The following is a 136,504-nucleotide window of genomic DNA, read 5'->3' on the forward strand; positions in this document are numbered from 1 at the left end:
TGCCTTTCAAACAATTGTAGTAAATCATTAACTCAGCGAGGGGTAAAGTGACAATACTGTGGCAACAGATCATTGATCTCAGCATTTTGCGAAGAGGCTTAGAAGATCGACTCAGCCTTTTTGAGTCTAACGCCTGTATTCAAAAAGCTCACTCACACTCATACTCATCGAGTGTGACATATAAATTTCGTTAATGCTGATCAATGAGAAAGTTTTTTTCTGAATAGATGGAAAGATATAAGGTAAATCACTGAAAATCAAGCCCCTGTTCGGCTGGAAATACCGCCATTGAAACGTTATGAGAAGATTAAGATCTCCCACTCAATGAGTTTGAGTGTGAGTGAGCTTTTAGAATACAGTCGTAAGTGTTTAATCATTGAGTCGCTAATGAGAATCGTGTTCACACATTTGCTCTCTTCGTCGAATGGACTGGTCGTTCGTTCTGTCTTTGTTCGCTGTTGTTATCAACCTCTTTATTTGATTTTTTTATGTCTCTTTGCTCTGTTATTGTTGATGACGTTGCTGACTTTACGTTTTCTATGAGGTCATCATCTGTATGTAGTACTTTCGGAATCACTTAAGACGGTACAACTATTATGAGACTGATTCCGCATCACCTCATTATTCTTCGTCAGTTTATCTGTAGAATGTTTGCTTTGGTATTTAAGTTTCCTTTTATCTCCCTTATTTTTATTAACATAGTTCCACTGTTCTTCCTCTTGCAAGGTTTTAATTACTATTGTCAAGCTTTTTTTCTCATTTTCCAATTCTTTTATTTGACGGTTACATTTGCTAATTTTATCTTTATACTGATTATTCTCTGCTATTATAATTAAACTTCCGTTTTCTTTCTCGGATTTATTAATTTGATTGAGTTCCTTGTGCATTATCTGAAGGGCGGTTAATAAGCTTGCTTTTTCATTTTCAAGATTCTTGTTTGTTGAACTTAAATGAGCTATATATAGTGTATTTCATGATTAAGTTTTCCTTCCGTACCTCGTCATTAGGGAGGTTAAGATTTACTTCCACTACCAGTACCGATACGAAAATACATGACGTATTACAGTTTGGCAGCGCGGAAATTTTAAAGCGTTAAGATTGTGACTTCCGTAAGAAGTAAATAAACATGGCGGAGTATAGCGGCTGTATTCACATCAAAAACTCTAATCAAAATCCTTAAGTCTCACCAAACAAAGCAGAAACATTATACAACTAAAACCTAAATAATATTATTAGAAAACTACTGCAGAAAATGACAATAATACAGTAAATATAATTCGGTACTTCGCCTATACCTATCCACTTCCATTTTCAGCCCCAAAACGGTACTCGCGACTTCTAGTGTTGTCACATTTTGGACTATTGTTACATCTGCGCATGCGCGTGACTGATTATTGGTATCGGTACTCGTAACGGAAGCCGATCTTAACCTCCCTATTGGCTCTACTCAACTCCAACTTCTCTCTCTTTAGTTCATCAGGTCTACTTTCTAGGATTACAATCGAGTACGGTTTGTTTTCTTTAATATCGCTTATTTCAGTTGCAAGGTCATCCAATTTACTCGATACTTGCTCAGCGAAGCTCTCGAGTTTAGATTTCAGGGCTCCAATTTTGAACTCAGAATTGTAACTCGTCGGACAAATGACAACCACACGGGATAAAAGACTGTGACGCTGTATGCAAATTTATTTCTTTAATATGCAAATCTCAGCTTGTTGACAAGTTTGTGCTCGTTTCGTCTCTTGGACTTTGAACTTCAAGATTTAAAACTTTATTTTGGACGCCCTCCTTAGTTTGTACTCCTCGGCCTTTTCCCTTTAGTCTGCATGTCATAACCCTCACACTCTACAGCATCAGATGATATATCTTTACTATTTATCTCTCTGTCTCTGTAGAAGTTTGGCTGAACATAGCTAGATCAGTCTCTATAGAATTGCTACTTCATTGCCGTACGGTCATTCTCAGCAAGCTTTTGATTTGTATAAGAGTATATTCTTTGGATGAGTTCGTCTCCATTCTCACCTTTGAAATGTTTATTTAATAAACATTTTGGCTTTTGCTATGCCATGTAACTGACAACATCTCGCAACTGCCAAGTTCCCACACTCGGTGAATGCCAAGATGTCCTTTCTTCGCTCATTTCGGTTAGCACCATTGATTTATGGTCTTCCAATGATCCTGACCACTTCAATTTACCTTTTTAAGTTAAACGTAGGTGTATATAATGTATTGAAGGCTATAGAACACATATTTCAACGCGATATTTGTATCGATTTTTTGGGGTTAAAATGCGGACACGGATGCGGAACGGATCGACGGAACAGGACGTATAGGGTCAAAATGCGGAACGGATAATAGGTTAAAATGCGGAACGGATATGGGGTTCGTTCTGGTTACGCCCCTGTGCATGTAAAATCAATCAATCCAGTGAGCAATTATCCATTAAAGAAAAAAAAAATGGATTGATTGATCATTATTAAAGCTACAAGTTTGTAATGAGCAATGCTATCACATATCCGAGTACTGCATGTATGTGAAGTTAATTCGAGAGCCCTAAACAAAAACAAAAACAAAAACACTACACCTAGGCAAACAGAAAGAGCTTTTTGGATAGTATTTCATATACTTTATTTGGATTGAATACTGTATTTGGATAGGGAACAAAGGAGCTGCTGCACGCATGTATTCCTTGTTTAATTTGTCAGACTATTATATACGCTTTGTTTGAAAATTAAGGAAAGTATAGTAACCATGACGTATTTTTCTTACCCAATTAGTATAAAACTTTGGATAGAATTCATAATAATGCCGTTTAGGGCCACCGGTTCTCAGAAAAGTGGAATAGTTTGTTTGATACGACAGAGCGAAGGTACAAGAATGAAATACACATATCAAATAAATGTATTATAGAATATCGACATAAATACTTGGAGAACATAACCAATAACATTCTTTCATAACATGTTTTCGTTTAGAACAGTTGATACTGACATCAGCTATTTTGCAAGTCAAGTGATCAAGTTCATAATGTTTGCGAAACAAAGTTATGTTTTATTGCAGTGCAAACTTTAACTATTTGCTTACACAGGCATATAAGTTTAAGTATCCTACCACCTGCTAGTCAACAAACATGGAACATGCTCTATAGTATATACAGGAATGTACAAAATCGTGCGCGTAAATATATGTATCCTTATTTACAACCGATCAGGTGATGAATTAAAAGTGATAAAAGAAAATCTTTGTACGCATTATGTCTCTATATAGAACTGTTGCGAAAAAATTGAAGTTTAAAAATTGTGCAGTTTTCATGTGTTTCGACTTGTCGCATGCATGATTTTGGTGTTTAATTTGAATGCCTTAAATGTTTGCAACTAAGAATTCTGTGCGCTTTAACAATAACATTAAGATATTATATTTTCCTAATTTAGTATAATATACTCGTGCCAAATCCAAAAATTCAGAAAATGTACAGGAAATGTAGGAAGACGGCCCCTAAGATCCATACCAGGTATTTGTCGTGGATGATGAAGACGAGGTGCATCTATATTCGGTATTCCAACACTCATATCCACCAAGATTTTCCTCACACTCGGGGTACCCATTGGGATATTGCCAGTCGCAGCTGTACCTTGCATTCCTATTTGGACTTGTAAAGATATTCCATGTGGACGTTTGCACCATAGCAAGCGTGCAGTCTGCGCATGATCCTCCACGTATGTTTAAGTACTCCACCAATATGCATTTTTGATCAGTATTATCAATATTATAGGTCAGAAAGTCAACCACGCTGGTTTTGAGGCGGACGTAATCAACCATGTCTTCAATAGACTGACTATCGTAATTACACGTCACACGGAAGTGGGTTGAGTTCTCCTGAATACTACTAAATCTTGCTTTAGACAAACGATAATCCTGCCAATTCTCAGGATTTTTTATATTTCTTGGATTATCCACAAATAACTGTTTTTTCTGATAATGCGGCAAAATATTTCCCAAGGAAAAGGACTGAACAAGGGTCCACACTTTGCCATCATGCAAATTAAAATCACAGTAAGCAGGGAAGCTTTGGTTAAAGTTATCAAACAATGTGTACACTCCAGATTGACTACCAGGATTCGCATCATATATCGTTCGGCAGCTCTTCGGGCCAATTTCGCAATGTTCTCCTTTAATTGCGAGATGTTGAGGACAAATACAGCGATATCGTTTTGTTGAGGACGTGGGACATTGTTCAATGCAAGTTCCTCCATTTAAACATGGGCTACCTGTACTACAACAGCTTTGTCTTTGTGTGCAGCTCCCACTTGTGGCGCCCTAAAAATACGCGAATTATAAATTACATGCCTGCTTTTAAATGTTCTAACTTAAGATGGGAAATACCGAACAATTACAAGTCTACGCCGGCCAAATTGTGCAAGTTCGGATGGGATGTCTCGAAATATAATGATTTGCTTTTATTCAGACGGTAAAATACGGTAATTAGTGATTTTTTATCCTTTCGCGATATACATGGATTTTGAGACGAATAGAAGGACTGCATTTAATTCAATCTGATGAAAATAACATTTTTGTCTATGGAAGGACTGAGGCTAGAGAAAACAGACTCAGAGTAGTTTTATCTTTTCTTTGTTTTTGAACTTTTGTGTACAGCGTAGGAAAAGTCTCTGCAATATAGTCGCCTATGCAGATGCACTCCTCAGTTGGATTCAATTAAGTCTCTGATTGGCTAACAGCCATGTGTGAAATCGTTATGTCCAGCGAGTGACGTCATAACGTAAGCCACGACTTTTTCTGCCGGCTATTACGTCATAACGTGTGATAAATAGTTGTATTTCATTGTTATGACGACACACCGATGGCAAAGACATGAACGTCCCAAAAGAGCGGGAGTGTAAAACAACTGATATGTGAGACGAACAAAGTTGCAATGTTCATTTTTTTGAATAAATAATAAAGCAATCATTGAAGTGGGTTGTTAGACTAACGAGAAAACTTCGGCTTGATAGTTCTTCATATCACGTTTATAAACCGCAAAAATAGTTCTCGTCACTACAGTTACCTTTAGTTAGAACAAAAAGTAATTAAATCACCCCTTTCTGAAAATGAAACAGGCCTAAGTGTGTCATAAAACAGGCCTAGATGTGTTTTTTTTCTTATTTTTAGACAATCAGTTTGCTAACCGAATTCTGTGTCTTCCATGACAATTCATAATAGGAACAGTCTGCGTTGTCACTTAATGCTTTATTCTCTTGATTACCGGAGTTTAACTGGCAGGTCTTCCCGCAGACATTAATCGATTTGCACTGACAATTCTCCACACATTTTCCAAAACACCCTATTGCTGTCTCCGACGTTGTGTTGACCACTACAAGGCCTTCTATTTGGCTTTTTTCTCGCTTTCCATCAGGAAAATTAACTTGTGGTGTCAGTTTGCATGTGGAGTTTACAACAGAAATGTAGAAACTTTCCAAAATGTAAATCAGGAAACAATGTTGAATATGCAGTTTCATTCTTCTTCGCTAAATCTCTATAAATGTAGATACATAAATAAACGACGAAAAACAACGAAAAAATTAAAATTATAAATACATATCAATATATTATACACTCCATTGAATATACTCGTGAACATGTTATTCGAACAAGACCTTGAAAGAAAAGAAAAGAAAAGAAAGGAACAAATCTCAACAAAAGTAATAAAATACGACGAATCAAAGGACTGCATGCACGTATTTGATTATTTCTGGATAACGTCTTCTTTTATTTTCATTTTTTTAGTGCTAGATGAGAGTTGTTTTCTGATTAAAAATAATGAATATCTGTTTAAAACTGTACCTGATGCGGTTTTCAAATATGGAGAACTCTGGTGACTGGTTTTAGTCTGAAGTTGATGTTGAATGTATACTGATGCTACGGTGACTGTTGCTCAGGCAGTATGTAATATGATGTTTCATCTCTATAACTGAATGAATCTATATACTGGTGGAGAATTTGTGAATATTCATTTTTCTTTAACCTGATGGATATTTACATGTCTACCTGCTATTGCGGTTAGATCGAAACGTCCACCAGTCTTCTCGACGTCTTTAGTTTTTGTTACTAACAACTAAATGGCGTGAGAAAATCCGAATGCGAAGAACGAAAGTAAACGTTTTGGCCTTGCTTGTATACACGTCACTCTAAGGTCTTTACTGTACAGTGTTTAAAAACAACAACGAACAACATGAATTACGCATTCGAACGAGCAAATTGGAGGGGGGGGGGGGGGTGCATACATTGACATTGACTTTGGTTAGGTATGACTCAGTTGTTGATGTCTGGAAGCAAACTAACAGGTTTTTTATGTATGAATAATTAGTTTATAAAGAAATTTAATTGAAAATAAAATAATTATAATCAAGTATACCCATGCAAGCGTATACTTTAATAATGCGTTAATAATAATTTTATCCCAAAGGCCATTCACATTGTAAAAAGTAGCTACTATAGCGTCTTATTGTTCCCTTTTTTTGCTGTCTTTTAACTTTAGAGAGATTATAGTAGAAATTTATACATTCTACACATAAATATTAATCTATACATCTTCACATATACCTTTCAGAATACGATGCATTGAGAATATCCACATCGCTATCACTATCGACAATGTTTATCGTAGATTTCTCGGTGCTTGCTGTCGAACTATACGGCCACAACCTACGCCCAAAAATACCGTTTCTAATTCATGTTATTCGGGATCAAATTCCTGCAGAATGTAATTCGAAACAAATCGTAAAATAAAAGATGTCATGTTGGATGTGGTTGACTGGCAGATCTTGGCACACTTTGAACTTAAACAAGACGCCTGTTCTGGCGTTAACTCCGGCGTGCCGCGCACGTGCCAGTCTTCAATATAAAGCTTCTGAACATAAACAATACAGTTCATACTCATTTAGATGCCTTGCGAACCTAAATGTTGTTCGATCGCGACATTCAGAAGCACATCGTACAAAGTATAGAAAGTATAGAAGTATAGAAGTTCGTACAACGTACAGAAGCACATCGCACAAAGTATAGAAGTTCACAAATGTAAATAAACCGCATGATACGTTCATTTTGTCTTACACTTTGGAATTCGCGCTTATAAAATCTTCAATCCTGTGCAAACTGTGATGTGTCAAGGCGCCCATACACGACCACATCTTCTTAAACGGCGAAATAGCAGCGCGATATTATTAAAGTAGGACCTGAATCTATATGTATTAAATATATTCTTACCCCAATTAATCGAACAGCATCAAAAGAACGGTTTATTTTTTCTCTTGGATGAATTTCCGTATCATTCGAGCGAAATCAAATCGTGCATCGGAAATTTAGATTTCGAGCTGTGCACCACAACTCTTGGGAGACAAAAAAAAACAACAAAAACAAAAACAAAATTTTCGTCTAAATAATAATTACGTACATCGATTAATTCCTTTCTTTGTTTGCCGTATTTCCATAATATTTTTAGCCAGCAAGTCCAAAATTAACCCAGCTTGCGTGAGAAATTACCTCGAACTAAGGATGGACGAAATTTCAACGAGATTTCTTTGGATTACCAATTTTCGACATGTTCATATGGCCCTTCGTCTCTCGCTTTAGTTTCTAAATTTCTATCCGCAAAATATCCCCGCCCGCCATATTTGCCCGAAAAGTGGCTGGGGATAAACGCCTTTCGAACAATCGGCTCCTGGGCGCTTACATAATGTAAAACAACCTGATAATAATAGACGGAGTAGAATCGCGGCACGCGCGCGCCACGAGAACGATCGAAAACGTTTCTGGGCAGCCGCCTATATGATTAAACCAGAGTAACGATTATTGCGATGGATTATAATATACCTGATTGCCGTAAACGTATGTTAACTCAATTCATTGAGCATAACTTAACTAGGTGTAGCTCAAGGGACGTATGCCTCTCACTCACACTTTACTCTGGAACGTCTGTATTCTAAGAGCTCACTCACACTCAAACTCATTGAGTGGGAGATCTCAATCTTCTCATAACTTTTCCATGGCGGTATTTTCAGTCCAATAATAGCTTGATTTTTAATGTTTACCTTCAATTATTCCATGCATTAACGAAGAAATAACTTTCTCATTCATCAGTAATGACAGACGTTACACTCAATGAGTGTGAACGAGCTTTCTCAATAGACGAAAACCTGAGCTACACCTGCGTGTGTGAGCGGTGTTTTTGAACAATTGGAGTGTGAGTGTAGCATTATACCACGGCCTAAGATCGATTTAGTTATAATAATCGAATTTCCGCATAATTTACTCTTTCCAAACCTAAGTTTTGATTTGTACTTGTATTTCTGTAAGTTTTATACGGTTTTATTTGTTAGTTTTCGTGTTATTATATAATGTACCCCTTGTTCTGGGTTTGGTAATGAATTTATGGAAAGGTCTTGCGTAATGAATAGAAAGAGGTCTGCATGGGTATATACAATAAGAATAATAACATTATAAAATACCATAATTTCAAATATTTTCAGTGAGTAGATTAAAGTTTTTGGACATTTTTTTTGAAATTCATAATCAATATTATTCATCGTCATGCAGGTATTCTCAGTTTAAAATTGCTGCAGTAATTTTTCACTAACGGCAGGATCTTTCTTTCTTATGAATACTAATCGTCAACCTCCTAAATTGGCAAAAATGTTTCATTCCATTGATATGCAAACGACTAAATTTCACCAATTCACCCCATGCCAACAATTTTCCATGGTTACCAGTAACGTAAAGAATAAAAATTCCTTATCGGCAGGGTATAACTTTATCACTATATGAAAATTTAATAACACTGATTTAAATTGAGTAGGCCGATCTTTCGCTTCTCGATACTCCCGACAGACTCCTATGAAACGATTTAGAAAAGGTAAGTGTTTTTTCTATTTCACTTTTAGTCTACTTAGTTTACTTAGAAAATCATAGCAAACCAGTTTAACTGAAAAATTTCACTTTCCTGGTTGTAATATGTGTCCATCGCGCCTACTATAGCTTCCGTCTGTTTGATGTTAGTATTGAATCAAATTGACACATGTAATATCCTAAGCTGCTTTTTATTTCTCCTACGTGTTTTGCCTCAGTTATCTGCAATCAACTGAAGACAGCGAAGTGCAATACATCAACATTTGACTACCGGGAAAATTTACGATGCTCAAAATGCGTTATATTGTAATTATAATTGGATTTTCTGCTACTAACATTCGAGTTGTCATTGAACTTAAGTAAATGGAAGAATGGCGGGAAAATTATTATCAGGAGACCAGACAAACTTCAAAGTATCTGTTTACCTGAGCTAGCACGGCTTTACCGAGCACAAATTTTCTGCATAATTATCCGCACAATTTACAGCATAATATTTAAATAGTATGGTTTAAAAATTCAAAATTTTGATGCCATTAAGCCGGTGAAATTGACTTATTATGAACTTTGACTTATTTTCATTTTATCTTGCATAATGCCGTGATGTCTTTATTTGCGTCAATGTAAGGCAACTTGCACTAGCACGTAAAACCGAGAAAAGCGGCTCCCTGTTATCTCAACTTAAGGCCAGTTTTTTACTTCCTGTGTCATTTACATTCCAAAAACATATTCACTTTCAAAAATACTACGTGCTCTTTTACGGTGGCGTTTCAGTGCCCTTTGTTAATTTTTAAGTATTTTTAGAAACTATGTCAAGTTAATTCTATACATTACCCAAATATGGATTCTATGTGGCCTTAGCTCTCACATTTTTGAACTTATACTTAATTTGCTACTGTAGAATATAGGCGTTTCTGCGATCTGCATGGGGGGCATTTTAACATAATTTTTCAATAATAATGAGCAACATAAATCTTCATTAGTTGATGCTTGCCATCGTTCACATGTGCATGCCGCTGATCTAATAATACACTGGATAAAGCAACTGTCCACAAGGAAGCCAGAATTAATGAATCTCCAGAGCTCTCATTGGAATAGTTAATTTATTACGTGATCGACCAGAAAGAGTGTTTCTGTGTATACCTCTGTATGTTCATGGTACGGTTCTAGTTTGCATCAGGGGCCGGTTGTACCAAGCCCGTTTAGCTTAAACGGTGGATAAGTTCAAAATAGAAAGCGAGTCTATCTTTTTATTCAACAAGCTAACTAAATGTTTTTAACCTTAATACAAACTTGAAGATACTGTTTACAACTACATATTTAATGCATAATATTCAAGCCCCGTTTACACTACAGTCAATTTATCGGCACGGCACGGCTAAAATTGGTACCCGTACCCAATTTTATTAGTGTTCAGGCTACCAAAACAAAGGCCGAGCATAGATAAAACGGGCACGGGTACCTATTTTAGCCGTGCCGTGCCATTAAATCGAGTGTAGTGTAAACGGGGCTTCAAGTTCACTCATTCAAGGGAGATGTAAGAGTGTTATTTAATTTTGACTTATCCACCGTTTAAGCTAAACGGGCTTGATACAACCGGCCCCAGGTTTACTGCATGGATTAATAATAGTGTCAACGGTGTTGATCATGAGCTCAATCTTCGTAGGTTAGTAAGATCAAGTGATGTATACTCAGAGAAGTTAACTTTTAAAAATTTACGACAATTTACGGAAAATAGCTGACAGTTTTGGCAATTTCCTTTGATTTTTACGATTTGAACGGCATTTGTTCTGTTATCTTAATGCTAACCGTCGAAACTCTCTTAACGTCATATGGGAAAAGTATATTTAATATTTTGAAAGTAATTTGGCCATCGAAAGAGACAAACAACAGTCATTTCTGCACCCAACAGGGAGAAAGCAAGAAATGCAATTTAATATTCTATGATCTTTCGACGATTAATTCATGTGAGGTATGAATCACACTACCAGTGCCTGGCGCTAACTAAATGAGCTTCAGTATTTATACCATTTATATTATTTATAGAAATAAGAGCGATGATTCTCAAGACAAATAAGTTGTTTCTATGCTGTTTAATAATATTGACCGTAGGTAAGTGAAACCAATTGATTTCAACGTATTTGGCAGTTATAATTAAGTCTACTTTTCATATTCGATCTGATGATTTTGTTAAGTTGGGAGTCTCTACACGTGATAATATTAAATCGATTTACATGTATAAAATAATTAGTGATCTTACTGCTCTAAATTTAAAACATTTATTTCGACGATGCTATGAGGGCGATTCCCCCTATATGATCTTCGAAATCGTAAAACGGATTTAATATTACCAAAACCTACGAAATAATTTCCGAAAAGAACTTTCAAATACAATGGAGCTTTCCATTGAAAAAATCAACCTTTTGAGGCAAAAACTGCCGATTCTATTCAATCATTAAGGTGGATAATAAAATCTATTTTGAAGTGAAGCTGACCTGTCCTCATTGTCATATCGTTCTTTGCCTATTGCCTGTTCGTTGTATAATCTGTTTGTTATCATTGTACAGTATGTTCTACGTAATCATTTGCTTGTATATATATAAGCCCCTCGTGAAAAACAGCAAGGCTGATCAGGCTAGCGTCTTTAAATAAAGTATTATGTATGTATGTATGTATGAATCCGCTTAGAAGAGATTAAACAGGCTGCGATATGACTTTGAGGTATTGAAAATTGAAATGAGTGCATAACAAGATCCTGGCAGTCTTGTAGTCCTCCCAACGATACGATTTGCTTGTTTAGCTTTAGAAAGACATAATTATTTCAATATCTCAAAATGACTTCATGCTTCGTCGTTATGATTGCTTTCCAAATAAATCAATCAGACATCAGACGAATATATGAATATACACCCCCTCAAATTAAGTTCTATAGTTCCTGCTCTGTTAGCCACTAATTTTAGTTCCTGTATATAAGTAGGGGTTAAGTAATCAATTTATATGAAACAAGACGCCTGTTCTGGCGTTAACTCCGGCGCACGTGCCAGTCTTCAATATAGAGCTTCTGAACATAAACAATACAGTTCATATTCGCATTTAGATGCCTTGCGAACCTAAATGTTCGATCGCGAAATTCAGAAGCACATCGTACTTTAAAAAGTATAGAAGTTAAATCGTTCAAGAATGTAAATAAACGGTATGATACATTCGCTTTGTCTTACACTTTGCCTTTGGAATTCGCGCTTATATAGTTATATTAAATCTTCAATCCTGTGCAAACTACGACGAGTCAAAGCGCCCATACACGACCACATCATCTTGTTAAACGGCGAAATAGCAGCGATATTACTAAAATAGGACCAGAATCTACACGTATTAAATATATTCTTACCCCAATTCAGTCTAAACTTAATCGAAAAGCATGAAAAGAACGGTTTATTTGTTCCTCTTGGAGGAATTGCCGTATCATGCGAGCGAAATCGAATCGCGCATCGGAAAATTAGCCAAAGCTGTGCACCACAACTCTTGGGAGACAAGACTGGGACATAGATAAATACAATCACATACACATTTTAAATACTAGAATGTTTCGCGCCATTACAGACTTGCGACGACGAAAAATAATAAAAAAAAAACAAACAAGACGCCTGTTCTGGCGTTAACTCCGGCGCACGTGCCAGTCTTCAATATAGAGCTTCTGAACATAAACAATGCAGTTCATATTCGCATTTAGACGCCTTGCGAACCTAAATGTTCCATCGCGAAATTCAGAAGCACATCGTACTTTAAAAAGTATAGAAGTTCAACTGTTCAAAAATGTAAATAAACCGCATGATACATTCGCTTTGTCTTACACTTTGCTTTTGGCATTCGCGCTTATATATATTATATCTTCAATCCTGTGCAAACTACGACGAGTCAAAGCGCCCATACACGACCACATCATCTTGTTAAACGGCGAAATAGCAGCGATATTACTAAAATAGGACCAGAATCTACATGTATTAAATATATTCTTACCCCAATTCAGTCTAAACTTAATCGAAAAGCATGAAAAGAACGGTTTATTTGTTCCTCTTGGAGGAATTGCCGTATCATGCGAGCGAAATCGAATCGCGCATCGGAAAATTAGCCAAAGCTGTGCACCACAACTCTTGGGAGACAAGACTGGGACATAGATAAATCCAATCACATACACATTTTAAATACTAGAATGTTTCGCGCCATTACAGACTTGCGACGACGAAAAATAATAAAAAAAAAAATTAAAAAAAACAAAACAAAAACAAAACAAAACTGAGGCGAATTTTCAACTCCATCGCTGACGCCGGAGTAATAAAAAAAAAAAAAAAAAAAAAAAACAAAACCGAGGCGAATTTTCAACTCCGTCGCTGACGCCGGAGTAACTAATGCAAGTATATATAGCATGACTATATCACACAGCCTTGGACTAGAGGTACAGATCTAAATACTGTATAATCAAATTTCTGGTTTTGCTAGATAAATTATATTTGAAAGATCGAGATGTTTTTATGTTCTCTGATACAAAGCTTTTTATCCACAAAATAATACAATAAAAGCTAGAGTCATGCTGTGACCACAAAAATGTCTCAATTGAAAAGGGAAAACCCTCTAATCTGATAACTGTTGTAAGAACGATGGAACTAAGCTAAAAGTTACAGGAAATACGTGTTAAGCAAACGCGAAAAGCGGGGTATAACTCGGCGGATCGTTTCATGCACGGTAAACCTCGTTTCCATGTCATGCGTAGGCGCGGGTTACGCAATCGTTATATAGAATTTTACTTCTCATCTTGGCCTTGCATGGGTTCATAAACGGAATTAATTATCATTGTTGTAAGAAAGTCCTTCCATTCACAGCTGCTTATTCGACACCGAATGAGCAATTCTTAATCACGTAGCCTTAGAAGTTTGGTGAGCAAGAAGAGTTATACATGCTCAACAAAATATGACTTGCACAGAAGATTTTTGAAGCTTGCACACGGTAAAAACGAATCGTCTGAATTAATAACCTTGTGTATATTCAAAATGGCCATTTCACAGCGGTCAGATGTATATGATGAGCTTTCAAAACTCAAACGATGGCAGAAAGCGTATTTAGAAGAAAAATTGAAGAGTTTTCAAAAGTTTACTCTTTGATATAGCGATTTGAAGCTTCAAAGAACACAGAGAACATTTAGTGTTGGATCAGTACTGATCCGGCATTCTTGCTGCAATATAGTAACCATGCACCCCTGTGACTAGAGATTCGGGTTGAAGCTTCACAATTTCTGCGGTGTTTGCTTATTCAGTTATTGAAGTTTGATTTATACAAGCGATATTTGAGGACGTTAGGAAGTGTTATATTATTTATTCCGTAAACTGTACAATTTAAGTCAAAACAAAGTTTGCAGCTAAAGTGACACTTGAAGGCGTAGCCATGAAGCACTATAATTGGGGGGGGGCTTTCTTTTGTGGTATTCATGACTCTTTATGTTTTTATTTGGCAGACCCAATCCATTTTCGACGTAAGGAATGCAGGGTTGCAAAATTAGTCAAAAATTCTCCATAATCGTTGTTTTCTTTGTTTTAAACAAAGAAACAAAGGGCCGACTACAACAACGTTTGGATTCTTCTTTCAGTAATCTGGTGACCCGGAAGGAATGTAGTCCGTTGTTCAAAGAGCGATAATGCATTGCATTTTGTTGATAGGCTGCCCATATACAACATGAATCCCTCAGACGAATTTCATAATTCATACAACCTTTCAAGCTCATTATACCCGTCCTTTTTGATGGAATCTAATTTTGGATCGTCTTTTTTCAAGTGGAAAATGCGAATAACCAACTTCTTGTATAGGAGATGTATTTTACCAAACCACTGCAATGGATTCGGATGAAAACGTCGAGGTGGAACAATCATGGGAGCAACAGAAAATCATAAGTAAGGTCAACAATATCACATTGCAAGTTCTCTTGTTTTCTACGCAAATTAGCTTCTTCATGCAGTCTAGGCCTAAAAACGAGATAGTGGGAAAATTATACAGTATACTGTAAAGAAATAACTTAACCATGCGGTTGCGGTCGACCGATAGAAACCACAGACGACTGCATTGGTGCCCCTCACTTTCCCTCGCGCCTAAGTTGAATATGACGTTTGAAAATTAAATAGGCACGAATCCCAAGTACGGGCGGATGTAGTGCATGTTCATGCAACAGGGCACTGTGTTGAGTGTGTTCAGCATGTTTATGAAATAGTTTTGACTTTGGGCACCGGCTCGGGCATTCTTTATGGAACATTCGATGATTCAGCGAAATATTTTCCCAATCTATAAATAATGTAATTAAATGTAATTTCATAATTATATCAGAAGAAAAAGGAGGATTTATACAATGTATGTAAAGTTCTTTTAAGGACGCTAGCCCCGTTCAGAACCATTTTTACATCGTATTAGCTATTAGGTAATCAGTCTTCTTTAACTTTCTAAACATTGCTTGGCTCGTATCAATAGATCTGAAAAGGTTTCTTGAACAAGAAGACAAATCAAGCGACAAGTTAGTCGCACTTCTTGAACAACCAGTAAAGCAAATTCGGGTGAAAAGGAAAGATCCGGAAAACTCAGGAAGGGGATGTGGATACATTCCTTCAGGTAAATAAAAAGCGAAAAGTTCAATAATTTTACACAATAGTTAAATTCAACGAAAAACTTGGCCAATTGCCCACAACACATATTTATTCTTTTTCCTGGTCAAATTAACGTATTTATACTCAGGCGAGTGTTTGAATTATCCCATAGGGATAATTGAGTATTATTTCTATGAATTAATAATTCTGTGAATTGTATATTATTTCTATGTATTATCCTAACCAGGATTTTTCTGTTAGGTAGGCAATTGACCTTGTTCTGGTTAATTCAAATCTGACTAGAGTTCTTCTAAAGAAATTAATTAACTTCGTGAAACGAGTTTTATTCTGAGAATATCTTACTTTCCTTCTAAAAAATGGCTGTTTGGTAATTTTACACTCAAAAAGAGCCTCCCATAACTTAATGCTATATAGCCTCGATCGCTGGAATGTTAGAGTTTTGGCATGCATAGTTCAGTAGGACCTGCTCTTGTAGGAATGGCAAACTGCAAATAAAGTATCTGAACTTTTAATTTCACAATTGACTATTGAAATTGACTATCATAAAAGCATTAGAAAAAGTCATTCGCCTATAATTCTCGCTTCTAATTCACCTAATCTGCGGAGATTTTTTCTACCCAATGAACGTTTATCTTGTCAAAATCCACTCTCAAAGTTTTTTTTTCCTTCATTTGCAGATAACTGCGCAAGCTCCCCATGTAGCGCTAATGCAAACTGTACAAACACCGATGATTCATATCTTTGCAAATGTCAACCTGGTTATGAAGGAAATGGGAGACACTGCACAGGCATGTCAGTTTTAACTACTAGAAATACATGCTTGCAAAGTCCCCTCACCTGAAGCAATAAACATATATTTCCATCACTGAAATTCTATAATACTCGTTTCTGCTGAATGATCGAAGTCGTAAAAGTAAAATCCTATGTCAAGTACAATTATAAAGTCGACTCTCGAGGTGTCACTGAATTCGGCTATAATCATAGTTGTGCTACGAATAGTTTTAAATACTACAATTTTTAGCAAAATTTCAATTATTTTTTAAACAGATTCACTTTCGATTATTATTTTTTAGTCAATTATTTTTTATTCAGATTCATTTTCGATTCGAAGGCATCTTTTACATTATATTTTAATCAATTTTACGGGTCAATTTTTCGTATATTTTTAAGACCATACAAATAAAAAATACTAATTAAAAGAAGTTTTATAATTCAAAATATCAGTTATGCTGACGTGAACCTAAATTTAATTTGGCCAATCGCACGTTTGTAAATGTTTGCTACAATCCTAGACAAAAAACACGCGGACGCTATTTATAATGGCTGAACTTTCGGTCTGTCAATAATTTTTTCGCATGTGTAGTCGTATTCCCCGCTCCCTAGGCCTTTTGCAATGTTGTTGGGAATAGTATCGCAATAATCGCCATAACAATTCAAGTGTTCATCAACATTGTTTCGGGGGGAGGGGGTCAGTTTTATGAGGGATATGTAAATATTTTTCACTGATAATTTCTTCATTCCATGTTTGTCCCAGCAAATTTGTCTATGATTGTAGTTACCAGTTTTAACCCGTCGTAAACTCACGCATGCGCATAACTTAGAAAAACGCCCAACGCTCATGACATAATGGCGGACAACTTTCATTTAGCATTTGCAATCCCGGGCGTAATTAAAATCTCCGGGCGGAATTAGTACCCTCGCCCGAAGTACCGGCTTGGGAATTATATTTGTAGTTTACTAAGTGCTCTAGTCATGGTTCTCGGATCTTTATCGATGTTTCCTACTTCTTCAGATGTCAATGAATGTAAAAGCTTCCCATGTGGTTTTAACGCAAACTGTGCAAACACTAATGGTTCATATCTTTGCCAATGTAAACCTGGATATGAAGGAAATGGAACCAACTGCACAGGTATGCCAGTCTTAGCTATTTATATTTTAAGTTTATACCAAGTTATACCAAGGCCTGTTTCAGACGTCGAACTTTTCATGTGCGGAAACTAATGTTAATGAGCAAAAGGCTTTGTTTAAGTTCATTTGCACTCGATTCGGCATGATTAAAGTTCGAAGTCAGAAACGGGTCTAATGTAGGTCAGTGGCCCTATAAAGGCCTTGGTTAAACGTCGCATTTTTTGCGCGTCGAATGCAATTCAAACAGTAGATAATTAGATGATAATGAAGCTTAATGAGGTTTATCATTTCATTATCTTGAATTGCATTTGACGCGACCAAAATGCGAGATACAACGTAGGCCTAAGTACTAGTTTTCTAATCATGGTTCGCCGATCTTTATAATATTTTCTTACTTCCACACTTCAACAGACGTGAATGAATGTAAAAGCTCTCCATGTGGTTCTAATGCAAACTGTACAAACACTAATGGTTCATATCTTTGCAAATGTCAACCTGGATATGAAGGAAGTGGAATCAACTGCACAGGCATGCTAGTCTTAGCTATTTATAAGGCCTTTTTCGGACGCGAACTTTCATGTGCCAAACCTAATGTTAATGAGCTAAAGTCTTTGTTTAAGTTCATTTGCATTCGATTCGGCACATGAAAAAGTTCGATGTCTGAAAGACTGAAAGGGACTGAAAGGCGGCCGGTGTTCCACTAGGCGAATTCGTTTTATCGAACGAAATTTTTCGATCGATTTTCTTTTCACTTGGGACCGGTGAAAGCAATCCGCTACGGTCGAATTCTCACAATTCAAAAAAAGAATATAATGAAGACGAAAAACTTAATTTGGTCGAAAAATTCTGCATAGTGGAAAATCGCCTTAAGGCCGAGGTTATACGTCACATTTTGGGTGCGTCGAATGAAATTGGAACAATTTAATAATGAGATAATAATGAATCTTAATGAGGTTTATCATCTCATTATCTGATTATCTATGTTTTGTTAATTGCATTATGATTGCATTCGACGCGAACGAAATGCGACGCATAGCCTGGGCCTATGTTCCAGTCATGGTACGCTAATCTTTATCAATGTTTTCTACTTTTTCAGCTGTCAATTACTGCGAAAACGTCACATGTGATTCGAATGCAAACTGTACAAACACTAATGGTTCATATCTTTGTGAATGTCAACCTGGATATAAAGGAAATGGGATAATATGCACAGGCATGCTAGTCTTAGCTTTTTATCAACAATTTAGATTTATCTAAAGGCCATGTTACACGGTGCAATTTTTCTTGCAACTTGCAATGTAATCTACTTTAAGTGACGTAAATTTGTGCAGAGTATGGAAAATGTAAGTGTTAGGAACGTACATGGAGTGTGATAAACATAAAAGTTTCGTATATAGTTGAAATTCACAACTCTTAAAAGTAAACTTTGCATTGCAAGTTGCACCGTGTAACGGAGCCGTAAGTGCATTATAGTCATGCATCTCTGAACTTTATCGCTGTTTCCTCATGAGACCGCAAAGATGAAAGTCGATCTGTTTATATACTATGCCGAAAAACGTATTTTACCAGGCAGTCCTAAATTGTTGTGTTTGCGGATTTACAGCAAGTTAAAATAAATCCAACCAATACATTTCTACCATTTCAGAAGTCATTAATTGTACGAATTCCCCATGTGGTGCAAAAGAAACATGTGTAAGAATCAATGATTCATACGCATGTCATTGTAAAACTGGTTATTTGAGAAACGGAACAAATTGCAGAGGTAAGTAGTCTTGGCTAACCGTACCGTACCGTACTATACCATAGAATACCAGACAACACAATACCAGCTGATGTTATTTTGGCCTAAATCTTATGTACTAAAAACCATATTTCTTCAACAATGTGGGGCAAACCATTTGGTTTTCCAGAAACGCATTAACTCTAACTCGATTCCAGAACTCTATATTTTGGGGACCTCATACACTAATTCTTTTAAATCGTTTTTGAAATGACCTTCCAAAACGACGTTGACAATATTATGCACTATATATTTTGGTGAGAATTAAGCAACATCAGTCTATTCTTTAAATAATACTTTCTTTTTGCCTTGTTTTATACAATTCTAGTTCCAATGTATTTATGTTAGCGAAACTTTTAAGTAAGCTAAGAAACTCTCTGCGGTCTCATTTAGTTACTTTTACTCTTGCAGCTATTTTGCATGCGATTGAATGGATTAAGTTGACACCCGCTTACTCCGCTTACTGTATAACGCACGAGGAAAATAACAATGGTCCAAGATTTTCGGAAACGCTTCGTAAACTTAATTAACTTCCTATTATATATACCTGTAAATAAGTTGTATCGGCGGGGTATACAATAAAAATCGACAATTTTAGCGATTGCCATAATTAATCTCGACTACACAAACTGGAGAGTTTATTTGCCTGTTTTTTCTGCGGTAAAATTTATGTTGCTCGCCAGAGACTGGGTGTTCACGTTGAGAGTTCGTAAAAGATTAACCAATTTTTCAATTTTTATTTGAATAGTAATGTTCACTCGTATACACTTACAGGCTACACCATATAAAATGAGATACTAGCACGTCCATTCTTCGACGAGCCCTTGAGATTGACGTGCGTTTAATACAGTAAACAAATATACTTTATAAGCAGACTTTATAATTTTACACTGACTTATTTCATTTTATTTTATACTGATCTATCTCTACTGACAACAAATTAAAAAAACACCTTAAAATTTTTTTCAAAATTTTTTCAAGTTATGGATATAGCATGGATGCTGGTCGGGAATAATATGAAAATATACAATATCAATACTACGTATACTTACTATTTTCATACTAGGGACATAATATGGAAAAAGTATACAATATTCATACTAAACGGTATTTCTACAGTATGCATTAAGAATATTGCAGTGAACTTTATTGCTGTATTTCGCAGATATCAACGAATGTGGCGCAAAAAATCTATGCGACTCTAATGCAAATTGTACAAACACCGATGGTTCATATCTTTGTAAATGTAAACTTGGATATGAGGGAAACGGAACTAACTGTAAAGGTATTGTAACTCTATTTCTTGCACCACTATCCAAAAGCATAAATTTGAAGGCACATGCTGTATACGTAGCTAATGCAAGAGCGCTAAACAGGGGCGTAGAGTGTGACTACCGTAACTGGGGGGGGGTTCCCACTCATGCAGGCTCATATTGTCTGCGGAAAACATACGTAAAATTGAGAGCAAGTGTGTAAGACAAAAAAAATGAGCCCTCTTTACTTTGAGAAAATTTGCCGAATATGACCAACGCGAACTGAATTACACTTCATTTATTTCATATAACGTCTGAATAATACAGAAATACAGAAACACATTCGTTTCTCAGTTAATTGTAAGTTTGAATTTAATTTTTACGGGTACAAAAATTACTCCAGGAGCCTGTTGTATAAAAGACTAGTCAGCTTTTACCTGTGGTAAAGGCGGAAGTGGCCAATCACAGTCGAGTATTTCTGAGTTAACTAGGAAACTATGCAACGTGTAGTTAAATAGTTTTATACAACCGGCCCAGATGCATGAAAACTCAGTTTCAGCATAGGCGTACGGGCGCAACTTCGTTTGGGGGGGCAAAAAAAAATCGCCCGAATTTTTGAATTACACAATGTGCCCGAATTATAACTTTTACCAGATTTGTAACAATAGATTTGGCAAAGCGGCGGATGGACTTTTAAGAAAGTATAACAAAAATAGCGAAATAGAATACAAATATGTTATATATATTACAAAATTTGGTTTTAAAAATTTTAGCTATGTAATTTAGCTTTCAGTTTGCCCGAAGTTTCGGCTGAACTTTGCCCGAATTTCTTGATTCTCGAAATTTTTGGGGGGGCAACTGCCCCCCCTGCCCCCCTGTCTCGTACGCCTATGAGTTTCAGTCAAGCTGCCTGATGACGTCATAATATTAAGAATAACTGAATATATACGTAACTAACAATTTTTATTTTATTTTTCTGTACTTGACAAGAATCATCCAAACAAGGACGATCAACTGCAGAGAGTAGTGACAATGCCGGCGTCATTGTTGGCGTCATTATTGGCGTTGTTGTCTTGGTTGCAGGCGTGCTCGTTGTTGTTTACTACCTTTATCGAAGAAAACAAAAGGTGAAAAACACGGAGGACACACGTACCATAAAAAATCGTGCTTATGAGCCACACTTGAAAGATGTAACGGAACCAGATGCAGAGTCCCCACGTATTCCTGAATCCGCGATTCGCTACGAAATATCCAAAGAACCAACATACGCATCACTAGACAATTCTAAACGAGATGATGAAAATCTGTATCAAAGTTTGACTAATGAAACTCGCGACGCTCCCGGCAAAGAATCAGAATATGCTTCGCTGAAGAGTACAGAAAGAGATCCCGATGATGACAAGCAGTATCAGAGCTTGGTTAATGTTGGTTATCAAAAACAGTCAGAGGAGGACGAAGATAAGGACGACTATGAAGAGGTCGGGGGACAGAAGTCGGGGGAAGCTATCACCAAACCCGACACTCGCCTTGAAAAACCCGACTATGCCGAGCTGGATATTTCCAAGCGAGATCCCAAAGATGAAAACCAGTATCAAAGTTTAACACCAGGAGATTATGAACAGCCCCAGGATTGTCGTTTTGGTAACCTCAATGCAAATGCTTCATCGAACAAAGATGGTAATCCTGAAAATGCATACGAAGATTTACCCTGACATATGATCGCAAAGACCATGCATCTATATTATGATCGTGAACCATGTCATTTAGAAAAAAGATCCCAAATTTCTATATCTAATGGTCGAAATTGGGCTGTGAAACAGCTTTTGCATGAACAAAATTAGATTCACAATTCTAGATCGTTACAGCTAGATTGTTACAGCTTAAAATAGGAATTTAGTTTTCTCCTACTGCTATCCCCCAATTACTATTTCTTTGTTAAGAGATATTGGAAAGGATTTATTAAATCAACAATACTTGCCATACACGAATTGGCATCAATCGAACGTTAATCAAGGGGAACCATATTCATATATTCTGCTATGAGTGGTTAATTTATTTTGAATACAATTTCAATTAACGTTCTAACGGATCCTAAGGCTCACATCAGTACGATAGCACACCAGCTCTTACACTATATTTTTGCCCGCTGCCGATCGGTAGGGATGGAGACGGTATCCGAGCGAAACGGTCGGGCTAGGGGTGAAACGGTGTTTCTTTTGAGTTTGCTGTTTTCGGCGCAGATAATAACTCAACGAACCATGCTATTTTAACGGTACCTCCTCCATCCCGTGATCAACTGTCACACGTGAGTCACTGAAGTGAAACCGTGGAATAAACGATACGAACATCAAAGTACACACACACACACAAAACAAAAAAAAATACCTGTAAATGTGGCGATCATTAATGAATTTACCTTTACCCCAAACACCCATTCCACGACCAAAACGGGTGTGAAAAGAACTGTGCTTAATCCTGCAAAACAAACTAACAAAAAAAACAAACCCCAGCGAGATTAATAAGACGCTTCTCCCGTAGAGTTCACAACATCGCGTGAAGTCGTTAGGGAAAGGGGCGGGATGGGTCACGCAAGCAACTAACAACTCGATCAGGCAAACTGGGCTCATATTTGTACTCACCGGAGGGGGCAAGTAGCCGACCGGACAAGCGTCCTAGGACCCGCGACACTACGATACGAAGACCCGTATAACATTAACTTCCTTTATTATTTAATAATAAATACATTTAACGTTCTAACGGATCCTAAGGCTCACATCAGTACGATAGCACACCAGCTCTTACACTATATTTTTGCCCGCTGCCGATCGGTAGGGATGGAGACGGTATCCGAGCGAAACGGTCGGGCTAGGGGTGAAACGGTGTTTCTTTTGAGTTTGCTGTTTTCGGCGCAGATAATAACTCAACGAACCATGCTATTTTAACGGTACCTCCTCCAAGTATGTCTCCAAGCCAGATGAGGGGTTGGAGTTAGGTTACCGTTAACCTTCTCCACCAGTCTCCAACCCTACAGCAGCGGGGCAACGTTGAAAAATGACTGCAGCGATGTGCGAACGTAGCGAAGGTAAGCTTGGCTAGTCCAACGTCCAAGAGCTTGAATTAGATGATCCGGAATCCCAGCCGCAGCGGCGGAAGTAGCAGCCCCAATGCGAAAGCTGTGAGATGAGTAGTTCCCCAATTACGCCGGCTCGCCTCAAGATTTTGCGAAGGAAAAAATTGACTTGTTGAGCAGTTAAGGGGAAGCCATCCGACCACAGGAATAAAGGACCAGGGCCGCTGCCACGCATATCGAGGTACGCCTGAAGCGCGAAGACAGGGCAGAGATGATTGCTTGAAGACCCGATGTACAGGACCTGTCCGACGCCAAGAGGATCAGTCTTAGAAAGCCAGAAAGCACGCAGACCAAAACATAACTGCATCGTAGACGCCAAGATCACCAACCGTCGACGAATGAATAACATCCAATAGATCGCGGGTTATGGGGCAGCGTAACGAGGAAACGCCAGACCGATAACGACGGATGCCCTGAAGCAGACGACGAAACCGTGGTTTCTCTTTCGTGGGATCCGGGAAGCCAAGGTCAATATGATAGGAACGGACAGCAGCTAGGTAAACATTAAAGGAAAAAACTCCGTATTGAGCCGAATAGGGTGGGTAGGTGAACGAAAAGCGCAGAGCAAATTAATCATACGCCGGAGGAACGTGCGACCGGGCGGAACAACTTTCGTAACGTGGTGAAGCGAGCCGATAAAGGATTCTAACTCTCGACGAGTGCACCAAGACTTACGATTCCATTTTTTAAGAAGCTCTACGATGGCCACAAATTTTAGCGGATGGCAACCGAGCAGACTGGGTGAGAGAATTTAGTTCCACACCTAAAAAGACTAACGTAGTAGTAGGACCCTCGCACTTTGACGGATGGAGAGGCAAACCCAAACGGAGGAATAAGGACCTGGCGATGGCTACATTACTAGCGCACTCGGTGGAGTTGCCGGGGCCAAGGGTCAGGAAATCGTCGAGGTAGTGAAGGAGAAAACGAACGCGATAATTAGCTTTAAGAATCCATTCCACCATTTCGGCGACGGAGTTGAAGATAAATGAGGCGGAACGCAGACCAAACGGAAGAGCCAAATCGACGAAATATGACTCAGGCCACCACATGCCAAATAAGAAACGTTCGTCAGGTCTGAGAGCGATGTTACGGTACGCACATTCTACGTCAAATTTGGCCATAAGAGCACCCGGACCAAGCTGTACAAACGAGCAATGGCATGATCGACGGAGATGTAAGTCAACGAGAAAGGATCCTTGGGGATGCCGTCATTAACGCTATGGCCTTCGGGTGACGACAAATCCTGAATGAGACGCCGTTTACCAGGCTGGCCTTTCTTTGGAATGACCCAAAACGGGCTGCACTGTAGATTAGGAAACGGTGGCGAGGCAAAAGGACCCACGACACGACCATGCGAAATTTCATTTGCCAAATATTTGTCGATAACATCGGGATGTTGCAAGGCCGATTTCATGTTTCGGTGCGATGGTCGTAAAGAGACTAGTGAAGGATCAAAACCCGACGGAAAGCCGTGAGCTATACCATCCAACACGTAGCGAACCATAGCTTGATTGGGATGGTTGATTAATTCCCGATGAAACTCGACGTATTGAAGCGGCGAAACGCGGGAGACCAACGGAAACAGGATGCGGGACTCCGGCAACGGTGGATCTACAGCACGAACGAAAGCACCTACAACGGAGCAGAAAAATAGCAAGAACAGCGAGCGGAAACGAACGGAGCGACCGGTGCGAACGGTACGAACGGTGCGACCAGTGCGATCGGTACGAACGGTGCGACCAGTGCGATCGGTGCGAACGGTACGAACGGAGCGACCAGTGCGAACGGTACGAACGGTGCGACCAATGCGATCGGTACGAACGGTGCGACCAGTGCGATCGGTGCGAACGGTACGAACGGAGCGACCAGTGCGAACGGTACGAACGGTGCACCAGTGCGATCGGTGCGACCGGTACGAACGGTGCGAACGGTGCGATCGGTGCGACCAGTGCGATCGGTACGAACGGTGCGACCAGTGCGATCGGTGCGAACGGTACGAACGGAGCGACCAGTGCGAACGGTACGAACGGTGCGACCAGTGCGATCGGTGCGAACGGTAACGAACAGTGCGCAACTAAATCACAAGTGAAGCTAGATAACTATTTTAATCAGCAAATTCATAACCGAACACGAATTACAAAAAAAAAAACTAAAATAGCGCACAGAACAATGTTAACGTCCGGAACAACGGGAACAAACGAACCGACCACTACGTATTAACTAACGACGCGAGGTGTCTGATGATAGACGCTACTTCGCGGGTTGCGAGCGAGATGGTGAACGAGGACAACGTGTAGACTGGTGGGCCACGCTACGACGATGGATTGCAGGACAACCCGGAAAATCACAGGCATGACGGAACCGACACCGGAGGAATTGCGATGAGCACCGACCAGCGTTCCAAGAGTGACAAATAATGGACGACGACGGGGTACCGGACGCTTCAAGGGAGCTGGAGGACGAGGAAAACGAAGTAGATACCCGCGAAGCAGGAGTAGAAGAAAACTCCCGGCGCCGAATATATGAAAATTATACAGCTCCGGGTGGAGTTGTAACCAATCGGTGAGGCGGAGAGCAGCTGCATGGCGACGAAAAGCGCGATCGTACGCGATCCACGCCGAGCCAAGATGCTTCTGAGCGGAACGCAAAATAAGTAGCTGGTAGCGAAGCAAATCCGGGGAGCGAGACGGCCAAAAATTCGTCATCACGAGGATATAAACAGAAAAGGCTGGGAGCCAAGTCATAATATCTGTAATTTCCTTAGGGCGCTTTGACGGTCGCAAAACTAGTTCGTTATCCCCGATGGTAAACGAAGGAGCGTCATGAACTGAAGTTTCTTCGATAAGAGAGGCCAACTCGACCAACTTGCCGTTGAAAATTGATGCCATAAGCTTTGGGGATACCGGAGGAAACCAGGCCCGACCACGAAGGGAGAAAAAGCCGATACGGTAAGCGTAGAGAAGCGAGGGGCGAGGCAATACCACCAGAGGCTAAAAAACACCCGGCGAAACAAACCCCATCCCGGGGCCCGGGGACGTAGACGAAGAAAACAAATATGGCGTACCTGAAGGGACAGGATTTTGAATCCGATACAACGGCTGCTGCAGCGTCTGTTGAGGCGGTTGCCAATGTCCAGCTACGGCACGATCTTGTTGTTGGGTAACCGTAGGCGTCGCTGATTGAAGTAACACGGGTTGTGGTGGCTGCTGAGCGAAAAATGGTGTCAAACTTGGATGACTCGATGGCCAAGTAGAAGCAACACTGACGATTTGTTGATTTGCAATAGCCGGCGATGGAACACGAGTTGGGAATAACGGTGAAGCAATATGCTGGTGTAAACTTGGCTGAAATTGCCGAGATGGCGACGAGCGAACGGCAAGGGGAGCCGTAGCGATCAACTGCGATGCCACTGTTGAAGTTGTAACAGCAGACACGACTGGTGAGCTAGTTGGCGTTAAACTAAAAGCAACTCCTTGAAGAGACATATTTTCCTGAGCCATTATAGCGAAATGATTTTGTTGGACAAGGTTGTGACGGCATCGATTCACGCAAGCAACTAACAACTCGATCAGGCAAACTGGGCTCATATTTGTACTCACCGGAGGGGGCAAGTAGCCGACCGGACAAGCGTCCTAGGACCCGCGACACTACGATACGAAGACCCGTATAACATTAACTTCCTTTATTATTTAATAATAAATACATTTTCACTAAAATTAAGCTTGGCATAACAGAATAATTATATGAATATGGTCCACCTCAATTAACGTTCGATTGACGCCCATGCCGTCACGAAACTACGAAAAGAGCGTATTGCAGGTGAAGTGATCAGGTTATTTACCAGGGGCCAGTTGTATAAAAGGCTAGTTAACTTTGAACTGTTGTTAAGGACAGTATTGGCCAAGGACAGGATTCACCAACGGGTGTCTTTCTCTTGGTAACTATGGTAATTACAGATTTTCACAACACTTTCGCATTCAGAAAAGCATACAAAACGGCATGAGTAGGTTTTCATAATATACTATATACTTGAAATTATAAAGATGACTTTGTTGCTAAATAGTTAAATATTTTAAAGGTCATAAATAAAGGATGCGGTTAACCCACTTATGACATAGGCAGAGCCCAGATGGATACTACCATTTCGAAAATATGCTCATGAGTCAAACCTAACACGCAGAGCTGTCGTTAGAAGCGTAATTAAATAATTTTGACTTTAAAGATGAGGTAAAGTCCGTTCTGCGCATATATTCCGCGCATCAACACATTCCATCAGTGGGGGAGCAACTTTTGGAATGTTAATGATATGCGATATTAGCGCGTTGTATTACAAACGGCAGTTCGGGAGCACAATTATTTTATTTTATGTCGCAAGGCCAAGAGGCTCGAATTGCGAGTCACGACGATAACTTATCTTATCATAAGGCTGCTAGAAAAAAGCAATATTATGCTGAAAGGAATGCTCCAAGAATTTATTTGTTGAATGAGGTCCGAAATGGCGAGGGTATTTGTTGTCGCTACAGACGCTACCTTCTCGCTTGTCCTACAAAATTTTACAAATATATAACGTTTTAAATAACGGCCGGTTTATTTACAAGCTTCGCTTTGTATCTTCTTCAAAATATAACAACATTTTCTTCAAAATATAATATAAAATAAGCATATTCATCACAGATCACAGCCGGTCGAGCGAGAAGAAAATAAAAAAATTATAACGACGCATACGTCATGTAAAGATTATATAACCAACGTAAACAAACATTGTTATGCGCAGAATATATGCTCAGAACGGACGTTACATCATCTTTAAATTAATTCGATTTTTTAGTGCGCGTGAGCAAAAAGCTAAGTGTCTGAAACTGAAATGTTCAATGATAACAATGATAACAATGGGCTACCATAGTAAACTTCAACATTTTCGATAATAATTTTCTTTACAATATCGTCATTTATGTAGCGTCTTAATTTTTACGCACTCCGAAAATAAATTGCAGATTTGACAATTGTTTATACTTTCAATCTGAGGCAGTTGCCGAGCATGCGCACTAAAAATTGGGTACAATAGTTCCAACTCTGCATTTTTGACTTTTAGTTACTCTGTGCCTGTTTCACCTGTGACGGAAGAACTTGTGACGATACTAAAACCGTTTCTATCGACGACGATACAGTCTACATATACACTTTGAATCTAAATTTGGTTTATTGTTCTTTAGAGTTTTCTGCTGCGCCATACTAGCTTTATTTAGTTTCATTATTGTGTGAACCGCTATTTTTAGTTGCCACATGGATTGTCAAAGTGCTAAAAATAGCAGAAGTGGTTTATATATTGACCTTGCTACCCCTCCTTAGATATGAACTAAGCGCTAATGAAAAATCTCCCATATTTTGGGAGATTTTGCGCTGTCACATAAGTGACATAACCAGCCTTAAGCTCTCGGAAGCTTTCGTCCAATTGGACAATGCTTTTCTATGCTTTCTAAAGAACGAAGCTATGCTATTGGTTGAAACAGAAATGTATTGTAATGTTCAGCCAATGAAAATCATTCTTACGAGGAGCTGCGACACTACCGGGGGGGTCTCCGATTGTCCGTTGGCTTCACTGGTCAATGGTCATGCTGAATCGAAGATTATGCTGGATGAAGTAACTATTAAGAGCGACTAGTGTGTTCTTTGGCGAACTAAATATACAATATTTTACGACACTTGAATTGCTATTTTATTTACTTGCTATTTATGCATAGCAAAAGCGAATTGAAAAGCTATCACCGAAACTACAAACACAACGTTTGGGCCTTCACGGCCTACATTGAAAGTCACGTGGGGAATATATATCGCCATATTTTCATATATTACCTTGTTTTCTGACCCGTTTAAACGGTAAGTTCTTTCAGTATATTTTGAGTAATATTTTTGATAATATGTACGTTTTGGTTTGGCAAAGGTACAGTTTAATTGACTCAATTGAGTAAGGTTGCTAAATCAGGTATATATAAATATATATTTGTATGGAGTATGTTGATACATAACCAACAATTTTCACCAAAATTAAATCCTCTACACCAGCTTTTCTCTGACACTTTCTGGAAGGAGGGAAGGTACATTTTTGGGATCCCATCTGGAACCATTGGCTGCAATGATGTTACCGAGGCAGGCTCCCGAGAAATATGACCATGAAAATTGTGAGGCCCAGGAGTTTCATATGTGAACTAGAAACATCCTGTATAACATGTTAGCCTGAACTCATCAAAATTTACCACGAAACTTTGTATTAAACCAGTGCCACTGCTATTTTTTCATATGGCTTATACATTTTTTGTGTGTGTAAAATCATGGTATAGTCACCAGACTATAGATATTTATGACCTTGCTTCTTTTTAAATGTGAAAATTGATAAATATTAACCCCATAGTGTATCAATATTACAGTGTGAGAATGCCTTATCATGTTCTCATTGCAGTAGTGAGTGATTTGTCTAAATTGTACCCCTAATTGTAGACTAATTATATGGTATGTGTTTGACTGGACAATGGTCTCTAGGCTTGCCTTTATTTCAAGCTGTTGAACACCACTTCAATTATCAAAATGTTTTGTCAATTATGATTTGTAATCTCGCCTTTAGGTTTGCTAAAACAGACCCATTTGAAAAATCTTGGAGCTTGATCCATCAGACTTCAATATTTAAGGTATCACAGACCTCTTTTACTAGATCTTTTGGTTTATGCAATTATGTTGTTAGTGCAAGAGCCTTATAAATACAGTCCACCAAAATTAATTTATTAATTTGTTAATTCTGTATTATCATTTGTTTCCATGCTATATATCTTGCGTGGCATCTGTGTATGTCAATTGTGTCTTTGATGTTTTGCAGAATGGCTTTTTTGTTTGATCCTGTAGAACTTCATATTGAAAAGGTATGTTATTGCAAAGGTGCCTTTGCTTGTTACTATTTGGTATTCTATAGCAGCTTAATTTTATTTTTTTCCTCTTGTATTGTGCATGCATTATAAAAAGTATATGATATCGATTTATTATGTATTTATAGTAATGTTTGAATAAATTTCTCTATTAATTTCTATAGCAGCTTTGTTACATAATTGTCTTTGATTCATGTTTGAGCTTATATGATGTAGCCTTCTCTGTCAAATGTTTTCTGGGTTTTTTAACCTAATGTGCAGTCATAATATGAAGTCATAGATGGACAGGTTAAAAAGTTGGGCGCTCAGGCAAATTATTGTACCAAAAATTACCTCACCCATGAGCACAAATTGCCTGGCTTTATGCTGATTTCAGCAAAAATTGCCTGAATTTCCTGTGAAAAGCATACAATTTGCCCTAGATTTAAATGTTTCCAGGGCCAGCAGGGGAAACATTTTACCATATAATAATGGTTTAGGCATCAAGGTACACACATGTATGGCACTTTGGCTCTACCACAAACACTAATTGTAGTATCTAATTGATAAATATGAAGCATATATGTGGAGTAAGCTTAAAAGGCATCAATAGCTAGGTTTCAGTCACGTCACAGATTTAGATGGAAAAATATTTATAAAATGAAGTAAAATATTCATTGTAGGTATAGTAGATGTTATGTGCAGTTTAGCGAAATTTGCTTACAAGGCATATTCCAACAATATGTGTGAAGTTGACCACCAAGTGTTTCGCTATGTAATATTCTTGAGTTAAACCCACCTATGGGTGATAGATGTATTAGCATCTTATAATGTAGATTACGGTAACTCTTTAAATAATATTACACATGGTTGTAGTAAATACATCTATTTATCATACATGTATATCATTGTTTAATTTTAGAAGCACACTCTTGAACCATAAATCTATTGCCTATATTGGATTTTGCTATACCTGGTTGCAACAGGAAAAAAGACTGTAGATGTCACTCAAGCCAAAAGGAAAGTGAGGTACAAGATTTTTGCTACTCATCTGATAGGTCACATGGCAATGTCTAAAATATTTTTTCTGCTCTTCTGAAAGTTCTATAATTTATTTTTCTGCTGTATGTTGATTTGTGTTGTACTGTACTGTCATTGTACTGTCACTGTTCTGTCATTGTAGTGTATTGTATTGTACTGTGATGTACTGTATTGTTAATCTCACTCTACCTCAGGGCTACATATTTGGTAATTTTAATAACTACTTAAAGCTATTATAAGTTTTTCTTAAGCAAAGGACATTTAATAACACTGCAGTCATCAAAAACCGTTGCACTACCTATTAATTAATGTTTACATTCCATACAAAAGAACATTTCAAAATTGCGCGCTTTCGTAAATTGTGTCGAAAATATTCGCATCAGGATACTGTACCGGGGTGAATAGGGACAATTTTTAAGCATTTTTGTAAAATCGTCTCAGATAGTTTTCAAACAGGGCTCTGTTACATGTCATTAAGGTCTTTTACTGTAGTTTACAACTATTAAGATTATGGTAGTAAATCCAATACCGGGGAATCCCATTTTAAGTAGCTAATCATGTTTAATTCATATAAGTGCAACCTCCAGTAAAGTAAAATATAGAATAACATAAAACACTATTGTCCAAACATATATAAAAGCAATATAAAAGAATATCATATAACAATGTCACCAATCACATGTTGACATCTATGAGTGAATTTAAACTAACCTTTGAACTCACGATAATAGGGTGTGGTCATTACATGCACAATGCTCTAACTTAGATTATATAAAGTATCACTTTTTAACAACAACAACAATAACATATTCAGTAACTATTCATGTGGTATGAAGTAGGCTTTTTTGTATGATTCAGCTCATAATTCAGTGTTAATATTGAACACAACTGCAAAGAACAGGTGGTGCCTATTCTAGGTCAAATTTAGTAACAACTCTCCAAAGTCGCTCTGGCATAGTCGATAACAGGACGCATGCAGGAAGAATGATATTCTATCATGTGGTTTACCACACTCGGATTTGTATTTATATAATACAAATTCTTCATTAGTTTCTTTACTTTGCGTTAGCTTGTCCACAATGGTTCCGTCCGGGTATAGTTATATGGTACATTTGACCTGCTTTGATTAAGTTCTGTGAATGTGCCACATGCTTGTCTGTTGAGATTTTCAAAAGTTCCTTTTTTGTTGCATTCTTTTTCAAACCATTACGTCGCGTAATGCCACAAATTATTATCACTTATCAGCCTCATTTTAGCCTGGTATGAACTATAATTTCAATATTATCCTCTTAAAATATATAGCGATAATATGTGTTGATATATGTAACGTCTGAAAAATAGATCCTTACTTTTCAACCAAAAATGGGCAACGTCTTTTATTCGAGTTTTGGTTTTGGCGTAAGTGATAAGCGATAAGAATTAAGGATCCTTTGGATTCTGAAACTTTGGTGGCTTCTCGGCGGTGGAAATCTTCCCAAAGATGGAATGGGTCGTGGTTCTTGCCTTTGCAGTGGCAAAGTCATTTACGTCCTTAATGCTGACATCTCTGGCTTCTCACGTTGTCTCGCGCCATTTGATTCTCATAGGTTGAGGCAATCGGTGGAATATTTTTTTCAGATCATCGGAGTTGTTCAATCTGTCCAAGTAATCTGTCCGATCTTTTCTAGAGTGTTTGTACAACTTGTCAATTGCACGGAAAATTGTTTGTAGGTTAGTTCCATCTTCGTTCTTAATCTGCGGTCCCTTTATTAGCCGTTCTACGTGTGCCACAGCAACTTTGTAATCTTGTCCAAATCGTTCCTTTAGCAGCCTTTTCGCTTTCGCTTCTCTGTAACCCTCGTCTTCTCCCATTGTTAAAGAGCTCTTCATTAGTTCTTGTGCAGCAGCAGACGTGTGCTGCATCAGGTAATACAGTCGAGCACTTAAACGTGTACACTCATTACGCTGTAAAAACTGGTTGGTTAAACAACCATTTTTTTGTTGCAACCATTCTCAAATGGTTATTTTGACCAATTATTCAATGGGTTGCTCAAATTTGACCAATTAAATATGGTTACTTTGATAGGGTTAAAGAATAAGGTCTAATTTGATAGGCCTAATGGGTTTATATGGTATAGTTTTGTTCAAGGGGCAAAAGATCAAACTTCACCTCTTTGCATCAAATTTGTGTAAAAACAAAATTAGGAGGTACAAATTAATGCAGCTTTTAACAAATTTATTTTTTATTGTACAGCAATTCCAATTGATAAGGTGTGAGAGACTCAGTCCTCTCTAAAGTGCATGCTTCCTTTTCCTTTTTTTGAAATTCTCTGACATCAACAACAGTGTCATCTGAGTCGTATTCTTCTGCCACTTTTCTTTTTTTTCTCTTTTTTTTCTTTTCTCTTTTTCTTTCTTTTCCTCTCCTGGTTTTCTTCTTTTCTTTTCTTTCTGCCTCTAACACCTCATACGAATCATCTTAAATCTTATATGAATAAAAGAAGATAAATTCCTAAATACTTCATTATACATGATGTCAAAACCATACTTTCAGTTGTCATTTTATCAGAACATTTCAGTGAATATATATATAGGGCATCTTATGAAGATATTTACTGAAATATGGCATTGGAGGAAACCGCTATGTTAAGTACAAATAGAGAAGATGCAAAACACAAAATACGAATGTTCACCTTTTTGATCGCGTGTTTGGTTGACTTGTGCCTCATCTCTCTCTCTTGGCTTTCATGCCTAATCGATAAATCATTATAGAACAGACTTATAAGTCGACTCTATGGTACAATTTTAATATACTATGGAGTTTATATTATAGAGACGGATCATCAGTCTCGACGAACTTGGCAAACGAAAGGTAGTTCGCCTTATAATTCACCTGTGTATAAACTCGGACGGATCAAGACGAACTTCATGTGAAGTTAGTCTAAGCATTAATACATGAGCGAGGACTGTTACCTCTTCAATGTTTACTCGTTCCGCCATCTTGAGCACGTGGTGAATCATCACGTAGCCTGCATAGCCTGGCTGTACCAGCGAAAAAAAGGCCGGTCCCGGATATTTGAATATTAGGCGTTGAAGTTGTTAAATTCATCTTTTTGTGGTAACTATGTTTACAGTAATATCTATATTTACAGCAATATATATTTACATATACATATTTACAGTAATAGCTATATTTATAGTAAACTCTAAAGTGTTTGTGGGAGTTGGTATCTTGACATGACATATAGAACATCATTTTCCCAGGAAGATGCCTTTGTTGTATGCATGGGAAGGTACATCCTTAGCATTGTAGGCTGAAGTATAAATGCTTGTGCATTAGCATGCCTTTGAACTTCGTAGCAATGGAAATGGCATGAGAATTTAACTGTTATAAATCTCTCCAGAATAAAGTAAATCTTGTCTGCAGCAAGTACAAATGTTTCTACAATTGATGCAAAAACTGGCATATCATTATGCAGACTTTCAACATGTACCACAGCACCAATCTGTATCTTGTGCCATGAACTGAAATTTTTCTTTGTCTAAAATGTACAAAAATAGTATATATTTTATATACTATGATATTTTATATTTTTACAATCAATACCATGTCACTCCATATGGGACATTAATACTGGCATCTATTATTTATTTATATATGCTTACATGTGCAGGACATTGGTGTAAGCTAGTGTTGGTTCCCAATCTTTTAATAATTCGAAATATTAACTTTCTCCTACAACAAGTTGTTTTCCAAACTCTTTTTTATTCTTTGCTTTGGCATTTCGCTGTTGTCAGATATATTAAAATATCTTTTAAATTTTTAAACCGGTTTAAGCTCATTAATCTTTGCAAAAAAGTAACAATAATGAGGTATGGCAATGTTAGTGTTAAAAAAATTGTATAGTAAAATTTTACACAATTTAGCTATTGGAAAGCAACTAAATATACCCCATCCTCATAATCATGAGTACTAAAGAGACTAAAATGTTAAAAACATGTTAATCGAGCTTTGAAATAATATATTTACTGTTGTATTTATTACCATTTTCACCAGTCTAAAAAATGACCATATCTTCATTATGTTGTTGGACAACAGCAAATCTATATCTATGTTTTTCTCTACTTGGGTATTGTGTCTCTGAATATTATATTAACACAAGATACATGAACGTTTTAGCTACTTAGATGTATTTTTTTATGCTTCACACACATTGATCTTCTACAGTTTGTATGTGTAATATTTCTTTTAGATGTAGCCATGCTAATGGGCTCAGTTCTTTCGTGCAGCCCTTGAACTTTTCGTGCTGTTTGAATTCAAAGTAATACATTCTATTTCTAAGTGTTTGTTCCTCTTCCTTTACGAATTGCCAAGGTTGATAGTTGCTACAGGCTATCACTGGTGTTCTTGTCAGCATCACCCCGTCCCGGCACTTTTTTTTGACTGTGACGTTTTCCCCCGCGTAGATTCTTTTGATTTCGTTTATGTTGTCGATGCAGATTTTTGCTTCTTCTGTTTATATCAGGTTTACGTTTATGCATTGCTGAAACGCGAAATCGGCGCTCGTCATCTGTTGGCCGACGCATGGTACTGCGTTTATGATGGAGTGTGTTACTTTGCTTTTCATCGTGTTGCTTGGCCCGTATATGTAAAGTGTGTTTCGTTTTGTGTCCACTTTGTCTACGACTTTTACGATCGCCGTCACGAAGTCGATGCTGTTGGCTTTGCATATATCGGATATTAGTTGCGCGCTGTCCTCGGTACATCGATCCAAAATGCTCACGCCAGTTCATACATGCCGGCGTATTGACTGTTTTATCGGAAAACCTTTTTTAATTAGCTGTATCCTACATACCCGTTTTACAGTGACTGGCATTGGTTACTATGTCGAATATTTAATTCTGTTTCAATTTATATTTATCGATTTTTTGAACTGATTTGACTGCCTTTACTTTATTACTTCGAGTCTTTCCAAAAATTTATTGACATGGTTTTGCAACATATAGCGACTTTGACATTTTAATAAATTATAAGCAAATTTTTTTTACCTGCTAACTGAATATCGCGTGGATTGTTTCCCTTGAATTGGTGCGCTCGACCTTCGTCGACAGCCATCAGTAAATTGCCTACTTCGGCCATCTCGAGTGTTGTATCCGGTATCGATAAAACTCCTTGTGCACATGAATGTCGTGACCGAGATGTCGTGCAAGCCAGCCCATTTCTGTCTCGGTCATGTCCACAAGTTGACTGACCGTCGCGACGTATTTTCTCAAATTAGTCGATGTTATTAGGCGAGGCTCTTTTAAATTTATCTGGGCACATATATGGGTCATAACATCGTGGCCTCTCAACGATTTGGTGGACTTGCCATTGTTGACAGCAAAGACAAACTCGTTGTCTTTGCTCACTCCTCCCTCATCTCTCGTTTTGTTCAGTGCCATGATCCCCTTCTTTACATCATCGGTAATGATCACTGGCACTTTTCTCCTTCTCTTTCCCACAATTTCCACCATATCAAATCTAAGAACGAAAAGAGATATTACATATATGCCTTTATTACATAGAGGCCTTACATATTTTAAAGAACAAGGGCAATTGAGCTACAAATCTTATGCATATGTTACATGGTTTTTTTCCGACGAGGATATTACTAGATTTTAGGTTTTGTTCCCTTTTATTTCCCAAGATTTACAGGTTAACAGCTTTTAACTTATAGCTTTTTCTAAAATCAACTGTTTCACGTTTTTCATACGTTCTTCGACGTCCGCGGTCTTAATTACCGTACGCTAGAGCTACTTTATGTAACGTTATTAAACTGCTCATCTAACACATATAATAACACTTTTATTAATCCTCGATCGATCTGTGCGGAGAAATACCAGATCTTTAAAAAGATTGATTGTTTGAAATACTATTTAAAAATTAGAGTTAAAAACAAGAGTTTTTATGAATGTTTTTAAAAAAACCCCGCAGAACCTCAATAAACAGGAATTAACCTTAATTAATTTACCTTTCAATCACGATGGTAAAAATAATTAGCAGAAAATCGAATATTAATTACCTCTTCGCTTGTTGAACATAATCAGCCTTGTTAGGCACACTTCGGCTAGCTTCCTCCATCTTTCTGCCGTCACATCATCAGTCACCTTCTTTGTCAACTGTTCGATTTGTTCTGTGACGTGCTTTCGTACGGACAGGAGATCTTCCGTGATGGGCAGAAGCTGAGGTGTGTTGTGTTTCTTCAACGCTAGGTTGTCAAGGGCAGGCCTTGATATTCTATCGTGCCACTCGGCATCGTATAGCTGGAGAAGATCATCTATGTCCGATTTTTTTTGGCCGATGGTTTTGCAACATATAGCGACTTTGACATTTTAATAAATTATAAGCAAATTTTTCTTACCTGCTAACTGAATATCGCGTGGATTCTTTCCCTTGAATTGGTGCGCTCGACCTTCGTCGACAGCCATCAGTAAATTGCCTACTTCGGCCATCTCGAGTGTTGTATCCGGTAGTCGATAAAACTCCTTGTGCACATGAATGTCGTGACCGAGATGTCGTACAAGCCAGCCCATTTCTGTCTCGGTCATGTCCACAAGTTGACTGACCGTCGCGACGTATTTTCTCAAATTAGTCGATGTTATTAGGCGAGGCTCTTTTAAATTTATCTGGGCACATATATGGGTCATAACATCGTGGCCTCTCAACGATTTGGTGGACTTGCCATTGTTGACAGCAAAGACAAACTCGTTGTCTTTGCTCACTCCTCCCTCATCTCTCGTTTTGTTCAGTGCCATGATCCCCTTCTTTACATCATCGGTAATGATCACTGGCAGTTTTCTCTTTCTCTTTCCCACAATTACCACCATATCAAATCTAAGAACGAAAAGAGGTATTACATATATGTCTTTATTACATAGAGGCCTTACACATTTTAAAGAACAAGGGCAACTGAGCTACAAATCTTATGCATATAATAACACTTTTATTAATCCTCGATCGATCTGTGCAGAGAAATACCAGATCTTGGTTAATTGATGCAAATTTCGCCCTGTTGGCTTGGCCTGAATGGAAAACCTCGATCTGATTTTCTCAGCATTATTTTTCCCACTGGCTTAATAAGAACTTAATTTATTATTGTATATATTTACCGTTTACAAAGCTCCCGCGCTCACTACTTGAGAGTGACTCCAGGATTTCTTTGTTGTGCACTCTGTTCCAGTTTCGCTGTTGTTCAAAAGTGCTTAGTTTCATTCGAGTGACCTCGCCACCTACAGAAAGATAAGATATTTTCACATGAGAATACATTAACTAGATATCCATACCTATGTTCGCAACTATGACATAGTTGAACAAAATTGTGTAATAGGATTCGAAACGTGCATAGCAAATTGCTCGCGCGCGCCTTTATCTCTATCAATTATTTTCTTACCTAATATTAGATATAATTGCGATGAATAAAGTATTTTTACCGCTCGTGGTTCAACCATTTTTTGTACTACAAAAATATACATTTTTATATACGTCAAATGCGTCTCAAGACTTAGAACTCTTAAGATGGTAGTTCGACAGATTGAAAATTTCAATTATAGATGGGTTTGAATTTTTGCTATTCTAAACGATTGCCCGTCTTAGATCGTAAATGATACCGACGGAAATCTTTAGCTTAATTGAAAAAAAATCAATCCGAATTACAATAGCTGGAATGTTACAGTATTCTCAATCGGAAACGTTTGGTCCCTGTGAAAACCGTCCAAAAAAGATAGAAAATTCAATCGAAATTTAAATCGTTTGGACTAAGAGAACTTTAAAAAGATTGATTGTTTGAAATACTATTTAAAAATTAGAGTTAAAAACAAGAGTTTTTATGAATGTTTTTAAAAAAACCCCGCAGAACCTCAATAAACAGGAATTAACCTTAATTAATTTACCTTTCAATCACGATGGTAAAAATAATTAGCAGAAAATCGAATATTAATTACCTCTTCGCTTGTTGAACATAATCAGCCTTGTTAGGCACACTTCGGCTAGCTTCCTCCATCTTTCTGCCGTCACATCATCAGTCACCTTCTTTGTCAACTGTTCGATTTGTTCTGTGACGTGCTTTCGTACGGACAGGAATTCTTCCGTGATGGGCAGAAGCTGAGGTGTGTTGTGTTTCTTCAACGCTAGGTTGTCAAGGGCAGGCCTTGATATTCTATCGTGCCACTCAGCATCGTATAGCTGGAGAAGATTATCGATGTCCGATTTTTTTTGGGCATCCTGTTCTCTGAGCGCTTGGCATCGGATGATGACTGCCGCCTTCTTCGGTTCATAGCCGCAGTGGACTGATGTCGCTGGGGCCTTTTGATGATGTGCCATCGTTTTCTTGGTATCCACCGATATTCCTCGGACATTGAACTAGGGTGTAATTTCGGCATTTTGATATCAATTTATGCCAAGGTATATATAGAACTAACATTTGTTGGTTAAATACAGAAAGAGCGAGGTATATATTTTTGGCTAATACTTTATGGGGTCCTTGGCAAATACCATCCATACATTCTGGGGACTTCATCTATTGTATATTAAAAAGGGTTTCAATTTAAGCCTAGCCTGCAGAGTATTTCATACAAAATTGATCTAGGAAATATTATTTTTTGGCATTATTGTTGAATGAAAGATTTTTATATCTTCATGTTCATGTGAAGATGGTATATTTTTATCTAAGTGATGATGATTCCTGGTTAAATACATGGTCTGAAAATACACTTTCATGGTCTGAAAATTAAGTCTAAAATATAAAAATATGAACATAAACAAACTGTATTGCACATATGTTTATTCACACATTATATGAAGTATATTTCACAATATAGGCACTATATTTCGTAAGAAACAAAGCAAATTAGGAACGATAATTATTGTACATACTTCGTTCAATTCTTCATCGAGAGAAAGCAGTGGTTCTCGTTCGTGTGCTGGGGCATTTGTTCTCATTTGTGGAAGTGTAATGTCTTCGCCAAAGTCATGCTCAAAATCGGCAACAAATTCGTCGTCGCTATCGCTTTTTTCATCGCCAGAATCGGCTGAAACTAAGTCTAGAACGTCTTCCCTGTTGTACACTTTGTTAGCCATATTGCATTTCACGAAAACAAGACTTTTGCCAACAAAAAAGCTGTATATTTCAGACAATTTCGAACCGTTTGTTGCGAGCGTGGTATGAAAAGAATGCAAATCTATCCCAGATTGCATTGCAGTCTCTAATAACCTGCAAACCCGCAAAAAACGGCAAAAATAGATGACGTAATCTTCGGGGGATGTATACGACCCCCTCCGAAGTTCAAGAGTATGTGAAATAGCGAAATAGAATATGGGAAATAGCGGCGTGTAATATTTTTGTACAATACCTTATGAGGTCTTGAAAAATTATCATCAATACATTCTGGGGACTTGACATTGCCTGCGGAGAATTTGAGTGAAGCCTGTACAGTATTTCAAACAATTTCGTCGGTGAAGAAATCATTCTTATGTCTAAGAATTCTAGCTTAAATTTGCCTTTCAGTGCACATGCAATATGGGAAAAACTGATATATAATATACTTATCTCGGCACGGGGGCCATCAATAAGTATTGACTTGGGGTCATATGTCAGGTCTCGTAATGCCTTCTTTCCAATCCCCGAGGATGAACCGGCCGTAATTATTTGTTGCTCTATTTCGAAGTCCGCGTCGTAAAATGAACAAGTTTGTGCTTATGTCCGTGGTCGTGTATGGAACTCATCAGGCGTGCCTATAGACTTTCGCCAACATCGGCGTCGGGATTGTATTCTGGCAATGGTTGTAGTGAATTCTTCGGTGCCATTATAATATTCTCACTCTTTGTTCCGATTTAAGACGGGGGTCCACCCAAAATTTTTCCTGTTGTTCAAATCGCTATAAAACAGTCACTTTTCCTAAAAACCATGGCAAACTATATATTGGTTAGACGACCTTTCCCACCAATGGTCTTTCCATCTGCAACTTTATTTTTATTTGTGGCTTTAAGGTTGAGAAGATGTTTTCCTATTCTTTTCTGAACATGTCCAACACAGTCCATTTTCTCAACCTTGCAATCTGTATAAACATCTTCTACGGATGTGAATGCTTTGCTATCGCCATCGCTGACCATCCACTTCTGTGTTTCTGTATGGATCTTTTCCGAAGTGTGACTGCATCATCACATTCCATTGCAGGTGAGCTTCCCTCATAATTTATATCACACTCCCACTCACACTCTTCAAATTCATCATCTTTACAAACTGACCGCTTAAGAGAGCACTTCTGGCACACCTTTGACAACACATGATAGTCTAACGCTTTTTCTGTGTTTACTGATATGACAAACACAATTCCTGTTAATGATGTGAAACCTCTTTTTGCCCAGGTTCCATCAAAACTCACAGCCACATCCAAAATATCTCCATTGCTGAATTTGCCACTTCCTGTGGAAACATACTCATATAGTTCAAGTGAACAAGTTTGTGCTTATGTTGACCCCCGCCTTAAAGTGGTCTTATACGCTTGAGTTTTTTTTTTCATTTAGAGCATTATGCTATATTTGGGTTTTAAATTGTAAAAGATAAGTTCCTGCCACTGAATCATTCACTTGCACACACGTTGTGTCCATGGTTACCTTGCCACGCCCATTTTATTGCGCAATATCAGGTGGCACGCCAAAAATGATTACAATATGATGTGAACCAAAACAAAGTATGATCTAAAGGCGTATGCCACCTATTTTTCCACATGAAGGCCCCGTTTACACTGTACCGGATTCACTTGTCACGATATCTTCGTTTGGCTTTAAAGGGCAATGGTTAGAAATAAATACTTATTATTTTGATAGTTTTGGTATATTTGTTTCGATCTATGACAGTAAAATTTTTCACTGCCTTTTAACAGCTACAAAATTTGAACCCCTCCGGAAGCAATCCGGTATAGTGTAAACGGGTCTTAATGAAAATACTAAGAAAACGGCATAACTGAAAGTAAACAATAGGAATTTACACAGAGATGATTTTTTCATGCATGGGATTTTTTTAGTTCACATCATAACTTGATAAGTAATGAGCTTAATTAATGTTTCCCCTTCTTTTTCCTTGTTCTTGTGCAGGCGAAATAAGGCAGGTACATTGTTCTTCATTGTTTGGAGGTTGCCTTTGTTGCTCCTAATAGCAATGCCATAATAGTTTAGCATTTTGTCAATCGTGTTATCAGTCAACTTTCTCTTTCTACCCAATCCTTTCTTTTCCCTTTTTCAAGTTTCGTAATGCTGTCCCAAGTCGTTTTTGGACATGTCCAACACATTCTTATTTGGATGTCACCGCATTTTGCATGACAAGATTCGAAGCATGCGACCCGCAATGGAAATACAGTGCTAGCGGTTGTCGTTCTCTTACCCTTGCTCGGCACCCCGAGTAACAACCGCTCATGTTAGCTGTCCCGTCATATGTTTGCGCACGTAAGTTACTTATGCACAACCCAAACCGACTCAGCACATCAAATATCATGCTATCCAGAACATCACCGGTAGTGCCCGAAACTTCATCAGACCAACAAAGTCTTCATGTGTATGTATAAGTCAGAGTCGACGTGTCGTATACAGATTGATTCTTGCTCTAAACCATTCACATTTAACCAACCGGCCCCTAGTCATTAATCATGGACATTTTAGCACCATCACGACTTAACTAAACACTATATTTTGTAGGACTGTGACCATTAAGTGTGCACATTCTTATCTAATAATATACAATTAAGAATATGCCAGATAATCAATTTCATCATAATTACATTTCAAGATTGTATGAAATGCACAACAAATGTGAACTTACATGCTTTTGGATTTCATTCCTGAATGCATCATAAAAGTTCACCTGGGCACCTTCATTATATCCCGGTGTGCGCTCAATGTGACAGAGCTGATTTAAGGAATCCTTACACTGCGTAACCAGATAAGACCGAGGTAATGACTCTCCGCTTTGAATCATGGTTAGCTCATGGTAAGCTGCTTCACCAATGCAGAATTTATCCTGAATCAAAGTACTGCTTTGCTTTTTTTTTGTTCAGCTTCTGGCAAATCTTTGAAACTTCTCGGTTCATGTCCATTAAATTGTAAGTCATAATCAGTATCATTATTGTCGGATAATTTTTGAGGCTCTAATGTGACTCCATATGTCTCAGCGAACCACAAACCTTCTTTCAACTTGAGTTTTCAGTTCCTTTAGTTTGCTATTCTGTTCTTTCCTCCCCCAACTCTGGTATAGCTTTTCCACTGTTTTTAAAATCAACTGGAATACCCATTCTGTCGATGTACTCTCTCAGTGCTTCATTGGTGTTTAGTTCCCTGTTATAATCATTTTGCACACTTTCAGTCTGCTGTTCAGCAGCTATCGTAGACAACAAAATTAGTCATAAATGATAATTTATATAATAAAATATTTACAAAACCACATGTTCATATCATGGGTAAAATCATACCAGTGTTCGAAGTATTTGTACGGAACATAAACAGTTAAAGTAATAATTTCTTATGGTGTAGTTCATTGCATTGGATAATTAAGGAATTTCTCACTAGATAAAGAGATTAAATTTATTCAAATGAAATGCTTTTGAAACGTCATATATCCTGGATATGTTTTTTCACGTCCGAATTTCGCGATATAAAGAACCGAGAGTAAACAAACCTCGAGGACAAGCGTTTTTTTTTGTCTCGCTATTTTCAGCTCACCCTTTATTATTCGCTAAAAATTCGCGCTGGTTTTTTTTGTTTTTATTTTTTTTTTTTATTTTTCGTCGACGCAATTAGCCTTTCCCACGATGACGTTTTGGGGTACTTTCAATTTTTTCAAACGGGTTTTAAAAATCATAACAACATAAAAAGCTTTTTTCGCTCGCATGATACGGCAATTTCTCCACGAGGGACGAATAAACCGTTCTTTTTTTGCTGTTCGATTAAGTTTAGGTTTAATTGGGGGTAAGAATATATTTAATGCATGCAGATTATTTTTCTATTTTAATAATATCACTGTTATTTCGCCGTTTAAAGATCTGGTCATGTATGGGCGCGTTGGCACATCGCACACGATTGAAGAATACGATCAAAAACAACAATACGAACCATTTACATGCATTAATTCGCGAACACATTACGCATATTACACGCTAATAATTATAAGCTCCAAGGTTATCATATGAACAAAATCTTTTAATATAAGCGCGAATTCCAAAGTGTAAGACAATTAAAGTGAAAGTCGTGTCCGTATGCAGACATATCATGCGGTTTATTTTCATTTTTGAACTTCTATACTTTTTAAAGTACGATGTGCTTCTGAATGGATGTCTTTACTGCAAAAAGTGACAAATTGCATTACGATTTCACATTAAAATTTTGATTCATGAGTAGGGATGTGTTCACTGCAAAAAGAGCCAAATTGCATTAAGGTTTCGCATTAAACCAGCGTCGCTGACATGCGCATTATACGTGGCTTGGTGAACGATTTGATCGATTTAACCTTTCGTTGTTCACGAAGTTTGCATGATATCGCACCCTTCTCAATATTCGTGATGACAACGGCTTTTGAAGACTGTTCGCATGTTCCTTAAATGTCCTTGAATATCCGAAAACATTCAAAGCTCTTCACAAGTGCTTAAAATTCACCTTTCTGTGGCGTGCGAACCCAGCACTGAGCTTCTTGAAAATTTTGTACCTGGAAACAGTTTTTCGTTTACGTACCAACAATTGCATGGTTTCTCGATTTACCTGCGAAATCCGCTCCTGAATGTAGTGAGTAGTTTATCACTTGCTCCATGATTTCCACCAAGTTATTTCCAAATTTAAATAATCTGTCTTATTATTGTTGACTGTTTTGTGACTTTTTGTTCGTAAACATTATTTGTTCGTAAAATAATAGAAATGTTTAAATATTTGTTCCAATGAAGAGAATTTTCTCGTGTGGTATTTTTTTGTAGTTCTTCGCTGTTGTCGTTTGTTTTTGTACGTTTGTATGTTTTGTATATAGATTCCTTTCCTAATATTTTCCTCTATAATCGTCTTTTTTCACATTTTTCTGTCACGTAATACACATTGCTGTATTCGACATTGCCAATTTTGTGACTATTCTGTTGAGTTGCGATTATCTGTGTTACCTGGAATATTCTCCATCTCGTGGAAAGAAGATGTAATGTTGGACTCAAAAGACATTAATTCATCGTGATATGCAACCTTACCGAAGCTACTTAATTTAACGGTTCTTGGTTACCATTTTATGGAACATGGAATTTTCACGAGTTTTAACGAAATTGACGTGTGATCTGCTATTATCTATTGGTCAAGAAATTGAGAAACGACTATTAATTGCCTTTGATCGATTGCGTGTGGATACTGGGATGAAAACAACTAAAACAGATCAAGCACATCTCCAGTGTTGAGAGGTGGTGCAGATCGACTAGGTCTCAACACTGGAGCGCATACAACGACGCCCTACCGAGTATATCATGAACCTGACATTCGATTGTGATATCGACTACCACCAGCGTCTCATCATGACTCTCTACTTTCAACATGTTCAAGAAAAATCTCTTTAACTACTACATGACAGCGCTTCAGAATACTTACGAACCAAGAAAACCCACGAACATGGAAGAGTATCAGCTTGAAATGCAATACAGCTCGTAACATCTCAACAGCACCGACATGTTGCTTTTAACTTCTTTCACATATAGTTCACATTAATTTACTGATTAATCCGTCCCTCCGTCGGTGCGGGACCACAGTAATTGGCTAACGCTGTTTAGGCTACCCTGCCATCATCATTGCATGTATTGTGTATATGTTTTTCGTCTTTTTTGTGTATTGTAATATTAGTATGATGTGGCAAATGTAAATAAATAAAAAATAAAAGCAACTAAACTCCTTTAAACCTGTGTTTGGCCTCGTACCCAGCCTCGTAACCAAGCGCTTTAATAGAATGATAATTTTATATAACGTTGCACTCAGCTATTGTATAGAGATCAGCTGGAAAAAGCGAGCGCGGGGGGTGCTTGCAACGCTTACTACTTTGCGCCTGGGTACGAGGTTGCCTCGTGGATAAGAGCCTTGTTTTCATCGTCGTAATATATTGTGATAAACATGACACCATTTTGTTGTGATGGTCTGGGAACAAAGCGCTAGTAAATTATGTTTTTGGACAATTTATCGCCATCCTGATATGGTTGATTCAAATATGAACAGTTCTGGCAAAGACTTAATCTTGACGTAGGTGGGTGAAGTATAATGAATAATGTCAATGACAATGTCTGTTTCGACCCTTGGTCCAAATATTAGGCATTTCAACTATTATATACATGAGGAAATATTTTGCAACAAGATAGGTGAAAATTTGAAAACGTTCTAATTTACTTTGAAGAATTATTTAAACATCGTTAATTGGTATAACAAACAATCATTTGAGCGAGTTCGTAATTTGCATGCCACTTGATCGCAAAGCAGGGTTTATATACATGTTTATATACAGGGTTTATATACAGGGGTCATATCCCTTTTGGTTGTCATGATCAATTCCAAGGAATTTTTTTTGCATTGTGGAAACCCTTTCGCAAAGCTTGATTTCGAAACGAATTAATATAGCTAATAGAAATCAGCGTATACCCAAGAAACAAGTTGGCGCCATGCATGGAAGTGCAAATTTTTACGAACAGCGAATATCCATAATAGAAAGTATATACGAATAGCGAATATCCATAAAAGCATTCTTTTGGGACTTTGCGACAATTACGGTGAAGATTATAATGGCTTTTCACGCGGGACTGCAATGAAAACAATTTTAAAAATACCGTACATGTCAATGGAAAGCTTTCGATTCGAGAAACATGTATATTTGCCTATCGTATTCGCTAATATGGCAAATGGCACTCTCTATTTAATATTGGTTATGATTTTTTTACCAATTTCACTTATAAAGTTTGAGTTTATTACTCGCTATATTGTTTTGTATATAAAAGAATATGTGCACCGTTGCCGTATAACGTCTTGCATGACTTACAGAAATCTAACAGTTTCAGGTGCATGTGAAACTATTTCCCAGAATAGCCGATAGTTGCATGTTTTGAAAATGAAAAGATATTGTGCCCTTGACGGGCTTCGCTACAATGCCTGCGTAAGGAAATATACAAGTGCTTTTGGCACAGCCCTGAATGACACTCAGACATTTCGTGACATAAAAAAGCCGTTTCTTCGTCTCAAGGAAATACTTCCCGCTTGTAAACACGCAAGTACATGCACGAAAAGGCATCTGAAAAATCAACAAACTCAGGTATGTATTTATACTCAAGAAGTCTGAAGGCGGTTTCTATATTATAAGGGTTTGATTTTGGATTTCTTTCAAATATTGCAGTCTGTGCCGGTTGGATATAGTGTTATGCAAAAGCAATTATCAGAGTGCGTTCGCAGTATACGCATATATTTAGGCTATATAAAGTATTGCACCAGGTGTTCCTTATAGTCCTTACTAAGTCCAAATAACGCAGTCAAACACTGTTATTTTGAGGGAGTTATTTTAACTCCTAAAATAGGAGTTACGGAAAAAGGTACAGAACAACTCACTTTTTGGAGTTAAAAGTAACTCCAGATTTGGAGTAAAATATTAACTCCGTTTTTGTAGTCAGAATAACTATCATTTAGGGGTTAAAATGTAACTCTTAAAAAGGAGTTAAGCAGTGATAACTCCACTATCGGAGTTATATTATTTCTACTTTTAGAGTTCTGATGCAAATTGTGTCTGTGTATTGGATTATTAAACTAAAAAAATTAAAACCAAAGGTTCTCGTAGTGTCATATTGGTAAATTTATCTCACAAAATTTCTTTTTATCAATTCACATGCATTTGTATAATATTGTGAGTTGTATATTTGAAAAGACAGATCAATACAAAAGCTCTGAATTGCTATATTAATTGTCGGAAAGGATCACCTTTTCATAGCCCACTTTTAAATAATTCTAACATCAGTTTGTTGCTTTTAACCTCAATAATACTCTTCCTATACCCTAAATTATGGACTACTTCTGAAAGACTTTGATTACTGTAAATTTTAAAGTGATAAAATGTCCTATTTAATATTGATTTTTGCATCCGGCCCGCTTGAAATGCATCCGGCCCGGTGTGAAATGTGAATAAAACGGCCAAACCAAAGCAACGTAAGGCTAAAATGTGTAAAAACCTTTCCGGAAAAGGCTAAAAGTATGTTAGAAATAAAAAACATACCCGAAAAACGTATTAGTTTGGATTTTTTACTCCTTTTTTCGCTGCATTTTACGTTGTTTTTCTAGTCGATTTGCCCGAATTTGCCGTGATTTAGTTGCTATGGTAACAATATCTGCCATTTCATTGGCTGTTTCCCGACTAGGATATCCTTTTAAGGAGTTGTTGACGTATTAAAATTCTGAAATGGCTTGCAGCCTTGTAGATTGCAGAAATTATAGTTTTTATATAGTTATTTGCTAATTTTTTTGCTTTTTTTGTGTTTCATGAAGTCAATAATGTAAAGGTAAAAAAATAAACACGTTATACACCGCAGCTTCAGCCCGGAGGCAAAAACTGTGCTCTCGGTCTCGAAAACTTCCCTCGGCCTACGGCAAAGGTTAAAAAATAAACACATTATATTTTACCGGCAGCTTCGGCCCAGATACAAAAAACTGTGCCGACGGTCTCGAAAACGGAAATAACGACCTCACAGCCAGAAATAACATATATAACCAATAGATCATCGTCAGCCCTGCCATTTTTCCCTATTTTATGGGGGGAATGGCTTTGATATACAGATGAACAGAACAGACTTATAAACTTGAACTTAAAAGTTAAATGCCGTAGGAAGAAACTTTATACATCGGGATGAAGAAAGATATAAGTTAAAATATAGGGTTTAGAAGTCAAATTATATTAGTGGCACAAACATTCGTAATTTTTACAAGCCTTTTCCGCCTTTTTCACTCCAGAGTTAAATCAATTCACGTTTATAAGACTAAAATTTATAATAAACTATTAACCCGCTCCTCTTGTGCACGCCATTTTGAATTTTATTTAACTCCAAAAAAAGAGTTGAATTTTTATCACCCCCAAAAAAGGGTAATAGGTGAGTCAAAATAACTCATAAAAGAGGGTTAGATTGCTTAACTCCCCCAAAAGGAGTTAATTCTGCATAGTTAATAAGGTCTAAAAATTATTAACCCCGCAAAGAGAGTTATTTTTACTCCAAAACTATAGTTAAATTTTTAACTCCACTAAAAAAGGATAATGGGAGAGTTAAAATAACTCCCTGAAAATAACAGTGAATAACAGATGAGAAAATTTTACGCGAGCGGGATCCAGTATGATTTCAGCACTATGTAATTGGAAATGATCTGCACTTAAACAATTTGAAACTCGCTGTTGCTTTCTGCATCAATCTTAGCTTTCTTGCCATACTTTACATAATGCATCGTGTTTCAACTTGTTGTACGGACCAGTACACTAGCAGATTGCCTGCATCGTTTTTATTTAGTGGAGACTGATGATGCATGAGTGTCTGAAGATGTCAAGGTGGCTGATGTGATATAGAATATCTATATCTGTGCGCAGTAGACAATGACCGATTTGAATGCGGAAAAAAGGAAAAATATATACCCGCACTATATCTCATTGGTGAAAATGACTTGCTGTCGACAATTACGACTAAACGTAAACAAGGTTAAATCGGCTGAAGTTTTAAAGGTAAGACTTTGTCAGGTGATAACTTTCATACGTAGGGTCAAAATTGAAATATTTTGCTGAAGAAAAAGTCTTGTAGCTATAGCTTAGCTGTACACAAAATACCCGAATCAATATCAAAACTATATTTAGAACCGTTGTTCAGATCAGTTATGATTCACGAGGACCCGGGTTAGAATTTAACACACACTCATGCACGTTACACTTCCTTATTCGTTCGTGTATTTGTATGAATAATCTATTTATGATTGATTCATCTGAATGGTAGAGAAAATTAAAATTGATATCCGTAGCACTAGATATAAAGATAATTAAAACTGGACCTTGGTTGTACGGGCATGTGTAAGTACTGAAGATTAGCTACATTTTTTTGGTCAAATTTGAAATTTGTGGAATATAAATTCAGAAGTGATTAGTATTATCACCCGATATACATGCATGCACTATAACCCCTCGCCAATTTGAACAAAACAACCAATTTCTTAAGGTAGCTAACTCTTAGCCTATGGCTATATAATTATTATGACATGTCTCAAATGAGTCGCAGCTGATATTTCTATGATTCGGAAACAAAAGTAAACATCACCCGTTTTTCTGCTGCATTAAGCTGCCATTTAATGGTCTCTTTCAGCTTTAAGAAGTTTTGGTTAAAAATTCAACCTTTAAAACAATAGAACAGTACAAAATCTTTCAAGGACTAAGTATCAAATGGTCTTCGAATATTCATGCATATATTATCCGTGAATATTAGCCTTGAAGTCATGAAGTGACTTTATTTTTAGCGAATACAGAATAAACAAAATAGACATACCTAGTATAGTAAGCTCTTGGTAGCTCATATAGATTATACATCGTTCTTGTAAACTATATTTGTGCTTTTGTAAAAATTTTATTATCAAAAAATAGTTGCGAAACGACAGTTAATAAATTATTTTCTGACGCTCTAAATAAAACACAAACATTCCTTCTTTCATTACGTTGATTACCAATTTTTACTCGTTTACTCGTCACCAATTTTTACCCATGACATAGAATTTGGACAACTTTCGATTCGGCTATGTCCTGTCAAAATATACCCGGGTGTAATAATATATTTTAATTATTAATATTAATGTTTAATAAATTGTCTCAAGCACATTAGCCCCTATCTATGATTTGATAATGGAAACAGGGGGACTCTTACAAGCAACAGGACTAAGATCTTAAAGGTCTCTATAATAGTATACTTTAAACTCTGATGGTACATTTCAGTGAAATATAATATTTGCTCAGTCCTTCGGCAAAATGCAATAGCCTTTCTGTTCCACTTTCTTCCCTACTTTTCCTTCCCAATAGAGGAGGAACGAGATTATCAATATTCCGAGGGAGAAAATTTTACTAATTTGGAGGATTGACCATATTCTTTTTAAATTCGTGCTAAATTACTCCCTAAGCTCCGCATCCTCGTGACCTCGACCCGTGGCAAATTCGAGGAATTTCAAATTACAAGCAAACAAGCAATGCTAACATGCATTTGGTGGGGAAATGAAAACGTAATAAAAGAATACGATTATGAATATAAAATGATTAAAGATATTTCATGTCATTTTCACTCAACGAAGGACAAATCATTGAATATTCTACACTCTTTCGAGCACTTGCAATGATGGCGTCTTAAAAAAATAGTCCGGCATTATATTGCATCAGGCTTTTATTAGGATGAGTTATACAAATTCTTGAACTTTAAAAGTCTTCGTCGCAGGAGAAAGGTCTTAACCCACCACACACGAGATCTAACAGCTGAGCAAATAACCTCGCGAGTAGGTTAATTAGCTCACCCGAAATCCGGGAGCAGACGAGAGAAACTTGCCTTTCGAGGCGAATTCCTCACGAAAACTATATCCGCACACAAGGTAAAGTTGCTGAGTAAGAGCCTCGCGAGGTCTTTATCTCAGCTAATTAATAACTAATTTTATTCCCATTTTAGTATCTATTTTTACTCTTTTTTTAAGACCTTGCCATATGCATACTCTTGAATAAAGGAAGCGAAGAAGACATATTCCCAATAAGGTCGTGAAATGGATCAAAAGGAATGCACCATGATGAAAGTAAGGGTAAAGCTTCTTTTTCCGTTTAGAAGATTAAATTTTCATGGATTTAGGTTTGTATATTCCTAAAGGTAAGTCACTTGAAACAACTGTACTAATGCAGTTTTGTATTTCAAATGTTTGTGTTAAACCGTTGTTTTATTCATATATAGTATATGCTGATAATTATTTAACTAATCAAACATGTTGTTTGTTTTAGCTACGTCTCTGATCTGTTTATATATTGCATGATTTTTGTCTGGAAGGGAAGACATTGATTTGATGCCTCTCCGAAAGTTTTTTTTGACTTTCATCTGCCAGACTTTGAGTTCCAAGGAAAAGATTGAATCTCAACATGAAAATAGTTTGTTTTTTGCGAGTTTTTGCAAACTATGTCATATTTCTTGTTGTAATTGAATCTTAAATTTCTTGGAACATCTTCGCGATGTTTGTGCAAATTGCTCAAACTCATCGCAATGCGCTTATGTTAAATTTGTTCTTAATTCATTGCATGCTTACTGCTTACTGATCAGTGTATGGCCCAGTTTATACGTCGTATTTTGGTCGCGTCGAATGCAATTCAAACAATAGATAATTAGATGTTAATGAGGTTTAAATCTTATTATGTATTGTTTGAATTGCATTCGACGCGACCAAAATGCGACATATAAACTGGGCCTAAGAGTTGACCACATGCAATTTCACGATTGTTAATTATTTCCTTTTTTTCACCGTTATTTCAGATATAGACGAGTGTAAGAATGCGACACTGAATAATTGTGGTGAAGGGTTTGATTGTGTCAATACTCCTAGTTCATATATATGTGTTTGCAATGGAACGATACTAAATGGAGAATGTGATAAAGGTAAATAATTATAACAAACTATTAAGGCCATTTGTGGAAATTCGCACACTCGCCTAGCTGCACTACTGCTCGGCTAGGCCTATATAATTATATACACTTACATCCGTTTGGTATATGAAAATAACTTTTTCTATTTCAGATGTTAAACGATATCTTGTTCAGTTAACAATAAAACAAAGCTATACAGCGGCGCTTGGCAATGCAAACTCTCAAGAGTTTAGAAACTTGAAGACAAGGATAGAAAACGCGGTTTGTTTAGTTTATATTATATATTTTGCAGCATTTTGATAATCGTTTGAAACCAAAGTGGATCGAAACGTTTTTCTATCTTGATCGACCTATTAAGCGGGCTAAATACGAGTCTTTCTTGAAATCTGATTGGTTTTAGCAGCTGTGAAGTACTGGTATTTCACCAAACCGCAGTTAAAGGTCCTATGTCTAATTTGAATATAAGGCGCAGACTGAAAAAAAAACACAAGAAATTTTGTTTGTCACCATTGACATTACTGACATTTTATTAACAAAGCTGTTTAGATTATCGTTTCATTTATTAGAGCTAATGATATTTCAAAAATTTTCCCCCGCTTAGCGCCAGCATCAAGCCCCTGGCGGTGGAAAACAAGAAAATCAAAAAAAGATTTTCGAGGCTTGCATTAAGTGATCAATTCAAACCTCTGAATTTTAGACCGTGACAGTATTCAACAAAACGGGCAACGAAAAGTATTTAGACGTTGAAGTAACCAAGTTCAGTCAGTAAGTTCAATCAGATTAAATAAGACTGAATAGTTTTTTAAATTTTATTGATTGTGTTTCTTGTATTTTACCTATATTTGTTCAATAAGAATTTCACTTTTTCTTTCATTTAGACCCACCAGCTCTGGAAGCGTTATCGCGGATATGAGGATGTTTTTCAGAAAAGAAGATGAAACTGGCATAAAGGAGCTGCTAGCTGCTGTACGAAATAACTCATTTGGTGATTTTGATGTCGATCCTGACGCTCTTCAAGTTCTTAGAAATGGTACGACAAAAAAATCTCATCATATATATCAGTATAATATATGCTTGAGAACCCTCACCACCACCCTGACTGGTTTCTTACCGCCGTGCGCCAAATTAGTTCATATATAGTAATCATTGTATTTTTCTTGATTGATACAGGCACATGTCCCCAAAATGGTCCTGGTATCTGCCCGGCCGATTCAACATGCGAAACGTTGACGGAGAGTACAATTAAATGCCGTTGCAATGATAGATATTACTTTGACGGTGTCGAATGTATAGGTAAAATATATGAATTTAATCTTCAGCTTTCGTATAAAAAGAGGAAAATTTTCTAAGCTAAGCGTTGAGGGAATTGAGAAAAACGAAAATACAGAGCTACAGTTTGGCAAGTTTTTTGTTTAATAATAAACATGCATTACAAGGGATCCAATACCAAAAAATATTTTTCTTTAATTTTGGATAACATCAAAGTTTATCCTTCCTATATTACTAAGCAGGTTGTTCAGAGGGAAAAAGAGTTGTATGAAAGTGCAGTCACCATAATTACGAACACCAGACATACCAAAAGATGGAAATTGGAAGATTTTTGTAGACACGTGCAAATAACCACGTTTTAAACTCTATAATAGGGCAAGGGAATTGCTTTTGCTTCGTTGGCTAAATCATTGCCTATAGGAGCTTGTGAATCTAAAAATAATGAGACTTTTGCAATAATGAAAGTTTGGCAGACTATAAATATCATGCCCAAGGAGTGACGTTATGCGGTAACAAGCAAAACAACACAAATGCGAGCGGAATCGATATGATTGACATCCTGATCGATTTTGTAATGTTTGGACTTTGAAAGAATTAATGAAAGCAATTATATTATTGAATTTGGTTTTCACGTGATATAAAGAATTGTGGCAATTAATTCATCATAAATTATATTAACTTTGGCGGGCATTGTTGTGTATTTTGCGGGCTAAAATTATAAATTTCCTGGACTGAAATATATTCTAAAAAGCTCGCCGATCTAAGCCAATCAGACGAATGACTAAAGTGTTTAACTACTGCATGATTTTTTATACAAAAATTGCCCTTTAAAGTTATTGCCCGTTAAAGTATAATAATAATACAGTTGATGTTCTTTGGCATAAATGTGTTTTTGGCCCTTCTCAGAACACATTTTGACACACGCTACTCTAAAACGAGTTCTGAGTCGGACCAAAAACCCATTTATTCCCCCGAACATCAACTCTATTGTTATACATATATTATCAGGTTTAACCTCGTTCAACAATCATGAAGAACTAGCGTAAGAGTATATACATAAGTATTTTTAGATATTGGTAAATTGAAAATCGTAAATCTTTAAGCTATACATAGATACTTCCATTGAGCAGTTTTTCACATTTAACGATGTATTCACTCTAGAAAGCGTCGTTGTAACAGTTGTTGTAACCTTGGATCGTGAGTTTACTAAAGCGTTGAATAATGATACCTCAGACGAATACGAGGAGTTAAAAAAGAATATCACGAATCAGGTAAATTTGACAAAGCGGGTTTTGTAGCTATTATCCTCCTTTTCAAGAAATAGAAAAATGCCGTATAGAGAAACCGAATAGCAGGTTAAAAAAAATAAATGCTGAAAGAAAATCAAAGTCAGTTGACAAAGCATATAGGGCAGCCCGTACATGGACATGGAGATTGAAGAAGACACATTTTGTATAAATTTTGCTCCATTTACTACGATAGATCTTCATGGCTCTTGCAGTATTTTCTTTATAATTATAGCCCTGCACGACTTCACCATGGCGAACGATATAATTTGATATTCATTACTTTTTTAATGCAAAATGCTTACAGGAGATTTATGCTGCATGTGACACGTGCGGCTTCGCTTTGGCAGATAGCATTGAGCTCGGTCTGAATAATTCTTGATATCATGAGCTGAGCCTCATCGAATAATTTTTTTTTTAATTTTAATTCATACATAAGGCCTTCGAATGTTACTATGAAATAAATTGAGATTTTTTTTAAATTTTAAATTTCCGGATTTTTTTTGCACTCGCTTCAAAAAAGTATTTATTATCAATCTCATAAGCCTGTTCAACTATACAAAACGTATATAGAAATTTGAACACATGCGGTCAGTTTGTCGAACGTAGAAACGCGTGGGCAACATCCAGGGCAACAGCAATTTTAGGCGTTGTACTTTTGCTGTATTTCATAGTAGAATGAAGAGGCCATTATTGTTGAAAGTTAAATGCGAATGAATTTGTATGCAAATCACCATGTCGCAAATTTCTGGTAATGACGACTATGATAATATATAAATAATCTGTTATAATGATCTAATATTAAAATGATCTGATTCGTTAGCTAATCGAGACATTTAAAGATACCCCAAACTTTGAACGCGTGGAAGTCACGGGATTCAGGTAGAGTAGCCATGCATGCATGTATATTTTTGAAAAAATGGATGATCGATAAACGTATATTTTCTTTCCAATTTTTTCTCTGAATCTTGGTATATTAATATTCCAAGTAAAATTTTCAAAACAAAGTTTAATCACCATGTCCTTTGATGCATGCAATGCTCGCATGAGTCCTTGTCAGCTTTTGAAATTTTCACTTGTGTTTTCTTTCATACTTTACATAGGAACGCGTCTATTGCAGTAGAATTTGTGGTTCATTACCGAAAAGACCCAGATACGAATCAGAAAGTTGTCGTTGGCCAAACATTGAGAGAAAAAGTTATTAAAAAGGGAAAACTTGGAGAGTACAAAGTTAAAGGAAAAATATTGATACAAGGTAAATTTAAGGAAGTTAAATTTTGTTTCCATGTGAAGAACGAATTGTGATCCTAATTGCTCTTACAGGTTTTCCTAATGAATTATTTCAGCTGTATAGGCTAAATTTTTATCTCAGCAAGAAGAGACAACGAGTACGTGAACGCAGATGGACAGAGCTCTTTAGAATGACAAAATCTGCAGTGAATCTAATTTAAAGTGGAAATCATATACATAAATTAAGTTCAAGCTAGAAATATCTATCGGTCCTCCGGCAGGAATGAAACCTACGCTTTTTGCAATGCTGGTGCAATGATAAGAGTGCATGGGCTGCATTAAAAAGAGTTAATTAAGATCTTTCATCCTTTAGAGTTTATCCTGCATCGGGTAAAGTGCCACAAATCGTATAGTCGATTTTAAATACCTTCACATTCTCGCACGCATTATACAATCGTAAAAACACCAACCACCACCGTTCTTGTCTGTTCAGTTGCAAAGCATTGCGACGGCATCGCAAAACCGTTTGATTCCTGCCGGAGGACCGATCGATTGTTGTTTTTATAGTACCCAAAGAAATGCGCACAAACAGTATCATGGGTTTTAATAAAAATAGTGAATAAGATTGTATAACATCTTAACCACATTGATCGGGCTGCTTATGCCCAGTCCTATTCGTAGGCATTGCCATCGTGAATACACACCAACCACGCTTGTTCTTGTCAGCTATCTCTTGCACCAGCATCGCAAAGGCGTACATTGTTCCTGCCGGACACATTTTCTGTATTTTTCGGCATGGTTTGAATTTGAGATCACTTTCAATCGAAATTAATTGTATTCATCCTGCAATTGAGTAAATCCTATATAGCTTAGTTCTCGTAGAGTGCATTTTGGAAAGAACACCCCTTAACTCCGGGGGGGATTCACGGGTTCTCGCACAATGTGAGCTTTTTTGTATAGTTACGCTACTGATTCATTCAAATAATGGAATGAAATACAAAATGGAGAAGGTATTAATGAAAGGTTTGGTTATTATATTCCTTGCAGAACCACCTCCTCCACCAAAGGACTTTAAGATTACTAAAACCACACAGAAAAGCTTTGATATCGCTTGGAAAAGACCCGCAGCGGACGAATTTTTTACTATCGATTACATAGTGATGTACAAAGAACAATCTGATTCAAAATACCAGGAAAAGGTAGTACCGTCGGGCATCCTTAACGTAACATTGAATGATCTGAAAACTGGTACACTTTACGACATCACAGTGCACGGGTATAATGCCTATGGCCGTGGAGAAAAGATTGAAATTGAAGAAAAAACAGAGGAGGGTAATTATTTCGCTATAGTGTGGCCTAATTTCAACCGAAAAATCTCTAATAGAGATTTGCATACATTCTTATTCTGCGTTGAAAGCCACCCACACGAGAGTTGTTAGCTGAGCTGCGCTAATGGTAGCTCACCTCCACAATGATCTCATGTGTGGGTAGCTTTTTTGATAACTTCATCTCGTGGGGAAAACAATTATTATCGCATGACACAAATCTCAACATATGCGAACGGGCTAAATAAGATGATACTAAGCTGCGAGCAAAGAATACTCAATAATAACACGTACAGTTTTTCTACGTGAAAGAGCGACTCAATTGCATGGTTGCTGATCAGTGCAAGATTTGCCGACATTCACTAATGTTGCTGCCTCTAGCTGTTTCTTTTTTTCACTGTTTTTTCAGATGTAGACGAGTGTAAGAATGCAAGACTATATAATTGTGGTGAAGGGTATGATTGTGTCAATACCCTTGGCTCATATGAATGTGATTGCAATGGAAGGAGAGAGGGTGCAGAATGTGTTAAAGGTAAAACAACAATTGAAAGAACGTTAACTTCAGCATTCAGTGCAAAGGCTATTTATTTGTTTGAAGACGCTCATTCGCCTGCTACTGCTCGACCAGGGCTATATATACACATTTATCTGTTTGCTTACTCTAAAAAATAACGGAAATACCCTTTTTAATTTAAGGTTTTATACGACATCGCGTTCAGTTAACGATAAAACAAGACTATACAGCGATCCTTGGCAATAAAAGCTCTCAAGAGTTTAGAAACTTGAAAACAAGGATAGAAAACACGGTTTGTTTAGCTAATATTCCATATTTTTGCAGCATTTTGAATAGTCTTTTAAGACCGATGGAAAATATTTTTTTCTATCTGAAACGAATTTGCAAATCAGGAGCGGGCTGAATACGAGTCTTCCCTGAAATCTGAAATCCCCGAAATTTTACCAACACCGCAGTCAAACGTCGCACGCATGCCCGAGAAAAACTTTACCTATAATCGAGAAAAACTTTATCTAATTTGCATAAAAGGGCTCCGGCCGCGAGCTAGAAAAAAGACAAAAAGGAAGAAAATATCTAAGTAATCAAGGAAGATAATTTGTGAGACAAAAGAAAGTTCCCCCCTCGTAGTTTTGTTTATAGTGACTGGAATACATCCATTCAATTTAATTTGAAGTTATCAATTTGAACCTTGAAATTTTAGATGGTTACAGTATTCAACAAAGCAGGCAACCAAAAATATTTAGCAGTTGAAATAACCAAGTTTAGGTAAGGTCTTGATTTTATAGGTAAGTGCGATGCATGGGGAGTTGAATTCTGTCTTAGAATAGGAATAATTGAAAACGTTTTATGAAAATATTTTGAGGGGCTGTAAATGCAGTTTTATTTAGTGATTCTATCTGGGGTATGCATCAGGAGTTATTATATAATAACTACAGTGAAACACGCAATTTGATTGGTTCGTAGGCGTTCAGTATGAGACAATCCTGCACTGATAGCTTACATTGTAGTTATTTTATAAAGAAAAATGGCTACGGCTTGTGCTTTTTCACGCTTTCCAAAAGTCTCGCAATTTCACGGTATCCTGTACGGAAAACCATTTAGTATTCCTTTAATCCAACTTCAGCGCATTATTGTGCGTATATTGCGCCTGTCACGGAGCATAATTTTAAATAGCTAGATTAGACTTTAAGTTATTGAAGGGCATATTTTTCGGAGAAAACACAAATTTGATTTTGTAAAAGCCATTTTACATTCGACTGTAAAATCCACGTCAACGGTATCAACTAGGAACAAATAATCAATATTAGATTACCAAAAGGCAATCATAGCGCGAAAGTAAAATATTATTTAGGGGACTTCTATTTGCACATTTTCTTCAAATGTTTTTCAATTTTTTTTTAAATGTCCGAAGCCTCATTCATTAAAAATAGCCTTATATATTTTATATAGTAATAATTTCAATATAATTATAATATTTTCACATGTTTCATTCGTTTAAACTCACCAGCCCTGAAAGCGATATCGCAGATATGGAGGTGCTATTTAGACAAGGAGATAAAACTGGCATGAGGGAGCTGCTAGCTGCTGTACGAAATAACTCATTTGGTGATTTTGATGTTGATCGTGACGCTCTTCAAGTTGTTATAACGGGTACGGCGTAAAAATCGAATCATATATAAATCAGTATTATATGCTTGACTAGAGAACATGACCACCCCCTGACGGGTTTCTTAATCCCAGTCGTGCGACAAATTAGTTTATATATGGTACTCATTGTAATTTATAGGCACATGTCCACCAAATGGTCCTGACATCTGCCCCACCCATTCAACATGTAAAACGTTGACGGAGAGAACAATAAAATGCCCTTGCATTTCTGGATATTACTTTGACGGTGTTGAATGTATAGGTAAAATAAAACAAGCTTTCGTACTAGAAGAGGATTTTTTTTAACCCAAGGGTTAAGGGAATTAGAAAAAATTCACGAAAATAATAATAAACATGCATCTAAAGAGCTCAATGCAATACCAAAACTGGATAAAATTAAACTTTGTCTTTCCTATATTACTAAACAAGTTGTTCTAAGCAAGTAAAAAAGAGTTGTGTAAATGTTCAGTCACTATAATTACGAACACCAGACACCACAAATGATGGAAAATGGACGATTTTTATAAACATTACAACTAACCAGGTTTTAACTCTGGATTATTGAATTATTGAATTTTGTTTTCACATGCATGATATAAAGAATTGTGGCAATTCTTCATATCACGTTTAAGCTTGGTCAACAATCGTTAAAAATAACATAAAAATATACAGATTCTAGATGTTGATAAATCGGAAGTGGTAAATATTTAAACTATGCATAAATATAGATATAGCCATTGAGCAGTTTTCATAGTAATTAACGGTCAATGTTTTCCACTCTAGAAAACGTCGTTGTAACAGTTGTTGTAACCTTAGATCGGGTGTTTACTAAAGCGTTGAATAATGATACCTCAGACGAGTTAAAAAAGAATATCACGAATCAGGTAAATCTGACAAAGTGGGTTTTGTATTATCCCCCTTTTCAAGAAGTAGAGAAATGACGAATTGAGAAATCAAATGGCACGTTAAAAAAAATACATGCTGAAAGCCAATCAAAATCAGTTGACAAAGCATAGGGCAGCGCGTACATGGAGAGTAATTACAGAAAATTTTCCTTTTTTTATGAGTTTTGCTCTATTTACTACGATAGATTTCATAGTTCTTGCAGTATCATCTCTATATTTAGCCCTGCATGTCATTTATGACTTTTTAAATTAAAAATGTGTATAAATGTGTGTCTATAAGTATTTTTTAATAAAAAATATTGTGCACTTTGCTCCAATCCTCAAAGGCATGCAGCAGGTAAACCCGGAGCCAAAGTTACCAAACCCTTTTTTCTTCATGCAAACAAAAATATATGGAATAGTATTCTCTGCATGTGAGCTGAATTTTAGCCTTGAGATCTGGTCTCTACATGCAGTGAATTGCTAAGACACATAATGACCATATGCATGCAACACAAAATAAATCAATGATCTGTTTTGTTAGCTAACAGAGACATTTAAAAGTACCCCAAACTTTGAACGCGTGGAAGTCACGGGATTCAGGTAGAGTACCGTGTGTATTTTGGAAAAAATACATGATGCGCGAACCGAAAAAAATAAGATAAATGTAATTGTAATTTCTTTCCACTCTTCATCTGAAATTTGGTATATTTATTAATATCCCAAGTGAATTTTAAGGCGCTTTTATCACTAGGAGATTCTAATTATATTTTTTAAATGGATTTCCGTCAAAGCAATGCTCTCATGTGTATTTGCCTTTTAAGATTTTTCACTTTTTCTCATACTTTCACCTAGGAATGTATCTCTCGTAGTAGAATTGAGGGTTATTTACCGGAGAGATCCAGATACTAATAAGAAAGTTGTCGTTGGCGAAACATTGAGAGAGAAGGTTATTAAAGAAGGAAAAATTGGGGAGTACAAAGTTAAAGGCAACATATTTATAACAGGTAAACTTGTGGAAATTAAACTTTTGTTGCATGTGCAGAATGAATTGTGATCTTTTCCCTTTTTGTATTTACGCTATACTTATTCATGAAATGAAATAAACAATACAGAAGGTATTTATGAAAGGTTTGATTATTATATTCCTTGCAGAACCACCTCCTCCACCAAAGGATCTTAAGTTTACTAAAATAACGCAGAAAAGCATTGATATCGCTTGGAAGAAACCCGCAGCGGACGAATTTTTTAAAATTATTGGTTACATGGTGATCTACAAAGAACAATCTGATTCAAAATACAAGACACAAGTAGTACCATCGACCATCCTTAATGTAACATTGAGTGATCTGGAAACTGGTACACTTTACGACATCACAGTTCAGGGGTATAATAAACATGGCGGTGGAGACAAGATTGCAATTAAAGAAAAGACAAAGGAGGGTAAATATTTCGCTATAAGGTGTCGACTAATTTTAACCGGACAATCTCAACTAGAGATTTGCATACATTCTTATTTCCCGTTAAAAGCCGACCCATACGAGAGTTGTTAGGTGCCGGGTGCTGCGCTAATGGTAGCTCACCTCCATAATGATCTCATGTGTGGTTAGTTTTCGTGAGAGTTTCATCTCGCGAGGTCGTGGGGAAAATAATTATTTTCGCCGCGCATGCATGGCACAAATCTCAGCATCTGCTTCCCTGCTGAATTAGCCTTTGTCACGATGACGTTTTGGGTACTTTCAATTTTCTGAAATGAGTTTAAAAATTATGCATTTTTTTTAAAATCAACAAGCTATTTTAAGAATAACTCCAGTCTTAAAAGAAAGACTGTGGCCGTTATTAGACTTCACGCTTGTGGTTTCGAAAAAATTACCCCAAAAATGGCAGCATATTCGTCATCGTGAAAAAGGTTAATAAGATGTTTAGCTATGAGCAAATAATAGCGAGTGAAAGCACGTCTAGTTTTTCTACGTGAGAATACGACTCCATAGGAGCAAAATGGCGGTAAGCACAAAGGAAATGATAAACAACTGATAACTTGAATGGAAAGTCTACATGCACCCTCTGCATGTCATTGCACGAGGAAAAATCGTCAGGAAAAAAGATCTGCGTTGATACGGGAGAATCCTCAGTTCTATAAAATCAGTACACGTCTTCAGCTTGCACGCCAAACAACATCAAATCTCGAAAAGGTAAGGCAGCTTTTGAATAAATGAGGAGAAATGAGTTTGTATATACCGTTAATCCGCGTGGCGTCATCACCTGTGTAGTTGCATTGCTGTTTTGTAATACCACTGATAATAGTGACATTGCCACAAGCATGCTTACATTAATGATGTAATTTCGTGTAGGTTTACCGATTCTTTTCGAAAAAGGACATATCGTTTGGAAATAGTTGTTGCGTATATGCCTGGGAATCTTAATTCCGCGAACACCCAAATTTATCGTTTCACGCGGCAATTTAAAAATTATGACAAAGATACATTTTGTTATAAACTACATGAGATACTTTAAACACAATCAAGTGAATTTTCTAGAATGTGGAAGAATTGAAAGGTATAATTTCTGATGAAAATACAGAACTAATTTCATGATATGCATGCCCTTGAAATTGCCGATCTACAAGATGCGATTCGTATACTGGCGTATATATATGTATTCCAACTGATAAATGCGTGTAAAGATGTCACATTTCTGCCAAAATACCGTACAGAACTACATTCGTGAAAACCAGCAGGATTTCGTTTTCATCGTCGACTTCATTAGAAGTCAAGAGCAAGTATGTAAAGTGCAAGATGTAAACTGTGCAAAATGCAAAGTATGTTTCGTGATGATGAATTGCAAGGCCAAGGGAGAATCAAAACAAAATTAAATAAATCATAAGCGTATTTCATCACTTTCGTATTTGAACTTGTACTCATTGCCCGTCTTCAGGTCTATTGGTAGTTTAAATGGGCTTTATCGAGGCACATTGAACCTCCTTTTACAGCTGAATTTTTTCTGGCGCGCAACATCAAGTTTACGGTTAAATGGATGTAAACAAAAATTCATAAAATTTTAATTATAAATGCAAAATCACCCACTTGTCATATTAAGCATTATTTGGGGTTTACCAGTCTGAATTTTCTCAGCCATTCGACTGCACAACAATAAAAACGATTTCGAATATTAGTTTGAGAAGAACTTTGTGACCAATCTAATCATATGACAAAACATATTGTAGCGAAGATTATACCTCAACTTAGAAAGAAATAATTAATTTCTGAAGACCCATGCAATTGAAAAGAAATATTTCAGAAGCTAGCATGAAACGGAGAGCTTGATTGTTGTTCAAGAAAGCATTATTCTATTTATTTCACGATTCTCAAATGTTTGAAATATTCGGATTGTTTTTCAGTGAATGGCGCACTGCAGGCCGGATATTACAATGTCATTCATTAGATTTCGCTATTTTTCTGGCTCGCACGGCTTTGAATAGCAACTAAACACGATATAATAGTCGTAGTGACTGGTATATGCGGCGTCGAGATCGTTATTTTAGACGAAATACAAGCCAAATATACCAATTAAATTAAGTTTTAATTGACTATATTTGTAAAATGAGTATTTATATAATAATGTTGATCGACCTGAACATGTTTGATGCTTATAGCCGACCATGGACATGTTTGATGCTTATAGCCTGCCAAGGGCTTTGTAATGTTGACCCTGAGCAAGAAGTATATGCAAGAGTGAAGTGTAATGAATAAACAACCTAATTAAAACAGCCAAAAAAACTGTTACACGCTTTCTCTTTCCACATTTTCGGAGTTTGTTATAACATAGTCAACTCTGAATATAATTATCCGCATGAGGAATTATAATGAGATATTTTGCAACAGGATATTTTAGCATCCATCCTTTCGTAGCTAACAATTTAGCGAGCTCATAATTTAAGTTGTCACTAACGCTAACGCAGTTAGTTTCTAAACAAAAGGGAATCCCGTATACATCAACATCTGATACAAGTTCGATTGCGTCATGCGGAAATTTGTACTATATTTTTAGCATTGTTATGGGTCTAAATACGGCAAATATCTTGTTGAATTATGTTTTCATGGTACTTTAATGAAAACAAATTAAAAATTTTAGAATATGTATTCACTCTTAGAATTCGTATTCGTAAATCAGGGAACAGGAAACCCCCGAAAATTTTAATGACGATATAAAATTGTTGGCACAATTATTATAGCTATTTAATATCATCGGTTATGCTTTTGTATCATTTAATTTGTATATAAGAATATTTCCACTTATAGTGTTTGTTTGTGTTTAAATGTCTGTGCATGGATACATTTTAGTATTACTATTTAATTGTTTTTAATTATTAAAACTGATAAATATGTACATGAGTGCATGGTATATTTTGCTGCGTGCATTTCACATGCACAACCTAAGAGTTCCGCGTTTCACGTTTCGAAACTACTGTACTTCCCTGACAGACAAAGCCAATATTTATCTCGAAAATGAAAAGACATGTGCCGTTGACAGGCTACACTATACAATGCCTGCATAAGGAAATATATACAAATGCTTTTGGCACCGCACAAAATACATTCCGGCAGAAAGATTCCGTGACATAAAAAAGTGTTTTTTCAACTTAAGGAAAGACTTCCTGCTAGGAAACATGCAAGTAACATGCACTATATGGCATTTGAAATTTCTTTGAAAACAAAAAACTCAAGAGTCAGGTATGTATTTTTATACCTACGCTTGTTTTTACAGCACGGAAAGGCGAATTTTTTAGGGGCATGATTTGTTCTGACAGATTAAGATTTTGTTTCAGATATTGCAGTCAGTGCGGTGTAATGTGTTATGTTATGCAACAGCAATTACTAAAATATGTCAAGAGAAAGCTTGAATAATCAGTTGCGGCAGATGTTCATGTCTAAACAATAAAGTCAGATAACAAATGAGGAATCTCGATTATTATATAGCACAAAAACAATTTAAAACTCATCATTGCTTCAGAATTAAATTTCGCTTCTCTGCCAAATATTTACTTTGTGCGTGCGTGTCTCAACTTGTTGTATGAACTTGACAATCGGCTGATGTTTTGACAAGTGGTGATAGCTTTCCTACGTAGAGTCAAAATTAAAATATTTTGCTGAAGAAAAGAGCTTGTAGCTAGCTTAGCTGTACCAAAACACCGAATCAATTCAATATCATGAAAGACCATAGAATTCGTTCGCATTTCTTAAATATTTTATTTAATTACTGGTATATATTTAGAACTATTTAGATCTTATGACTCAATCTTCTCCACGGGGGACCCGGATTGGAATTTGACACACGGCTCAAGTTACACTTCCTCATTCGTTTGTGTAGTTGTCGTACAGTATACACACATCAAATCCCCTGCACTAAAAAGATTTTAAAACATGGTCCTGGATGTATGGGAGTTGCACTAATGTGTAAGTACTGAACATTACAAGTTTTTGATCAAATGTACGTTTATAGAATGTAAATTCGAAAGCGATTGAGTATTTTGATAAAGTGTTTACTTGTACAGTCGCACTGTTCTATATACTGTTTATTGTAATACTTTCGCGATGTGTGATTAGTTGAAACTCAGTGCTGGCTATTGGAGGTTTAAATAGATGGTCTGCATGAAATTTTAGAAGAATTTAACTTCATCTTTCAAGCAAAACAAAAAGGCATTAAACCAGACGAATGGCGTGATCCGCCAGATGTTCGAACCACAGGTTTGTTGCATATATGAGATCCATACATCTGGTATATCTGGGGCCGGTTTTGTCAAGTCCGTTTAGCTTAAACGGTGGATAAGTTCAAAATAAAAAGCAAGTCTATCGTTTCATTCAACAGGCGCGAACTAAATGTTTTTTACCTTAATACAAAGATACCGTCCACAGCAACATAATTATTCAGTGCATAATATTCAAGTTGACTCATTCAAGAGAGATGTAAGAGTGTTACGGCGCCATGTAGCAGGCTAAATACGTATTCAAAACTAAACCTAATCCAATGCTAAAGCCGCTTTAGTTCGTTCGTTACATAATGTCACCGTGTACCGTGGAAACATTTAACAAACGAATATTTTTTGGCGAAGTAATTGTTCGTCTTGTTGCATGTTTACGTATAGCATAGAGCTCGAGAGATTCCAATAAAACTATTGGCCATAAAGTTTCGCATCGCGGTAGTCTTTACTTTTTTATGTTGATGAATACAGCATCCGGATATTGAGGTTAACACGATATAGGTTAGCGGTTTCTGTCGATATTATGCATATATGATAGCTGAATTTTTATTATGGATATAATTCACCAGGATAGATTTGATCCTTAATACCTGTGAATACGAATATGAGTGAGAGGACTTATTACGACGCATATTCATTTCTAACACTATATATTTTAAAGACTTTGTGTAGCTGTGCTTGCATTGTTCACTGCAACGTTTCAGCTCTGGGTGTTACAACAGCGACAACCCGCTGTTTATCGCTTCATTGAATCGCAGTTAATCCAAGACTAGTCGCTAATACAAACACGTGAGAAAGGATGGGTATAATAAGCGAAACACTCTTTAGAATTTTTAGTGATATGCAAATAAAAGTGTATGGCTAAGTTTCAATATCTGAACTAGTGTAGAAAACGAGTGTCGCAGTCGGTCACAGGGTGTAAACAGAGACTTGAGTCACCCGACAGAGTTTAGATCTCAGTGTTTGAATAGACAAGCAATATATGCATTGCCATTGTAATATGAGACACACTAGAATTCAATTATCGGCGAGTTTTGAGGCTTATTCGAACATTTATCTATATTTTTTAATGCTAGGTTCTAACGATGCTCTATCATAATGTTCGACTGGTCGAATGACTACTTTCGGTTTTCTTAATAGAACAATGCTGGCGACATAACAATATTTCAGACAGAGCTTCCCGCTTCCGTAATTCGCCTTCTATAGTTTTGTCTCTTATTTATCTAAGACTAAGATGATATATCATTATTACACGGTCAATATAACACTGGCACACTGCCACTTGTTTCTTCACCTTGTTCAAAACATCGCTCAAAATAAATTCGTCTTCTGAATTTTTTTGGAAACAGATGCGCTGCAGCAGGGCTGCAAGTTCTGATTTTAATAGCCACAGGAAGCCTCCTTTAAGGCCGATTTCCACTTACAACGAAATCGTTGGCTACCGAAATATTTGCATGTTTTCTTTTGAATTTTAACAGCATAAATAAATTAGTTTGACTTGACTGTTCTCAATTCAAAAGAAAATATGCAAATATTTCGCTAGCGAACGATTTCGCTGTAAGTGGAAATCCGCCTTTAATAATTAATAGCTGCCACGTTTCTTGAGTATTAAAAGTATAAAATGAACGTGCTCCGATGAACAAAGGCATCCTGCAAACCCAGGATTTAAGTTATTAGAAAGACAAGATGCAATTATTTAATTGGTGATATTATTCCACGCTATTTCAGAATGATTGTCAAACCAGACGAAATTATTTACAAGCTTGATAGGTCTATATACAGGAAAATGACGTAATCAACTAGAGAAGATGATAATGTTAGGTTTTATATTACAATCAGCAACAAAGATTACAGAAACGCAATAAATTCTTTAGACGCTTTCATGAATCCACTATTAAGTTGATCGAACTTTTTATGCAGAGCTTCCAAGTATATAATGGAGCTATTATATTGCAGAGATCTGAGAGAACTTTGGTTAGTCATATTTATACGTCAGGATAAGAATCGTATACGATTAAACGCATCGGTCTTTAAGAGGACCTGAGTGCTCAGACGAACGAAACTTAAACAAACGTCTTTCTGAGAATAGATACCCATGTCCGGTGTCCGCGTTTCCATGCTGACCAACCAGCAGTGACTACGATCATACGAAATTCGGCCCGCCCTCATATTGATAAGACCTGTCAGAACATTGGGCATTTGTTATCAATCAACAGCAAAGTTCCACCGCTGCTGAAACGCGAACATGCGGCAATATTAATTACTGCAAAAATAATACTAAAATAATCAATAACCCACTTAAACGTTAATCCACGATTATCATTTGAAAGAACCGTATAGTTAAGTGTAAATTTCTAGATTACAGCTTGTTATTGGCATATTCTAATTTTTGAATTATCGTTTAGTACCTTACATGTTTAAAAAATGAAATTTGAAATTTTGTAATGAAGCCGTTTAATATTCCTTAACGCATTTCGCGTAAATGCATTTAAATCAAGTATTTCTTCTTCACAAAATATACCCGCGTGTTTGGATCAGGTCAGCGAAACCATTAAGTAAATGTTTAGTGTCATACTTGTTAGTGCCAGGAATACAATGCATTGAAGGTTTGAGGGTGATTTTAACGAGAGGGCAATTACGATTTAATTATTATTGAAATAAATGTTTAATGAATTGCATGAGGCTTTCCAGGATTAGGATAAGTTATACAAATTCTTGAACTTTAAGATTGCTTTCGAGGTGTTTTTATCACCATCTTTTCTCGCTTTTTTTACTTAAAGGCCTCGTCATATGCCAAAATGAAGTGGAAGTGAAGAAGACATGATCTCAATAAGGTCGTGAAATGGTGCAAAAAGAATGCACCATGATGAAAGTAAGGGTAAAGCTTCTTTTTCTGTTTAGAAGATTTGAATTTTTATTCTCCAGGTTTGTATATTATTAAAGGTAAGTCGCCTAATACAAATGTTTTTTTTCATTTCAAATGTTTTGTTTTACTTTTTAAGGCTTTCTTCATTGCATAGTATATGCTAGTAATGATTTAACTAATTAAATATATTGTTTTTTTACGTCTCTGATCTGTTTATATATTCCGACATTTTTGTCTGCAAGGGAAGACATTGATTTGATGCCTCTCCGAAAGTCTTTTTGACTTTCATTTGCCAGACTTTGCGTTCCGAGGAAATGATTGAATCTCAACATGAAAATAGTTTGTTTTTGCGAGATTTTGCAAACTATGTCATATTTCTTGTTGTAATTGAATCTTAAATTCCTTGGAAGACCTTCGCGATGTTTGTGCAAAATGCTCAAACTCATCGTAGTGCGCTTATGTTTAATTCGTGTTTACTTTGCATACATCACTTTGATCACTGTAAGAGTAGTCCGCATGCATTTTCACTAATGTTATTTCCTCTTTCTTTTCCACCATTTTTTCAGATGTAGACGAGTGTAAGAATAAGACACTAAATAATTGTGGTGAAGGATATGATTGTGTCAATCTTCTCGGCTCATATAAATGTGAATGCAATGGGGTGAAAAAAGATGCAGTATGTCTTGATCAAGGTAAAACAGCTAGCAATTAAAACAATCTTGATTTTAGCGTTAAGTCTAAAATGTGAAGGATAGCAAAGCGAACGAGTGAGTTTGCGATCATTCACAACGAGTGCACTGTTAATTTGAAGGTGTTAATTTAGCACCAAAAAAGGTGTTGAATGAATATGGCAAAAATAACACCTGTCGAGGTGCTATTTTAACACCATGACCTGGGTGCTAAATTAACTCCAATCCCTGGTGCTAAATTAACGCCCATTCTGGTGTCAGAATAACACCTTTGGGTGTTTAAATAGCACTACATTTGGTGTTAAAGCAGCACCTTTTTACCTACTGCAATTTAATGTGCAGTTCTAACATCAGTAATCATATCTAAATCAAAATTAATGACACTTATACAAGGAAACTAAAAATCAATATATTTGGTCACAGTTGCATATTTACAATTTCTCCTGTAGGACTATTAACAAAAAACAACCAGACAATTATTTACAATTTTCGACAATCAATGTCAAGTTCTTATAATGCAACATTACAATTTTCGACAAGTAATGTCAAGTTCGTATAAATTTATCCACAAAAACTCACTTCCCAGCATGTTTTCCATGGCCATTTTTTATTATTTGTATGTCCTCATCTGTATATGGAGTCATCAACCCTAAGATAAATTTATCAATAATCATTAGTATTATTAGCAAGTCAAATCAGCCCACAAGGTTTCTTAGCATAAAGAGGAGAGATTCTCCTTCAGTTAGACCTAAAGCAACCACAAGCTGTGCTCTGAATGTCTGTTTTGAAAAACAATTGTTTATCAAATATCAATAGCAGAAAATCTAGTTAGGTTACCAAAACTATAATAGGCACACTAAGCATTGGATAAAGACAGTCTAAATTGCAGATTTTGGGGCAATAAACTACAAGTGACATTGTAATTTTGTCCTTGGGAAAATTATAGTATATTAATTGCATGATATACCTGATTCTCTGTGCAGCTAATCTTGTTTCTTGTTTCTATCCTGTTCGAAAGAACCAATACATACTTCTTGGCCCAATTTTTGGCATTCCTGATTGAAATTTGCCAGCCATACCATGGACCAATTTGTTCTTGCACATTTCACTTCCACTTTACCTGCAAAAAAAAAAGAATGTGTTCAGTTGCAAACCTTACTTGCAAAAGAAAATGATTTTACTAAATTATGGAAACATACTTTGTTATTTGACTAAAATATAAATGTGAATTTGAAAAATGACAGGCTAAATGGGACTCTCAGGTAACCTGTAGGAGATTATATTTCTTACAGTAATAATTTTATCAAAAGACATACACAGGCATTGATTTTAAACAAATAACTTGCTCTCTAACATCAAATTTATCAAAATAGAGCAAGGATTATCGTTAATATATGAAAATAGAGCACGGACAATCGTTGATATAGGATAAAATATCGCTAAATTATGTCAATAATATAAGAGACAAGCGAAGACGCATAAAATTACGGTAAAGTAAATATGAATAGATACCTATTATTGCAATGATATTTTCTTTGACCACAGCTTTCTGAAGTGATCGCAGTAAAGTAGAATACGTCATTTGGCTTCTCTAGAATAGAAAAATAGCACACATTTGTTTGTTTGGCGATTTGGCCGTTTGACTTTGAGCGAACATGGATACTGTGTATGTCTGTATTTGATCAAATTCAAACACTTACCAAGATGTTTCTGAGATAATACCACAACCAATTGCCTTGAAATTTCGTTATGGGAGTCCGTTGTTGTTCAGGATATTTAGAAGTACAGAAATAGTTGAGTAAATACGCTCAAAACGTCTTTAACACAGCAGCATAAACATCTCGATGAATATACGATTCAGATGAGTTTTCAAACGACGCGCTCAAAAAATTTGCATGCAAGCGCCTACACGTGTCATATTTCGTTCCTTATATGGACATACATCGTATGCCTATACGCGATTGCGAAATATTTACTTTGTAGCAATCAATACATAGCACAAAATAACATAGTTTGATAAAATAAAAAGGACAATCGATCACTATCGATGTATCTCGGGGTTTTTTTTTGTATAGAAACGTAATTGACGTATTCATAGCTACAAGCCGAATTTCCATGTCGTCTTTTAGATAAATAGTTGTGCGAAAACGCACGGGAATTCTTTGTTCCAAAATCATCTCATTCAAAAATACAAATTTATTTTCCAATAACTTAAAAACAAACAAACATGCTCTTTCCCGGCCTATCCGCCATTTGGTGTTATTTTGACACCCCATATTTAACTCCCTATATGGCGTTATTTTAACACTTTCCGTCGATAAAAGAGGTGTCATTTTGGCACCTAACAATGGTGCTGGTAATATGGTGTCATATTGACACTTTTAGCGTAATCCCAGATTTGGTGGTGTTAAATTAGCACCGAAGTTGGTGCCAAAATAGCACTTTCTATTTAACACCACTGCATGGTGTTGATTTGGCACCTACGGTGGTGCTATTTTAACACTTCAAAATTAACAGTGTGCAAAATAAAAATCGTACAAACGAGCCAACCATGAAGTAATTTGTTTATTGAATGTGTATAGAGATTAATTTGAGATCGACGCGTTTCTAATAATTTTATACAAAAACACGGCGACTACAAAAATAAAAAATTTATACTTCAAAACATATATATTTATTACCGATCAGTTTATTTGTTATTTTGTTCAATAGAAATGAGATATTCCTTCCGAAAGATTTGATAGTGTGCCGAATGTGAAAATGGATTGTCTTGAATTTGAGAATTATGTTTTTGGCGCGACAATTTTTGACGCGTAAAGAATATCTTATGTCCAATCAAAAGCCGTGTAAAGCATTTTTCACACGTGAAAAACATCGTACGTCCAATAAAATTGCATGAAATTGATTTATCCAGTGAAATACGATTTTTATTTCATCATTCTGCTGTGCATAAATCTCTATACACATATAATGAACATTTTATTCGTTGGCTATAAAAGATAACGAAAATAACTTTTTCATTTTTAGGAAGTATCACACGACATCGTGTTCTGTTAACAATAAAACAAAACTATACTAAGGATCTTGAAAGTACAGACTCTAATGAGTTTCGAAAGTTGAAAAAAAGGATAGAAGACGCGGTTTGTTTAGTTTATATTATATATTTTTGCAACATTTGGAATAATGGTTTAGGAGCGAGGGAAAATATTTTTCTATCCAGACCAACTTTACAAATCAGTAGCGGGCTGATTTCCAGGCTTTCCTGCAATCTGATTGGCTCTAGCAGTGCTGAAATTTTGCACCGAAGTGAAACGTAACACGCATGCCTGAAGCTCAGGGAGAGCGCAGAAATACAATTAAGGAGTGCGGACTGAATAAATACAAAGAGTAATAAGAAAAGAGCTAAACAATGAAGGAAGATTAGTTGTGATAATCTTCATTGAGGAAAGGAAAGCCTCCCACCTGGGACTTTTCCCAGTCTCTTGTTTCTCATTTTGATTCGAATTCATTGCGTGCATAGAATACGGAATACGTCTCACATGCGCAGAAGTTAAGCTGCGTTATAGAACCGTATATCTAATACTTAAGCGAAAGTTTTTTTGGAGAAAAAATATTTTCAAACATTTGTTTTTTTAATTAAATATGTCGAATGGGGCAGTTATTATATAACTACCACAATGAACTTAGCATCAAATGTGGTATAACAACTGCCTAAATTAGACAAAACACTTCTCGACGTTTCGACTTAAGGACCTTCGTCAGGAGAGTTAGTATGAAAATAAGTAGAGGAGAATATATGTCTTGTATGGGGGCAAAACACGTGATAAAAAAGGGCCAATAGAAAACAAAAAAATAAAACAAGTTGGAATACATTAGGCTACATTGCTAAAGAGACGCTTGATTGTGTGCTAAGAATAGCCTGCAATGAGGGAAGCCTGAACAGCAACGAAAACATATTACAACCAGCTTTCATGTAAACAAAGAAATGGTATAGTCATATTACTATGAGTGAAGTAGCTTAAATGAAAGAGAGTCTTTCATTTATGCCAGAGGGATGGAGAATGCCAAGGATGAGTCGCATTTCTTGTGGTTTACGGCTATTGTTAGTACCGGAAGTCGGAGCTGTCCATGACACAATGATTACCAGAGGTAAAGTGTCTGGCAACAGGCTTGGTGTTATCGTGGTTTCTAACCGACCTACGGTGTTCACCAAACCTTACCCTTAGAGATCTTCCAGTTTCACCGATATATAGTAAACCACATGAAAATTCCTAAGTAAGATATCCCTGACAGCAAAATTGAAGGGATGTTGTGTTAGAAAACATTCTTAAGAAAATCTTATTATCATTATTATTAACATTATTTTTATTCTGGAGATGAAAACATTCCTTTTCGGACGTGGCTATCCTTCCCCACTTATTGACACTGCCTTATCTAAGGCCTCTGATATTTCCCGCTTAGACACCCTTAGAGACTCTGTCTCTAGCAACCCTAGCACTAGTTCTACTCCCTTAGTTCTAACACATCATCCCTTCAATTTTACTGTCAGGGATATTTTACTTTGCAATTTTCATGTCCTGCAGAATGATCCCGAGGCATCTTTCATTTTCACCGATAACCCCCTTGTCTCTTTTCGGCACAACAAAAATATCCGGGACACATTAGTTCAGAGCTGTCTACAGCAAAACTGTTCAGAGCCCAAAGGCACATTCCAATGTGGCATTAGCCAATGTAAAACATGCTCATTTACCGACTCTGGCACTGTTATTTCGGCTCCCAATTCAAAGTTTTTCATCAGGCACTATTTCACATGTCTCTCCTCCAACCTCGTATATTGCATTTCATGCAACAAATGTTGTTTACTATATATATCGGTGAAACTGGAAGATCTCTTAGGGTAAGGTTTGGTGAACACGGTAGGTCGGTTAACAACCACAATAACACCAAGCCTGTTGCCAGACACTTCACCTCTGGTGATCATTTTGTCAAGGACATGAAAAGTAGAGCTCTCTGTCCAATTCCCGGTACTAACGCTAGCCGTAAACGACAAGAAATGCGACTCATTCACACTCTTGGCATTCTCCATCCCTCTGGCATAAATGAAAGACTTTCTTTCATTTAAGCTACTTCACCCATAGTAAAATTACTACCATTTCTTTTTTTACACGAAAGCTGGTTGTAATGCGTTTTCGTTGCTAATCAGGCTTCCCTCATTGCCGGCTATTCTTAGCTCACAATCAGGCGTCTCTTTAGCAATCTAATGTATTTCAATTGGTTTTCATTTTTTGTTTTCTATTAGCCCTTTTTCTATCACGTGATTTGCCCCCATACAAAACATGTATTCTCCGCTATTGATTTTCATGCTAACTCTCCTGACGAAGGTCCTCAGTTTGAAACGTCGAGAAGTGTTTTGTCTTTTTAGGCAGTTGTTATACCACATTTGATGCTAAGTTGTTTGAAGACGCTGCTCCCTGGTTATATTGGAACTTATCTACCACCATGAAATTGAATTTCTGTGGAATATTCTATTGAGGTCATAAATTCTAGGTCATAAATCTCCTCGCGCTGTGCTAATATCTTTCTAGGCCTTTGACGGTAAAAGGCAAAACATTTAAATTTTTCTGTTCGAGGCGTTAAAGAAGTAATCATTACAAACTGTAAATTTTAGTTGGATGCATTATTCGACAAAACAGACAACAGAGAATATGTGAGAGTTGAAATAAACAAGTTTAGGTAAGATCTTGATTTAAAATCTTTAGTGCAGTGGGGAAAGTATATTTAAGTTTTAGAATAGGGAAAATTGAAAACATGAGATGTATATTAATGAAATGCATATTAGATGAAATATTCCTACAGGCTTATGGAAATATTTCATTCATTCAATTAAGATCACAATTATATTCTTCAGCTATTCATTCATTCTAACTTCAGGGCGTCATTGTGTGTCAATGAGCACAATTGTAAACTTCCACAATTGCGCCTGTCAATGAGCGTAATTTTGAACATTTGTATATAGGAATTTTCGTACGATGAGGAGGAAAAATGAGAAAACACGTGTATTACATTCTGTATTCCGTTTTGTTTTCGTTTCCTACACTCTGTATATACATTAGATAATCGTTGAATTTTTTCATATTGAATATTTTCAACTTGGCCTAATTTAATTTTTTCCCTTGGTAAATTGGCCAAGCTAATTTAATAAAAACTATGAAAAATTCCGCCTGCACAGATTCTTATTCAAAAAATAGCCTTCATATGAAAAATTATCGAGGCCGATGTTTAAAAATTGAATATAGAAAATAAATGTTCAATATGAATGTTGTTTAATTTCGTCCGCTCTTTACTTGCCTTCATATCAAAGGCTAGTACAGTGATTCATTATGAATATGAAGATTTTGGGATTCAGGCAAATCAGATTAAATAAGAGAAGCTTTTTAAAATGTGTTTATATTACGGTTCTTGTATTTTTACCTCTAGCTATAAATTTGTTCCATAATAATTTCGCTTTTTCTTTCATTTAAACTCACCAGCTCTGGAAGCGTTATCGCAGATATGGACGTGTTATTTGAAAAACAAGATGAAACTGGCTTGAAAGAGCTGATAGCTGCTGTACGAAATAACTCATTTGGTGATTTTGATGTTGATCGTGACGCTCTTGAAGTTGTTATAACGGGTACGGCATAAGAGATCTCATCATTGATGTATCAGTATTATATGCATGAGTTGGGAACCCTAAAGTTATATTAGTTTATTTTCTTCATATTTCTAAAAATATTTCTTCATATTTCTATAACGTGAAAGTCAACTATCGATGTTTTCGGCTGTATGAAAAAGCCTACTCACACCCACCCTCATTGAGTGTGATCTAGAAATTTTGTTATTACTGATCAGTGAAAAAGTTATTTTTAATCAGTGGACAGATTTATGGTGAAAAACTGAAAATCAAACTCTTATTCAGGTAGAAATATCCTCATGAAAAAAATATGAAAGAATGTTTGTCTTATTAATTATTATAGCTGATTTTTAACGTTGAGAACACATGCTTATCCAGGTATAAAGCGTCAATAAACTCTGGCTCTGAGATACCTATAATAATTTGTATCGGCAGCCTATATAATATTTTTAGTGTGAACTTCTTTTGGCAAACAATTAAAAGAGTAAAAAGAAAGTGTATCGGATTTTGACATAAATGTCCCCTACCCCCTAACGAACCCTTCAACACTGTTGTGCGTCAAATTATAGTTAAAATCTATCTCCATGGTATTCTTGCCTCATTGTGTTTTTTAATTATTTATAGGTGCATGTCCACCAAATGGTCCTGACATCTGCCCCGGAAATTCAACATGTAAAACGGTGTCCCCGAGTACAATAAAATGCCCTTGCATTAAAGATTTTTACTTTGACGGTGTTACATGCATAAGTAATTAATATATTAATTTAATATAACTAAGTATTTGTCTAATACTCTAGCTACGCGTTTTTAAATCGGCCGTTTCAAATTCGTGTAGCAACCGAACAAACGGAAAACTTTTGGATCAAAAGGCAAAATACGCGTATATATACATTTTTTTTGGAAAACACCTTTGCATGAAACATTTACAGAACACATCTTTTTGCCAAACGCCTTTGTGCAACACATGCAGGAGCTTTTTATAATGATAACACATCTTTCCATAACTGATATTCTTTTATAACAAACCTTTTACGCATTTCTTAAAAATGCAATCATTAACCGTCGTTTTCTAAAAAACCAGGCAGGTTTGATATTTCTTTGTAAAAAAGTTTGATTAACTTTACCATATAATCTTTAAACATATCCGAAGGAATTCCGACTAATCTGATTGGCAAATAGCCATCGTGATGTCCATATTTATTTCTTAACATTTCTGAATCGTAAATATTTGAAACACTTAATAATTAACGCTAGATTATTTCCACTTTAGGAAACGTCGTTGTAAAAGTTGCCATAGTCTTAGAAAGAAAGTTTACTCCAGCGTTAAAGAACGAAAGCTCAGAAGAATATATAGAGTTGAAAGAGAATATTACAAATAAGGTAAATCTGAATTCTCTTTACGAAAGTCGCATTTTCCTGTGCAAAAATTCTTTTTTGCACAAACCTACCGTATAATAGCCTTTTTGATTAGCCATAATTTAGTTGGGAGTAGGTACCGGTAACCATATTTTTTATGCGAAATTATTGATAAATACACTTACGCCTCTATATTCTAAAAGCTCACTCACACTCAAACTCAGTGAGTGGGAGATCTTATTCTTCTTATAACTTTCCATTGCTGTATTGTCAAACAATAGCTTGATTTTTAATGTTTTAAATTAAATCTATTCTTTGAATAAGAAAAAACTTTCTCATTGATCAGTGATAACAAAATTTCTATGTCAGTGAGCTTTTTGAATACAGGCGTTATATACATAGTATTAGAATAAGCCATGGTAAAACAGTAAACCACAGTTATTAGAATATACATGGTTTGGAGACTAGATGGAGCTACAATACAACTCATTATCTATGTTATTGTCCAGGTTTCTTAAAAATGGTTCCTTATCCGTCACTTGTCTAATGTATTTTTGCCCAATTAACCAATAGCAATGGCTTGGCTTAGCTCCTCAACCGTGACTTGAACAACATGTTAATTCAGACCTTACTATTAGTTTATTCGTTCAAAATACAATGGACACGTGAAAAAGGAACAATTTTTTTGCATAAATGTTCCCCGACATAGTTAATGAGCTCTATATTGTACTTTTACGAGGTCTCTAAACCATGTATAATCTATTAACTGGGAGTAAACATACGTACTACAGTATTGAACAATTATCTATAAAATCTTAACCGCGTGTTACCCGTCGTTGTAGGGTATAACCAGGATTAGAGGACTATTTTTAACCTTAAGTGCATGTTATTGTGAACGAACAAACAAAATCGAACGTCATTCAATAGAATGGAATGGAACGTCAACAATCACCTACTAAAAAACAAGGGAGTCTTTTAGACTGGAAATGCCGAGTAGAGAAATCGAATGGCAGGGGGACAAAAATAAAATGCTAGACCAGACATGCAATGTCATTTGGCAACGCGTAAAGAAAGTATATAAAATATATTTCGCAAGTCTAATTGCCCTATTTATGTTAACTTCTTTTTTATATTTTTTTATTATTATTTCTTTTATTACACTGAAACTATCGTTTCCTAGGATAGATCAGATCTTTCTTAAGGTTTAGTATTTTGATTGACATTTAGCTTGTGACAAAAATTTTAGTGGATGGGAGGTGGTATTACACCACATAATAATACCATGCAATAATCTGTTTTGTTAGCTAACGGAGGCTTTTAAAGATACCCCAAACTTTGAACGTGTGGAAGTGACGGGATTCAGGTAAAGTACCGTGTTTATTTGTGGAAAAAAAGAAGGTGCGCAGCCGTGATTAAAAATATCAAATATATAAAAAACAACGTTGGGAGACAATCTTATTTACTTTTTATAGCTGTTAACATAGGCGTACGAGACAGGGGGGCAGGGGAGGGGGTACTTGCCCGCCCAAAAATTTCGAGAATTGAGAAATTCGGGCAAAGTTAAGCCAAAAATTCGGGCAAACTGAAAAAGAGTTACATAGCTTAAATGTAAAACAGGGTTTAAATCTATGGCATTCCGGGTTTTTAACCTGACTCTATATAATCCTAAAACTTTTAAATGTATGTCAGTGCCGATGGAATGCTCTCTTAACCAATAAGTTTTCACGTTTTTCAGATTTTTAATCGTGTTTTTTTTCATACTTCAACGTAGGAACGGATCTCTCATAGTAGAATTTAGGGTTATTTACCGGAGAGATCCAGATACTAATAAGAAAGTTGTCGTTGGCGAAACATTAAAAAAGAAAATTCTTGATGAAGGGAAACTGGGAGAGTACACAATTAAAGGCAAAATATTTATACAAGGTAAATTTAAGAAAGTTGTTAACATCTATATATTTTATTGCATGCGCAGAATGTAAAAAGATCTTGAAGTAGGTAGTTTTCATACACTTTTGTATGACGGACGGAAGTGTGTAACTAATTTAGTTTCAAACGTTCGCCCGAAATACAAGTGATACAAAATTTGCCAACTTAATTCCGCAAACTTTGTAATTTTACTAAATTTAGCATAGATGCACTTTTCGTAAATTCTCTTTTTGTCACCCAATAAAAAGTTAGTCTATTATGGAAAATGTCAATAGGAGAGTAAGATTAAATTTAAATAGAATGAAAAATAATACGGAATAACCACAGGCAGCCCGTTAATGCGGGTATCTTATGTATATAATTATCCTAAGGCTGGCAACTCTCCGACAAAAAATATAACGCATGCATTAATTCCATTGCTTGAAACACAAAAATTTCTTGAGAAAAAGCTAGATACAAAACATTTTTGATATATTTACTAAATTTATTTGTCATTTTTCGATTTGAAAACAATTTAAAAATTCTTACATTTTGCAAATAAAAAGTGTATTTTCATGCATCGAAATTTTGTTTAACAGAGGCGGGATGCAATTTACTCGACAAACGTCATAATCGCAAAAATCATCGGCAAATTTCTGATTGGATGTTGAAAGTTCAGATAATTACAATTATATACATGAGATAGTATGCGTAACCGCATTACTGGGCTGCCTATCGAATAACTTAGTTCGTATAGTTTGAATCATCTATTTTTTATTTATAAATCAAACAAAAAAGTCTTCTTTTTCTTGCATTCTTTGCAGAACCACCTCCTCCACCAAAGAGCCTTAATCATTCCAAGGTCACCGAGAATAGAATTGACATTCGTTGGGATAAACCTGCAGCGAACGACTTTTTCGAAATTATTGGTTACATAGTAAGCCACAAAGAAAAGTCTCAATTAAAGTACAAGACGCAGAATATGACATCGGATACATTTAATGTTATAATAAGTAAATTGAAAAGTGATACATTTTACGACATCACAGTCCATGGATATAATAATGAGGGCAGCGGAGACAAAATAGAAATTTCAGTAAAGACAAAAGAAGAGGATTCGTGTAAGTGTCGTTGCTTTTATATAGTGTTGCCGAGTCATTTTCAAACCCAAAACTCTCTAGACTAGAGATTGTAGATAGTCGTTTTTCCCCTCACCAAATGCAGTTTATGCTTAACTGTGTTGTGGAGATTACTGAGTGCAAGAGATGTTTGCAAGGGCGCCCAAGCCACGTATATAGACAAAGGAGGACTGAGTTAGCTCCCCACTGTCCTCTGCTGACGGGATTAAGCCCCATACTCTTTGCTACTTTATATAATTATATCGCTATACCATAGCATGTTCACTGAATGGCCCTAATTCTAATATAAAGCTTTTTTGAAATCATGATGGGCGTGCTCTTTGCATTAAAACTCACGTTTAAGATACATTTTCGTATGGATCTGCAAATATGTTCATGTGTACATTATATTTAAGCTTCGTCTCCATGCTGTTACAAAGGTAAAATGGATGTATACGATTTTTTTACGCAATGTGCCACCGCTCTAAACTCCCCTCGCGGTGCCCCTAGATGTTAGTTTGAATAACAAATGCATTCGAACTTCTCTTTTAAAGCTGATGGTGTGGTGGTTATTATCATTGTTGTTATCGTGGTTGTGCTTCTTATCACCGTCGGCATTGTAGTTTTCTACAAAATAAGAAAAAGAACAAGAGAAAGGGTAATGTATAGAAATTAAGATATCCTTATTTCTGTCTAGGAGTACAGGCAGTTTAATTTTTCTGAATGAGTTTCCATCGATTATTGTGGTTTTTTTAACTTGACCTCGACAGTCATTTTTCAGTAGACTTTAGCCTTTCGACGTAAACGTGAATTCTATCATTGAGGATGTAAATCCCAAGAAACTTCATTAAACAAAATAAGGTTTCCTGTAGCCGTAGACCAAACCCGAGTTATCGTAAACCCTCCTTTAAGAAATAAATTGAAATTTGTAGAATCTATAAAAATCGTGGATTTTTTAAATTTATGTTAATAAGTGTCAAAAATAATATCGTTAGTTTGAAAAGCTGTGAAGAAAATTTGACCAACTAGTGCAAAGAGGCTTTACCAATTTACATTTTCGAATTTCATTTCTTTGTAGCATCTGGAACAACCAATGCGTATGGGTAAAATGGGTGAGCCTAAAGAGTTTTACAATCTTGGACATAAGCAAGATGAAATGTCTAGAGGAGATAACCCACAGAGTTGAAATGAAGTCAATATTGAAAATAAAAAAAAAAGTGTTATAGAGGAATGGTGATAGTTTTTAACTTGACTTGATGATTGGAATACAAACTAGTGCACATATAAGTACATATTTCATTGTAGCTATACTTAGTCTTTTTATCTTTTCGAATGGAATCATATATGACATAATTATATGTAATTATTTAAGGATATTTTTGCATGCGATAAAAAGTCTTAAGATTTTTTTAAAGATGTTTTAGTTTAAGGAATATTATTTTGCATTAATAATATAACAACCCACGGTTGTAAAATAACATAAAAGCATTTAGGCATATTCAGCTAGGCCTGTTGCTGATGTGCCACTAGCTAAAGAGATAAGACGCCGAAAGTACTTCCTTCTAAAAGCGAGCCCCGTGCAGTGGCGTAGCCAGCCTGACGATTTAGTCATGCTATGCAAATTTTATGTTATTATCATTATTCATTTCTTTAGAAATTCATTGTTTTCACAGTCAATGAACACAAAAATATTAGCATAGCATGACTAAATTTTCGGGCTGGCTACGCCACTGGCCCCGTGCACTATATATGCAAGAATAGAGCATAATATGAATCAAACAATTTAAATAAATTACATGCGTCATCTCAAAAACATGAAATTCAAATCGTGAAAACACCGCATATGATCATTCATATCCATAGCCGATAGCGACGTGTGAAACAGGTCTTAACAGCAGTAGCGGCACGACTTTTGATGATGCAGATGCAAAAATATTTTTGTGCCAATGTTAAAAAACAATCAATTTCTAAAGAAATAAATAGTGATAGTGATACTACACCCAAGATCGATATCAAATTACTTATTTTTAGCATTTATTGCATCACCTAGTTCCTGTATGAGGCATTGTTTTTAGTTAATGTAAACAACACTATATGTATATACAATCTAACATGATATCTAAAAATCACTTTTCAGATTTAATGTACCTTACTAAATTTTGTTGCCATTTAATATCAATTTTTAGTAAAAGTTAATTAATTTACCATCAAGGTGCGGTTTAGTACAGGTGATTAGGTCACTGAACATAGCCTATCTTATTAGTAATGTTTACAACACGAGCGGTCGTGATATACAATGACCGTAATATATTGTACAATCACGAACGCTTTGTAATAATATATATGATTTGAATAGATCCATGCAAATCAGTTACAAAGAGTGATGGTTGTTTTTTGCGGAAACAACCACTATAGTGTTTGCAACTGATTAGCAATATCATTCAAACTAATTTGCATTGGGTACACAGGGTGTGCTGCATTTAACCAAATTCACAATGTCGTTTTTAAAATATTTCAAAACTGCTATACTCATATTACCTTATTTCAAATTGTAGTTAACTTTGAGGTGGACAGTTGAGCGGTTTAGACCGTTTCTTAAATATAAAACCAAACTAAAACTTGCATGTTTAAAAAAAATAAGCCATAACAGAACATATAGCCGTATCAGAAAACCATGCATTTTAATTCAATTCAAATTCAATTCAATTCAAAATTTATTTACACTTTTTTATCCAATATACATAAATAAATATTTATTATAAATATTTTTTTTATTAGGGAAGAAAAACAAACAAACACACAACACATTTAATATCATAAAACATAAATTCAAAATTTTTCATTCTATTAGAATAATTATAGTGTGCGGCAGCCTGAGAAGCAAAGCTTTCGAGTTGGTTGCCGCGATGCGAAAGTTTAGTAAGCAAATTTGGTAATTTGGTAATCATTATCTAATTTCATTAAGATAACAAAAAAAAGAAGAAGAGCTAGAAGTAAATTATTTGAACGATCATACATTGGTAAACAACTCATTATTATAACAAAATTACTCTTGACTGAAAAGTAGAAAAAATAATCAAACATAAATAAAACTTGATGCATATATACGTCATGTTTTTATTTGTGTTTCCATGCCCAAACGGTCGCGAGAACTGTCAATTTCGGACAGAAATTTGATCTAATATTTACCCCTGAAAGGATCATTTGAACAGTTCTAATCGATAAACAAGACAAAAAAAGACTTTTTTCATAAGACGTCATTTATCGCCTGGTCAGTACTGCGAAGAAAGACAATCTTTATATTCTTAGAATTCATGTGTTTTCTACTTTTAAGTTTTAAACCTTTTGTTGTTAGCAAATCTGTTTCAGAAACTTTTGACTTTCAATTTTATATTGAATTCTGGTTCTGGTGTAACCCTTATTGGTATTATTCTCTCATTCTCAATTTTCATTTTGGCTTTTGCGCTGTTAGTCTATCAACACTAGAGGACAGGTAGGTAAAGGAAATGAAGGTTTAGTCGACCTCCAAATTAACAGTTAAGACTGGGATAATTAACAGTTAAGACAAGCATAATTTCTATTTACCCCACGGGACTGGTAATTTTAGGTAGAGGGGTCGAATATTTGTGTACTTCATTCTCACCTCTATTTGAGCATATCATTTTTCATTTTCAGTCTTTTAATAGCTGTGACCTCAATTTTTTCAAATTTATATTTTGTTGCGGGTGTCATCAAATCCGGAATTGCAAACCAGTTTTCTTTTGTTTATGTATAGCACAAAATTCCCGATTTGATTTCTCATCCGGTAACTTTCAAGGCTAATAAGACAAAGACAAAGTTTTTCAATAACAAAATGTGATTGCAAAGTTTTTTTTTAAAATACCTTGAACTTTTGATATATCCAAATCCCCAACCGGTATTTTCATCAGTTTGATCAAAGTTTTATAAAAAAGAGAAGAAAATTCACTCAGCGCAACATGCGCAAATTTCTTAGTGTTTGTGCGCATGGTGTGTAGTCCCTTACAACAAGTGTGTAAGAGTGCATGGTCAGATTTATTTTTATAGCGTTATTTAAAAGTTTTTGCGAGGTTTTCATATTCAAACAATCCACAACAGCCTACTTAGTACGAAGTCATTTTACCCTTAAGACGATATTTCGATGAAAAATTATTTTACAAACTTTTCAAAGAAATTCTTTTTCAAATTCCTTGTATTCTTTGAGAATTCTTACATTACACGTAATTATTGCAAGATTGAATTTAATTGCTTGGCGGACACGTCAAATTATTCTGAAAAGTAATGCAACGTGTACACTGATCAGATAATAAATCAAATAGTTTCCAAAGTCTTTCGTTAATTATATATAGAAGAATATCTTTAATGTTTATATCTCCTATATTGATGCTTTTTTTGTATGAATATTAAGGATCATATTTCGCCGAGGAGCATATCTAAATTAGGCATTTAGAACAAACTTAGTGTTTATGCTGAGCTGATGCACAGCCACCCACGTCACAAGATTATATATTTGCTAAAGAGCAATTTGATGAGAACAATAGTTAAAGCGTCTATGACTTTAACTCCTGCTGTTTAACTTCTTCCGTGTAGAAGATATTTATGCAAATATATTGAGCCCCAGTAACAACATAATACAAAGACCGAGATCGGTAAACTTTGCATGTTTGTATTTTGTGAAAAGTAATATAGTATTTTGTTTAAAATTGGAGGATTTTGAGTACTTGGACAATATTTATCTAAATTGGGCATGCAGAACACACATACCCAGAGTGACACTCACATTCATTGGGTGTGACATATTATACATTTTTTTAATGCTGATCAACCAGAACGTTCTTCCAAAGCAACAATTTTCCATGGTTACCAGTTAAGTAAAGAATAAAAGTTAAAATTAAAAAAAAAATTCACTAACGGTAGGATCTTTCTTTCTTATGAATGCTAATCGTCAACCTCCTAAATTGGCAAAAAATGTTTCATTCTATTCATATGCAAACGACTAAATTTTACCAATTCACCCCATGCCAACAATTTTCCATGGTTACCAGTTACGTAAAGAATAAAAATTCCTTATCGGCAGGATTCCTTCATCACTATATGAAAATTTAATAACACTGAGTTAAATTGAGTATGCATCTTTCGCTTCTCGATACTCCCGACAGACTCCTATGAAACGATTTATAGGAAAGGTAAGTGTTTTTTCCAGTTCACTTTTAATATACTTGGTTTACTTACAAAATCTTGGCAAATAATGCAGAGTTTGCCTGAGAAATTTTACTTTCCGGGGAGTAATATAATATTCACCGTGTCTATTCAACAATTAGACAACGAGTCCGAGTTGTCTATGAGCGAATAGTGAACGTAGGCGAAGCCTGAGTTGACTATTCGCTCATAGACAACGAAGGCGAGTTGTCTATAATTGCTTTAGTATACACCCTGTTACCTAGATATATTAATTTCGAGAAAATAATCGATAGACCGCAATTAGACCGAAAAATAATTTAATTAATTCAATTTTATACGGTCGCGCGAGCGAATTTTTCCCAAACGTTCACCATCACGAATAGACAATGGTTGAGTAGCCAATCAGAATGTAGGATTTGTAATAGACAATAGTCGGGTGTATACTAATTAATGTTAATATTATATGAAATTGACACCAGTAATATCCTAAACTACTGTTTATTTGTCCTACGTGTTTTGCTTCAGTTATCTGCAATAAACTGAAGAAGGAGAAGTGCGATGCATAACATTTGATTACCGCGAAATGTTACGAAGAATCTCAATCTGTTCAATCGATCATCTCAAATACGTTATATTATAATTATAATTATAATTTGATTTATTGCTACAAACATTCGAGTTGTCATTGAGCTTAAATAAATGGAAGAATGGCGGGAAAATTATTGCCAGGAGACCCGACAAACTTCAAAGCATCTGTTTACCTGAGCCAACACGGCTTTACCGAGCACAAATTTTCCGCACAATTTACAGCGTAATATTTAAATAGTATGGTTCAACAATTCAAAATTTTGATGCCATTAAGCCGGTGAAATTGACTTATTATAAAATAGAATATTTTGATTTTACCGTGCATAATATTTCTTTATTTGCTTAAATGTAAGGCAACTTGCACAAAATACTTCTACAGTTCATTTACATTAGTACATAAAATGAAGGTTTTTAAATAACTTCATGTGTCATTTACACACTTTTAAAAACACTACGTGCCCGTATATACTGTGGCGTTTCAGTGCACTTTGTTAATTTTTAAGTATTTTTAGAAACTATGTCAACTTAATTCTATACATTACCCAAATATGGGCCTTAGCGCTCACATTTTTGAACTTGTAATTCATTTTGCCTCTGTAGAAGAAAGGCGTTTCTTCGAGCTCCATGGGGGCATTCTAACGAAATTTTTCGCCCGCATTTTAATGAGCAAGAAAAACGTCATTAGTTCATGTTTGCCATTGTTCAGCTGTGCATGCCGCTGATCTAATAATACACTGGATAAAGCAACTGTCGACATGCAATCCAGAATTAAGCCTGGTTTCCATTTAGTCGTAAGTGTCGTGAACATGTCTACCTAAAATTTGAGATTTCGAGCTGTTCCGGTTGGCAAGCTTATTGCTCGCCATCTGTTACTGCTAACTGCATAAAACTATATATCACCGAAAAGCTTATTAAACAAGAATTTCAAATATATAACTTTTATTGCCATACCTTAATTATTTACATCTATAATATACTTTCAAAGATGACCACTTTTCTCGAAAATAAGCTTAGGCTTGAGAAAAGATAGCTCTTCATAGATGCAACTGAATTTTACTCCAATGAGCTTTTTGTAGATCACAATGCAAGTAGATTGAAATGGGCGGTAGATTTTTGGATATTGCAAAAAGTTTTTATACAACATCATTCCAAAGTATTCGCAAAAGTTTTTCATCTTTTAAATTGTGGGAATACACCCTATGCCAAATTCAGGTTAAGCTCTACCATCAGGTTAAGCTCTACCATCACTGAGAATTTCAGCCAAATTGGTTGAATTGTTGGGGAGATATCTTTTCTCAAATGCGGAAAATGCAAAGTTTCGGGAAATGGACTTTAACGTTTTGGTATAATTTTTTATACAAACAGTGGGTACAACATATAAATATGCCATACATTTGCACCTTCTTGTAATTCAAGTTTCTGGTACTTGTCACTGACTAAAAAATAGCTATCTAATATCCACCTGCCTCATAGGTCACTCCTTCTGCCTCTCATAATTCCTCCTTCCTCTGCACTTTCTATGCGGTATCCTCTCGCGATGGCGTTTAAATTCTTCTGATACCTGCAGGTATAACTTTGCAACTCTCTTTCTGTCTTTAGTACTGCAGGCCTTTTCTCTATGTTTCCCAGCTGGTGTATAGACAGTCTTTCCATATTTTTTGCCTACAAGCCACACCACCATGGTAGCGGCATACTGCTGACGCAACCGCAAACTGTATTATTTTCAAGGAATGGTACACCGCTCTTCTGTTCACATACCCTTGTGGACAGTCCATTTCGATGTTTTCAATTTGGCTGAATGATTAAAGGAACAGCATTCAATTAAGAAATCTGACATCAGACCAGCCCTGGCATTAGAATATTCTGTGAGACTCAGTTGGCCTGAAATGGATCACCAGTATACACAATCAATAATTTCCAAGATTATATTACTAAACACTGACACTGTAACATTAATCAAATCTCAAACAAAAAATATTTAAATATCACAATGGCAGAAAAAATTACAATTCCATTGCAATGTATCAAACTTATGATTTAAAGAACATAGAAATTGTAACCAACCTTATGAACTTCTGACACTGTCTGACAGTGTAAATGACAAAACATTCAGGCATCAACAAGTCTGTAACTGCTTCCAATCAACTCGTCATTTTCACCATCATCAGCACTAAATAAGTCCGAAGTTTCAGTAGAAAAACCTCGATCACTGAGCTTATGTCTAGATGTTCCAACAGGGGTAGATAGTTGCTCTGAACTGTCTTCAGTACTGGTGCTAGTTGATGGAATTTCGTTGCTGTTGTCACCTCTTTCACGAGCGGTTTAATCCAAGTTTTTTTACCACGCTGGCGCCCCAGAGAAAGCCTTACCCTTTCTTTTCTTTCTATAAGTACTTCTTAGTTTCTTTCCAACCATATTTTAAAAAACCCGATAAAACAATGGATGATTTTTGCAATTTTTTGCAAACTCATTTTTGCAAACTCACAGATCATGCGAGTTTGAGCCCACCGAATTTCAACAAAGAATATGCGCAAGAAACGCATGGTCTTAACAAGCAACCGCTGCTAAATGCTTTTAAAAGTGAGCCAGCGTTGTATTTTCGTATTTTGGGAGGGGAGGGACGAAACTAAGGCTGGTAAATCAGAGCAAAACAATGATGGTTATTTCCGTTGCCATGACAACGAAATTTAAAAATGTTTTAAAACGCTCTCTGCAGAGTTTATTGCAAAGATATAGCACAAAAATAATCTAACAACATTATTTAGACGTTGGAGAAGCCATTTCCACAAAAATCCCCAAATCAATATTTTGAAGTAGTTTCAGGTAGACCCCCACCTTATTTAAGGTGGCTAATGTGATAGAGTATTTCTATTTGTGTGCAGTCAGCAATGACAGATTTGAATACAGAAAACAAGACAAATTTAAAACTGGACTATTTCTCATTACTGAAAATGACTTGTTCACGACAATTACGACTGAATGGAAACCAGGTTTTAATCTCATAATGAATGTCCAGAGCTCTCATTGGAATAGTTAATTTATTACCTACGCAATCGACCGGGGAGAGTCTTTCTGAGTACCTGTGTATGCATGCATGGTAAGGGTCTAGTTTGCATCTAACGTTACAAATGCTTGTGTCCTGGGCTCCTGGGCTTGAGTATACATTATAATTATATAAATCTTGCTTTTTCCAGTGCATATTGTAAGATCATTGAAGTATAGGACAATTTACAGAAAAATACCCAACAGTTAATGGACTTTATCTGTTATAAATATGTGTAACTAATTTAGCTGCACATTTCCGCATGTAATACGGAATGAGGAAGATTCTCCTATCACGAGGAAGATTTTTCTGAGTGTGAACTATATATTGTGTGGAGATTGTATGATGTCTGTTTTATTTGTTTTGAAAGGACTGCTGTAATATTGGCGTGAGCTGTAGCAATACCCTGCCTCGATTATTGTGAATATTCATGCATTTGTATTGATTTTGTGCTGTTCGTGTTTGTAACATTGTATATTGTGTTCGAGTGGCAAAGCATAATAAATAAATAAATACAAACTCTTTTTTGCTCATTTTAAAAAGTTTCGCTTCTAAACTTTTCATCTTCACTAATTTTCGCGTGCTTTTTCAGTCATGGTAATATATTCCCTTCTCGTTGCAAAGATCTAAAATAATTCTACAGCGTATAAGGTCCATTGATGGGAACAAATGGTAAATAAATCGTTTCTATAGAAGTTGATTTTACACCGGGTGGGTCTACTTCAGATCGATTTTAAAGCGCAGCTTTTATGGAATTCTGAACTTTACTTTTAGCCGGCTCCGTTGATCTGCTTTGTTTCTTCATAGAAGCGAACTTTATTTTGGCAATTTTCTTTGATTTTAAAACTTGAATGACATTTGTTCCTTTATCTAAATGATAACCGCAAACTCTCTGTTCACACGGGAAAGTATAATATTTTGTAATGTAATTTGGGCGTATTTTTAAAATCAAATGTGCTCGTAGATGAAAGAGACGAACAACAGTCATTTCTGCACGGACTGCACCCAATAGGGAGAAAGCATGAAGTGCAATTTAATAGAATTATCTTGTCGTTTGACGGTTAATGTGAGGTATATATTGCAAGTGTCTGGCGCTAACTAAATGAGCCTCAGTATTTATACCATATATGTATTATTCATAGAAATAAGAGCGATGATTCTGAAGACAAATCAGTGGTTTCTATGCTGTCTAATAATGTTTGCTGTGGGTAAGTGAAACTAATTGGTTTCAAGGTATTTGGCATCGCACTTATTTTGTAAATGAATTGCTAAATAGCAAAAAGTAATATAAATATAAATACAAATAATTAATTCTACAGCGACCGCGGTGCCTGTTAGGGGGGGGGGGTGTCTGGGATAGCACGAGAATAACGTGGTAATAACCAACATGTTGTATAGGAGATGTAATTTGCCAAACCAGTGCAATGGATTCGGATGAAAAAGTCGAGATGGAACAATCATGGAAGCAACAGAAAATCATAAGTAAGGTCAACAATATGGCATTGCAAGTTTTCTTGTTTTCTACGTAAATTAGCTGCTTCAGAAACGAGATACTGGGAAAGTTATAGGAATATCACATTATTTGGGGATTTTTTTCCAGTTGATAATTTCTGAAAACACACAATGAAAGTTATTGCGAATAAGGAAGTTGAAGCATAGTTATTTATATATTGATGAAATGCTCTGGTGAGGACGAAGTCGTATTTGATTCGAAATAATTATACATTTTATTTTTATAAACCACCTGCTTCGAAATGTATTTTTTTTTTACATTTTCAACAAGAAGGCATACAGCTAAGCTGATAATATTACGAAGGTTAAACCAAGGGCTTTTTTAAGGAATCCTTTTCATAGTTGACACCCCTATTTATAATAATAGAAATGGTATAATTATAACACAAAAAAACATGTTCCACCCAATATTGTTTTTCCGTACAAAGTATGAAAGGAGAAAGGTTGTGTTGTGGACTTGTTGCCCCCTTCCCCAGTGGTACTACGGAGTGCCAATTGCACCCCTCTGTTAGCATTTTGGTTAATTCATGAAACAATGATGGCAAACATGGATACATGTTTAGATGTTTTATATATAACATTGCTTGTATTTTATCCAGGGGGGGTCGCTTTCTCTCAAAATGACTCTTTAAAAAAGGCCTTACGAAATCTTATAATAATATACTCAAATATAATTTTCCCGGTCGGTAAACACGGTGTTGTATCACAGGTTCTCAATTCTTGGCAATGTCACATCTCAGTCCCGATTTCTGAACATAATAATCTCATCCCACGTCACGCGCGGAGTACATGCAGTTCAAAACCAGAGTAATGGCGTTAGGCATTCAACACTGTGTGTCCACGAAAAAATTTCTAGTATTTGGGAAAATTAATACACGAAAAAAAGCACTAAAAATTTTTCAGTATTAGGCTGCGTTCAGACTGAGTGCCTAGCACTAGTGGCCGTCACTTTTCCTGGCGCCAGCGAAATATTTCTCTGATCTATAAAATTTAATATAATACATGTAACTTCATATCAGTAGAAAGAGGAGGATTTATACAATGCATGTATGTAAAGTTGATTTAAGGACGCTAGCCCCGTTCAAAAGCATTTGTTACATCGCCTTAGGTAATTAGTCTTGGCAATAGCGCCCGACACCGGAGTCTTGTCTTTAACCTTCTAAACATTGTTTGGCTCTTAAAAATAGAACTAAACAGGGTTCTTCAACAAGAAGACAAATCAAGCGACCAGTTGGGCGAACTTCTTGGACAACCAGTAAAGCAAATCCGTGTGAAAAGGGATGGGCCGGATGAATACCCTAGTCCAGGTAAATATCAAAATCAAACAAGTTCCCACTCTCTGAAAACACTATAGTTGATCAAATTCAACGAAATATTATTGGGTCAATTTTCCACAAAACATATTTATTCTTTTTCTTTGTCAAATTTACTTGTTTTAACGCCCGACCCATGCGAGTGGTTGAATTATCCATAGAAATAAAAAACTATTATTGTAATATAGTCTAATACTTAATATAAGTTCAAGTTAATGCATGTTACCAAATATGGACATACGGACCACATAAGGAGAAATGCATAAATGACAAGGACGTTCGTTTTGACTGGAAAAATATTCATAGGCATATAACGTACTACCATTTGCGTTCAAGCGTTGAGTGCGAGAAATTTTTCTCCATGTTTCCGTTCTGAAACGTTACGTTTCTTTGTTAAAACTTTCACGTTTTGGGCGCGAAACGTACAATTTTGTAGGAAATATGTCAACATTTGACACGTCATTTCGTCAAGCCTTCGCTACTCAAACAACTGGAATTACGATTTACGTAATACTTAAAATGCAGATTAATCGTGATAATCGGTCGTTTCAACCGGGCGTCGGGCTTTCTTGCTGCACGAAGGCATTGATAATTGACCGTGATAGTGTCTTCAATCAGAATTACAGTAAATTGTAATATAAAAGTGGAAATTAAAGTGTTAGAAAAACGTGCAAAGTTGTTTGAGCAACGAAGGCTTGTCGAAATGACGTGTCAAACGTTGACATATTTCCTACAAAGTTGTACGTTTCGCACCGAAAACGTGAAGTTAAACAACAAAGAAACGTAACGTTTCAGAACGGAAACATCGCGCTAAATTCTCGCACTCAACGCTTGAACGCAAATGGTGGTATTAAGTTGTGTACTTATCAAACGTTAAAATTAAACAACTACAATTATTTCTATGAATCATCTATTGTTTCTATAAATTATTATTTTTATGAATTGTTTATTATTTCTATGAATAATCCTATCCAGGATCGATCTGTTTTGTGGACAATTTACATTGTTCTGGTTAATTCAAATCTAACTAGAGTGTTCTTAAATAAAGCGAAGTATGCTTGCCCAAACGGGACAAAATATTGAACCAGTAAATATCACTTTCACATCTCAAATATCATGTTCGTTTCTGTAAACATTTATGCCAAATAAAATTCGTCGAAGTCGAATGCAAATTTCTGAAGTGGAAGCAGTGATTCGTCGAAGTCCAATTTAAATTATCGAAGTCGAAAGAACAAAAAGAACATTCAATCGTCGAGCTCCAAATACAGCTGCATTTTTCGTCCAGTATGATAATTTTTCTTATAATCTATACGGATAATTTATTCCAGTGTTTTACTTCCGAACTAATTTATTCCGTAAAACTTATTTTGACAAATTTATTTTGCGAATATATTAAATATAACGCGCCAAAAATTTTAAACTTGCGCTTATTCAAGCATGGCCGGTCGTCAAACGTTTCCCGCAGGGCTTCCAGGTTTACAAACATTGGTTCAAAACATTGTTTCGGATATTGTTGAGGAAAACAGTGCATCTTCGGGAAGAGAAAATATAAATCTACCATCCACAAGTGCCGGTGGACACGAAAACGCCACACAAGAGCTTCATGCAAGGTTTGGTGTCCCACGACAGGTTTACAACCCACGTCAGAATTACGGCAGGAATGTAACGCCAAGGCGAAGCAGTCGTCAAATGTATTTCACGACTCCACGTAGTAGTGAGAGAGCACTACAAAAAGCGCCGAAAAGTGATTTTTATATAAAGAATGTGATTCTCCTGCCTGCGCCTACTCACAATAAAGTGCCCCGAGGAGACACGAAAGAGTTCTTGAATTCACGTGGGCTTGTGATTGATTGCTTTGAAATTGACAAAAAGTGGGAACAGGAAGAACTTATCACAAGGCTGGGTGAACCCTTACTTCCTAATGTTGTTGTACAACAACACACATTAATTTGCATAATTTGTTTGAATAATGCGAGGACTGGGCCTGAAAACCTTTGTAATAATTACGCAAGACTGTTTCCATGGATACAAAATAATTCCATACCCTTCCAACTTCCTGTTTAAACACATTGAGAAATTCAATATGGCGAATACCGAAGAACTGGCGTGAGCATTTTGGATCGATGTTTTGTTAAAGGTAAGAAGTGTGTGGAGCATAGAAAAATACATCTAAGTAGCTAAAAGGTTCATGTATCTTGGGCTAATATAATATTCTGAGACACAATACCCAAGTAAAGAAAAAAACATAGATATAGATTTGTTTTTGTCCAACAACATCATGAAGATATGGTCATTTTATAGACAAAAAAATGGAAATAAATACAACAGTAAACATATTATTTCAATGCTCGATTTACATGTTTTTCATACATTTTAGTCTCTTTAGTACTCATTATGATAGGATGGGGCATATCTAGTAGCTTTCCAATAGCTAAATTGTGTAAAATCTTACTATACAATTTTTTTAACACCAACATTGCAATACCTCATTATTGTTACTTTTTTGTAAAGATTAATTGCAACAAAAATCCAATTTTGCCTATCTTACAGAATGATTACTTGAGAACAGCTAGAAGAAGAATGCCATTTGAAGTAAGCAGGTTCTACAGGACTACAAAGGAACCAAACTCTGGAATTGGAAGCCAGACTGTGAGAGAAGCTAGTTTTGTGTCAGATAACAATTTGAGTGAGACAGAAGACACAGGTGTAGATGTCGAAGATGAACTTGCATTGTATGATAGAGAAAAAAGTTTCATTGATGAAATGTTTGAAGATTTAGATTGCCAAATTGAAAGTGAGAGTAGTGATTCAGACACTTCTGATAGTTCATATGATGAAGAAACAATTCATTCTGATGGAGAAAGTTCTGCACCTATGAAAACTAAAGTTGGTAATAAGAAAGAACTAAACAAGGAAAGTAATGTGAAATGGAGCAATTCTATCCCTGAAGAGGTAAACTCCCAATTTAATGGCCCTCCGTTTCCTGAACCGCCAGTCGATGATCTTGACCCCAGGAAGTATTTCGACATGTTTTTTAGCAGTGAACTCATTGAAACAGTTTGTGAACAGACTAATTTATATTCTGTGCAAAGTTCTGGAAAGAGTATACAGACAACATTAATGAAATTGAACAATTTCTTGGCATGATGGTCTTAATGGGAGTTATACAATTTCCATCGTATAGAATGTACTGGTCTCCAAAGACGAGAATTCCATCGATTGCAGATGCTATGAGTTTAAACCGGTTTGAAAATTCAAAAAGATATTTTCATATATCTGACAACAGCAAAATGCCAAACCAAGGAGAAGCAAACTATGACAAGTTGTACAAAGTTGTTGCAGTCATTAGTTTCTAAATGTAGAAGTGTTCCACATGAAGAATATCATGCAGTAGATGAACAAATGATTCCCACAAAATGTAGAAGCTCTCGTAGGCAATATTTACCCAAAAAGCCCCACAAATGGGGCATTAAAGTGTGGGCAAGATGTGGGAATAGTGGCATCTTATACGACTTTGAAGTTTACACTGGAAGGCAAAAAGAAAACAAAGAATTTGGTAAACTTGGTGCTGTGGTTAAACGACTAGTTGACCAAAGAATCTAGGTCACAAACTCTATTTTGACAATCTCTTTACCAGCATTAATTTGATCAAGTATCTGAAAGCTGAAGGAATACGGTCTTTGGGTACCATACGTTATAATCACTTCGTAGGAGTAGATAAATTGCTGAAAAGCAAAAAGGCTTTGGAAGCTGAAGGTATAGGGTCGACTGATTACCGTGTTGACAAAAATTCCAATCTAGTACTTCTCCGGTGGTTGGACAATGGTGTGGTTCAACTTGTTTCATCATTTGTTGGAATTGGTGCTGGAGATACAGTTAAGCGGTGGAGTGGAAAAGACAAGGAGAAGATTAATGTTCCATGTCCTGAAATTGTGCATGAGTACAACAAGCACATGGGTGGAGTTGATTTGTGCGATATGTTACTAGCTTTATATCGTATAAAGTTAGGTACAAGAAAATGGTATATGCATATTGTTTATTACTGTATTGAGGTATCGATTGTGAATGCATGGCTTCTTTACCGGCGACATTGTGATAAAAAAAAATTGTCAAGAAGAATGTTTTGCCTCTTCTCAAGTTCCAAAGTCAAATAGCCAATTCTCTACAGGCTGGCAAGGTAGGAAAGCAGGCACCACAAAATAAACGTGGTCGTCCCTCACTTTCACCTGTATCAGATAATCCATCAAAGCGCCAGAGATCATCAGTTGCAGTCCCACAGAATGACATACGGTTTGACCAAATAGGCCATTTTCCCCTATTTGCTGAGAAGCAACAAAGATGTAGACTTTGCAAGAAAGGATATTCTAGAGTTCAGTGTAGCAAATGTCATGTTCACTTGTGTTTTGTGAAAGATCGCAACTGCTTTTATGTTTTTGTTAGGTGATGAGCACATGTAGTGACATTAGAACCGATACTATTTGGTATTTTGCAACATATATATGGTTATATAATTAATATTAAGGTAAATTGTTGTTATATTTCAAATTTTTTTTAGTTGTATGTATTTTTCAAATACAGAAGGTATATATACCCTTATGTCATAATGTTGTCCTGTGACAACAGTCTAAAATTCCTAGAAAGTGAAAGTTTTGTTAGTTTCTCATATTTTGGTATTATTCCCTTCGGTAATTTAACTGCAAAACCACTCGTAATTATTTTTTTGCTATAAAAGGAAAATGTCATGAAGTAGAGGTTATATAAAGTTATTTGTAATTTAATAACAAGGCTGAGGATATCTGTAAGTACTCATACTTTCTCCTTTATCTTTTTCACAACCATCTTGGTGCAGGGCAGAATGAGAATCATCATTATTATCTTCTCTCACATCATTGTCCCATTCATCTGCTACAAAGACCATAAGAATTTCATTAATTTTACAAAATAATGCCTCATTTTGTGTCATCATAAATACGAAAACTACTGTCCAGACCCTAGCCTCATAGCTTTTTTGTAATTACAATCTTATATACATGAAAAATAGTGATCAGCTTGGTCATCATTTTCCATGGCTTAATGATTGATCTGACAAACAATCCACTGAATCCAGGTCTTCATTCAGTTCAGCATCACGAGCAGGAGAGCTTTCCTCACGGCCACAAGACGCGTAATCTGTCTCACAGCGAAGACGACGCCATTTGGTTGTTCTAGGTATTTCGGGGTTGTATCTCCATCCTCTGGGTTCAGGCTATATAACTACTAAGGCCCTCTCTTTCTTCTGACAACATTTTCTGTGTTTGTATTTCCCTCAGCCATATCAGCAGCATTCGTGCAAAAGTTTTTAGAAGGACTAGAATCTTGGTTTGTTTCGCAAGCATTCCGCGGCACTGAGCTATATAATGATTCCTGGAGGACTTGCTCCTAATGATTTTTGCTCAAAAAGTGAAGCAAAAAACATGGCGGATTTCGGCCTCTGTGACGTCATTTTGACGTCACCTGGCCTCCTTTGCCCATGGTAATTACCACTGACCAGGCTCAATTCTCAGCCCGCTACAGTAGATTCCCCCCTGGTTTTTATGAATATTTTGTTTCTTCCGACTGCTGTGAAACCTTGTTGTTTTGTTTTTTCGATATATTTTTTACCTAACCCGTAAAACAGGTTTTATTTCGGTTATGTACAAGTCATAGGTACTGTTTTTGCAAATGCCGGAACAAACAAATATTGGGCGAACATAAAAAACATTTAATACGTGGACGAAACTCGAAAATTTTACAATGATATGAAGCTGACAGGTTTTTTCTCTTTTCTTTGTTTTCAATTTCAATATACATTACTGTATAAAATTTTAGAAATGGTTGAGTTTTTTTGGCATTGTCGTAATTTTTTAGTGTCTTTTATGGATACCAATCTGACTTTTCTTAAACCCTGAACTAAAAGATTACAAAAAGTATCCAGTTATGTTGTCCTGTGTCCATGCTTGTGCATATTAAATCCAAAGAAACAAGGCCTAAGCTCATGCAAGATATTGGGCAGCAGATTAGCTGTACTGAGTGGGGGGATACAATAGTTATAACCAGAAGTGATATTTACATGGCCTATATTTATTTAGGTCATACCTTGTGCCTCAATGAGCTACAGACAATGTATACGCTTTTTGTAATGCACTTTAGTTTAAACCTGTAAAGGTGTCCCCGTACCTAAGAAAAGTCATTGATGCTTTGTATTTGATATGAAATTATACCTAATAGCAGGAGTAGTACAAATATAATAGCCTAATGAGTTCACAAAAACGCAACTGTGCTTGTTCACCCCTCCATTAGTCAGTCTATTATCCAAAAACCCTGATTATCCCAATAATTTTAGCCCTTTAATGGTGTGTGGGGGGAATGCATTGTCCAGGAAATTATAAAGGTTGTTGCAGATTGAAGACACACTGCTCAATTAATGCATGTTTTTATGCATTTATTTATTATTTTTAATCTGAAAAACCATTGTAAAAAAATGTCAGCCAACAATTCAGCTTTATAGCCAACAGCGCAATTATTTTAACTCTATATTTTACAATCAACATGAAATTCGTTCTGGTTCACTGGATCGAATCAAATGAGACAAGTATTTTAAACGAGGAATTTTTAAAAGACAAAAGCATGCTGAAGAATCCAAACAAGGAAGGTATGGTTATGTTTGGCGATTCAAAAATGAGGGCGCCTAAGAACGGTTGGAATTCGTATTTGGCTAAAGTTTTAGCAGCGAGTGGTGAGTATTGCAGTACTATACGTTTGTAGTTATTAAGATTCAGTTATAGATGGGCCGTAATAAATAGCAAGCCGGTATTTTTGGCGTTGTAACATTTCATGTTTACGACCTCTCAATAAAATGCGTTAGTTTGTCAAATTTACACTCATTTTATTCTAAGCCTGACAACCTATAGAAAGTAGTTAGCAACGTCGAATATCCTAAGGCTACAGCAATAATAAATGGTGTAGAAATATAAACATTTCACGTATTTTGGGCTGAAAGTTTGGATAATACAACAGAAATTTTGGTGGTTTCATGTGGCATGTTCTTGCCCTCGTCTTAGTCCTTTTGCTCGGAATTTCAAATATGACGTCATCCCGCCTTGGAATGGTATGTTGACATTGGTAATCTGCATGAAGTTTATATTTTATATTTTTTTAGATTATGTTACTAAAATTAAGATTTCCAAGCACCTGCAATGATTCAGCAATCATGTGCACCATGGCACAAAAGTGCAAGGATATCAGAGTATCCATGGGGAACAGGATGAAAAAGCAGGAAGAGAAAGAATGAAGACAGTAGAACTTTTAACTTAATAAATTTAATAGTCAATCTATATACTTGTTAATCTTTAGTTTTCTATACTTAATATTGAATTCATAACATTGTAATCTATTTTTTCAATGAAATATAATTTTACTGATTTTACTTACTGTTGCTTTTACTTGTTACATGTGTTCAAATTTTTTTCCTAGCATGAATTTATTTATGCGAATCACATGCGAGCCTGTCATACATGGTAACCACATGTGGGTCATATGTGATATAACCACATGTGAGTCACATGTGATATAACCACATGTGAGTCACATGTAGATATAACCACATGTGGTTGTTCCAATTTCACATGTGAGTCACATGTGATTCCACATGTGGTTTTCACATGTGTTTTTTTCGTAAGGGACATGATCTCAATAAGGTCGTGAAATGGTGAAAAAAGAATGCACGTGCACCATGATGAAAGTAAGGGCAAAATCGCCTGATACAAATGTTTTTTTGTCACCCCAAATGTTTTGTTTTACTTTTTAAGGCTTTCTTCATTGCATAGTATATATGATAATAATGATTTAACTAATTAAATATATTGTTTGTTTTACGTCTCTGATCTGCTTATATATACCGACAATTTTGTCTGCAAGGGAAGACATTGATTTGATGCCTCTCCGACAGTCTTTTTGACTTTCATTTGCCAGACTTTGCGTTCCGAGGAAATGATTGAGTCTCAACATGAAAATAGTTTGTTTTTGCGAGATTTTGCAATTAAACTATGTCATATTTCTTGTTGTAATTGAATCTTAAATTCCTTGGAACACCTTCGCGATGTTTGTGCAAAATGCTCAAACTCATCGTAGTGCGCTTATGTTTAATTTGTGTTTACTTTGCGTACATCACTTTGTTCAGTGTAAGAGTTGTCCACATGCATTTTCACTAATGTTATTTCCTCTTTCTTTTCCACCATTTTTTCAGATGTAGACGAGTGTAAGAATGCGACACTAAATAATTGTGGTGAAGGGTATGATTGTGTCAATCTTCTCGGCTCATATAAATGTGAATGCAATGGGAGAGAAAAAAGGTGCAAAATGTATTGATCCAGGTAGAGCAGCAATTAAAACAATCTTGATTTTAGCATTAAGTCCAAAATGTGAAGGATCGCAAAGCAAACGAGTGAGTATGCGATCCTTGACAACGAGTGCAAAATAAAAATCGTAGAAACGAGCTAACCATTAAGTAATTTGTTTATTTGTATAGAGATCAATTTGGCAACGACGCGTTTTTGATACACAAAAAAACAGCGACAACAAAAATAAACAAATTGTACTTCAAAACATATTTCTTACCGATTAGTTTGTTTGTTATTTTTTTCAATAGAAGTTAGATATTCCTTCCGAAATATTTGATAATATGCCGAATGTGAAAATGGATTGTCTTGAATTTGAGAATAATGTTTTAAATCACACTCCTATAAGCTATTTTGACGCTATCTTAAAAAAAATAAACAAATTGCCGCCAAAATGTACGACATTTTTAACGCGTGAAGAATATCTTATGTCCAATCAAAAGCCGTGTAAAGCATTTTTCAGCCGTGAAAAACATCGTGCGTCGAATGAAAATGCTTGAAATTGATTTATCCAGTGAAATACGATTTTTATTTCGTCATTCTGCTGTGCATAAATCTCTATACACATATAATAAACACTTATATTCGTTGGCTTTATAATATAAGTATGATATAACGAGCAATTTGATTGGCTACCGCGCGTGCATTGTGAGGCCATAATGCACGCTTCTGGCTTTTGAAATTTTTGTTGCTAAGCAACATCTTAAATAACATGTAAGGAGAATTTCATTATTGATCAAATAAATAAATTTTGTTGTTGCCCTATAATTTCTTCTTATATTATAAAAGAATTAAAAAAGCTCGTCGTGTGCCTTTATGGTGTAATAATGCACTCGGAGAAATGTTGGAAGAATACTCGAGAAGCTTGTAAAACAACTGCGCCTCGTGTTTTACAAGCTTCTCTCGTATTCTCCCAACATTCCCCCATCGTGCATTATTACACCATAAAGGCACGCGACTTGTTTTTTAATTCTTAAATAAAACATGACGAAAATATCTTTTTAATTTTTAGGAAGTATCACACGATATCGTGTTCAGTTGACAATAAAACAAAACTATATTGCGGCCCTTGGAAGTACAGCCTCTAAAGAGTTTGGAGACTTGAAAGAAAGGATAGAAAAAGCGGTTTGTTAAATAGTTTATATAATATATTTTTGCAACATTTTTAATAATGGTTTAGAAGCGAGGGAAAATACTTTTCTATCCAGACCAACTTTACAAATCAGCAGCGGACTGATTTCCAGGAAACCCTCCCACCTGGGACTTTTCCCAGTCTCTTGTTTCTCATTCTGATACAAATTCATTGCGTGCATAGAATACAGAATATGTTATGTCGCGTTATAGATTGGTTGAACTGTTTTTGCAACTCTGTTATAGAACCGTATATCTAATGCTTAAGCGAAACTTTTATTTTTTAAAATTAAATATGTGACCTTCCACGGGAAAACATACGTTAACGCTATTTCGTTCGTTCGAAAATATCGTTCGTTATCCGTTCGTTTGCCGTTCAAACGCTTGAAGCGTTCGTTGAAACGATTTTCGAGATCGTTCATCGTTCGAAATTGCCCGTTCGAACGCTTAGGAAAAAACGTTTGAAAATTGGTCCAAAAGCGTTCAACCGTTTGATTTACCGTTCGTTGAAACGTTTGCCGGAATTTCGTTCAATCGCATTGGATTTGGTTCAACATATTAGATTAAACATTTGCAATGTTACAACTTTGTAGAAGAAGCGCAGAATGTGCTACACAGAAATACTCCCAGAAACGTATTCAGTTCCTTAGTAAAAGGCTTGTAAAGGAAATAGAGAGGTTATATCGTTTTAGCCTAATCGAATGCTATTTTGTGCGCTTTATGTTATGGTTTATGCTTATAGTTGCAGACAGAAGGCTATTTATTCAGTGCATGCAATTATTCCAATAGCGTCAAATTTCACGTCGTAAGCTTTCTTTCAAAAATTCATCGTTTTTTGAATTCGGTAATGCACTAAATGGTTAGAATTTGTGCTTCACTATACTTCTGTAGCTTCCATAAGCGAAATTTCACCGCGCATCCAAACAACGTCGCAAGCCATATATTAGCGTTACGAGCCATAATATGCCTTGGCAAGGTGCTAATTATGTTGCATAATTGTCGGAAGTCTCTAAATGTATGTAAACAGACAAAACCAGATTTTAAAATGAATTGAGGGATTTTGCGTGTTACATATTAATATCGTACTTGTAAACCATGTGTATATAGCTAATTTATTTACATCTGATAAACTTATATAGCTGGGCCTCCGTACGAAGCAGCTACTGATTAAAATCTATTCAAAATTAAGGACCGCATCCTAGGACGGACATTTCAGCTTGAAATTCGTTGTCTTTAATGCAGTCTGACATAGCTACAAATTATACAACAATTGAAATACCCTAGCTAATATTTGAAGACATAAATACAGTGACATAACGCGCGTTCGGTAGGGTTACGACGAGAACTAAGAGATCCCAATTTATTGGGGGCCAGGATAGATAACGAAACATCATAGTATAAGCAAAACGTGATTTATGACAAACAGCGAATTAAGGGACCCTGCAGTACCAACTATACCTCAAGACCCCATCCTCGGCTCTGTTCGTTACGCCATGCACTGCATGAATATCATAGCAATTTAAATATGTACGCGTGCATCTAGTCTAAAACTGGAGCCGGAGCAACAAGATCCTCAGTGCCCCGCTTACAAAATCACTAGATCTAAGCCATCTGGCTCGATCGTCGCTGGCATGTTGAAAGGTGGCAATTGCATAAATATAACTTATGGCATAAATATAACTCATGCATTGTAAATATTTATTTAGACTCTTAATTCACAAAAAAATACTTCATATATATTGATATATGCACATTTCAGCACAATTCACTCTCCATGTATATTTTGGTTGTAATTTGATTTCTCTCGACTTGCTCCTCGAATCGGAAACGTGGAACGCGGAAAAGGCTCAAATCGTATAAATGATAGAGACTGTATGAAAGTAATGAACCTAAATCAATGATGTTCATTGTGTGACATTGTTTATTACAAAAAAAAAATTCCGTGTTTTGTGAGGTTGAGTTTTGCGCTATGTTTTAAAGTGCGTGCAGTCCTTCCTTGCGCACACTGGGCTGACACAAGCCCAAAGGGCAAGTTGCCAAGCTAACGTTTACAAACATTTAAGTTTGACCTTTCAGATATTTTGCTACATATATTTCGCTATATATAATTCATCAGAAAAGGAGCATTGGAATTTATCTTGCTTGGACAACATATCAGCTGTTGGGCAACAGGAAAATTTTCACTAATTTTGATTTGGGTTCCCTTGATTAGAAATTACATTCCGGATATTAAATTGCAATCATGCATGGTCATTGCACCTTGAAGCCTGCCAGCTAGAGCGACAAAATGAGCAAATTTGAAATGGCACCTATCAACTGTTTATGCGTGCATGAGCGCGCGGGTAAAGATCTTTACCAATAATTTCGCGAAGACTATCCCAAATATTTGCTGGATATTAGCATCTATATATGGAGAAGTCAAGAGCGGCGTTTTAACACGTGCATATAAAGGTATGAAACATTAGCTATGATATAAGGAAAGTCATGACTGGGCCACTTTATTAGACGCGCTTGCAATTATTTTCCTCCAAGCCTTGAAATCAGGCTTATCGATGAAATCATCAACAGAATTCGTATAACGGTTGTCTCGATACAAACTAAAGTTTTTTTCCCTTGAGTGTATTTGCTTGGCTAAACTGTAGCTCTCTATTGACCATGCATACATATATCGAAATATGACACGCATTCGAAGTAAGATTTCATATAGATGATCATGCAATTGTATATAACAAGACGTTCTCAATTGCATTTTATGTATATGTTAACGCGAGTAAAATGTATTCGGATATATTAAATGCGCACGGCAATATAACCCTTTAGATTGCTTATCATGGCCGGTGGAATCAAGTTGGGCCACGATCATCCAATCATTCCGAATAAACATGACATGAAAGGTTGCCAGACCTTCAAAATGGCTTGGCTGAGGTTAGAAAGTTGTTAGCTTGGGCCGTGGTGGTTAATACAATTTATAGGATGCATTTACTTACATTGAAACAACAATTGTTTACAAACTTTGCTGACATTTTTCATAAAAAAAGGGTAGATGCTACCTCGAAATATATATAATTATATGATATAAAAAGATTTCGCCAGACAAAATGGATTAATGCTTTCATGCATGTCTTAATTAATCTTGATTAGTTAATTTTACTGTAAGCAGGAGGCACAAATTGTGTCACAAGTAGATGTCTCGAAGATGTTGAGGATCGTTTGTTTCTTAAAATGGTGAGTATAAACTCCCCTGTGCATGCATTTGGCATTGTCGTTTCTATATGGGCGGCAGCATTGCTATATGCTTTGCAGAAAAAATTATTTGCACTCTGTGATTTAAAAACCCGGTTTCTATATGGGCCGTCTGCTATTGCTATATGCTTTAGTGAAAATACTGTGCAATCTCTTCTTGCTGCCGGGGTTGAGTATTAAGTTGTTTTGCAGGGCGGAACTGAATTCGGACCTTCGGGATTGCGGATTGCCGCGGTGGTTTGAAATGAAGATTTCGAAAATTATCCCATTAATTTACGCGTTCTATTTCTTTAGGTCACTATTGTTAGGCTCATGCAGGTAGCATAGGTATTTACACAGTTAACTATGTAAATGGTCGAATATTTGGGGGAAAATATTTCCTGATGAATATAGTGACCACCAAGAATTTAGTTAGCTAATTTAATATCACAAGTATTAATTAGCGATATAGTGGTTCATCAGTCACACATGCATATGTGATCGTATGGTCACAAAACATATCACTTATATAAAAATATGGCGGCAGAAATAGGAACATTGCAGCTTTAGCTTTGCGAAGAAAATATGGCGATGGTGCATGCAGTCGATAAAATAGATTATTATCAAATTTTAAAATATTCTTAAGGTATAATGATGCCCTTAGTTGCTACTGACAGTACTGTGTATAGGCGACATTCCGCGACAAGCTTGACCGCAGCTAGAGGCTATTGCTGCACGGAACATATTGCTGTGTGCACTAGGTAAATATCCAAGCTTATATTTTAAATATTTTATTACCGCCGCGCAATGCATTGCTAAAATTTAAATGTGGATTTTCACGTGTATAAATGGTTTGGATATTTAATGTAGTGGGCTATTTATACCAAATAAGTTTTGACAGCATGCAAGCACACGTTACTACGCTGGTTTGCATACAAACGAACTTTGCGTATGCGATATTTTGTATTAATGTCTGGTTATCATCTGTAAACAACTTGAACCTTGCGCTAATTAATTTAGTCGTTTGCGCGTCAAAGAGTATAAGCAATAGTGTACAATGGAATCTCTTGTGTTTAGTTTAACATAAAATATGTATCCAGTATATAGCTGAAACTCAACCAAACTTAGACGGTGACCAATGACATTGCCTATGATATTATTATCGAAGCCAGGCCATTTATGGCAATCTTCGTTTACTCTCGGTTTAGAGCCGTGTTAATTAAACGGATGCATGCATGATGTGTTTATATGTCCTTAAACCACCCATACATATAGTTTGTCCGTGGAGAGATTTACAAAATCTGTAACGTTGTTGCAAATAAACACGCGCTGAATATTTTGATGGGTATAGTTGCAGATGATGCATTGATTAATTTGTACTAATAACTGAAGGCTTTCTAACGATTCATAAACCCGAATTTTGATGCAAAATGCAAATGTGTATATGTATATAAAGTATAAAATAATGTGATTTAGGTAGTTTAGCTAATAAATTTAGTTAAACATTCAAATGAAGGCATAGATTATATGTACGCGCATACTTGCGCCAACACATGTTACGTGTTTGAAAATATTTCTTATTCTTTTAATTACTCAATAATATCTTGCGTCAATCATACGCGCAACAGGCGTTCAGACTAATTCGTTAAAACCGTTCATAAACATAAATCGTTCAAACGGCTTCAGATTGAACGTTTATGTATCCGTTCGTATTCTCGACTTTAAACGTTCACATTTTTAGTTGAATTCGTCAAAACGTTTTTTGGGTTCGTTGAAACGTTATGACAGATCGTTCACTACCCGTTCGTTACCGTTCGTTTTGCCGTTTCAACGAAATATCGTTAAAGGTACGTTTTCCCGTGGAAGGTCACATATGTTGAATGGGGCAGTAATTATATACCTACCACAGTGAAATTGAATTTCTGTGGAATATTCTATTGAGGTCATAAATTCTAGGTCATAAATTTCTTCGCTCTGTGGCAATATCTTTCTAGACCTTTGACGGTAAAAGACAAAACATTTAAATTTTTCTGCTCGAGGCGTTAAAGAAGTAATCATTACAAACTGTAAATTTTAGTTGAAGACAGTATTCGACAAAGCAGACAACAAAGAATATGTGAGAGTTGAAATAAACAAATTTAGGTAAGATCATGATTTAAAATCTTTAGTGCAGTGGGGAAAGTTGATTTAAGTTTTAAAATAGGGAAAATTGAAAACATGAGATGTATGTTAATGAAATGCGTATTAGATGAAATATTCCTACAGCTTTACGGAAATATTTCATTCATTCAATTAAGATCACAATGATATTCTTCAGCCATTCATTCATTCTAACTTCAAGGCGTCATTGTGTGTCAATGAGCACAATTGTAAACTTCCACAATTGTGCCTGACAATGAGCGTAATTTTGAACATTTGTATTGGCATTTTCGTACGATAACGAGGAAAGATGAGAAAACACGTGTTTTACATTCTGTATTCCGTTTTTTTTATCTACATTAGATTATCGTTTAATCATTTCATATTGAATATTTTCTACTTGGCCTAATTTTTTTTTCCTTTGTAAATTGCCCAAGCTAATTTAGTAAAAACTATGAAAAATTCCGGCTGCGCAGATTTCTCTTCATGGAAAATAGCCTTCATATAAAAAATTATCAAGGCCGATTTTTGAAAATTGAATATAGAAAATAAATGTTCAATATGAATGTTGTTTAATTTCGTCCGCTCTTTACTTACCTTCATATCACAGGCTAGTACAGTGATTCATTATTGAATATGAAGATTTAGTTATTCAGGCAAATCAGATTATATAAGAGAAGCTTTTTAAAATGTATTTATAATACGGTTCTTGTATTTTTATCTCTAGCTATATATTTGTTCCATAATAATTTCGCTTTTTCTTTCATCTCAACTCACCAGCTCTGGAAGCGTTATCGCAGATATGGACATGTTATTTAAAAAAGAAGATGAAACTGGCATCAGGGAGTTGATAGCTGCTGTACGAAATAACTCATTTGGTGATTTTGATCTGGATCGTGACGCTCTTCAAGTTGTTATAACGGGTACGGCATAAAATATCTCACCATGGATATATCAGTATTGTATGCATGAGTTGGGAACCCTAAAGTTATATTAGTTTTTTTCTTCATATTTCTAAAAATATTTCTTCATATTTCTATAAAGTGAAATTCAACTATCTATATCATTGCATGAGTGTGACCTAGAAATTTTGTTATTACTGATCAGTGAAAAAGTTATTTTAATCATTGGACAGATTTATGGTGACACACTAAAAATCAAACTCTTATTCAGGTAAAAATATTGTGATGAAAACATTATGAGAATATTGATTTTTCTCAGTCAATGACTTTAAAGAGTTTGAGTTAGCTTTTAAAATACAGCTGTTTTTAAGGTGGCTCAATACGGTTTTCAAGAATTCCATTGTTCATCACTTTGACACGTTCAAACAACGCATTTTTGTGATTTATTCTAGAGATATTCGGGTTTTTATATATTTTGATGTCTCTACTTGTGAATCGTATTAGTTTTAGTAACAGATTGTCCGTTGCTATGGTGAGATACGTGTACAAAATTCACTCCAAAATTACCAATTGCCTCGGATAGTTGGAAAAGAAGCACGGTGACCCCCAATTTTTTTTCGTCCATTATTTTACTTGGAAGAAAAACTAAAAATTGGCAAAATATAAAAAAATTCTATAATGCCACATTTTTGAAAAATGTAAAAATGACATTTTTTTCGATAATTTTTTTTGGCGATTATAGAATTTTTTTATATTTTGCTAGTTGTTAGTTTTTCTTCCAAGTAAAATGATGCACGAAAAAAAATTGGGGGTCACCGTGCTTGTCTGAGGCAATTGGCCATTTTGGAGTGAATTTTGTACACGTGTGTCGCCATAGCAACGGACTATTAGTTACTAAAACTAATACGATTCAAAAGTAGAAACATCAAAATATATAAAACCCCCAATATCTCCAGAATAAATAAAAAAGATGCGTTGTTTGAACATGTCAAAGTGATGAACGATGGAATTTTTGAAAACTGTTTCGAGCCACCTTTGTTTCAGCTTATATAATATTTTTAGTGTGAACTTATACCAACTTCTTGTGGCAATCAAAAGAGTAAAAAGAAAGTGTATCGGATTTGATATGAATGTCCCCCACCCCCTGACAAACTCTTGAACACTGTCGTGCGTCAAATTATAGTTAAAATCTATCTACATGGTGTTTTCGTCTCATTCTGTTTTTTGATCGTTTATAGGTGCATGTCCACCATATGGTCCTGACATCTGCCCCGGAAATTCAACATGTGCAACGTTGACTGAGAGTACAATAAAATGCCCTTGCATTAAAGATTTTTACTTTGACGGTGTTAAATGCATAAGTAATTAATATATTAATTTAATATAACTAAGTATTTGTCTAATACTCTAGCTACGTGTTTTTATAAATCGGCCGTTTCAAATTCGTGTAGCAACCGAACAAACGGAAGAATTTATCAAAAGGCAAACACCTTTGCATGAAACATTTACAGAACACATCTTTTTGCCAAACGCCTTTGTGCAACACATGCAGCAGCTTTTTATAATGATAACACATCTTTCCATAACTGATATTCTTTTATGACAAACCTTCTACGCATTTCTTAAAAATGCAATCATTAACCGTCGTTTTCTAAAAAACCATGCAGGTCTGATATTTCTTTGTAAAAAAGTGTGATTAACTTTGCCATATCATCTTTAAGCATATCTCAAGGAATTCGGACTAATCTGATTGGCAAATAGCCATTTGTGCAATCGTGATGTCCATATTTATTTCTTAATATTCTGAATCGTAAATAATTGAAACACATAATAATTAACGTTGGATTATTTCCACTTTAGGAAACGTCGTTGTAAAAGCTGCAATAGTCTTAGAAAGGAAGTTTACCCCATCGTTAAAGAACGAAAACTCAGAAGAATATATAGAGTTGAAAGAGAATATTACGAATAAGGTAAATCTGAATTCTCTTTACGGAAGTCGTATTTTCCTGTGCAAAAATTCTTTTTTTGTTAGACTTTTGTGATATCACAAACCTACCGCATAATAACCTTTTCGATTAGCCATAATTTAGTTGGGCGTAGCTACCAGTTGTAAATGTTTATAAATTGGTCTTTAATGCTTATGAACTTCTTATACTATAAAAGTATCGTTAGATAAATCGCTACTACAAGTTCGATGTTTTTCTACCTCGTGTTCGTTACTAAGCAACTAACATTGTTCTTGACTTCACGTGACAACTAGTCACGTGAGCATAACTATAAATAATGTCAACATTGCATCCCTCCTATGCTTTACATATGAACTCTACTAACTATAACAAAATATTAACATAATGTTTAAACTGTATCTTATCTGTCTTAGTCCAGGTCAAAACAGTCAATCATAAATGTTATTCCCATATCTGTTGATCCGTCGTCTTTCTCTTGCTGGATATCTCGGACAATCATCTTGCCTGGGACCAATTTCTTGTCTTGGACGATTATTCTGTCGCAATCGATTGTGCTGTTCATTCTCTACGCGAACATCTTCGTCTGAGAAATAATTTTCTTCATCAAGGTTATCTGTTGAATTCAGTGGTATTCCATGTTTTGGGTGAAACTTTTTAAAGAAGGAAATGTTCCGCGTTATATATTTCCCATTCCTCACTGCGGTGATCCTGTTGCCACGGCGATTTGTAACTTCATATGGTGTTGGATCATATTTTGTGGACATTTTGTTTGACTTAGATTGTTGCACCAAAACTAAATCTCTTTTTTTGATGTCAGCACGTTTCACTCTTCGTGTTGAATCAGCATAGTCCTTTTGTTTATTTTTCAACCTTTCATCTCTCTCTTTCAGCTCTTGATGAATTGGGGACTGGTTATCAAACAACACATGTGGTAATTTTGTTTGAAGCTGACGGTTGTATAGCAACTCTGCCGGTGATTTGCCAGTCGTGGCATGTGGGGTAGCTCTGTAGTTAAGCAAGAATTTGAACATTTCACGCTTCCAATCTTTGTTTTCATGATATGCGGATTTTACAGCTTTCACAAGTGGTTTCATGAAGTTTTCAGCTTGTCCATTTCCTTCAGGCCATAATGGTGAGCTTGGTTTATGTGTAATGCCAAGTTCTTTGAGGTGCACACTAAACTCATGGCTCTGAAATGGTGGGCCATTATCACTCTTTAGCACCTTTGGGATACCATGTGTGGCAAAAATTCGTTCAAGTTTCAATATTATGGATTTGGCAGAGGTCGAGCTTACAATTTCCACCTCCGGGAAACGTGATCGAATATTGATTAACATCAATGATTACTAACAGATAGGAACCACCAATGGTCCACAAAAGTCAATATTCACTGTGTGCCAGGGTTCGGGTGGTAGCGTTGTCATACGTAATGGTTCTTGGTGACTGTTTGGTCCATTTGCTTGACATAATAAACAAGTATCCATTGTATGTTTAGCTAGTTGGTCTATACCCGGATACCAAACCTTTTCTCGTAATAGCTGTTTGGTTTTGACAAGCCCTTGGTGGCCTTCATGGGCAATATGAATAGCCTTTAGTCTAAGGCCTGTATTCAAAAAGCTCACTCACACTCACACCTGAGTCAGACTGTAGTGAGGTTGACTCAAGTATGGTTGAAATGTGAGTGAGGGTGGAGTATGAGTGCAACGTTACACTGCGTGAGTGTGCGCTCATCCATTGGAAAATCGTGTCGATTTGTATTCATAAAGCGCACTCGAGTATGACTTATCCAAGTAGAACTGTACAATGACAATCAGGATAATACAGCTATTTATACATCGGTACAGCAACGAGGAAATAAAATATAACGTTTATATAATCCCACGAGGCCTCTGATTTGTTAATTAAACCCATTCAATCTAACTATAGCTCGTGTTGTACATGTGACGAATGTCTGTGACCTCCGTAATTTAAATAGCTGACTATTGGTGTATAGGCACACACAATTTAGTGAGAACCAGGCAGTACAAGATGTCGCAACCTAGGCAGTTTTACTCAGAATTAGAAAAGACTCTGTTAATAGAACTAGTTGGAAAACACAAAGATGTTATCGAAAATAAGAAGAACGATTATAAGACAATTACACAAAAAACCCTCGCGTGGGAAGAGTTAGCACAAGAATTTAATTCCCAATCTGGTGTTACGAAAAGAGATTCGAAGCAGTTAAAGAAATGCTGGGAAAATGTGAAGGCCCGTGCCAAGAAGAATCTTGCGAAGGAGAAGAGACGTGCAAAATTGACGGGTGGTGGTCCATCGTGTGTGCAACAAGAAGACGAGGATGCGGCCGTAGCCGCTATTATTCCCAATCAAATAGACAGCCTTAGCAACCCGTTTGACGACGATAATTACATCTCCAAAAATCTAATTTGACAACATTCAGCATATCGACAGGAGGAAAACAAATGTATTGGTTCTTTAAACCGGCAATTGCAACCGATACACGTTTGATGATTCTACTTGCTGATGGCTGCGAAATGCCACACAGGTCGCCGCAAGCTACTTGGAACGTTCCCGTAGCATAAAATCGAAGAGTCAACAAAAGTTGTATATCGGCTGGAATAGGTCTTCCTCTCTCATTAGGTGCATATAACTTGTCTCTGATTAGGTCAAGGAGTGCACGAAATCCATCCTTTGTTAACCTGAATCGGGACCGAAATTGATCATTATCATAGTTGTCATACTCAAAATGATATAATTTCCTCCTATTTAAGTCGTTTCGTGGGATATTGTTCACTAATTCTAACCTTCGTAGCCATCGATCCGCCATATTGTTATACGTTTGTTCGCTGGAGTGTGTCTGAAGGGAGGTATACCCTTCACTAACACTCCACTCAAAAATAGTACTTCCCTTAAGGGTGAGCATTGTCTTTGAATGCTTGGAGTGTGAGTGTAGTCTTCTACCGGACAAGTGTGAGTTGACACCTGATAAGTGCTCACTCGTCCTTACTAAGGTTGAGTAGCAACTCATTGAGTGTGAGTGTGAGTGAGCTTTTTGAATACAGGCCTAAGGCTTTCGGGAAGGACAATTCGCGAACCTCGTAATATGACTCCATCCTGTTCATTGAGTGTAAGTTCTGTTTTAATTTTCTTGCACACTTTCAAATCCGAGACTTTTATGTTGGGATTGGATTGCACATCCAGTGAGTTGATTAAATGCCACTGACCTGTTGATACGAGGGTACCCAGGAACTGTAATGTTGGATCAGCCAAAGTGGCTTGCTGTATTTCAGGCAGTGTCATTGCTCTTGGAACAGCATGTTGGGTTAGGAAGCAAACATAGTTGTCTGCCATTGTTTGAAAATGTCTGTCATCAGTGGTGTCATTGACAGGTAAATGTCGTGATAGAAAGTCTGATGGATTGTCAAGTCCCTTGGTGTAACTTACGTTAAAATCATAATCCTGTAATCGTAGATTCCATCTTTCAATTCTAGCCGGGGGTCGTGAATTTGGGTTGTTCAAGATCAACTCGACTGGTTTGCAATCAGTTAGCAGAGTGAAATGTCCTCCGTATAAATAAATATGTAAACGTTCAATCGCCCACACAATTGCAAGAGCTTCTCGCTCCGTTTGGCTATATCGTCTTTCGACGTCTGATAAGGACCGACTGATGTATGCGACAACATTTCTTTGTTCTGATCCGGAAGCTTTCTGCATCAGAATCGCTGATAGACCCACAGGTGATGCATCTGTAATGAGTTCTGTGTCTTTAGTTTGATCGAAATATGCCATGACTGTTGCGCTTGTAAGAGCAGCTTTCACTGGAATGAATGCCTGCTCATGTCTTGATGTCCAACAGAAAGGTATATTCTTTCGTGTTAGTTCCCGTAAAGGTTCTGTGAGCTCACTGATATTTGAAATGAATTTGGCACAATATGTTGCCATACCAAGAAAACTTCGAACAGCTTTGGCCTTTTTTTTGAGGTGGGCAGTCATGAATGGCTGAGACCTTGGCTGGATCTGGTGACATTCCTTCACCCGAGAAGACAAAACCAAAATGTGAGCTGTGCTTGACTGAACTCGCATTTGTCCTGGTTTAAGGTGAGTCCAATGAGTGAAAACCGCTCAAATATGTCATGAAGGGCTTTGTCATGCTCTGCTTGTGTTGTGCCAAAGATGATTATGTCATCACTATTGCTAATGGCATTCGGTATGTCTCGGATCTGTTCGCTAATGACGTGTTGAAAAATCTCACTTGCCGAATTGGTACCAAAATTCAACCTCTTATAGCGGTAAAGCCCTTTGTGTGTTGTAAAGGTTATGTGTCGACTTTCCTCTGCGAGCGATAACTGATGGTATCCTGAACGAAGATCAAGCTTTGTGAACACGGTGGCACCATTTAGCTTGTGAATTAAATCATCCACAGTTGGAGTTGGATGTCGTTCGCGCTGAATCGCTTCATTAGCTTTACGCATGTCAATACACAGTCTGACATCGCCATCTTTCTTTGGAATAACCACCAATGGGCTGACCCAATGAGTTGCTTCTGATGTTTTTTCAATAATTCCATCACTTTCTAGTTTGTCAAGTGCATCTGAGACCTTTTTCCGCATGTGGAAAGGAATACGGCGGGGGTTCTGTGCCACTGGAGGAACAGTATCATTAATGTGTAATTTAACTTCAAAATCTTTAAGGGTTCCAATTCCATTGAATATATGGGCATACTCTTTCAACAATTGGTCATGGGTGGACTGTCCAGATTTTACATTGTTGATCTTTAGCATAATTAGACCCAAAGCAGATGCCGTTTGATAGCTGAGCAAACAACCAAAATTTCCTTTGATAACATGAACTCGTGTGGTTGTTGTGCCTGTCGCGAATTTCAAGGTGGCATGAAATTGTCCCATAACAGGCAACTGGTGGGTGGCACCGTAGGCAAAAACACGTGTCTTGGAATGGCGTAGGGATAAGGGTCTCTGTTTCTGTAATATGTTGAAAGCAAGTTCATCGATGATGTTGATGGAGGCACCAGTGTCGATAACCATGTTAATAGGTGTGTTGTTGACCAAAATTTGGACCCGAGGTGTTGTTTTGTCTCTACATGATGGTTTTAGCGTGAAAAATTCATCCTCGCTGCTACTTTCATTGCTGGAGGGTTGGCGAGAAATCTTTTGGATTTTTTTTTGGTATTTTTTTGAAGAGTTTTGGTTTTCTCGTTGACTTATACGAGGCTTGCGGGCACTACGACAGACTTTCGCAAAATGATTGGTTTTCCCAAAGTTCAAACAAGATTTTCCCTTTGCTGGACAAATATTGTTGTTATGGGGCCAGAGCCCCCCACAATTTCGACACTGTGATGAAGTGCGAAAAGCTTGACGATGAAACGATGTTGGTTGTTGATCATGATTACTTTGGTTGGCTGTCCCTTGAGGGCGCACGGCTTCAGCTACTTCGTCAGAAATATGTGTTGATTCCAGTGCGTTTTCAATGCCGGCTGCTTGTGATTCACTAAGTTCGAAAGCTCTGCCTTTAGCGAGAATCTTGGCTAAGGTAACCTCTGAATCGAGAAGGGCATAGCGTCGTAAACGTTTCGATGAACAGTTTTGAATTATGGCCGATTTCACTTCTTTATCAATATTTGCAAAGTCACAGTTTGTTGCCATTTTCCTAAGACGAGTTGAAAATTGATCTATGGTTTCATGGGACTGTTGTTTGGCTTCACGAAACTTAAAGATTTCAAAATCGAGGTGTTTTTGAGGTGAAAAATACGTATCAAGGGCAGCGATGGCGGAATCATAATCGTCATCTTCGCCGATTTCAGCGAGGGTGTCAAAAATATCCTGAGTCTCTTGGCCAGTTTGGTATAGCAAGAGAGCTCGCTTTTGTTTCTTCTCCGTAACATTTAGAGCCACAAAATATGTTTCGAATCGTCGTTTCCACGTTTTCCATCGTTGGCTGAGAGAACTTGGATCTGCCAAGGGATCAAATGGCGCCATTGGGGTTAAATCGATTCGGCCACTTGCCATGACTTTCTGACTTTATTCGTCGATTATAGGTTTCAAAATCGTTGTTATTTATAAACGATATCTGCTTTTGTTTACCTCGTCGCCAATGTAATGTTTATAAATTGGTCTTTAATGCTTATGAACTTCTTATACTATAAAAGTATCGTTAGATAAATCGCTACTACAAGTTCCATGTTTTTCTACCTCGTGTTCGTTACTAAGCAACTAACATTGTTCTCGACTTCACGTGACAACTAGTCACGTGAGCATAACTATAAAATTAATAATGTCAACATTGCACCAGTAACCACATTTTCATGCGAAATTTTTGATGAATACACTTACGCCTCTATATTCTAAAAGCTCACTCACACTCAAACTCAGTGAGTGAGAGATCTTGTTCTTCTTATATCTTTCCATTGCTGTATTTTCAGTCAAACAAAGCTTGATATTTAATGTTTTACCTTAAATCTATTCTTTGAATAAGAAAAAACTTTCTCATTGATCGGTAATAACAAAATTTCTATGTCACACTCAAAGAGTGTGAGTGTGAATGTCAGTGAGCTTTTTGAATACAGGCGTTATATATAATATTAGAATAAACCATGGTAGTACAGTAAACGACAGTTATTATAATATATATGGCTTGGAGACAAGATGGAAGTACAATACAACTCATGTTATCTATGTTATTGTCCTGGGACCGGTTGTATCAAGCCCGTTTAGCTTAAACGGTGGATAAGTCAAAATTAAATAGCACTCTTACATCTCTCTTGAATGAGTCAACTTGAATATGCGCTGAATATGTAGTTGTAAAAAGTATATTTTATTAAGGTAAAAAACATTTAGTTTGCTTGTTGAATAAAACGGCAGACTTGCTTTCTATTTTGAACTTATCCACCGTTCAAACTAAACGGGCTTGATGCAACCGGCCCCAGGTTTCTTGAAAATGGTCCCTTATCCCGTCACATGTCTATATTGTATTTTTGCGCAACTAACCAATAGCAATGGCTTGGCTTAACTCCTCAACCGTAACTTGAACAACATGTTAATTCAGACCTTACTGTTGTTTATTTGTTCAAAATACAATAGACACGTGACGAAAAAGGAACAATTTTTTGCATAAATGTTCGCCGACATAGTTAATGAGTTCTATTGTACTTTTACGCAGTCTCTAAACAATGTATATTCTATTAACTGCGAGTAAACATACTACAGTATTGAACAATTATCTAAAATCTTAACCGGGTGTTACCCGTCGTTGTAGGGTATAACCACCAGGATTAGAAGATTATATTTTACCTTAATTGCATGTTATTGCAAACAAACAAACAAAATCGAACGTCATTCAATAGAATGGAATGGAACGTCAACAATCACTTACTAAAAAACAAGAAGTCTTTTAAACTGGAAATGCCGAGTAGAGAAATCGAATGGCAGGGGGACAAAAATAAAATGCTAGACCAGACATGCAATGTCATTTGGCAACGCGTAAAGAAAGTATAAAATATATTTCGCAAGTCTAATTATGTTAACTGCTTTTTTATATTGTTTTATTATTATTTCTTTTATTGCACCGAAACTATCGTTTCCTAGGATAGATCAGATCTTTATTAAGGTTTAGTATTTTGATTGACATTTAGCTTGTGACAAAAATTTTAGTCGAGGGGAGGTGGTATTGCACCACATAATAATACCATGCAATGATCTGTTTTGTTAGCTAACGGAGACTTTTAAAGATACCCAAAACTTTGAACGCGTGGAAGTGACGGGATTCAGGTAAAGTACCGTGTTTATTTGTGAAAAAAAAGAATGTCCGCAACCCTGATTAAACATGAGAAAAACAACGTTATCTGACCCGCCCAAGCACTAGGCTGTAGCTATCCTATTTACTTTTTATAACAGTAAAGCAAGTGCCATATAATTTTCATTGCAATGACGTTGACGAAATGTTTCAATTTTGAAAAAAAATGAATTCAATTGTGACAAAATGAATGGATTATAAAAAATTTGACTGAAATAATTAACTTGTAAAAAGTCCAGGACCGCCTTGTGACTTTAAAATCATTGAAATATAAACAAGGTTAGAATAAGATAAAGAAAAATTTAGTATTTCAAAACAGGGTTTAAATCTATGGCATTCGAAATTTTTAACCTTATACTCTAATCCTAAAATTTTTATACTCATGCATGTCAGTGTCGATGGAGTGCTCTCTTGATCTATAAGTTATTACGTGTTTGAGATTTTCACTCGTGTTTTTTTTCATACTTTAACGTAGGAACGGATCTCTCGTAGTAGGGGAATTGTATACTATTTTCGGAAATTCCCTTTTTGTTCCCTAAATCAAAAGTTAGTCTACTATGGAAAAGGGCAATGAGAGAGTGAGATTAAAAAAAAATGAGGAATAAGACCTTCGGGGCGACAACTGCACGGAATAACTTAGTTCGTAGTTGGAATCATCTATTTCTTATTAAATCAAACAAATGTATTTCGAGGTCTTCCTTTTTCTGCATTCTTTACAGAACCACCCCCTCCACCAAAGAGCCTTAATCATTCCAAGGTCACCGAGAACAGAATTGACATTCGTTGGGAAAAACCTGCAGCAAACGACTTTTTTGAAATATTTGGTTACATAGTAAGCCACAAAGAAAAGTCTCAATTAAAATACAAGACGCAGGATATGACATCGGGTACATTTAATGTTATATTAAGTAAATTGAAAAGTGAACATTTTACGACATCACAGTCCATGGATATAATAGTGAGGGCAGTGGAGACAAAATAGAAATTTCAGTAAAGACAAAAGAAGAGGATTCGGGTAAGTATCATTGCTTATATATAGTGTTGCCGAGTCATTTTCAAATCCAAAACTCTCGGGGCAACAGATTTTGGATAGTCGTCTTTCCCATCACCATATACAGTTTATGCTTAACTTAGTGGCCCTATTTTTAATATAAGGCTATGTTGTAATCATGATAGGCATGTTCTTTGCATTAAAACTCACGTTAAAGATGCAATCTCGTATGGATCACTCACACCCTCACTCATTGAGTGTGACCTAAAAATTTTGTTATTACTGAGCAGTGAAAAAGTTATTTTTAATCAGTGGACAGATTAATAGAGAAACTTAAACACTGAAAAGCAAACTCTTATAAAGGTAGAAATATCGTCATTAAAAAGTGATGAAAAATGAGAAAATTAATCTTTGTCACTGAATGGGTTTAATGAGTTTAAGTTTGCTTTTAATTTAGAATAAAGGGCTGGTTAATCAAGCCTGTTTAGCTTAAACGGTAGTTAAGTTCAAAATTGAAAGTACGTCTATCGTTTTATAGAAAAAGTATACAAAATGTATGTAGCCTTAGTACAAAGATACTGTTTGCAACTACATATTTAGTGCATAATATTCAAGTTGGCTGTTTCAAGAGAGATGTAGGGGGTGTCATTTAATTTTGACTTATCTGCCGTTTAAGCTAAACGAGCTTGATAAAACCGACCCCAGGAGTTTGTCTTATTATCAGTGGCGTAACCAGCCTGACGATTTAGTCATGATATGCAAACTTTTCGTTATTATCATTCTTCATTTCTTTAAAAATTAATTGTTTTCATAATCAATGAGAACCAAAATATTAGCATAGCACGACTAAATTTTCGGGCTGGCTGTATAGCTGTTTTTTAACGTTGAGAACACATGCATATTGAGGTATAAAGTGTCAATAAACTCTGGCTTTGAGATACCTATAGTAATTTGTTTTAGCATATATAATATACTATACCATCTTCTTGTGTCAAACAAAAGAGTAAAAAGAAAGTGCATCGGATTTTGACATAAATGTCTCCCACCCCCTGACACACCCTCAAATACTGTTGTGCGTCTATAATTATAGTTAAAATCTATCTGCATGGTATTTTCGTCTCATTCTGTTTTTTGATCGTTTATAGGTGCATGTCCACCAAATGGTCCGGACATATGCCCCGGAAATTCAACATGTGTAACGTTGACCGAGGGTACAATAAAATGCCCTTGCAATAAAGACTTTTACTTTGACGGTGTTAAATGCATAAGTAATTAATAAATTAATTTAATATAACTCAATATTTGTCTAATACTCTACATATACGCGTTTTTAAATCAGCCGTATGGAATTTGTGTAGCAACAACACATGGCCATGGCGCCATGCTGTTAGAATTTATCAAAAGGGAAAATGGCGGCGAATACGCGTACACTTTTTTTTAGAAAAACCTTTGAATGAAATATTTACAGAACAAACCTTTTTGCCAAACGCGTTTACACATTAACGCAGTGGCTTTATAATGATAAAATTCTTAAAAACACAATCATAGAACCGTCCTTTTCGAGTAAACCATGTTTGATATTTCTTTGGAAAAAAGTGTGCTTGACTTTGCCATATAATCTTTAAACATGCATATCTGAAGTAATTGGGACAGATCTAATTGGCAAATAGCCATTTGTGAGATGGTGATGTTTATTTTTATTCCCTAATATTTCTAAATGGCAAATATTTGAAGCACTTAATAATTAACGCTTGATTATTTCCACTTTAGAAAACGACGTTGTAAAAGTTGAAATAATCTTAGAAAGGGAGTTTACCCCAGCGTTGAAGAACGAAAGCTCAGAAGAATATATAGAGTTGAAAGAGAATATTACGAATAAGGTAAATTTGAATTCTCTTTACGGAAGGTGCATTTTCCTATGCAAAAATGATTTTTTCGCAAAACGTTTTGTGATATCACTTATACGCCTCTATATATTCTAAAAGCTCACTTGCACTCTCAATTAACCCATTGAGTTGGGAGATCTTATTATTATTCTTATAACTTTCCATGCATATATGGCGGTACTTCCAGTCTTCAATTTACCTTAAATCTATACATTCACTAAGAAAAAACTTTCTCATTGATCAGTGATAACAAAATTTCTATATCACACTCAAAGAGTGTGAGTGAGCTTTTTGAATACAGGCGTTATCATTAGAATAAACCATGGTAGTAAAGTAAATATACTACAGTATTGAACAATGATCTAAAATCTTTTCCTCGTGTTGCGGCAGGAGACGTCGTTCTGGTGCATAACCGGGATTATAGGACTATATTTACCCTTATTGCAAACGAACAAACAAAATTGAACGTCATTCTTTTGAATGGAATGGAAACTCAAGAATCAGCTACTTATCATTTTACAATTTGAAACATTTTATCCTTTTCTATACAAAGTAAAAAGCGAGGGACTTTTTAGACTGGAAATGCCGAAAAGAGAAATCGAATGGCAGGGTGACAAAAATAGCTAAAATGCTAGACAAGGCAAGCAAATTTATTTGGCAACGCCTAGAGCAAGTACATTAAATCGAGAAATAAAACACATTTTGCAAACCTTGCTGTCATGTCAACTTCTAATTAATTTTGTTTAATACACCAAAGCTATCGTTTCCTAGGATAGATCAGATCTTTTTTGCGGTTTAGTATTTTTAACGACATTTAGCTTGTGACAAAAATTTTAGTGGAGGGGAGGTGGTATTGCACCACATAATAATACCGTGCAATGATCTGTTTTGTTAGCTAACGGAGACATTTAAAGATACCCCAAACTTTGAACGTGCGGAAGTCACGGGATTCAGGTAGAGTACCGTATTTATTTGTTAAAAAGAAAAGAATGTGCGCAACCCTTATTAAACATATATAAATATATAAATATGAAAAAGGGTGCGCAGTCATGTGAAAAAAAAACGTTATCTCGTACCCGGCCAAGCACTAGGCTGCAGGCTATCGTATTTTACCTTTTATAACAGTAAAATCAGTGCCATACAATTTTCATTGCAATCACGTTGACAAAATGTTTCAATTTTGAAAAAAAATGAATTCAATTGTGACAAAATGAATGGATCATATGAAATTTGACTGAAATAATTAACTTGTAAAAATGGACTTTTTAACCGCCTTGCAGCTTTAAAATCATGAAAATATAAACAAGGTTAGAATGAAATAAAATTTAGTATTTGAAAACAGGGTTTAAATATATGGCATTCGAGGCTTTTAACCTGACTATATAATCCTGAAATTTTTAAATTCATGCATGTCAGTGCCGATGGAGTGCTCACTTGATCTATAAGTTATTACGTCTTTGAGATTTTTACTCGTGTTTTTTTTCATACTTTAACGTAGGAACGGATCTCTCGTAGTAGAATTTAGGGTTATTTACCGGAGAGATCTAGATACTAATAAGAAAGTTGTCGTTGGCGAAACATTGAGAGAGAAAATTCTTAAGAACAAAAAACTCGGAGAGTACAAAGTTAAAGGCGATATATTTATAAAAGGTAAATTTAAGGACGTTGTTAATATCTATGTACTTTATTACATTTGCTGAAAGTAAAGAGATCTTGAAGCAGTTAGTTTTTATACACTTTTGTGTGACGGCGGAAGTGTGTAACTATTTCAGTTACAAACGTTCATCCGTAATACAAATGCATACAAAATTTGCCAAATTCGTTAAACTTCGAAATTTTACTAAGTTTGTTGTACTAATTTCGGAAATTCCCTTTTTGTTCCCTAAATCAAAAGTTGGTCTATTATGGAAAAGGTTAGTCAGAGAGTAAGATTTAAAAAAAAGAGAAATAAGACCTTCGATCGAAATGACAACTGCACGGAATAACTTAGTTCATAGTTGGAATCATCTATTTCTTATTAAATCAAACAAATGTATTTCGAGGTCTTCTTTTTTCTGCATTCTTTACAGAACCACCCCCTCCACCAAAGAGCCTTAATCATTCCAAGGTCACCAAGAACAGAATTGACATTCGTTGGGAAAAACCTACAGCGAACGACTTTTTCAAAATATTTGGTTACATAGTAAGCCACAAAGAAAAGTCTCAATTAGAATACAAGACGCAGAATATGACATCGGGTACATTTAATGTTATACTAAGTAAATTGAAAAGTAATACATTTTACGACATCAAAGTCCATGGATATAATAAAGAAGGCAGTGGAGACAAAATAAAAATTTCAGTAAAGACAAAGGAAGAGGATTCGTGTAAGTATCGTTGCTTATATATAGTGTTGCCGAGTCATTTTCAAATCCGAAACTCTCAGGGCAAGCGATTGTAGATAGTCGTTTTTCCCCTCACCAAATACAGTTTATGCTTAACTGTGTTGTGGAAATTACTGAGTGCAAGGGATTTTTGCAAGGGCGCCCTAGCCACGTAGACAGAGGGGGACTGCATGAGTTAGCTCCCCACTGTCCTCTGCTGACGGGATTAAGGTCTTTGCTACTTTATAATTTATAATCATATTGCCATACCATAGTACGTTCACTGAGTGCCCTAATTTTAATATGAGGCTATGTTGTAATCGTGATGGGCGTGCTCTTTGCATTAAAACTCACGTTAAAGATATCTTCTCGCATGGATCTGCAAATTTGTTCATGTTTACATTACATTTAAGCTTCCTCTCCATTCTGTTACAATCGTAAAATGGATGTATAAAATTTTCTGACGCAATGTTCTCGCCGCTCTTAATTCCCCTTGCGGTTCCCCTAGATGTTAGATTGAATAACAAATGCATTCGAACTTCTGTATTATAGCCAATGCTGTGGTGGTTATTATCATTGTTATTATCGTGGTTGTGCTTCTTATCATCGTCGGCATTTTAGTTTTCTACAAAATGAGAAAAAGCACAAGACAAAGGGTAATAAAAATTATATAGAAATTAAGATATCCTAGTTTCGGTCTACGAGTACAGGTAACTTAATTTTTCTCAATGAATTTCCATCGATGATTGTGAATATCGTAAGTTTGAAACACAAAATCACATTGGTTTAGCTTTTAAGAAATCCATTGACACAAACTCTAATTGGACAAAATTTAGTCAGTGTAAAGCTTTTAAGTAAATTTGGCCAACTTGTTCAAAGAGTTTTTCCATTTTACATTTGGAATTTCATTTCGTTTTAGCATCGGGAGGAACCAATGCGTATGGGTGAAATGGGTGAGCCTAAAGAATTTTACAATCATGGACAAAAGGAAGATGAAATGTCCAGAGGAGATAACCCACAGAGTTAAAATGAAGACAATATTGAAAATGAAAAAAATTGTGTTATAGAGGAATGGTGATAGTTATTAACTTCGCTTGAAGACTGGAATATAAACTAGTGCACATATCAGTAAACTTATTTCATTGTAGTTACCTAGCCGTTTTTTCTTTTTGAATCGAATCATATATGACATAATTAGATGTAATTATTTAGGGATATTATTGCATGCAATAAAGTCTTAAGATTTTAAAATGTTTTAGTTTAAGGAATATCATTTTGGGTTAATAATATAACAACCCACGGTTGTAAAATAACATAAAAGCATTTAGGCATATTCAGGCCTGTTTCAAATTTTATGATGTGCCACTAAAGAGATAAGACGCCGAACGTACTTCCCTCTAACAGTGAGCCCCATGCACTATATGAAAAGAGCATAATATAAATCCAACAATTTAAATAAATACGTGCGTCATCTCAAAAGCGTGAAATTCAAATCGTAGAAGCACCGCATTTGAATGAGTGCCCATAGCCGATACCGACGTTTGAAACAGGTCTTAACAGCAGTAGCGGCACGACTTTAGATGATGCAGATGCAAAAATATTTCAGTGCCCATGTTAAAAAACAATCAATTTCTAAAGAAATAAATAGTGATAGTGATACTTGCATTTTCTATGATTATTGTCCAGTTGGCTTCCATAATATGCTACATCCAAGTCCAAGATCGATGTCAAATTACATATTTTTAGCATTTATTGCATCAACTAGTTCCTGTATGAGGCATTGTTTTTAGTTCATGTCAACAACACTATATGCATGTATATACAATCTAACATGATATCTAAAAATCACTTTTCAGATTTAATGTACCTTATTAAATTTTGTTGCCATTTGATATCAATTTTTAGTAAAAGTTAATTAATTTGCCCTCAGGGTGCGGTTTAGTACAGGTGATTAGGCCACTAAACATAGCCTGTCTTATTAGTAATGTTTACAACACAGGCGGCCGTGATATACAATCATCGTAATATACAATCACGAGCGCTTTGTAATAATAAGATTTGAATAGATATATGCAAATCAGTTACAAAGAGTGATGGTTGTATTTTCCCGAGACAACCACTAGTGTTTGTAACTGATTAGCAATATTATTCAATCTAATTTGCAAGGGGTATACAGGGGGCTATCTTTAAAACCAGGAACGGGGAATCGAGGAAGGGAACGGGGAAGGGAACGGGGAATGATAAAACCAGGAATGCGAAAAGCCGGAATCTTTAAAACCAGGAATGCGAAAAGCCGGAATCTTTAAAACAAGGAATGGGAAAAGCCGGAATCTTTAAAACAAGGAATGCGAAAAGCCGGAATCTTTAAAACAAGGAATGAGAAAAGCCGGAATCTTTAAAACCAGGAATGCGAAAAGCCGGAATCTTTAAAAAAAGGAATGCGAAAAGCCGGAATCTTTAAAACAAGGAATGAGAAAAGCCGGAATCTTTAAAACCAGGAATGGGAAAAGCCGGAATCTTTAAAACCAGGAATGAGAAAAGCCGGAATCTTACGGCCGGAAGTTTGTAACTAAATTAGTTACAATTTCCGCGCGTAATACAAAATATGCTAATTTGACATGGCTATATTTTCCGTATTTTACCAAATTCGCAGCCAAACTTAGCATTTCCACTAATTCAAGTACGCTCAATTCTTTTATCTGTTATATGGAACATAAACTGCATTCTTTTGTGGGAGAAGGAATGGATAATACATATATAATTACACAAACGATGAAACGAACACAAGGACTGACAAGGTTAGTTTGTAAACAGTTAAATTTGTTGATTTGGTCTCATTCATAAACCTACAAAGTGGAGCTTTGCGCGTTGCTATCTACCGTTTAATATCTACATTGCTATTGAAATTGAATAATGTTTGGTTGGAAATGAAAACTTTTTGGATCCAAATTTGAATTTCCAGATTTTCATATGAATTGCATACTGCATGATATAAATATGCAAGAACAACTTCACTAAATACACAATATACTTTACCTTTTCTATATTCAGTACATTGTATTTACAGCTACTTAATATATCAGTATAAATCTATGCGAACAACAATTTTGCTCCATTTAATATATACATACTAAGCTTATTTTGCAATATATATTTGTCATAGTTCATGGTATTTATGGTAACAGCTTTTCATTATTGAATCAGATTACCCCTGAACAATGCACTACACTTTTGTTGTCCCAAATATAACATGATTTTGCTTGTAAGTAAAGTTGTATAGAAAATAAAGTGCATTTTGTACCTTACTCAGATTATAATTAAACAGTTACCATTCTCACCCATGGTTTTAATGACTGGAGGCAGATTAAAAATATACCATAATAATCTGTAAGTAACTAACAGTTGCAATCAATTAAAATCTTGGCTCTTTGAGAACAACTTTATGTTGGGATGGAATTTTGGAATATACCCTAGGTCTTGTTTAGAAAAGTATAATTTCCAACCAGCATTTACTTTTACAAATGATTTATTCAAATAAAAATGCTTTAGAAATTGTGTAGGGAAAACATAGCTGTGGTTTTCTAGGCTAGTATGATTCAATATGAAAAGCTTTTACTATGAACTATGACTATACAGGGTGTCTCAAAAAAAAACGCAACCAGTTAAATATGCAAGAATATTAATATTGTTCGGGTTTGCACCATAGTTCAGCTAAAATGACGTTTAGCATTTTTTTAGCATTTTAAATGAAGGATTAAGAGCCATTTTCAATTCCCAGAGGTGCACTTTAGAGCTGTATTAATGTTCTTGCATATTTAAGCAGTTGCGTTTTTTTTGAGACACCCTGTATAGTGCAAAATAATGTATTAAGTGCAGCAAAATTAATTGTTGTTTGCATAATTATACATGTATTATATATTCCTCCAATCCTTCCTCCACAAAATAATTCAGTTTATGTTCCATATAACAGATAAAAGAATTGAGATATGTTGTTAAATTTTGGAATATTACCAGTACATTGTATTTGCTGCTACTTAATATAAATCTACTCTACAGTATGAAAACAACAATAGGATATATACCAAAATTCCGGCCATCCCAACACAAAGTTGCTCTCAAATAGCCAAGATTTTAATTGATTGCAACTGTTAGTTACTTACAGATTATTATTGTATATTTCTAATCTGCTTCCAGTCATTAAAACCTTGGGTGAGAATAGTAACTGTTTAATTATAATCTGAGTCAATTAAGGTACCAAATGCACTAAAATATTTTTATTTTCTATACAATTTTACTTACAAGCAAAATCATGTTATATTTGGGACAACAAAAGTGTAGTGCATTGTTCAAAAAGTGTAGTGCATTGTTCAGGGGTAATCTGATCCAATAATGAAAAGCTGTTACCATGAACTATGACAAATACATATTGCAAAATAAGCTTAGTATGTATATATTAAATGGAGCAAAATTGTTGTTCGCATAGATTTATACTGATATATTAAGTAGCTGTAAATACAATGTACTGAATATAGAAAAGGTAAAAATATTGTGTATTTAGTGAAGTTGTTCATGCATATTTTATATCATGCAGTATGCAATTCATATGAAAATCTGGAAATTCAAATTTGGATCCAAAAAGTTTTCATTTCCAACCAAACATTATTCAATTCCAATAGCAATGTAGATATAAACGCGGTTTATTAGATAGCAACGCGCAAAGCTCCACTTTGTAGGTTTATGAATGAGACCATGCAAATCAACAAATTTAACTGTTTACAAACTAACCTTGTCAGTCCTTGTGTTCGTTTCATCGTTTGTGTAATTATATATGTATCATCCATTCCTTCACCCACAAAAGAATGCAGTTTATGTTCCATATAACAGATAAAAGAATTGAGCGTACTTGAATTAGTGGAAATGCTAAGTTTGGCTGCGAAATTTGGTAAAATACGGAAAATATAGCCATGTCAAATTAGCATATTTTGTATTACGCGCGGAAATTGTAACTAATTTAGTTACAAACTTCCGGCCGTAAGATTCCGGCTTTTCTCATTCCTTGTTTTAAAGATTCCGGCTTTTCTCATTCCTAGTTTTAAAGATTCCGGCTTTTCTCATTCCTGTTTTTAAAGATTCCGGCTTTTCTCATTCCTTGTTTTAAAGATTCCGGCTTTTCCCATTCCTGGTTTTAAAGATTCCGGCTTTTCTCATTCCTGGTTTTAAAGATTCCGGCTTTTCCCATTCCTGGTTTTAAAGATTCCGGCTTTTCGCATTCCTTGTTTTAAAGATTCCGGCTTTTCTCATTCCTTGTTTTAAAGATTCCGGCTTTTCGCATTCCTTGTTTTAAAGATTCCGGCTTTTCCCATTCCTTGTTTTAAAGATTCCGGCTTTTCCCATTCCTTGTTTTAAAGATTCCGGCTTTTCGCATTCCTGGTTTTAAAGATTCCGGCTTTTCCCATTCCTGGTTTTATCATTCCCCGTTCCCTTCCCCGTTCCCTTCCTTGATTCCCCGTTCCTGGTTTTAAAGATAGCCGTATACAGGGTGTGCATTCGACCAAATTCACAATGTCGTTTTTAAAACATTTCAAAATTTTAACTACTATACTCATATTACCTTATTTCAATTTGTAGTTAACTTTGAGGTGGACAGTTGAGCGGTTTAAACCATGCGGTTTATAGCCTGGTTTTCATCACTCGCAGATCTAGATAGTCGGCAATATCAAAATTACGACAGATGCCGAGCATCGTAATTGGTGAAAACCGCTCATCGTAATGCATCTGCGACTGTCCCCGACGATCGTAGCAAAACAAAAAAATTGTTTTGTTACGACGATCGGCGTTTGTCGCAGATAGGCTGCGACTGATAAAACCATGAAAACCGCATTTATGTACTAGCTTCGCCGACAATCGTAAAATGCTAATCATCCTAATTTCGAACCCAGTGTTCTAATTTGTCCCGCCTTCTTGTCCAAAATGCACGAGGAACCGACAGATTAGGTTGATGAAAACCGCCTTTTTGCGATATTCGCCTACTGCTACCAAGCCAGCATCGCCGAGCATCGGCGTCTATCTGCGAGTGGTGAAAACCAGGTTTAAACCATAAACCATGTATAATTATCAAATGAACCAAACATATATAAAACTCGATGCATATATACGTCATGTTTTTATTTGTGTTTCCAGGCCTAAACGTTGCGAGAACTGTCTAAATGATAAACAAGACAAAAACTTTTTTTCATAAGACGCCATTTATCGCCTGTTCAGTACTGCGAAGAAAGACAATCTTCGTATTCTTAGAATTCATGTGTTTTCAACGTTTAAGTTTTAAACCCTTTGTTATTATCAAATCTGGTTTCAGAAAGCTTGACTTTCAATCTTATATTTAAACACCCGATACCTCTACTAATTTCCGGACGTTTTGTTTACACAAGGTTATCTTAGCAAGTATTTACCCTATGAATACGCAGAAGGTGTCATTTGAGAGCTTAAAGTATGATCTTTCATCTGATGTATTTGTTTTCGCAATTCATAACTATCCTCTTCCGGATTGAGCATAATCGCCAAATTACATGCAACTGCATCGCTAAAAATTGCAAAGAACAGCCACACATTTGGTTGAAAATCAACTAAAATACGTCGTCTGAATGATTTTTACCGGCAAGATCGATTTCCGAGGCATCTGGTTTCCTAGGATACACATATAAAAAATAGGTACGCTAAGCGTACATGTATCTGCGAGGTGCGAATGGTGGGATCGAACATGCGATGGAGAAAAGTGAAAAACTGAGATATGCAAAACTAGAGTACAGTTCAAACGTACTGTCTATAAGCATGTAATTTTGGTACTACAAAGCAACAAGAATTGAATGATTTATAAAAGTATCAGTCTGAGTTGATAATACAATTAATTGTTTTTCTGAAACTTTCACTTGAAGTTTCGTTCATTATTGTTTGAAATGAAGAAAGTTTTGATATAAGTAATGTTAATTTTTCTACTTTGGTTAAATTTATCATATGAGAGATGACAAAAGTATAATTTTAATTTTAATAGAAGATGTAGATAAGATATATGATGTACAGATAATTAAATGGGGAAGAAGACATGATAGGAACACCAGAACAGCAACTAACTAATTACAGCAGGTACCAGGATCTGTGATATAAATTCTTGCAGAAACTAATTCGACAACATATAAATTTAATGAAACTTTATGATGTCATTGTTGTTGTTTAGATAATTAATGATGTAAAACGAACTAATTGGTAATTCAGGAAAACAACACTCTGTCCAGTATGTAAATTCCTCTATGAACGTTTACATAATACTGTGAAACTATGAAACAACTTTATAACAACATATAAACATTGCTATATTATAAATTGTATTTTTGCATATATGGCTTTTGCAAAGAAACAGATAATTCCTTATGCATATGTTATACAATAGAGCTTACAGAAACTGAACAAATATTACACACAATGGCTGGGATGACCAAAGTGCTAGTTTAGTGGTAGCTTGATAAAGTAATCTACAACTTCAATTCCTAACAAAGATACCAACTTACCATATCCTAAGACTACATTATAGCACACAAAAAGTTAACTTGCGAATGATGTTTATTGCAACAGTTGTTGTTTAGATAATTAATGATGTAAAACGAACTATTTGGTAATTCAGGAAAACAACACTCTGTCCAGTATGTAAATTCCTCTATGAACGTTTACATAATACTGTGAAACTATGAAACAACTTTATAACAACATATACAGACAGTATCATGTACATGTGAATGTGAAAGTCCAGCTGTCATTATGTCTAATATAAAAATAATATTGAAAACATAGATCCATTGAACACAGCGCTTAATTTGTATACTTCACAAAACACTTGTTTACATCTAGTATTATATTTGCCATTTGGTAAAATTACTATACAATACATGTCATATAACTTTATGATACTTGCTCTTGTTTCAAGGTACTTGAAAAACACTGTAAGATCCAAGAATATGTCGTAAACAACAGCGAAGTATAAAGCGAACATCCTACTAAAAACTGACAATTCAGCTAGGCTATTTACCTTAAGAAAACTTCGTCCAAACAAATTGAATCTGAAATAAACATCGACTCCTCGTATCCGCCATTTTGTAAATCTAGCCTGCGAACAGGCTTGGTGTGCAATTACGTAATTTGTGGGACCCCGTTCACACGAGACCGGTCGAATTCGAGACCATGCACGAATTCGTCCAATTTCGCCTTGCGTTCACACGGGACCATTGAAATCGGACGAATTCGAGCATTGTTTACCGGACGAATTCGCGACTAAAAAAATCTAGGTCTAGTTTTGTGCCGGTTCGGTTTTAAAATTTCGCAGCCTCGTGTGAACACCGAAACCGGGCGTTTTCAAGACCTTTTGGAATCAAAATTAATCATTACATGAAGTACAGCCCTGGAACGTAAACACAAACCACAATATTGCGACAGTAAACTGATATTTTTAAATAAAAAATGAATGATAAAAAGTTGCTCATAGCAGTTGCCGTTTTATCATTGCTATCGTCGATAGTGGGGCTTATTCAATTATCCGTTTTGGAAGCGGCAATGATTTATTTGCATCGAGAAAAACGTCGCAAAATGCATCCACAAGTGATAACGTATTCATCTGCATCGGTTGTCCGACAGTGGTTGGTGCATATAAAAAAGAAACGACGTAAACCACGAAGAACTATGTGGATTCGACCAGGACGAACGTCTGTATGGTGGGACAATTTTATAAACAACGTGATGATTGACGAAGAATGGCGAGAAAACTTTAGACTATCGAAAGTAAACTTTTTTAAGTTGTGTCACGAACTCGAACCATATCTCCGCAAGAAAACAACGAATATGCGAAGAACCATTTCCGTGGAAAAGCAAGTTGCCGTTACCCTTTATTATCTGGCCGATGAGGGTAGATATCGTAAAGTAGCGAATGCGTTTGGCTTGGGGAAGAGCACTGTTTCGGGAATTGTTCGAAGACTTGTGGGGTTATATCTGCTGTGCTAGGCCCAAAGTATATAAAGTTACCAAAAACTAAAGAAGAAGTTCAGGAATCAGTAAATATGTTTTACGAAAAACATGGGTTTCCTCAATGCATTGGCGCCATCGATGGAACCCATATTTTCATCAAACAGCCTCATGAAAATCCAACTGATTACATCAACAGAAAGAATCGACACTCAGTGAATGTACAAGCTCTATGTGATTTCAAATATTGCTTCACTGACATTGTTATTAAATGGCCTGGAAGTGTGCACGACGCCAGGATATTTACAATTCTGCATTGAAGGAGATGTTAAACGATGGGACAATCCCCCCTATACGGCACACTCGTACCTGATACTGCACCAGTACCTGTATGTATTTTGGGTGACCCAGCATACCCTCTATTACCTCGCCTTATGAAGGAATTTCCTGGTGGAGGAAACTCTGTCAAAGAACAGTTCTTTGGTTACCGACTCAGTTCTGCCAGGATGGTCATAGAATGTGCTTTTGGAAGACTCAAAGGCAGATTTGGTGCTCTTCGCAGAGAGATGGATATCAACATTGATGAACTTCCCCAAGTGATCCATACGTGTTTCATTTTGCACAATTTTTGCGAAATTAATAATGATCCATTGGTGCAGGAGTCTGTTACTCTTGGTTTACAATATGAAAAGGAATTCCAACCTGCACATAGTCCTTCAATCAGAGAGCAAAGCACTGAGGCTCTCAGTAAAGACATCCGAAATGCATTTGTTGAATTTTTTGAATAAATATGATAATTTGGGACAATGAATTCATTTAATATTTTCACAGTGTTATTTCTCCCTGTGCTTGAGATTTTGGGTGCATTATAGGATTAGCAGATCCTATGTAGAATGTTTTGTAAAAATAATTTTATCAAATTGTTGAATTAAATACAACATATGTTGCTATGACTAGTTGCTATGCCAGCTCACGCTCTGAAGTATGTGCAAATGTTTCTGTTTACAAGCATTTCAATCTCACCAAGATTTGCATTGTTTTCTGTTATTTCAAACTATTTAAACTATTTATTTATTTATTTATTTAACAAATTTTTTGATATAATGAGCTTTAAACTGAAATATTTACACAGAATAATTATCATTAAAATCCCAAAGCTTAACATAATTATTAAATTTAAATAACATTCAAATTGAATTTAAATAATATTTAAGTATTGAACAATTTGGGTCACTTTCTTATTGTATGTTTTTCAGTCCAACTGAACTAACTGGTTGTGCTGAGGTTTCAAGATTTTCCAGCATATCATACTGGCTAAAACCTAAGTAGGGATGTTGAAAAGCATGTATTCCACTATGAATATGATTGGCTGTTGCTGTTTGCTCTTGATTATCTTTTAATAAATTACCAAGAAGAGTGAAACCCTGGCTGATTGTTGCTGTTAGGGTGGTCAGTCCTGTAGCAAATGAATCCATTGTTTTTTGGTATTTTTTCTCTGACTCTTCCATTTTCTCTGTAGCTTTTCGTTTCAATGACAACTCTTCCTTGGCAATGGCTAGTAGCTGTGACTCTGTGGCAATCTTTTTGCTTAGCTTAGCATCTTTTTGTTATTTAAAAACGTCAACAAGCTCCTTCTCCCATCATCTTTTGATTCATTCTCGACGCTTTCTTCACACAGTGGTTCATCTACTGGGTCAACGCTGTTTGAAGGCAAGGAAGAATCTTTTTCCAATAGCAATACATCAATGTCTTCAACAACATCTTGTCTGGAGCTTTCTATTCCATTTCTCACACACTCAACTGCTGGCGAACCTCCCCAAATAGCGGAGCATTCATCAAAAAACGTTGTGACAATTCGCCCCCCGCCACTTCTTCGTCCAGAATCTAAAGGTTTTTTATAACCTTTTCTTATTCGTTTCAGTTTGCTCCATATTCTTTCTTTATTGAAAACATCACCACAATGAGGAAACTGGCTTGAGGTGGTTTTTGGGTACCCTTCCTTGAATTTAACGACAAGGTCTTCATTCTTTGTTTTTAATAACAGAATTCCAGTCTACGCCTTCGGCGGCTTTTGTCGACTTATAATCATTAACAACGCTGAGAAGTAATACTATTTCTTCATCCGTCCACATAAAATTTTTTCAGCCATTTTAAAAAGTTTTTCCCGCGCTAACAGCAGCTTTATAGTGCCTCATATGCGCATGCGTCAATAAATGATTACGGTCTCGAATTCGTCCGGGTCCGTGTGAACACTTTCTGACCTGTAATTAATTCGACCGGTCTCGTGTGAACAGCTGTAATCGGATGAATTCGTGCATGGTCTCGAATTCGACCAGTCTCGTGTGAACGTAGTCTTAGTCGCTGATTGGCTACAAGTTAACAGCTAACAGTTAACAGTTACACAGTCGATAGCAATATATCTGCGTTAGCGCAGATACAAAAAACATACAGCCCGAAAGACGCCCGAAGGAGATTTCCGACCGAGTGTTTCCGGAAATGCCCAATTAAGGCAAAATATGTACTTGTAGCGTATGATATTTAGTACAAAAATAGAGCAGAATTTGATAAACAAAATGGTGGACGAACCGTCACTTTTGGCTGAAAAAAAAAGAAGACAACGCTACGAAGATAAGTCATTGCTTCATACTTTCCACTATGCATTTTTGAGATTGAGTGAAAAATTTGTTTGTTGAAATATTGCAATAACTCGCCTAAAACGCGATGAAAATCTACGAAATCAACACAAAAGAAAGATTATGATATATTCTATACGGTTGTATGATCTGGCTGTCCCAAGTATTTGTTTTCCCAAGTTTTTAAATTTTGAATTTACCTGTTACCCTTATTGGTATTCTTCTCTCATTCTCAATTTTCATATAGGTTTTGTGCTGTTAGTCTATCAACAAAAAGAGGACAGGTTGCTAAGGGAAATGAAAGTTTAGTCGACCTCTAAACATAACAGTTAAGACTAGGGAAAGGACCGAGGTTCGATCCTACTGATGCTGCACCAAGCTTAATTTCTATTTTCCCCACGGGACTTGTAGTTTTAGGTAGACGTGTCGAAAATTTGTTTACTTCATTTTCACCTCTATTCGAGCATACCGTTTTTATTTTTAGTCTTTTAATAGCTGTGACCTCAAATTTATATTTTGTTGCGTGTTTCATCAAATCGGGAATTGCAAATCAGTTTTCTTTTGTTTATGTTGCATAAAATTCCCGATTTGATTTCTCATCCGGCGGTAACTTTAAAGGCGAATAAATCCACCAAGACAAAGTTTTTCAATAACAAAATGTGATTGCAAAGTTT

General features: G+C 36.0%; 7 protein-coding genes and 4 long non-coding RNA genes across 12 annotated transcripts; 5 read left to right on the forward strand and 6 right to left on the reverse strand.

Moving 5' to 3' along the window:
• Window positions 1-3,477: 3,477 nt before the first annotated feature.
• LOC114536808 lies at window positions 3,478-5,513 on the reverse strand. Its single transcript, XM_028558151.1, has 2 exons — window positions 5,184-5,513; window positions 3,478-4,317 (listed from the first exon to the last, which is right to left on the reverse strand). Exons 1-2 carry the CDS (start codon window positions 5,511-5,513, stop codon window positions 3,496-3,498), a joined length of 1,152 nt encoding a protein of 383 aa, XP_028413952.1. The 3' UTR covers window positions 3,478-3,495.
• Window positions 5,514-17,288: 11,775 nt separating this feature from the next.
• LOC114536809 (pro-epidermal growth factor-like) lies at window positions 17,289-22,189 on the forward strand. Its single transcript, XM_028558152.1, has 4 exons — window positions 17,289-17,445; window positions 19,090-19,206; window positions 20,390-20,509; window positions 21,468-22,189. The coding sequence occupies exons 1-4, from the start codon at window positions 17,289-17,291 to the stop codon at window positions 22,187-22,189; spliced, it is 1,116 nt and encodes a 371-aa protein (XP_028413953.1).
• Window positions 22,190-23,340: 1,151 nt separating this feature from the next.
• LOC114536810 lies at window positions 23,341-27,107 on the reverse strand. The gene is made up of 2 exons (XM_028558153.1): window positions 26,672-27,107; window positions 23,341-25,239 (listed from the first exon to the last, which is right to left on the reverse strand). Exons 1-2 carry the CDS (start codon window positions 27,105-27,107, stop codon window positions 24,710-24,712), a joined length of 966 nt encoding a protein of 321 aa, XP_028413954.1. The 3' UTR covers window positions 23,341-24,709.
• Window positions 27,108-29,247: 2,140 nt separating this feature from the next.
• LOC114536791 lies at window positions 29,248-30,518 on the forward strand. The gene is made up of 3 exons (XR_003688483.1): window positions 29,248-29,484; window positions 30,227-30,290; window positions 30,476-30,518. It is a non-coding gene; the product is annotated as an uncharacterized LOC114536791 (long non-coding RNA).
• Window positions 30,519-33,941: 3,423 nt separating this feature from the next.
• Window positions 33,942-34,993, reverse strand: LOC114536793. The gene is made up of 3 exons (XR_003688485.1): window positions 34,494-34,993; window positions 34,214-34,271; window positions 33,942-34,005 (listed from the first exon to the last, which is right to left on the reverse strand). It is a non-coding gene; the product is annotated as an uncharacterized LOC114536793 (long non-coding RNA).
• A 1,654-nt stretch (window positions 34,994-36,647) lies between these two features.
• Window positions 36,648-37,825, reverse strand: LOC114536811. Its single transcript, XM_028558154.1, has 2 exons — window positions 37,583-37,825; window positions 36,648-37,041 (listed from the first exon to the last, which is right to left on the reverse strand). Exons 1-2 carry the CDS (start codon window positions 37,639-37,641, stop codon window positions 36,648-36,650), a joined length of 453 nt encoding a protein of 150 aa, XP_028413955.1. The 5' UTR covers window positions 37,642-37,825.
• A 49-nt stretch (window positions 37,826-37,874) lies between these two features.
• Window positions 37,875-44,109, reverse strand: LOC114536789. Of its 2 annotated transcripts, XM_028558135.1 has the most exons (5): window positions 40,432-44,109; window positions 39,501-39,918; window positions 38,951-39,016; window positions 38,670-38,789; window positions 37,875-38,394 (listed from the first exon to the last, which is right to left on the reverse strand). In XM_028558135.1, exons 1-5 carry the CDS (start codon window positions 40,750-40,752, stop codon window positions 38,378-38,380), a joined length of 942 nt encoding a protein of 313 aa, XP_028413936.1. In that variant the 5' UTR covers window positions 40,753-44,109; the 3' UTR covers window positions 37,875-38,377. The 2 variants fall into 2 exon arrangements, with proteins under 2 accessions (XP_028413936.1, XP_028413938.1); XM_028558137.1 differs by lacking the exon at window positions 38,951-39,016.
• A 2,469-nt stretch (window positions 44,110-46,578) lies between these two features.
• LOC114536792 lies at window positions 46,579-52,935 on the forward strand. Its single transcript, XR_003688484.1, has 4 exons — window positions 46,579-46,798; window positions 47,783-47,851; window positions 50,076-50,284; window positions 52,273-52,935. It is a non-coding gene; the product is annotated as an uncharacterized LOC114536792 (long non-coding RNA).
• Window positions 52,936-53,036: 101 nt separating this feature from the next.
• Window positions 53,037-83,293, forward strand: LOC114536784. The gene is made up of 29 exons (XM_028558130.1): window positions 53,037-53,213; window positions 53,353-53,462; window positions 53,899-53,966; window positions 54,080-54,231; window positions 54,372-54,494; window positions 55,632-55,741; window positions 56,580-56,638; window positions 56,860-57,011; window positions 58,034-58,318; window positions 58,721-58,843; window positions 59,008-59,117; window positions 59,526-59,590; window positions 60,333-60,475; window positions 60,612-60,734; window positions 61,256-61,356; window positions 61,901-61,959; window positions 62,212-62,363; window positions 62,512-62,799; window positions 70,547-70,672; window positions 73,697-73,809; window positions 76,338-76,402; window positions 77,200-77,342; window positions 77,967-78,089; window positions 78,613-78,722; window positions 80,003-80,061; window positions 80,470-80,621; window positions 81,428-81,724; window positions 82,276-82,379; window positions 82,800-83,293. Exons 4-29 carry the CDS (start codon window positions 54,111-54,113, stop codon window positions 82,905-82,907), a joined length of 3,414 nt encoding a protein of 1,137 aa, XP_028413931.1. The 5' UTR covers window positions 53,037-53,213; window positions 53,353-53,462; window positions 53,899-53,966; window positions 54,080-54,110; the 3' UTR covers window positions 82,908-83,293.
• Window positions 71,259-72,593, reverse strand: LOC114536790. The gene is made up of 4 exons (XR_003688482.1): window positions 72,370-72,593; window positions 72,182-72,260; window positions 71,637-71,789; window positions 71,259-71,318 (listed from the first exon to the last, which is right to left on the reverse strand). It is a non-coding gene; the product is annotated as an uncharacterized LOC114536790 (long non-coding RNA).
• An 18,449-nt stretch (window positions 83,294-101,742) lies between the features above and the next one.
• On the forward strand, window positions 101,743-125,345 carry LOC114536787 (titin-like). Its single transcript, XM_028558132.1, has 11 exons — window positions 101,743-101,766; window positions 102,803-102,915; window positions 108,221-108,285; window positions 109,063-109,205; window positions 110,423-110,545; window positions 111,045-111,154; window positions 118,871-118,929; window positions 123,330-123,481; window positions 123,901-124,197; window positions 124,747-124,850; window positions 125,114-125,345. The coding sequence occupies exons 4-11, from the start codon at window positions 109,085-109,087 to the stop codon at window positions 125,219-125,221; spliced, it is 1,074 nt and encodes a 357-aa protein (XP_028413933.1). The 5' UTR covers window positions 101,743-101,766; window positions 102,803-102,915; window positions 108,221-108,285; window positions 109,063-109,084; the 3' UTR covers window positions 125,222-125,345.
• The last annotated feature ends 11,159 nt before the right edge of the window (window positions 125,346-136,504 follow it).

This window comes from Dendronephthya gigantea, unplaced genomic scaffold (genome assembly GCF_004324835.1).
Source record: "Dendronephthya gigantea isolate DGI-Jeju-01 unplaced genomic scaffold, DenGig_1.0 000147F, whole genome shotgun sequence".
Lineage (NCBI taxonomy): Eukaryota > Metazoa > Cnidaria > Anthozoa > Malacalcyonacea > Nephtheidae > Dendronephthya > Dendronephthya gigantea.

Excerpts from the sequence above, each read along its gene's own strand:
- LOC114536784 (XM_028558130.1), top strand. The coding sequence starts at position 54,111 with ATGAGGATGTTTTTCAGAAAAGAAGATGAAACTGGCATAAAGGAGCTG. Across the intron at positions 78,090-78,612 it reads TGACGGTGTTACATGCATAA|GAAACGTCGTTGTAAAAGTT; the intron begins GTAATTAATATA and ends TTTCCACTTTAG. Across the intron at positions 78,723-80,002 it reads AAGAGAATATTACAAATAAG|CTAACGGAGGCTTTTAAAGA; the intron begins GTAAATCTGAAT and ends CTGTTTTGTTAG.
- LOC114536810 (XM_028558153.1), bottom strand. The coding sequence starts at position 27,107 with ATGGCTCAGGAAAATATGTCTCTTCAAGGAGTTGCTTTTAGTTTAACG. Across the intron at positions 25,240-26,671 it reads TCAAAATCCTGTCCCTTCAG|GTGCTTTCGTTCGTGCTGTA; the intron begins GTACGCCATATT and ends GCTCCGTTGTAG.
- LOC114536808 (XM_028558151.1), bottom strand. The coding sequence starts at position 5,513 with ATGAAACTGCATATTCAACATTGTTTCCTGATTTACATTTTGGAAAGT. Across the intron at positions 4,318-5,183 it reads CATGGAAGACACAGAATTCG|GGCGCCACAAGTGGGAGCTG; the intron begins GTTAGCAAACTG and ends GCGTATTTTTAG.
- LOC114536787 (XM_028558132.1), top strand. The coding sequence starts at position 109,085 with ATGGACATGTTATTTAAAAAAGAAGATGAAACTGGCATCAGGGAGTTG. Across the intron at positions 118,930-123,329 it reads GTGGAAGTGACGGGATTCAG|GAACGGATCTCTCGTAGTAG; the intron begins GTAAAGTACCGT and ends ACTTTAACGTAG. Across the intron at positions 124,851-125,113 it reads GAAAAAGCACAAGACAAAGG|CATCGGGAGGAACCAATGCG; the intron begins GTAATAAAAATT and ends ATTTCGTTTTAG.
- LOC114536789 (XM_028558135.1), bottom strand. The coding sequence starts at position 40,752 with ATGCAATCTGGGATAGATTTGCATTCTTTTCATACCACGCTCGCAACA. Across the intron at positions 39,919-40,431 it reads TCGATGAAGAATTGAACGAA|TTCAATGTCCGAGGAATATC; the intron begins GTATGTACAATA and ends ATTACACCCTAG. Across the intron at positions 38,790-38,950 it reads GCAATTATATCTAATATTAG|GTGGCGAGGTCACTCGAATG; the intron begins GTAAGAAAATAA and ends ATCTTTCTGTAG.
- LOC114536811 (XM_028558154.1), bottom strand. The coding sequence starts at position 37,641 with ATGGAGGAAGCTAGCCGAAGTGTGCCTAACAAGGCTGATTATGTTCAA. Across the intron at positions 37,042-37,582 it reads TATGTTCAACAAGCGAAGAG|ATTTGATATGGTGGAAATTG; the intron begins GTAATTAATATT and ends TTTCGTTCTTAG.
- LOC114536809 (XM_028558152.1), top strand. The coding sequence starts at position 17,289 with ATGGTTCTCGGATCTTTATCGATGTTTCCTACTTCTTCAGATGTCAAT. Across the intron at positions 19,207-20,389 it reads AAACGGAACAAATTGCAGAG|ATATCAACGAATGTGGCGCA; the intron begins GTAAGTAGTCTT and ends TGTATTTCGCAG. Across the intron at positions 20,510-21,467 it reads AAACGGAACTAACTGTAAAG|AATCATCCAAACAAGGACGA; the intron begins GTATTGTAACTC and ends GTACTTGACAAG.